The 144,179-nt window shown below is 45.3% G+C and overlaps 1 protein-coding gene and 1 pseudogene across 3 annotated transcripts; one reads left to right on the top strand and one right to left on the bottom strand.

Moving 5' to 3' along the window:
- Nucleotides 1-61,089: 61,089 nt before the first annotated feature.
- Nucleotides 61,090-130,353, bottom strand: Vrk1 (VRK serine/threonine kinase 1). 3 transcript variants are annotated; one of them, XM_060388136.1, is made up of 15 exons: nucleotides 130,251-130,327; nucleotides 106,770-106,890; nucleotides 98,906-99,070; nucleotides 93,486-93,541; nucleotides 87,414-87,483; nucleotides 86,414-86,501; nucleotides 81,788-81,896; nucleotides 81,580-81,672; nucleotides 79,854-79,986; nucleotides 79,102-79,222; nucleotides 78,678-78,736; nucleotides 75,471-75,649; nucleotides 65,862-65,952; nucleotides 64,847-64,918; nucleotides 61,090-61,522 (listed from the first exon to the last, which is right to left on the bottom strand). In XM_060388136.1, exons 3-15 carry the CDS (start codon nucleotides 99,063-99,065, stop codon nucleotides 61,491-61,493), a joined length of 1,263 nt encoding a protein of 420 aa, XP_060244119.1. In that variant the 5' UTR covers nucleotides 99,066-99,070; nucleotides 106,770-106,890; nucleotides 130,251-130,327; the 3' UTR covers nucleotides 61,090-61,490. The 3 variants fall into 3 exon arrangements, with proteins under 3 accessions (XP_060244119.1, XP_060244120.1, XP_060244121.1); XM_060388137.1 differs by lacking the exon at nucleotides 106,770-106,890 and having other exon boundaries at nucleotides 130,251-130,353; XM_060388138.1 differs by lacking the exons at nucleotides 64,847-64,918; nucleotides 130,251-130,327.
- Nucleotides 130,354-140,736: 10,383 nt separating this feature from the next.
- LOC110555923 (uncharacterized protein C11orf98 homolog) lies at nucleotides 140,737-141,016 on the top strand (annotated as a pseudogene).
- The last annotated feature ends 3,163 nt before the right edge of the window (nucleotides 141,017-144,179 follow it).

Genomic DNA, 144,179 nt, shown 5'->3' with positions numbered 1-144,179 from the left:
AAAAAAAAAAAAACACACTTCTATTTTTGTTTTCCATCACACTTCAAGGCGGAAGCCATTATTACATTCTCTGTCTAAAATTTGCTGAAAATTTGGTGCGTCTGACTTACTAGAAAAAATAATAATAATAAACAGCTACATGGAAAGTTCAGCCGGAGCTCTTCGGGGAATTTATAAGTGGTGTTCTCCTGACACAATGGCTGTGGTCACAGGGAGCCCCACAATAAATAAATGAACAAAAGGAAAAAAAAAACAAACAAATCTCATGTGGTGTGTTCTTTACAAAAAAGGAAACAGCAGAGAACGGACTAGAACAGCCCACGGACGGTCTTTCTTATAACCACCAGACCAAAAGCCTTCCAGGGTGACAAGGCTGGCAGGCAGCTTTTAGCAATAAGGGCATGGAAAATGGGGAGGACCCTACTTATTTATTCACCCATACATCCATTCATTCGTTTAGAAAAGCTTTCGTTTCCATTGTGAGGTGCGTTCTGTGACAGGGACTTCCCAAGACTCTTTGTATCTTCTCCTGAGCCTTCTAGAATGAGCTCGCTTGGGGTCCAAAGTGGAAAAGGGCATTTCATGAGAACAATCCCCAAGAGACCAAAGCCAAGATTTTTTCCCTTCCTCCTTAATCAAAAGATCTCTGCATTTTTGTGGCCGGCCATTTGCCACCGCATACAAAGTTCCAATTTCCCACTGGTTGGCTGAAGCAGTATAGGACAATGCCCGTAAATGGAGTATTCTGGAAAGTTCTTTAAAGGAAACTGGCCTAGCTGGAGACCTACAGTGTGCTTTTTAAACCCCATTTCTAATAACACTGGAGATACATCAGCTACCTTGGCAGGTGGAGGTGGAATTACTAGACACAGTTATCCAGCATCTTTAGCTATTGAGCTGATGCTGGTAACTACCTCTCTCTGCAATGTTTAATAGTAGTAATGATAACAATAATCATCTTACTTGCTTAAACCACAGTGGTCTACTCTCTGTTGTCTGGAACTCCTGGTTGGCTCAAGATTGTTAGTCCTCTGATTTGCTTCTCGTTGGAGAGTGGTGGGTTTCCTAGCAAACCTAATCCAGAATAACCACAAAGCAGAGATGGATACATCCCTACTGGGCTCCTGCACAGATGTCCTTCTTCTCAGTGTGGGACTCACTGTCCTTCAGTCACACTTCAGGGGACAGCTCAGTGTTTAAAGACCTAGATTGAGAGGGTCGCCTCCCACACATGTGGTATGCATGGGCTCTGGGATCCCCAGCTTGCCTGTCAAAACAATCGACGCATAGCAGAGTGGCCAATGAAAGTCGAGCACTGAGTGCAGTGCCAGCACTCAGGAGAACAGGCAGGCAGATCACAAGTTCAAGGCCATCCTGATACCACGCCTCAAACAAACCAGACTATTGGCATCACAGTTTGGACCGCGCCTCATCTATGTCCTCCTCCCATCATTCTTTTTGCCTCTGCCCTAAAGTTATCTCTAGCCTAAATTGAGTGTTGGTCATGTCTTCTCACTTTATACCCTCCAAACACACGCTATCTTAAGCATTTCTTTAAGCTCTAGCTACAACTTCATTGTTTCGAATCCTGGCTCTGACACTTAGGAGCTGCGTGACCTTAAGAAGTTACTTAACCTCTTTGTTCAGTTTCTTGCTGTAAACTGAGGGTGACTGCGTACTACTTGGCTTACAAAGGAGGATTAGGCAGTCTCACGAATCTAAGATCTGCCATCCCGTAAGGCCATGAGAACAGTAGCAATGCAGTTATGGTGACCCAAGGGATTCGGTGTCCCCAGTCACCGTGAGTGGCAGTAACAGCTGTATCTACAGTAACAGCAAGAGGCTGCAAATGAATCCTCTAGAAGGTGTTGGCCAGGCCATCAGCTGAGACCCAGCCCCCACTCCATCTACCAGAGCTGTGTGTGGTCTTAGGAGCACAGGGTATTTAAGAAGCAGAAGTTGGCTGGGGTGGGGCTGCTGGGGTGAACTTTTCGTGAGTCATCACTCCTGCTGGCCTGAACGTTTCATTGATTTAGCTTCCTGTGAGTTATCCAAGCACCTATAAGAGGACCTAATACATCCATTCTTTCACCATGCTGGACTTAGAAGGACTCTTTTTTTTTTTTCCTTTTGTCTGTGTCTCCTCTGGAGTAATGTCATGAAAAGTCACACAGCATGAGCATTTGCCTGCATTGCTATTTGTGAGAATGCACATAGCCTTCAGTGTTTTTCTATACGTGTTTTAGTTACACATCACTAATGCACAACACAGCTCAAAGGGAAGAAGAAAGACCTTATTCTGGAGCCAGATTCCAATGACCATGGTCCAGGAACAGATTCAGGTCACGCTAAATGCCATGTTCCAACTGGAAATGGTCTTGTAGAGTTTTTTCAGTAAGAGAACAAAGAAATCATAAGTCAAGGCAGTCTTCAAATATGTTGGTAGTGACATCAGTATGCTGGGAATTACATCATAGCTGGGAAGTCTTTGCCTCAGATGCTAGTTGATGGCATTCTTGGCCCTTGGGTTGGTAGAAGCTAAGGTCTGTTACATTAATATATTTCAAAGTTTAAAGACAGTCCAAGATAATCTGACTCTTGATCTGCAACATTCTAACTCTCTGCGATCACACGGTTCTTATCAGCCGAGCACACTTCTAGAACCTTTAACATGGATGTGGCTTTGTTTATGGGAACTTGGGTTCACAGCCTGCACACAGGTTCAGTTAGCAGCTTCCCCTCCCCCATCTGTGGTTTTCCTTTCAAAGGTTTTCTTTGCCTATAGTCAACTGTAGTCTGAGAATATTAAATGGAAACTTATAGAAACAAGCAATAAGTTATAAAAAACTTTGATTATTATAATTGCTTGGCTTCTATTATTGGGTGCTATTACTCTTACTCACCTGATTTAGAAGCTAAACTGGATCCTAGTTATGTGTACATAGAAACAGGTGCATATGATCTTGGGAATTTCCTCCATCTCAGGCAGCCATGAGGATCACAGGACAGTCCCCACAGGTAAGGAGTAGAAACTCCAGATCAATGTCTAGCCTTTACAATGATCTAGGAAGCACACATTTTAGCCTGACCTCACATCAGATAACACAGTCTTTCACAGGTGGAGCTTCCCTTAACTGCACCTGTCCCCGTCCTCACTGGGTAGCACCATGTCCATTCAGGAGCCTGAACCACAAATCCCCGTCATGGTGCATCTGATTCTCCCTTCAGAACCCGTCTCCCAGCACGCCCATCGCTCCGGGTGTACTCCAGCATGGTCTCAGCAGCATTATTTTATGCCATAGCCATAGCCTAGTCCACAGCCTAGCCCTGAGCCCTCCACATTTCTAACACAGTCTCCATCATGCAACTACAAAGTACCTTCAGTGGAAAAATAAGCTATGAGATGGTGTTCCTGCTGGCAACCCTAGTGGTCCCCCAGTGCCCAATGGGGCTGAGAGATTTCGGGCTACCACCTAACACTATCTACCCCCACTTGCTCAGGCTTCACTGGTCCAAAACATCCATTTCACCCTCCCCTGACCAGCCTCTCGAGCTCCATCACCCTGCCCCAATCAACCTTTCTCATCTCGGCCACCTGGCTTGGACCCTGCTCCCTCCTCCTGTGACTGCCCTTCAGCCACGTCCAGGAGGAGCCCGGCTGAATACTCACAGCCCCTCTCTGCTTACTCCAGTCTGGCCATGAGGTCCCAGCTGCTTCTGTGACACCCCTGGGCCACATGTCTGAAAGTGGGATTCAGGGAACCCATAGGCAGAGGCCCAGGCTGCTGCTGGGTGACTGACGCACAGCAGCAGGGTCCTTCCTGGGAGCTTCTCGTTTCCATTGTTTCCTTGTTTTGTTCTGGAAGATCTTCTGAGCCCTCAGAGAGTGATAAGGAAGACATGGAAAGGTGAAAGAATTCTGTTCCAGATGGGAAGCACAGGTGCTCTCTCAGAGAGAGTTAGCACAGCTCCTAACTACGGCTTTGGGGGAAAGGAAATTAAGTCACATCCCACCAAACTGCACATTTGAAAACACCAGAGTCCGCTTCCATCTTAGTACTCCTGAGTCCTATGGAGCCCAGCCTCGCTAGCGGCATACAGATGGGAGCATTGCATGGTCAAGCCAGAGGAAGCCACAGCTGCCAAAAGGTGAGTCACAGCTGCTCATTCAGTGCCCTCAGCTCACAGAGTCCCCATGCTGCTTGTGAAGTGTATTATAGAGTGGTAGCCAGCGGCGGCCACACCCACACATCACTGGCTTTTCAAGCCGGAAGCCCATGGTTCTGGGCTTTATCAGTCAGAGGGTCTCGGACTTGAGTTTTTTCCTTCGTGTGAGGGCATTCCACCCCCTGGGGGAAGCAAGAGATGGGTGTATGTGCCTTAAAGCACAACATGAAAACTGATTCACAGGCTCTTTTACCCTGCCTGTATCCAACAGGAAGTGTCTGGTGCTTGCTGGTGTGACCTCCATCTCCCTCCCATTCCCAGCTTCTCTGTGGGCAGAAGCATGCGTCGTGTTTCTGTGGGGCACTTTAGACCTTCTATTTGGGGTCCCAGGCAATGGCAATTTCGAGCTCAGTGTGCTCTTACAGAGGACCCAGGTTCAGTTCCCAGAACCCACACAGCAGCCGTAATCCTGTTCCAGGATATCTAATGCCCTCTTCTGGCCTCTGTGGGTACTGCATGGGCATACGTGCAGGCAAACACTCAAATACATATAAAATAAAATTTTAAAATCTTTGGACCTTCTATCTGTGGCATGGGATCCCACTGTGGCATTTGTAATAGTGATATGGCGATTTGTTTTAAAAAAATATGTTATATTTAAGTTTTAAAATAAGGGAAAATATTGACTAAAAATACAGGCCAGTGACCAACCACGGCGAAAACTAGCTGCTGGATGACAGACGTAAAAGTCCACAGGACAGTAAGTTAAAATAAGGGAAGGAAATAGCAAGAAGGAAGGCAAGAGCATTGCTGCTGTGCCTGCTATGTGCTTGGGCACCATGTCAGGCCTTGTTCAAAGACTGGTCAGCTGGTGAACAGCCCACCAAATCAAGGCTCCCTGTCTCTCCTAGCAGGAGCGTGGTGACAGTCCACTTCCGTTTCCCAGTGACTGGTGACATTCACACTTTTTCACGGACATACTTTTTCATACACCCTTCCGAGAGAAAGCCCTATTTCGGCCATGTGCCCATTTTACAATGTAGATTTTCTTTGTTTTCTCCTGTTCTTGAGCTGCGGGCACCCTCTGTTTCAACACTGGGTTTTCTCAAGTGCACGTCTCACAGACACTTCCCTCCGCGGCAGCCTTCCAACCCGACTGGCCCCTTCGCTGTGCAGCCTACTTGCTCCACTCATTTGCTTTTGCTTTTCAGTTGAATTTTAGCTTAATATTTAAATAAATAAATAATTACGTCCACACTAACGGCAAGAGGTCTCTCATTCCCACGTTCCCTTCTAGAAGTTTTATAGCATAGGGTCTTACCCAGAGACCTTTTATTTGTTTTTTTACTTGATGTCTGTGTGTGGAAATAAGAATTAAAAGGAGATGCTTCGACCCAGTTTCACCAAACCTGGAAGACTTTGCACACAGGAGCACATGCAACTGTTAGGACTGACTCATGAAATCAGAAAGCCTGGGAACACAAATGAACATACTTAAATCAGGCGTGTTTTGTATGCAAATGGTGACTACCTAAGCAAGAGATCTATAAAACAAACCTGTTTACAGTAGCATTAAAATATATAGAGAGAGTGTGGGCCAGGGAAAGGGCTCAGTGAGTAAAGGCACTTGCTGCCAGGCCTGACTACCTAAGTTCAATACCCAGAACTCACAAAGTGGAAGGAGAAAACCAACTCCTGTAAGAGGTCTGTTACCCTCTGACCTCCACAGGCACATCACGGCAGGCAAGCCTACACATATCACAAATACGCGTGCACACACATACACACACCATCATCATCAATAGAATTTGAAATAACTAAACTATCAACTTTTTTTTTTTTTCTGAGACAGGGTTTCTCTATGTAGCCTTGACTGTCCTGGACTCACTCTGTAGACCAGGCTGGCCTCAAATTCAGAGTGATCCAACTGCCTCTGCCTCCCAGAGTGCTGGATTAAAGGGTATGCACCACCACACCTGGCTCAATTTTATTTTTAATTATATTAATATATACTGTATTAAATTCTATATTAAAATACAAATTTCAAGTTAAAATTTTAAAAGTTAAAAAATATGAAGTGACTTTAACCAGAGAGATGGGAGATATGAACATTTATAACTACAAAACTCTTAACAAAAGCATGTGAAGATGACATAAACAAATGGAGAAATTCCCACACACACACCCGTGCTCTAGACTGGAAAGATCAGCACTGTTCAAATGTCTACACTGTTCAAGGCAAATTCCAAATTCTGAGATTCTAGGAGCATAAAGACCCCACTAGCCACAGCTATTCTGACAAAGAATACAAGCTGGAAGAACCTTCCTCCTGCTCATTTAACTAATATCACATGGCCAAGTGCACAGCTCAGTGACAAAGGCCATGTCTGGTACGTGTGGCTCTGGGATCCACCCCAGTCTGTAAAAGCCACGTGTACAGGCATAGAAACAGACACTTTTGCCCAATGGAATAGACCACAAGACAAAGCCAGGTACAAGCAGTCAACTAATTTTTGACAGCGAACCCCAAAAACACTAGAGAAAGGACAACCTCTTTAAGAAATGTAGGGGACAGTTTCTCTCCTGCCCTCTTGGGGCTGCCTGTGCCCCAAAGAAGCAAAGAAGCTGCCCCAAACCCACCCTCCCAGAGACTGCTTGAAGCCAGAGTTGGAACAAATCTGCCCAATGCTTTCATATTTCTTTCAATTTTTATTTTTTTGCACTGTTATAAGACACTATCTGGGTGATGGCAGAACCATCTGGAAAGGCAGGAAGGCACACAGCCTGCTGCCTGGCTCCACTCAGCTCAGCAGGCCTGGCATCAGCTCTCCCCAGCCACACTGGACCCTCCTGGCTACCCTCTGGTGCTGGATTCCACCTTGACCTGGGCCATCAGCCAAGCGTCTCATCCTCCCCTGAGGCTTACGGTTCCCCTGTCTGGAGGAGAGGGGCAGCCTGGATACATCCGAGGCAAATAGGGCTCTTGTGATACTTTCAATGTGTTTTGAAAATTAGAAGCAGGAAGAGATTGGATCATTAATTGACCAGTAGGAGAAACAGATTCAAACCATCTTCTCCTAGACATGTGAGCTTGCATCTCCCTGTGCCTGTCGCCATCAACACCACACATATCACTGTCACCCAAACTTCCAGAGACTTGGTCAGCCAACTGAACCCTTTTGATGGCCAGGCAGACTAAGGAGGACCAGGCCAAGGCCTGAATCCCTGATTATATTTGATGTATGGAGAGGTACCATCATCCTGCAAATGCAAACAGAGGCTTTTTTCCCCCAAATCAAACACTCACAGACACACACACACGCACGCACACACACACACACACACACACACACACACACCTTGTTTATAAACAACAAAGAAAAGAACATGAAATACCTGGAAATATATATATATTTATTTACATCCACACACCCTCCCCTCCAAAATCCAACCATCCTGGTGATGCTTTTTAATTGGGTTGGAAGGGGTTACTTCATTATGCAGCAAATTAGAAAATTCATAATTTATCATTGCACCCAGTCGAAATGCCACCCAACTGCGTCGCACCCCTGTGAAAACCATCACATGGCAGCAAACTGTCAAGCCTGCTGCAGCCGACGGGCAAAATTAATATGCAAATGTATGCAAGAAATTAAAAAGCAGAATTACCCAGGCAAATGAGGTAGCTATACTTGAATTGTTAGAATTATGAATAATTACTGCGAATTTTCTGCTCCTAATATAACTTGTTTTTTGATAAACAAAGACTTAATTATCGAGATGCGCTGGAGAATTTCCGTGGCGCTCATTAATCTTGCAAAAAAAACAAGTCCCTGGTGCCCAAGCCGTAATGAAGAGCGCGTGCCCTGAATCTTCAGAAAGATCACAGGCACCAGGGTGCCAGGGCTGGAGAAAAAAATGACAGTGCCAATGTCCCCTCCTGTACCCTGGGGTGTCATAACGTCTTCCACTAACTATCAAAGGGACTTATTTATGCCAGCAGCTGAGCTATAAGCCCAATTTACGAGGCCTTGAGCAGTGGCGGGATGATGTGTGGATGTGCAGTGGAAAATGCCATCTTGCAGTGGCGCGATGGTCCCGATGATACCAACGCTACGAGGACCCTGCGCTCCCGCGCTAATGGATGCCTCGTGACAGACCATAAGCCGCAAGAGGGACCATCTTTTAGGACCAGTCTCCACGGTTCTCCATTAATCTTGGTTGTGTGGTTCTCTGGTGTCCATGGGAACGACGACATTAGCACAAATACCGCCTTTAAATTTTCCCAGGAAGAGCAGCAACTCAGAGGAGAAAGACGGGTCCCAAACAACCAGGGGCAGAAGCCGGACAGCCTTCACTGTCTCCGATGACGAGGCCAGCCTGATGGGTAGACCACGGAAGTGGTCCGGACTTGAGATTGGAGACCAGTAGACACAGGCAGCCAGGCAGTGTCCCGGGCAGCCGGAAGGGGCTGTTTGTACAGCCCCAGGAGCGGCAGCCTGGTGGGAGCTGGGCTCATTTACCAGCTCCATCGAGGGGCAGGCCCGCCAGGTCCTGCTGAGCGTGAGTTATTACTTAAAACCTGGCATCTGAGCGGGAATGACAGAGCGCCCATCGTCATTAGGCCGATTAGCGCCATGATAAACCCGCACAGATCATAAGGCAAAATTACAAACCATCACTTCTGGAGCCCGAGCGAGTGAAGGCGCTCACGGCGGCTGCTGTTTCCAGGCTCCTGCTTTCTGAATCCAAGTCCCTGAGTACCCTGACACCTTGACAGAACCACTGCACTGTGTAGGCAAATTGTCACCTTTTACACAAGGGTGCTTGTCATTTTAATACTCAGGGCTGCCTCTCCTTCTTGCTTCCTGTGCTCTCTTGCTATCTCTCTCTCTCTCTCTCTCTCTCTCTCTCTCTCACTCTCTCTCCTCTCTCTTTTTCTCTCTCCCCTGTCTCCCTCTTCATCCCCCCCCCCTTCCCTTTCCCAGCACACAGCTGAGGAGTCTATCCAGGACTAGGCTCCTCCATCTCTTCACACTTATCACACTTACACACCTCGCTCGCTCATCCCCAGACTTTCTTTTTTATGCAGAGCTCAGAGCTTGGCTGTCACTCTCTCACCTTCCCTCCAATCAGTTCTCACTATGGCCCGTGACAGGACCACAAGGCTAAGGAGAAGAGAGAAACAGGACTCAGCCCAGAGGATTCTGCTACTGCCTCTCAGAGAGTTCCAGAACAGCCAGCCTCCTGTTCAGGGGCAATGAAAAGACTCCAGGAGAGCAGCATGCCTCTACCATGCCCATCCTTCTCTAACAAACTGAAACAAAGTGGTTAAGTGCCTGGCACATGAGGGACACCAGGGGAGAAAGGTCACCAGACAGATAGGCCTTTCTTCATATCAGATCTGAGGCAGGAGGGGACCGAGACCTCAGGGTCTGTTTTAGATGCCCTGCCCATGCTAGAGAGAGGAGCAGGTTAGGAATCAGACCCAGCAACCCAACACTCAAGACCTCCCCTGTTGCACTAACCACTGGAGTGGGGGCGGGGGGCACAGCTGTTTGTCTCAGAGCTTGGGAAGTACTCCAGAGCAGCCAAGAACAACCAAGAGAGTTGAGAGGAGCTAAAAGGTGAGAGCTGAGGATTTTCCAGCGATGGTGACTTCAGGAAGCTGGCATCATGTTCCAGTGGCAACACTCAGAAGCAGGGGTGGTAATTGGGAAAGATGGAGGGAGCCCAGAGCCAGGTATGTAGGCCTGTTAAAAGTCCTGAGCCAGGCAAGCACTTTCCGGGCTATTTCCTGTTCATGTTTATTATTTATTTAGGAATGTGCTCTCCCCCTCCCCCTGAGCTCCTGCTGTGGCTACAGTGAGGAAGGCAAGACAGCATCTTGAGGTGAACGGGAGGAAGGAGGTGTGTACCTGAAGCAGGAACTTGGACCAACTCTGAGGACTGCAATGCACAGAGGCCCGTGGTGGCTCACAAGCCCAGCTCCTCCCCAGCACTGGGGCCAACCATCATCCGGCCAAGCTCCCCTCCACACAGCCCGCTTCCATCTCTGTGCAGTGACAGCAGCAAGTTCTGTGCTGCGCTCACTCGGAAGCGAAGGAAACTGAGGCACAGAGAAGCCATGCCAGCTGCCTTCCTTTGGCAGGGGTCATGGAAGTCAGAACCTCCCAGACGTCCTCCCTGGGGAGAGAGAGGCCTGTGAGGAATAAGGTATGTGTTCACCACCCGGGTGAGTTCAGGCCCTTGCTAAATCTGCTGGGACCAACATGGTCCCAGCTCATCCATCCACGCAAAAGTGGGGGCCACACCTCACTCAAGCGGAGCACAGGGCCTGAGACTCAGGGATGAAGGAAGGCGCTTGGAGCAGTGCCCACTAATGAGGGAGCCCTAAAACTGCCAGAAACACTCTTCCTCCAAAGTGGAAAGAGCAGCGGTGGGAGTCGGGAGAGTCCAGAGAGCTTGGCATCTGTGTCCCTGCTGTCCCTGGCCCTGTCCAGATGCTTGGCCTCCACGTGAGCCACCCCCACCCACAGTTTCAGCCCTACCTACTAGCAGAAATAACGGCTCCCTGCCCACCTCACACCAGTGCTGCAAGCATTAAATGAGATGGCGCCAGCCTGCTCAGTAGAAGTGCTGAGCAAGCATGAAGACCTGAGCTGGCCCTGGCACCCGGGTAAAAAGCCAGGTGTGGTGACACACACCTGTCAAAGAGAGTGCAGGAGAGGTGGAGGCAGGAGGGTCCCTGCGGTTTGCTGGCCAGGAAGGCCAGTCTAGTCAGTAGCTGCCGGTGACCTGAGGGACCTTATCTCAGAAGACAAGGTGGGGGTGCCTAAGGAATAATGCCTGAAGTTGCCTGACCTACATGTGTGTGCACAGACACACACACATGAGCACACACAGGCACACATGTACACATGCGTGTGCACGCACACACGCACACACGCACACAAAGTATGTTCAGAGCCATCATCACAAGGGTATTTGTCCTGCACATGTTTCCTAGCTGCTCATGTCCCCTATTGTCAGGTCCCACAACTTACTACAACGGTCAATTTGAATCAAACCTTCACTTCTGGAGGCCGCACCTGGCCCCGAGGCAAGCACGAGGGACCACAGCACTATCAGTTTGGGCGTCCATGTGGACAAACCTAACCCATCCTGCTTGTCTGCAGGGCTATGAGCTGAGCTACAGCTGCCAGATGCCAGGACCTCACAGTGCCAATCAACACAGACAGGAGGGGTGCAGGAGACAGGAGCAGGATCTCAGAGGACAGAACGGTAGGGAGGCACTATCTTGGGCGGGGGGGGTGTAGACACAGCCTGGACACTGGGTGCTCACAGATGCCTCTCACACTGGAAAGGTGCCTCAGTGAGGGGCACAGCCTGGGGAGTGGGCACTGGGAAGACTGGCATGCCCACTCGCCCCTGAGCTGGAGCCCTTGCAGAGTATGCAAGCTGCACCGCCATAGGCAGCAACCCCAAATGTTCAAGGGAAGGGAAAGTCATGTGAAGTCCTCAAGGAGCTGGAGACAGTGAGAAGGCAGGTCTGTAGGTCAGGGAGAGAGATGGGCAGGCAGGGAGGACGGGTGGGCAGGCATGGAAACTATCTCCAGTCTGTCAGAACTGTGTACTGTGGCAGGGCGGAGCACAGTGAAGACTGTCACAAAAGATTCCTTGAGAGAGAGCTAGGGTCGATTATCAATGTCTGCCAGGGACACACAGGAAGGGTAGGGGCTCTTCCCTGCACACAGGACTCTAGGCATCTAAGGAATGTGCGAGATGGAGTAATTCTGAAAACTAATTTTTACCTGGCATATCTCTGCCTCAGGAAGTAGGAAAGACCAGGAGACGACAGAGAAAAAAAAAGTTCCAGGTCTACCAGAACTTCTGGCATCCACCCACCCTCAACCTCCCAGATCTACAGTGTCACACAGCAACCACACACAACTAAGGGGCCTGCCTGAATTAATGGATTTATTTGTTTGCTTGTCTCTTTGTGTGTGTGTGTGTGTGTGTGTGTGTGTGTGTGTGTGTGTATGATAAGAGGTCAACTTTTCAAGGGCGAGTCTTTGCCTTCCATCTTGTCCAGTAAAGGTCCTCCATTGGTTACAAAGCCATGCATCCTACTCCAGCCTAGCCAGCTTCCAGTGACCTTCCTGTCTCTTCCTCCCACTCCCTGAATAGATGTTGGGAGTCTATGAACATGCCAACACATTAGGCTCTTTACATGGGTTTCATAGTAAATGAATGTATTTAAATATTCACCAGGTTTGGGATCTGGAGGGATGGCTCAGCAGTTAAGAGCACTCACTATTCTTGCAGAGGATGCTCTCTCCAGCACCCATGCAGCAGACTAATATCTTTGGCTTCAGCTCCAGGGGATCCAATGCCCTCTGCTAGACTCAACAGACAACTGCATTCACATGCGTATACCCACACACAGACACACAAAATTGAAAATAAAGTAAGTACCCAGTTTTTAAAAAAGAAAATGTGACGTGAACAAAAAGCTTCAAAATATATTTTTCGTATTAATTACATGCCAAAAGGATCATGCTTTGGATAACCCGGGAGCATTGCACGTGTGGCTAAGACTTACTTCTCTTTCTGCTTGCTTTAATGGCACTGCTAGGTGAATGATGGCACTCATGGCTCCCTGTACCCAGGACACACTGCTCTCATGCACTGCACACCATTCTTCCCTATGCGGCCGGGGATGCAGCCACAAACAGGTAAGGGTAGGTGATGACCCAGCCCACGGTGGGACTCCTCCTATGGACCGACTAAATGCAGCCAGAACACATAGCTGAAGAGGTCTTGGGCCCTCCAAATGGACTTACTACCGCTGTTTGGCAAAAAAGCCATAGCAAGATCGCTTATTAATATTTATATGTAAACCCATAGATAAATGCTGCCCTCAGCCTCGATCAGAAGTGCATCTTTTGGCAGTGGGCAGCAATGAATGCAGAGACACAGTAGGTGCTCAAGACCTTGAGAAAAAAAAAAAACAAGGTTTGAGTGCTCGGCCCTAAACAAGACATTTTTTTCTTTTTTTAAATTAATTACACTTTATTCACTTTGTATCCCCCTTAAGTCTCTCCCTCCTCCCCTTCCGAGTCCACCCTCCCTCCTCCTTCTTCACACATGCCCCTCCCCAAGTCCACTGATAGGGGAGGTCCTCCTCTCCTTCCTTCTGATCTTAGTCTATCAGGTCTCATCAGGATTGGCTGCACTGTCTTCTTCTGTGGCTGGTAAGGCTGCTCCCCACTCAGGGGGAGGTGATCAAAGAGCAGGCCAATCAGATTATGTCAAGACATTTATACCATTCTCTCTTGGGCTCAGGGACCGCCTAGGAAGAGGGAACAGAAGGACTGCAGGAGCTGGAAGACAAAGACTCAGGTTGTGAAGCATTGATGCCTGGGCAGGGACAGTGCAGCCATGACCTCAGAGTAGCTGTGACTACCTACAAAGGGCCTACATGAGACTGGCTCAATCAACGCCCAGTCATGAATCAGGGAGATGTTCACAGGGCCCTAGCCCTCCCTGCTGAACTATTGAATACTGACAAGCTTGAGAGCAAGGGAAACCGTTGTCTTAGTTGCACGGCCACTGAGGAGCCCACCCAGCACCATCGGACAGTTCCAAACCAGTGGTCACTGAGACGGTCCTGGCTAAACTCGGTGGGTCTCCAAACCAGAAAAGGAACAAAAAAATACAAATGTGAGGAAGAGGCTTGTAGGGAGGAAGGTGGGGTCTGAGGGGTGGGAGGGAGTAGAAGGAGTAGGAAGGGACTAAAAGGAGAGGGTTTGAGAGGCAGGAGGGGGCTAGGGAGAGGGGTTGGGGGGGTTGTAGTATTCAAAATACACTTTATACACGTATGAAACTGTCCAAGAACAAACGGGATAAAAATTTTCAAGTGCATGTACATTATTTCAATAAAATTCAAAAGATCTTAAAAAACTAAAACAAAACGAAAAGAAGCAGAAAGCAACATAGACGCTGTCCTAAGGAATGACATCCCGAATGACCTCTGGCCTCCCACGTTTGCACACCCACACCCACACGCACACCTGCCCCTGCGCACAGCAGGTGAGGCACACTTGGCGAGCTTAAGATCCGAGTTCACAAAAGCGCCAGGCACAGAGAAGCATCAGCATGGAGGAGTGAGGCCCCTCAAGCTGGGGGTTCAGCAGCGGATGGGAGTGCCCCATCTTCGCGGCAGGGTATTTACAGAACCCCTTCAGAAGAACTGTGTGCCATTAATCATGAGTTCTTAAACATCAGTCTTCTCTTATTTCCTCTAATCTAGCCAAATGGCCCTGGAAATACAACTCTGCGTTTGCTCGATAAATCCAAGCAGAAAATCACGACGTCCTCATTCAATTTTCAACTCATACATTGCGTTATGGATTTCCCCCCCTCCCCTCCGCTCGCCTTTCTCCAGTCCACTAAATATTCCAGACGTACGAGAGTCTTCATCTGATTCATTCTAATAACTTTTCTCATCAATATGACTTTTGAGATTGCGCAGCTATAGCAAATTAAATATTATTTATGACTTTAATTTGTGTCCTATTTGGGTTTTTCATTCTCAGGGCCAACTTGGCTATCGTCATAATCATATTGTTTTAGACTACTCCTAAAATTAAAACCCACTCCCGGTTTTTCAGTGCTTTATTGTGCCTGTCGCTCTTGTTTTGCGCCACGCCGCCCGCGATTAATTCTGTTAGCCCAGTGCATATGGCCTCCCTGGCCACCGTCCATTACCCTCATGGCGGCTGCCTGCAAATGAGCACTTTATTATCACTTTTTTCATCTTTTCAATTACCAGATGTGCTTCCCCATTCTCGGGCCTTCTGCACTGTCCATACCAGACCTCAGCTGTGACCGTGCAGGTCACCCTGCTCTGGTCCCTGTTGCTTCCCAGGTCCACACTCCTGCTTCCCTGAAATTTCTGAATCACACTGAGCTCTCCCTAGGCATTCCTGTGTGCCCTCCCCTGCATCTACAACGTTCTTTCCTCACTTTTCTGCATCCTACTGCTGCCTTAGCACTCTGCTCCATTTGTGCACAGACTTGGGTTGAGAAGTGGAGGGAGGAAGGGAAGGAAGAGGTCAATGTCAGCCTGGCATGCCAAGGCAGGGTATTGGCCTCCTATCAAGCTGGACATTCTCAGGAACCCTCTCTCTTCCATCCCCTTTGGAATGTCTAGGGTTCCACAGGGCAGCTCAAGACAGAGAGTGGCAAATTTCTACCTTACAGCCTGTCAAGCTTTGACTGCGGGAGCCATCAAGAGGCTTAAGAAAAAGATTCCCCGACATGGTAGAAGCAAATTCACTTTGCACAGATGGTTGTCAGGACCAGTAAGGGGACAGTATCTTCACCCATGCTTGGTAGGAATGGACTGAAAGCCTGAGCATCCAGTGTGCAGGCCCCAGGGCTCAGCTTCTTCACCCCTTCCCACACTAACTAGTGTCCACGCTGGGACTGGCTGGGGCAGCACAAGAGCATGCACAGGAGGGCAGTGGTAAGCCTGTGGTCCTCCCTATTGAAGGACATGCTCAAGGTAATGTAGACAGTCTGGGGGGCGGAGGACACAGTGTGCTGGCTTAGAAAGATTGTGTCACTCAGGACAGGAAAGGTAAGCGGCTGTGTACAGAGGACATGCTTACAGAAGGAGAGGAGACTCCATCTTGCCATCTGCAAAATGGAATGACAATCTGCCTGGTCTCTGTGCTCTTTTGATCTCGCTCTCTCTCCTCTCTCTGTTGTCAGTAGATAGTCTACAGGTCCCATTAGAGACAGGCACATCATTCTTCTCTATTCCTTCGAGGCCTGGCACAGTGCCTAGAAGACACCTCCTCCACGGAAGGATAACACAAGAACTCTGGCAGCTAAGTGCCACCAGGGCCACTGTCTCACCCCAGCCCCTGCGCTGCGCCTGTAGCTCTGACTGAGAGCTCGGAGCATGGAAGGTGCCACATGGAAGATCTCGGCTGATGATCACAGCGGGTGCCACTGCCATACAGATCTGCTGGGTCTGAATGCTTGTGCCTCCAAGATCATGCGCTGAAATCAGGGTGACAGTTATAGGGGGTGGAGCTTGGGGAAATAAGAGGAGGTCAGGAGGGAGGAGCCCCAGCAAGCCAGAATCCTTCCACCAGGGAAGACACACAAAGAAGGTGCCATCTGTGACCAGAATACAGGGACCAACTCTGGGTGCCTTCTTCAACCACGCTCCATCTTGTCTTTTGAGACAGAGTCTACCACAGACCCTCGTCCTCACAGGACTTTCGGACTGGCTGGCCAGCAAACCTCCGCAATCCTCTCGTCTCTGCCTCGTTGGCACAGGGATAACAGACACACACTGCCATGCATAACCCTTTGAGATGGGTGCTGGGGACTGAGCTCAGGTCCCCATGCTTACACGCCAAGCATTTCGCCAGCTGTGCCATCTCCCCTGCCCACTTTGATGGCATGATCCTTCAACATAACCACTGCGTCACAGCCCAGGCCTTTTGACAGCTGCCGATCCCCAAGGCCACACTGAAGTGTGCTGAGTGCAGCTGCTGGAATATGGGCTTCTAGGTCTCGGCAGCCAGACACCAGCCTGCTGCTCCCTATACTGAGAGAAGAGGGGAGATGGGGCATGGACAGAACAGAGAGAAGAACGGCCTACCTCCTCTAGTGCAGCCAGGCGACGGCACACTCCAAACATGGTAACAGCCACAGCAAGGCACCACGGGAATGCTACTCTACTAAGCCCCAGCAGAGGACACATTTGCTTGTTTGCTCTGTTTTTAATACAGAGTCTTGCTATGTAGTCCAGGCTGGCCTGAGACCTGCTGTGTAGCCCAGGCTGGCTTGGAACTTGCCATGATCCTCCTGTCTCCACCTCCTAAGAGCTAGGTTTACAGGCATGTACCAACCACATCTGACTAACGGGAATTACTTGGAAAGAAAGAAATACTCGTTTTTTGCTGAGGACATTTTTCTCTTTTTTAAGCCTCACCCCCATTCCCTATGAAACATTCTCTGAGCAGTCAGGTGGACCCCAGACCTTCATGCTTTGGACAGAGAGCATTAGGGAGTAAGCTGTGGGAGCAGATGTATGAGTCAGAACTATTCTTTACATGACAAGTTCTCCAGGGACAGGGAGAGCCCCGGAGTCTCTCCACCTGCCTCAGAGCTCCCGAGGGAATGGAGGGAACCCACAGCTGGCATGCCCTTCCTGAAGACTCAGCCAGTGCCGTAGACAAGCAGAGCCAGAGAAGCAGGTCAAGGTCACATCATCTACACATACACACCAGAGACTTGGACCCAAGGAGCTACTGGAGGCTCAGGGAGAGCCTGGGACAGGCCATCCTCAGAGGCCTCAGAGCAAGCATGGCCTGGTACACCTGGCTCCCAGACATGAGAGCTGGGTCCCTCAAAGCCACACACGTCTGTCCCAGGCCCTTTGTAGTACTCCTTTAGCCTAGAGCACTTACACAATAAGAGATACATTTGTGTCCATTTTACAGATAGTAAACAGAGACGGAAAGAAAGGGATTTCCTTGGAGTCTCATTTGAGGCCAGGAAGACATGGTGTGAGCTTGAATTCCCCTCAGGCTGACCCAAAGCCCCAGGAACCTGGATGGTGGGGACACTTTTAAATTTTTATTTTTTTATTAGTGTGTGTGTGTGTGTGTGTGTGTGTGTGTGTGTGTGTTTTCTAGACTTCATAAAGGACCTTCCAAACATGTGTCAGAGATTTCCTGTAGCTGAGTCCTAGAGTGTGTGTGGGGGCGGGGGAGAACCAAGCCTGGGAGCTGACAATCTTTGCAGTTATCTGGTAATTAGCTTGTGGGAACCCTTACCTTGTGGTCATGCCGTTCTCACCACTCCGCGCCCAGCGGTCTGTCTTCAGCTTCCTCTCATTGGTCTCATTTCCTGTTGAAAGCATAACCCAGGTGGGCCGAACACTTTCCCTGATGACCTACGAGTCAAGCCGTGCAGTCACACAAGAGAGCAGAAAGACCCAAGGGTGTCCGGAATGCCTATGGGAACGTTTCAGCCCATGGTGTGCAGCTCAGACCTTATCGAGTCCTGGACCTCAATCCAGGGGACAGGGAGACGGGGAAGCCTGCCTCACATGCCATGGTCCTCTTTGGAGACCAGTCCCTGCATGGTTTTACCATGGCATTCCTCCTTGTCAGCGGGCACCCTAACTGTGAGAGGCCCCAGCGCTGCCACACACCTCTTCCTGCAGGTTAAGTCACAAGTCAGGAGACGAGAGCCTTGGCCTCCTTGGAAGGAAGGTGCTCATTGGTGAGACGGAACAAGGTGGGAGCCAAAGGCTGGCTGCGTTCTCTTCCCAGGCCATCCTCTACCGACAGTGCCGACCTGAAAGTCCCCCTGGACAGCCCTGATAAAACAACCTGATGGGCAGAAACCGGACTTCATAGACTAGTGACCTGTGGGTAATCCTCTCTGTGGGTGCTGGGCACCGCAGTACCTCCTTAGCGCCACAGTTAGGAGGGAAACACCTGGCCTCCATCATGTGCTGTGCAGCGTGTCAGTTAACCGGAGAAGCCAGCTCAAGGAAGAAAGGAAGTCTTCATCACGGCGAGAAAGTCGTGGAGGCAGGAGCTAGAGCCAGTTGACCCCGGTGCTCCCACAGTCGAGAAGTGGAAATAAACGCTGGTGCTGTGCCTGGGACCCTCAGCTGACCGAAGGGGGACGCTCACCGTTAGAGAGGCCCTTCCCGTGTCAGTCAACCCAATCCAAAAGCTCCCACGAGGCTTGTCTCCGAGGTGATTCCAGATCCCACCGAGGTGGTGGTCAAGATGAATCCAGACAGTCAGTGTAAGCATGTTACGTGCATGGCCGATTTACACTATCATCACCTCACAACCGGCCTCTCTAAGCCGCATCTCAAATGTGGGAGCCTTCGAGTTCATTCTGTAAGCCTTGTTCCATCCCAACCTCTTCATGTTCGGCTGGAGCTCCTGCTTGCCCCCACGCAAGCCGGGAAACCCCGTCTGCTCTCCTTCCCTCATCCCCGCCAGGAAAACCTCTGGGCTAACACGTCATCACACCTCATCTCCGTGTTTCCGGCCACCCACCCAATAGTGCCTGCCTGGGGTCTCGACTTTTGACCATAGATGGGCACAATCCCAGCTCCTAGCTGACGCTTTATCACCCCTAGCCCACGCTCTCTAAAACCTCTTAGCTTTAGCCCAGGTGTGTGACTTCATTGACCTCCGGCTGTGAGATGGTGAACTCACCTGAGAGACTCCTCTCAAAAACCTGCCTTCACACGCTTGATTTGGCTTGAATTGCCATATGGTATGGAGAAACTTAGCACTCTTGACCAAAAACTAACCCTCCTTTACGGTGTCTCCCAGGCACCACTGTCCTTCCAAAGCCATCAAGTGCCCTTGCTGCCATGTCCAGCCTGTGGAGGCACCATCTGATCGCTTACCCCTGAATCATACCTATAAGGAGTGGTTTGTGCTGTCTGCGGACCAGACTCTGAGGGGCTGTGTGGAGGATGTCAAGAATGGCCTCCGTGCTCTGCAGGTGAGCAGAAGACAGCCTGCAAGGTGGCCTGAACCCAGTCTCTAGCTATTTGTTCCTCAGATAAGATTGAGGGAATCCTCTTAGCTCTGCTATTTAACGTGCTGCTTAAACTCCCTGCCTCAGTTTCCTCATCCATAAAAATGACTTCTGCAAACATTACACAACTAAAATTTACACAAGGACCAAACAAGGCAAGGCAGTGAAGCTGGTCCCTTCATGTGGACAGCACATGAGTTCAGTCTGCAAACAAGCCTGCTTGCTGTAGAATAAGGGGACTAAGAAAAACAATCCCCAGGATCTCTCTCCCACTCTACACCTCCCAATCCCACAGTTCATTTCAGAGTGCCACTCAGGATTCTTCCTCAGCACAGGACTATGAGTCGCTTTGTCCCATGGTTATTTTCTCCACATTGGAACATTTCCACCCAGAGGGAGGAGGGAGGCACATAAGACCAAGAAGTAAACATACAAGGCTCAGGAAGTAACTGAAACTCACAAAGCCCTAAAAGCTCCTACAAATTACAAGATTCAAAAAGTCTCCCATCCGACCCCAAAGGTTATATAAGCCATAACATTTGCTGGGCAGAGGAGACTCTGATCTGCTGAGACATCTGCAAAGCCCTGCAGGAAGTTCTCGGACACACATTTCACCAGTGCGGTCCGTGCTGGGGTGGGCCTTTCAGCCATGCAGCAATCTGGAGCTACTCGACATCAGTCAAATTATTTCTTTAGTCTGTCACAAATGCCCTATCTGGGGAAAGTAGACTTTGATCATGTCTCTGCAAGGAAGTTCCACAACCCATTCCTGGTGCCTAATGATAACACACCAGCATGAAGAAACCAGGGAGGCCATGGTAAGACAAGAATGCCCCTCACAGTGGACAAACAGAGTGGATTTGCACAAAGATTTGCAGCTCTTCTTAGAAGACTCTGCTGGGTCTGTTTTTGTTTTTTTTGCTTTTTACATCCACGTAAATACTTGATGTTTGCCCAGAAAGCTGAGGGTGACAGTTAGGATCCAGCCCTGTAACGATATCCTCTCCAACTGGCTGTGTCTCACATTCCCTGCTTGTTAAGGGGAACCCCTTGCTTTGCAAATTCGGGCAGAAAACAATGAGGAGCAGGTAGAAAGTGCCTGCAAGTGCCTATAGCTCACTTCTTCCCCAGCAGCCAGCTACTCCCCTCCACCTCGCTCACACCAGGATTACTCCCTTCCCTGGGCAGGTGAGACGAACGAACGCTTATCTACTGCCTAATTGTTGAAAGGGATAATATGCTGGATTTCAAAATAATTAGGCTGCTAGTAATGAGGGTTTGATGGCTTCTGTGCAATTAGATGGATGGACACAAACACTTTGTTTTTAACCTATGCTGGGGCTAATGACCTCAGGAGGGAATATGACAAACACTGCCTTCTGAAAAGAGGGGAAAAAAAATATCCTGGGAACTGCAAAGAAAATAAATCACAGGGTGGGCTCCTTCCCGCAGGTCTGTTGCTCTGGATACCCGGCCAGATGTTCCCTAGACATCAATAATGAAGAATCTCAGGCGCCGGAGGAGTCGGCTCACTCTAGGCTTGAATTGTCTCTGTTGCATTTTATGGACTCCAGGCTGGAGTGTGCCACTTGCCTTACTGGACCCCAGATGTCTAGCTGTAAAATGGGGGTGATGTTTTTTACTTCACAAGGCTGTTGGGATTTCCTGGCACCGAGGACATGTGAAGTAAAGATGTCATAGGGCCAAGAGGCAGAATGGATGAACCAGTATATAGAAAAAAGAAATGGGTAGGGGATGCAGGCATAGTGGCACATGCCTTTAATCCCATCCCTAAGAAGGCAGAGGCAGGATCTCTGTGAGTTCAAGGCCAGCCTGGTCTCCATAGTAAGTTTTAGGCCAGCCAGGGCTATACAGTGAGACCTTTTCTCAAAAACAAGGTAGAAAGTCCTTTTTCAATCAACAAAAGAGAAATTTAAGGTCCAGCAATTGTGGCTCCTCAGAGAGTCCCTCAGAATGGAACAGGAAGTTGCCACTACAGGACCATAAGCACCCCACATAAAAAAAAAGCCTCCCCCATCCATGAACCTGTTTCCCTGTGGTGTCTGGCAAAAGACAGCTCGTTCTCCTCATTTGACAGCATTTAGGAAACAAGATGCATGAGGTCAGACTTGGTGACAGAACCCAGAAAGCAGAAGAATGGGCACAAGGCAGGAGGTGTGGGGGCTGCTGGGTATCCTCACAGGGACTCTTGCTATCCTACAGGTAGGCATTACAGCAAGTTGGCAAATGATGAGCCCAGTGCAGAGGAAAGCACTGGGGAGGAGCCTATCTTCCAGACACTTGTCTTCTGCGTCATTGCTGTCTCAGAGCCCAGGGCTTGGGGCCAAAAAGAAAGAATTGGCATACAGCCCCTGCCATAAGCTATCACGGTACTGACAGGACATCTGAAGCAGACAGGGGGCAGAATGATCAACTGGGGAGTGAATCAGGGCTGGCCTTTGGAGCACAAATCTGTGTAGTTGGGGTGCGGGGTAAGAGATGGAGACACGGAGGAAGAAAGGAAGGGGGAAAGATGAAGAGAGAGGAAGTAATAACTCTCCAGGCAACTGTTATATGAGAAAAAGATGATTTTCTGTCTCCCAGTCCTTCAGGCTCTGACATCCCCTACCCAGTCGCCTCTTTGTTCCACACCCTTTATCACTGCATCACCACCAGTAGGATAAGATCTTCTAGGAAACTTGAGCCTGGAGTCACCAGACCCTAAGGAGGAGGTCATGAGGGGAGGAGGAATGAACCCATAGAGGGTTCAAATGTTTTTAATTTAGCCAAGAGGAAGTGGGAGGACTGGACAGCATGAAGGCTGTGATAGGGGATTTCTTTGTGCCACTGAGGAAGGTCTGGTGTACTGGTTTTCAATCTGTGGGTCACAGCCCCTTTCACAGAGGTCACCTAAAACCATCGGAAAACACAGATATTTACATGATGACTCATAAGAGTAGCAACATTACAGTTAGGAAGCAGCAATGAGAATAATCTCATGGTTGGGCTCACCGAAACATGGGGATCTGTATTAAAGGGTCGCAGCATTAGGAAGGCTGAGAGCCGCAGGTGCGGTGTGCTAGAAATTGTGTTCTCCCAGAATTCCCTGGGGCAGAACAGAGCCGAAGCCAGTATCTCAGGCATTCAGCACCAAGGACAGAGCCAGAGGCGCTCTTGTCCCTGGTTCTTTGTGCTCTACCTTCCACACCCACGTTCTGATTCCTTTTCCTCTTAAGACATTCTCTCTCCTGTTAGCAAACGTGTTTTTGCTGGGACCCATTCACATTTACAGGGCCACACCGAGAAAACCTTTCCAGGTACTACTTTGATCCTGATGGCAGAGTCTCTAATTAGTATGGTGGGGTATCTTTACGCCCTCTGTGGTGGGGGAGGGAGCGTGGTGGAGGACAGAGCCCACCAGGATTGTGAGTGAGGGGCCAAGGGGAAAAGCAGGGCCGACATCTAATTGATGACAATGATCCCATGGCTCTCCAGGGGCCTACTGAGTCTCAGGTTGGCACTGCCTATAATCCCCCCCCATTATAAGACAAAAGCCCACAGGGCCTTGCACTGGTGGGCTCTGGCTCTTTGGGGCCTTGGGGATCTGTATCCCCCACAGGAAGACTGGGGTAGCTTGAGAGAGACACCTGAGCAGGGACTGCCTCTCAGGTAACTCCATGAAAGAACAGAATTGGTCTGAAGCAGTGGGGGTTGAGGGGACACATGAAAAACTGATTCACATCTGGCTCAAGTGTTTTCCTCCAGACCACAGCAAAAGGTTGTGTGGGGACTCTGAGGTCCTACTGTAAATAGAGCTTTGCTCCAGTCATTGAGGCCAGCTAGGAATTCCCCCGAAGACCATTGTTAGCAGAGCAGAGCTGGGGGCTGGGGCAGGAGGCACTTATAAGGATTCATCCAGTCTCCTGGCTATGGCCTCGTGGAGCTGTTCCTACAGTGCGGACACTGCTCTCCTGCGACCCTCTGCCACTCTCCCAGCCACCTTGATGATGCCGGCCCTATCCTCAAGACATGGGCTCGGCTCACAGGATAGTCAGGCACATGGGGAAATGTACCAACACTGTGCCTGTGCCCACTCTTTCCCACCCCCTGTGCCTCCCTGGGCAAGGCAGCTCAGTGGCATCCCTTAGGTACAGCCTGGGATTTCCTTGACAAATATTCCGCTTTGATATGGGGGATAGAGCTACTTGGGTGTCTTCACCACTACCGTATTAGTGAGAGGGCCGGCATGCGCTAGGCACGGGCATCCCACATGGTCAGCTGTCCTGTCCTGTGTAACTGCAGACCCTGCCAACCCACGCAGAGTCAGTGGCTCTCCATGTTATAGCTGCATGGCACAGCCAGATGGCTAACACATAGCAGGACAGGAGCTTCAGTAGCGGCATAAATTTGAGAACTGAAACTGTTCCAGAACAACTACAAAGTTGCTTCACAGAGTTAGACTGCTGTTAGCAAAGACAGCACCACGGAGCTCCCATACTGCCTTTCCAAGGTACAGAAACCACAAAAGACTCTAAAGATGGAGGATGTCCTCTGGCTGCAGCAAAGGAAAACAGAATCACATCTTCACAGCCGGTGGAGGGCTGTGGGCACTAGAGGAGAAAAGGTGTTTGCAGCTGGGGTTGGGTACTTCTCACAGAGGAGTGGGTACTTCACATCCTGGAAATCGTGAGACAGGCAGAAAGTTGTGGCCTAGGGAGGAAGAAATGTAAGGAATGTTTGGGTTTGGCCAGACAGCCACGCCAGGTCTCACTGGTTCTTCAGCAGTCTCTTAGGCTCACGGAGGACTAGCATCTATGAAGTAGCTCAGGGACATCTCAATTTGATCTCCAATAGACCGATAAGTCCATTAAAGGGTGTGAGGTGATTGGATAAGGAACTATCGTGATGGCCTTTGCAAGATAATATTTTCTCAGAGGGAGCCACAGAACAGTTGAGAGGAAATGCCGTGCATGTGTGAGAAATAGGAATTTGGAGAGGGGAGAAGCTGAAGTTCAGAAGCCAGTAACTACAGCAGTAGTCCCAGCATAAAGTAGCAATGTGCCAAACCATAGCAGAGGCAGCAGGAACAGGAAGAGGAAGTAGAGTGGAAGCAAGGGAGAGACTTTATGGGATGTAATTGGCAGAACTCAACAATGATTCAATGGAGGGAGAGAACAAGGTCAGTCAGAGACATCTTACTCAAGATGCCTTTGGCTGTTTTTAATATAAAAGATAAATATAAGCACACATGGTTATATTCCTCAGGACTTATCTGATTTGGAGAAATAGGCTCCTATCTCTCGGTGCCCAAAGACTCACAATGGCTCAAGACGACATTAATAATGATGTTCTTTACAGCATCCAAACTTGGCCTTCAGCGGTGCAGGCATCAAAAAGTCAATATGAGTAAATTGGCAAGCTTGTCAATGAATGAAATTAATTTTCCCTTTCTGCTGCATCACTAAACAACATTTCAGGACGCCATGGTAATATTCACTGGCCATTATCATGGACATGTGACACATACACACACACACACACACACAGAGAGAGAGAGAGAGAGAGAGAGAGAGAGAGAGAGAGAGAGAGAGTTGAAATACAGAGAAGAGCCTTCTCACAGTAAACACTCAGTTTAGCAGGCATTTGTTCCAGTGGGCACACAGCCCCCAGGATCTTGTCTCTGAATTTGTCACAGTTGCAGCCGAGAGACCTTTGTCCTTTGAACGTGAGGAAAAAGATTTTAACACATCTCCCAGTTTTAACCTAGACCTGAGTTCTATCTAGTAGAACAGATGGTCTGGCCTACAGAGAGACCTTAGGGATCAGAGAGTCCTGCCTTCTTGTTTGAAAACCAGAAAGAGACTTAGGGAGGATGCCACATAGTGGGGGCCAGATTGGAACCTGAGGCTTTCTAAGGCAGATCTGGCCAAGATCAGCATGTCCTGCTGGGGATGAAGGAGAGGAGGAGGCGGTCATTGTACAGTGGGAAGAAATAGCACACTCCTGCCATGTGGCTGTGTGTGTACACGCGCATGTGCAAGCGCTGAGTACCTGTGGTAGGCCAGTGCTTAACAGTGTCCATGTCCTTTCTGAAGATGAGCGGAGGGCCTCTCAGAACAGCCAGCTCACTTAGCTAGCCATGCACATTAAAGTCAAGGCTGGAAACCAGCCTGAGGTTGAGGATCGAACCTGCAGCTCAGAAAGAGGTGCTTCTGACCTCACCAGGCACCAAAAACCCTCCTCCATGTCTGCTCTAGCCACTCCCAGTGGGCAAGAGCTAGAGGCTCACAGGTGCCAGGGATGGGGACTCTGAGAGTTCTAGGGAGTGAAGAGTAAGGGCATGGTAAAGCCCTCCATTCCAAAACTAGCTCCATACTCTGGGCCAGCTCCGACATCTACTTGACAACACCTAACCTCTTTTTCTTTCCTTTTTCTTCAATGGCTAGAAGGGCTCATTTGCCCTCTAGTTGACAATGTAGAGGACAAAGTTTGATTTGCAAAGAAGCGTTTGTGTGCTTGCATGCAGGACCATGCAGCAGGAAGCAGGCAGCTGGATAATGGGACCCCTGTGGGAGATGAGCCAGGGCCTTGTTTTTCTGCACCTTGGTCCTTTTGGGCCATGCCACTAATTGGAACTTGCAGTCCCATTAATGAGCAATCTCTCCAGAGATCCTTATGACCATTTTGCCTCTAAGTCCCTGACTAATGGACTATTGAAGAACAGAGAACCTCATGGCTTTTGTCCCTATTGGACATGCAATGGTCTCCAATTAACCAAAGGCTTAAAACCAAGGCAGCGCAGCAACCCCCAGACCAGCCCCAGGGAAAGGGCTGATGTCATTCCTCTCCAACCCACGAAAAGGACAGCATGGTTACCATCTGAGCAGTGGACAGCAGGGTCCTTGGTGACCAAGAATCAATTTCCACCCTCACCATGCTGCAGCTCCATTTGCAGCCATTAGGAATCTGGCTCTGACCTCAGTGGGTTAGGCCCTTGGGACCCACTCTTCCCCTTGGCTGCCTGAAAAATAAGGTCGGTCATAAAAGTTCAGTCTTCAAAAAAGATGAGCAAATGAGGACTGCCCAAAAGGAAAGGCATCTCTCCCACCTGGATTACAGCCACCAAGATTCAAAACATGTGGCAGTCTAATTAAAGTCAGATCAAAAATAATAGTCTATCCCAACTCACAATCCTTCAGTGGCTCTCTGTTGCCCCTGGAGTAAAATACAAGCTCCTGGGATGGAATCCAAGACCTCAGTCTGTACCTTGGGTCCTCTCCCCGTGTCTTCTCAAATGATAAATCTGGGAATTCCACCACATTGGTGTCCAGACACCCTTGTCTTTTCATACCTGGGCCATAGACCCCAATGAGTCCATTCCCAATATCTCGGTCAGTCCTGTCTTTCTTCCAGGTCTTACTGCAGGCTCATCCCCTTGAGGAACATGCTAAGTGGCCCCTCCCTCTCCTGACTTGACACTGCTCAGGTCTGTCTCTCACTTGCTGTTCCCACAACAGCTCTACTGACTCCATGTACCACGGTCACTGACGATTCCTAAAATGGTATGTCTCTGACTACACACTACACTTCCCAACTCGGCTATAGTAAGATCTGGGAGCCTTGTGACAAAGAAGGGGTCTCCAGGTATCACAGGCATCCCGTGGGGTGAGAAGAGCCACCCTAGCTGACCACTGGGACAAATCCAGAAGCTCTAGAGATACAGACAGTAAGATGATAGAGAGAAGTGTTTGCTCTCTCTGGGTCTTAGCTGAAGTAGAAGTTTTGGTTTCTTTGACTGAGTTTGGTTATGTGATGTTTTGCTGCAAGCTGGGCACATGATTTTTGCTATGAGCTCTCATGTGTGAGGGGTGTTACTTTGGCCAGCTGAGAACATCCGTGGGTGAACTCTGAGAAGAGGACATACACAGAGGCCCACGCCCAGTGAGACATCACTTTTTGGATGGACATCACTGTGCTGATCTTCATGCTTTGACACTTGACTTCACAGAGAGAAACATTCCAGAGAACTTCTCAGGGCAATCCAACTGAGTCTTGCCACTTTCCCTGACTTGATGTTGCTGCTAGGTGTTGACCTTTGGACTGGACTGCTGGTATCCTGACAACAGAGTCCAGCAATCCCCTAAAGACCCATCGACCCTTATCAGCAGGAAGTAAGTAGATAAAAGAGGGCTACAGCTCTTTTCCCTACTGATCTCCTACCTAAGGTTAGGGGTTGGAAGGGAGGTAAAGGTGCCTAAGAACCCTAAATAAAGTAGGTTTGGTGAAAAATCTAAGCCAACACTCAGACGCCTCGCCTGTGAGGTGGGGATAGTGACATACAGTTTGCAGGTTACAGAGACCACGTGCACTGTTGATGCAGGCAAGAAACACACATCCGTCTGCTTCTTCCACTGTCTGTTCTCACCTTGACTGCTGTTCACTTGGGGCCAGAGGCTCATCCAAGATCTTAGTCCTGTCTTGTTAGTGTAGCACTGAAGCCACCTTCTGCCTCTAGGTCAGCTGGTATTTCCTTCCAGAAACTGGTAGATGTCATTTCCACTGTCACCCATCTTTAATTTTCAGCTCATGCCAGTTCCTTGGCACCTGTGTTTCCCATTATGGCTCCATCCCACAACCCCACTGAGCTAGAAACTCTAGGAAGGCTGAGAGAAACAGAAAGGTCTCCTCTTTCTCCAGTGTCTGGCTTAGCCCTGACATTCATTCTATGGTGGGAATGGATGGATGGATGCATGGATGGATGACAGAGAAATGGATGCTAGGGGTTCAGTAAGTGGAGGAGGAGGAGGAAAGAGGAAGGAAAGCCCTTTGCAGTGAGCTTGTGTTGGGATGTTCCAGCAGTGGGGTTGAGAACTGGCTACTGAATTTCTCCAAGTCCCCTCTTGTGGCTCCAGCCTCTATGCAGCTCTGCATCTCCCTGAGTTCCCCCAGGGAGAGAACACTCCCAGGAGTTCTGAGAAACTCACCCAGTTGCAACTTTCTCTGTCAAACCAACAAATAGATTCGGGCCCCGAGATCATACCTGGCACCAGCAGGGTGTTCCCTGGCAAAGTGGTCTGCAAACATTTGCCCCAAATCATCCTTTCTCCTGGGACAAATGCAGAATCGGCTAACCCCCTCAACTCCTCCCCTCCCCAAGAGAGGCAAGGAGGAGGCACAGTGGAACCTTGTATCTTCCATCTCAGGCTCATCTTTACAAAAGAAGCTGGGTTTGCTGGGAAATATTGTACAAAAGGATCTCTTCTCACAGGCGGACAAATGTAATCATCTCTTTAGTGGGGGAAAAATGCAGTTCCTTAAAAACACAGCCATCGCCTGCATATGGTCTGTTTAAATGCATTTTATTAAGATTTATACCACTTAATGGTGGCTCAAAGAATGGCTATATAAACAATATCATTTCGATGTGGGAGGGCTGGAAAGAACTCCTCACTGGAGCCAGTAAAATCTCAGAACTTGAGCATGTTGGTGTGGTAGCGTTCAATTAATGTCAGGCCTTATGGGTTTCAATCTGGCTGGAAATATATTTAAACAAATGAATAGATACAAATGTTGGCTCTTCGGCCAGCCAGAGCTTTAAAAAAAAAAATCCATTTTCCATCCCATTTATAATAAGAACTAATTTGAATGTAATTTATCTAAAGCCCGACATTCCCTAATTTTTACACGCAACCATTACTTACAGCTTAAGTAATAGTTATATCCGTGGATCTCAGTGCACTTAATTGAAAATAGATGCTATTAAAATGCAAGACTTAATCCGTCAAAAATAAAAAGCATTATCCTAAAGAATAATTGAATACTCAGGCTCAGACCAAGAGGAAAGAGGAGGGAAAGGGCCTCTTTTTTAAAGAGAAAAAAAATACCTCCCCTTTAAATACAGCACTTCTCTCTCTTTACGTGGTATTAGAATTATGTCAGAGTGAAATTAGCCACTCTCGACCCGCTATTTCAATTCCGATTACCGTTGCCTCTCATCCGAGTGTCAGACTTGGCACAGGAGTCAAATCCGTCTGCTGAGGAGTGACATGTCAAGGGTGACAGTGACAAATTGTCACTAAGTGAGGAATAACACATGACAGGGCATGTGTCCGTAATGAGGCATAAGCATGCCAGCCAGCCTCGGGATGCGCAAGGCTGAGGGCGGAATGCTGGAAGCGCTCCTGGTGCCGCAGGTTCTCATTAGGGCTTTGCGCCTCCCTGGATGGGGGTGGGGGGAGCACCAGACATTAAAATAAATAAATAATAAATGTGTGCTTAAATGAACAACACACAGACAAAGCCTGATTCTGCACTGCTGTTTTAAAACAGACATTCATACATTAGTGAAGTTCATTGTGGAGGGGAGAGCTTATGAAGACAACGAAGCCCTTCTCGGAGACCCCTCCCTCTAGCCACACGATGGCTTTCTTCATTTCTCACTTCCACACCACTAAGATCAAGGAAATGGGAATGTCAGGAAGAAGTCACCTCTTGTGCATTCACAATATTTCTCGTGTATTGACTTTGAGAAATATGTGGCTTACCATGAAGATCTGCGTCATAGAGACAAGGGAGCCTTCTAACTGTCCTGTAGTGTAAATAGCTGTTTTCACCCCAAGCAAAATGAAAACGGGGGGGGCGCGGATGGGGGACAGCAAAAGCAGGTATAAGATGTGGTCATAAAAAAATTAACTCAAGACTCCATAGAAATAGGAAAAATTAGAAATGGTTGTTGTGTCCCTATTGCTTTGTTTCAATTCATTCTGTTGCCTTTAATTTCCCACAGGAGCTTTCTGAAGCTGTGGGCTCTTCCCATAAAACTATTTTCATACCCTAGCCATGCAGACATATAACGTTCTGCTGGATTGGATGGATGGATGGATGGATGGATGGATGGATGGATGGATGGATGGGGTAGAAAGGAGACAGGTAACTGGGTGAGTGAAAAGAAAAGCAGACAAGCATACTGGCTAGCTGGATGGGTGGGTAGCAGATAAGTAGATGGACAAAGGGTGGATGGGGATGGATAGGTGAATGGATAAAGGATAGGTAGGTGAATGAATGGGGGCTGGATAGGTGAATGAGTAAGGTTTGGGTAAGTGGATAGGTGGGTAGGTAAGGGATGGATAGGTGGGTGGAAGATGGAAAGGTAGGTAAGTGGAGGATGGCTAGATTAGGAACGGACAGGTGTATGGATGGGAGATAGCTAAGTGCATGGACACGGGGTGAAAAGGCAGAGTGGGGACAAGGCAGGGGGAGGGATGAAGGATGGCTGGTTAGATGGAAGGGACACAGGTATGTGAGTGGGAATGGATTAGGAGATCAACGGTAGTGGGAAGGTGGATAATAGAAGGATGTGCGTGTGGATGAGCGGGTGAACTCAAGGATACATCAGGAACTGACTCACAGGAATGGCTAGAACAGACCCTTGGGGGACTCAGCTGTCACATGGAGAGCTTCGACTATGCCAAGGTTTCGGGTTTGAAGTGGCAGTCAGACCTGTGTGCAGAAAGATGAGCCAGCTTTGGTGTGGGTCGTCAGTGGACAGATGCGGGCGAGATGCCCAGATGCCCAGAGAGAGGTCTGCAACCAGGCATGTGACATTATGCTGGGGCTGATGGAGAAAGATGTGCAGATGTGGAGGTGACAGAGCAACCAGTGGTGACAGGTTAGCTGGCTGAGTTGTCAAGGGAGAGAGCTCCTCTTTGTTCTCGGGTCTCTTGGCCTACCAGCGAGGCAGCAAAGCAGGGAGAGGCGAGTGACCACATGACGGGACTGAAGTCCTAGGACTCTGCGCTGTGAGCACATGGATAGAATTAGAACCCAAAGGGTGGGGGTGGGCGCTCTGCTCACAGCAAAACTGAAGCGGACTTGCGGGCCTCGCTCAGCCCATCACACAGTAGGTGCTTCTTGCCTGTCCATCTCTAGTGTAAAGGGGGCTCATGGTTTAAACACCAGGCACTATATGACTGCACTTTCCCTCTTAATAAAAATATCATGGGCATTTTCTTTTTATCCCTCTTCCCATGATATCATTTTAATGGCTGCTCTAAAGACTGGAGACACCGATGGGAACTACTTAATAATACTGTGCCCACCAACAGAACACATTTTACTCACAAAAAAAAAAAAAAAAAGCGATACTGTACACTAAGAGGTCTCGGGTTTATATCCAAGGGTCCCCTGACATGGCTTCTCCAGCCTAAACATTTAGGCTGATGAGATGGCTCAATGGATAAAGGTACCAAACCTGATCCTGTGTGACGGAGGAAGAAAAACGCCTCCCCAAAAGTTGTCTCCTGACCCCCACGTACACGCAAACTCGCGCCCACACACCCTGGGAGCATACCCCAGCGTGTGCGCTGGGTGCTGTGTTAAAACCACTGTGCCAGCAGGAGCCTGAGAAGGCGGCCCTGCTGCAGGACGCCCCTGCTCGCCTGGGTTCCAGTCGGAAGAAAATAAACAAGTGGCTTCGGAAGTTGAGCAACTCGCCGGGTAAGCTTCCGGTACAACACGGTGCTTGAACAACGGCTGCCGACTCAGAAAACTATGGATCCTGTCCTGTACCTCCCAGCCCTGGGAAGCCCTGGACCACACGGCCCCTGCTGAAAGCACATCCAAACTGGGGCCCACTGTCCTGGGAGCCCAGAGAACAGCACCTGTTAATGGAAAGAACCCGCCTCCCTGTGTCACTTCCTGCCTCCCTGCAGGGATAGCTGGGCAGAGGCAGCTGTCCAAACCCTGTCCCCACAATCTTGCCCTCTGGTCCGAGGAAGCCAGAAGCTCCAGAATGGCTGGTCCAACGTTGGCACAAAGGTGGGTGTTCAAGGACAGAAAAACTCTACGTAGTGTGCCAGCAAGCTCCGTGAAAAAGGCCAGGGTGGGAGAGAGATCCCGTGCCAAGCTCAGTGCTGGCAGGGGTGAGTCTCCCGCAGAGAGAGAGGCACAGGAAGGCTCCGGTCCACCTAATTAATTTCAAGTGTTTGGGGAAATCAGAGAAAATTCGCTGAAGACAAATCCCAGGCCTCCAATTGGACCGTGACTCCCCCTGCTCACTCCTCCCCTCAAGTCTAGTTCTCATGCAAATGTGTCCCCAGCCAACCCCTCTCCTCCTGTCACGGCCCCTCCCTCACGAGGGGAGGGAGGCCTGCCCCTCCCTCACAAGAGCGCCTCAGACTCTACAATCCTGGCAACCCAGGCTGCCAGCCCACGCCTAGGCAACAAGTGAGAGCTTCCCGCTTACAGATTGGGGTCTGTGACTGGTCGTTGGCTGTAGGGGTCTCTTACGCACGGATGCCCATTCCAGGGACACAGACAAACACTCTCTACACCCTGACTGCTGTTCTTGATGCCCTTCGTGTCTTGGAACTAAAGGAGGAGCCACACCTCAAGGAAACAGTCAAACCCCAAATGCCAGAGAGGCTGTGGGAGCTGGGTGAGGGGGGCAGTGGGGACGCGCCGACCAGCAGTGGGGGCGGGGTTAAGTCCGCGACAAGACAGCAGCGCAGTTTACAGGAGCCACATGGGAAAGTGAGCTAGCCCTATTCCAGAAACCGGAAAAAGTCAGACTGACAGCAAAAGAGCGGAATCCATAAAGGAGGGGCTGACCAGGGGCAGCCACGGTGCGATTCTCTTCTGCGCTGGAGGGTCTCTGAGAGTGGGGAGAAGGGGCACGCGGGGATTTAGAGCTGCCCACCCTCAAACCGGGAAAGGACAAACGGCCGGGCTCCTCAGGCCTCTACATCCGCAGCTTCCACGTGTGGGTTCACTTACTGAGGATAAACAATACTGCACAAAACCTGCTTTTCTTTTCTAATTTTCCTTTGTACGATGTAACAGACGTTTAGCCCGCATTTACCTGGAAGTTACTGCAGTCCTAGAGGACACTTGGGATGAAGACAGGTGTGAATGGGTGACATGCAAACACACACAGCCTGTCACAAAGAGACCCAACATCGGTGGACTCAATTTCACTGAAGTCCCAGGACCAGTCCTCACTGGACTGTGTTCAGTGGCTGTACGCCTCTTTTTTTAAAAAAAAAAAGGTTATTTATTTATGTAATTGGTATGGATGTGTGTAAGGTCACCATATGCATGCAGTTCCCGTACAGGCCAGAAGAGGGCAGTGTAGTCCCTGGAACTGGAGTTGTCAAGTCACCATATGGATGCTGGGAACTAAACCTGGGCCTTCTGAAAGAACCCCACAGACAGCCACTCCAACCCACAGCTTTTCTTTAAAATAGTCTATTTTTTAATTATGTGTATGTATGCGGCATGTGCGTATGTGCATGTGAGCTCAGGTGTCTGTGGTGGGCAGAGTCATCAGAACCCTCCAAGAAGGCGTTTAAGGTAGTTGTCGGTCTTATGGGTGCTGGAAACCAGACTCGGGTCCTCTGTAGCAGCAGAATATGCTCTTAACTATTGAGCCATCTCTCCAGCCCCCATATTAACCTCTGATGTAGCACTTGAGAAGGAAAACCAGTATGCATGATCTATGATCAACAAGAAAGAGACAAAAACTAATCAGCATGACAGACAGGAAGACATCAGTTGGTCTTTTTGCAGAAGAAACACCAATAAGCCCAAAAGTATAAAAAGACATCATGTGAATAATTAGAAGCTCACTGGTGAAGTTCGTGCTTAGCATGTGCAAGGTCTGGGGTTCAATCCAGAACACACACACACACACAAACACAAACACACACACACAAATAAATAACTGGGAGATACAAACTTGTGTCTGTGGTTATGAAACAGTGTAAAGGGCTCAGTAGGGCCTCTCAATACACAAGAAACCAAATGTGGCTACTGAGAAATAAAATAAAAACATATTTCAATATATGAGGGAGACAGAGTTAGTTAGCTGTCCTTCAAATGGCTGCTAAGTCACCAGGATATAACTACAGACTCTATTTGGGGTCCTGATGTTTCCTAAGCATGGTTGCAAGTGCATGGGAAAGCAGCTTGGACACATTAAGGAGCCAGACCTGAGGACATTTAGGGACCTATGGGTTACAGGAAGTACTACTATCTTTGGGGGAAGCCAGGAGGCCACTGACGATAACCACAGAGCTCTGGAGAGGACAGAACCAGGTAAACCAGGGTCAGCACTGTACTGGGAATGGTGACACGATGAACTATCCCCCTCGGGCTGTAAGACTGTCCCCCTCACTGGCTTCTGTCAGGAGAGACTCAACATGGCTGACAGCTGGTGAGGTTCTGAGGAAAAGGCCCAGACACTGTGTAGTGGATTAAACTCAGTCCAAGAAGAGGTATGTCCAAGCTGGACCCCCAACAGCTTGCTATAGAAACTTCTGGAAAATGAGGAGTCTGTAGCCGCTCTTCTTCAAAATTGCCACACAATCTCCTGCTGGATTGAGGGTAGGCCCTAACCCATGACTGTCAGTCTCTGGAAAGGTGGGTGGTTGAGGATTTGGGACACAGAAACAGGAAAAGGGCTGTGAGCTGAAGACAGAGCTAGAAATAGCAGTTACTGTAGGCAGAGGCTGGGCTGTGTCAGAAGTCAGTATGCAGCTGCCCTGGCTGGGCTGAGAGCCAGACAACAAAATGAGTTTGGACACCAGCTTGGGCCTTCAGATAGCAGCCTCCTTGTGAGGGATCAGCATCTTCTCCAAGACCAGAGGTTTATCTGAGGGAAGTAACACACACATGCATGACCTTTAGTCAGGAAGAGCAAAGAAAGTCAGGGGAGAGGCCTACGCTGGAATCTGGCTCAGGCTTCTCTGCTTTGAGCTGCATGGTTTGAGGCCTGCCATTTCCCTCTCTAGACAGACAGATCCCATGTGCCAGTGGCCTCGTTGAGAAATGTGTTGGCAGTTGGACCTAAGGAGCCATCAGTGCAAGGCCCGAGAGTGCGTCTCTAGCCTGAGATGGCTCAGAGCCAGTCACCACAGTGGAGTCATTATCTCCTTGGGGAGGGCCTGGGACAGGGTGGCTTCCAAGATGCACTGGGAAGATTAGGTGCTGTAACAAAGAGGGCAGTTAAAACAACCCAAACCTATGCTCTCACAGCTCTGGAGACGTGAAATCAAGACATCTAGAGATGGTTTCTTGAGAGAGTTGGAAGCATGACCTTCACACACACACACACACAAACACACACACCTCTCCTAGAGGCTGAGGGCTATTGGCATTCGTGGGTGTGCAAACACCAAGCTTTCTGTGTCTACACAGCACACTCCCTCTGGAGCACTCCCTTCTTCTAGGAACCCGCTCCATGTCCTCATTTTATCACTGTGCCTCAGTAAAGAGCCATCTCTAAACAAAGTCATGTTCCAGGAACTGGGGAACTTGACCATATCTTTGTATGGGACCGTAATACAACCAATAAAATTTGCTGCCCAAACATGTGGCAAACAGCTCTTTGTTGTGCCTTACCCAGTGGAGTGCCTGGAACCTTCCAGAAGTCAGTCCACCTCCAATTTCCTGGGGAGGCAAATAAAAAGGCACAGGGGTGCAGACTGCGGAGGCAGCACAGTGAGGGCCATGCTGTGTGGCTCAAACCACAGCTTTGTGTTTCCCTGGGACTTAAGCCATTTTGTTGTTTTTTTTTTTCCTCAAACAATCAAATAAACAAACAAATAAACCTCAGTTTTCTTTTCTGTAGATGGAGAGTCATGAACATTCCACGTGAGCACGCCTGGGATACCCAGACCAGTGGCAGCACACGGCACTCGCCAATAAACTGCCAGGCTTTCCATCACCAGTGCCAGGCACTCTGTGTGCTAAATGCACACGTGGTGAGAAAGTGAGAGCGTGAGGGGAGGAAGCCATGCGCTAACACACCTTTCCCAGGCTCTTGCTGTGGCTTGACTACAAAATGTGCCCCTCCCCTCAAGCTCATTTGCTGGAGCCCTCGGTTCCTGGTTGACGGTGCTATCCTAGAAAGCCATGGAAGGTTTAGGAGGTAGAGACTTGCTGGAAGAAATGGGTCAGGGGTAGCGGGAGACTTAAGGTTTAGCTAACAGCCCAGCTCCATTTGCAGTCCCCTCTCTGCTTCCTGACTGCAGAGGCAGAGATACCTCATGCTCCTACTGCTGGGCCTTCCCCGCCGTGACGCACGCTGCCCCCCTCAAACCTGACCCAGAACAAACCCGTCTCCCCTTAGCTGACTTCTTGTCATGCATCTGGTCACAGCCATGAGAGCGGCTACTGCACGCTCCGCACTTGGTCATGGACAAACAGATGCCCCTGGCGATCTGGGAGGATTGTCGATGCTGTTGCTGGTTCCCATCAGCAAAGCCTCCACAGGAGAAGGTGGGTTCACGACTGCTCCCACTGCCGACTGGCAAACGTTTTATACTTATTTACAAGGCAGCGCAATTATGTGTAATTATTCCATAATGCAAACACATTACGAATACTTACAGCGCCATTTTCCCCTCCTAAGGAATCCGGCTGAACTCGGGGTTAAAGATATTTTGTGTAATTGAAATTTGGAGCAGGTGTGAGAAGGGAAAGAGAGCCTTCCTGACTGAGGTTAAGAAAATCACAATGTGTGTTCTTTTTACAACGGGAAAGCTATTCCAGAAGAAGATTCTTCACAGACGAACACAGAACGATGATAAGCCAGGAGCTCTACAGGAGGCACACCACAGCCCCATCCCTGTCGTGTTCCTCCTTCCCATTTTTATAATTGGTGTGTGTGTGTGTGTGTACGTGTGTGTACGTGTGTGTACATGTGGGCCACAGTACCGGTAGAGGTCAGCGGACAACTTGTGGGAGCAGATTTTCTCCTTCCACCATGTGAGTTCCAGCACCTTTGCCCACCGAGTGAGTCCTCCTGTTTTCACTGCCCACATCCCTCGCCTGTCCCTACTGCCTACCACCCCTGACATTTTTATGACCCTGCCTCCCCGACCCAAAGGACAGACTTCCTAGTTCATTTCATCAAGCTGGTCTCACACCCACAGCGCATGGTAGAGTGCTGAGCGCACAGTGGGTCCTTCCAGAACCGCCTACATAATAAGCAAGCATGGCTCAGTGAGATGGCTCAGTGAAAGCATCTGCTGTGCAGGCTTGATGGTCTGAGTTCAATCCCCCAAGCCCAACTTTAAAAAGCCAGATTATGGGGGCCTGAGTCTGTGTTCCCACTGGGAGGTGAGAGGTGGGGACAAGAGAATCAGCCAGAAGCCTGTATACAAAGCACAGTCCGGAAAACTACAAGAAAAGGGAGGGGGCTGCAATCAGGCTGTAAACTGATTAAATAAATGAATTAATGGAGGGGGAAAAAGCTACAAGAGAGATCCTGCCTCAAAAACAAAAGAGACAGAGAAAACACTTGGAGAGTTACCCTCTGACCTCCAAAGGCCTGCTGTGTCGTATGCATACTGCTTCACACGTGTGTCAGTGTGCATGTACACAAATAAGTAAGCTTTAAAAATAAACAAGTATATAAATATTCAAGTCGTTCCCTGAGGGGAGGTGGGGGGCAAAGACTTAGAATTTTGTGAGCACTCACTGTATCTAGGTAAGTCACACAGTTTTGTGTGATCTCAAATACACTCTCAGGGTGTGGAATTTCATCCCCAATGCACAAGGGAGGAAACTGAGGCTCAGAACTATTTAGTATGTGGTTTGCCCAAGATCACATGGGTTTATAACTACAGAAGTAAATCTTTCACACAGGCCTCGGCCCTCTCACCCAACCCCGAGTACCTTCAAAGCATGATTTTTGTCTCTGCATCCTGTCATGGACATCATTAATCACACAACTGGGCAGTGCTGCTGTTACCAAGAAGCCGTGGCAGAGGGGTGCCGCCGTCAGGAGCTCATTTTCCTGACATCAGGATGGAAACTCCAACATCATCCAGTCTGAACTTATCCTTGGCCTGATTCCATACCAAGTCACAGCAGACAGACAGCCATCTGCCCTGGGCCCAGCCCTTGGAGAGCCTCAGAGGTCCGGTCTCTCTCACTCGGCCTTGGTACCTGTCTTAGCCTGTTCTCACTGGGAAAACAGTAACTCCCCGTGTTCTGCTGCCCTGATAAACAGCTGGACAGTCACCTGCCTTTGCTGCCACTCTGCCAAAGGAAGACAGGGGTGGAGCGAAGCCCTAACAACTGGGATGAAGCTAATAAGCCTTTGCAGGCAGAATGGGTCCTTGGGGTGGGACAGTTGACACCTAGCTGTCTCTGCCTTGAGTGATGTACCCAGGCTGAGGTTAGATCCTGGCTGCATGGTTTTCTTTATTGAACTAGCTTCCAGAATGCGACCAGAAGGCTCCAAACAGAGGCTGACAAAAGGAGGAGTATAGGTCAAGACAACTCAGGAAGGCAGTGACAAAGGTGGGGAAGGCCAGACTTTCCTCCTGAGTTTCCTATTGCTAAGTATGCTTGTCAGGTACCATCACTGTATCACAAATATCTCTACAACACAATGGCTTGGGGCCTGGGGAGATAGCTGAGTTGGTGAAGCGCTTGCCCTGCAAGCATGAGAACCCAGAACCCACGTTAAAAAGCCTGGCATGCTAGCACATGCTTGCAATCCCAATGCTGCAGAGGCAGACTCCAGCAGATCCCTGGGGCTGGTAGGCCAGCCAGAGTCTCAGTGAAAGATCCTGTGTCAAAAAACAAGGTGGATAGATCCTGAGAAATAACAGTGGAGGCTGACTTCTAACTTGCACATACACCCACATACACAGCATGCTTTACAGGGTCATTTCTGGTTGGCATGGCACATAGAATAACAAAACACTTGTACTCATGGTCCTCCCACCTAGAAATCCGAGACCAAAGCCTGCAGGGCTGTACCTCCCTCAGTCCCGGTCCTTAGCTTGCAGACGGCTATCTTACATACCGTCACATTCTCACATGCTATTTCTCCCTTTGTGTGCTTCCCGCATGTCCTGTCGCCTGTTAGAGCCAAAGTCTCCGGCCCAACCCACTCAACTCAGTCCCAGTGTGTCTAAAGAAGTCAAGGAACTTCTGGAAACAGCCTGAGAACCAAGCATCAAAGGCTCGCAGCTCCAGCACTTTCCATTGAGAGGAAGGAAAGGACAAGGGCCCAGACACCCATGTTGAGAAACCTGCCCTCATGCGGGGACTCTGGCGCCCTGGAATCAATCACACATGGACTGGAGCAGAAAGCTGAGAGGCGGTCCCAACCACGTCTACCTGAAGCTGTTCCCTTTCTCTTTGACCTCACCCCCCCACACACAAACACACACTTTGTCACCTGACAAAACAGCACAGCGCTTTCCCTAGACAGCAAGCAGTGCTATCAGTATGACACGTTTGAACTTGCCTTGTGACCACAGCCAAGGACCATTCTGCTTGGAGTCACTATTCTGTGTGATGTGGAGGGTGGAAGGTTATTTGTTACCTGTTCTTTGTCCCCAGTTACATGTTTTCTATCAACGGGCATCTTCTGTGACTCTTTCATATGAATGAGTTTCCCACTTAAGCGCACAGCACACATACTGAACTCGGGGTTCCCTTGACTTGGGAGTGGTAAAACAAAATGAAGTTGAGTTGACTTTTCCCTGAGCCTGACAGGGATTGGTCCCACCCCTCGCCTGGTGAGGTGACTCCGCAGGCCTTAAAAGCAGGGACGGTCTGTGGATGGCCCCAGCTTCTGCAGAGTTGAGTCTGGGAAGCAGGTGTGCTCGTGACTCTGGACCCAGCCGCAGCCATCCTGAGCTCTGGCTCGATACGCATGGACTGTATCAGCCAAGGGCTCACGTGCTGGAAGCCTGGTTCTCAGTGTAGAGATGCTACTACGGGGTAGAGGGACCGTAGAGGGGCAGAGAAGGTGACTAGGTACCAGGAAGGGACTGAAGTAGTTCTCTTCGAACCTGAGCTGGTTCTCACCAGACTGAGTAGCTGATGTTTTGTCTATGCCATGACCCCAACCCCGCCTGCCACCCCAGCCCTGCTCACCTTCCATGCGATCCCTAACTTCTGGTGACAGCAGTGTGACACCATCCACCGTAGGTCCTCACACAAGTCCTTCAATGGGACCACCCATTCACTCTTCCTAAACTATGAGCTAAATAAATCACTTCTTTGTAAGTAAGTTATCCAGCCTCAGGTACACAATTGTAATAACACAGAAAATGGATATAGACTCAGCTCTTGGCCCACTTTGCCAAGAGGACACCTGCCAGGTATGAAGGGGAGGCACTCCAGATGTAGAGTTGAGGGCCAGGAAGATCATATCCTGAGTTAACCTCAGGAGCCCTAGTGAGCCTTGGGGAGCCCAAGTGAGCCACGTGACTTCCCTCCTACCCATAAGGCTCTGCTCTTCTGCTGTCTCCTCCAGGAGCCCTCCTCATCCTCCATGCCCCTGTTGCTTGGCCATGATGAGATGTGTTAGTCACAGCATGCTTCTGCCATGCTTTTCACTCCGAGCATGATGGAGACACGAGGACCAGCAGGGGCCAGACAAACCACAAATGTAAGCTAAACAGCTCTGGCCTCCAGGTCGGTGCCTGTGACTTGAAAGCAGGTCCCCACACACTGTGAGGACTCTCCAAATGCATCTCTGTGATGAGCTGCTTTAAAGGGAGACTAGGGGTGTCAAGGGATCAGGTCCAGCAATGCCAAACTCTGTCATGTCTCTATCACCCTGAGAACTTAAATTAACAAGCGAACAGGTGTGTGGCAAACAAACAGCTCTAGGGGACAGGACTCCAGAGGACGGGAAACACAGGGTTGAAACAGCTGGGGCCAGATAACGGTTTAGCCGGTGAGTGCTCGTCATGAAATCATGAGGACCTGAGTTCAACGCCTATGAGAAGAAAGCCGGGTGTGACAGCGCAGGCTTGTAATCCCAGCACTGGGAGGCAGAAACTGGGAGATCCCTGCAGCTTACTCACCAGCCAGCTGAGCCTAACTGGTGAGTTCCAGGAGAGTGAGAGGCCCTGTCTGCAGAAAAGAAAGTAGGTGGTGCCTGATGGCTGACATGTGAGTCCATCCTCTGTCTCTGTCTGTCTCTCTCTCTCTCAAGAAACTCTCACAAACGGAGAAAAAGGCCATACCTAATAGAAAAATGAGTTTTAAAAAAAAATGGTGACTTTCAAAAAATGAAAACAGAAGAACCAAAAGCCACACAATGACACTCATACACGTTATTAATCTGAAAAAAAGCATCATGAAGCAATGGCCAGTGAAAATAAGAAAACAGAGTGTTGGGGGCTGAAGAGATGGCTCAGAGGTTAAGAGCACTGGCTGCTCTTCCAGAGGTCCTGAGTTCAATTCCCAGTGACCACATGGTAGCTCATAACCACCTATAGTGAGATCTGGTGCCCTCTTCTGGCATGTAGGTGTACATGCAGATAGAACATTATATAAATAATAAATAGATTTAAAAAAAAAGAAAGAAAGAAAGAAAAGAAAAAATCAGTGCCATGGTTAGCTTTAATTGTCAACTTGACACAACCCAGTACCACCTGAGAAGAGAGTCTTATTGAGGGCCTGCCTGTAGGCATGTTTGTAGTGGACTGTCTTAATGCCCACTGTGGGGGCCACCATTCTCTACCCATGGGCCCTAAACTGTATGAATGGAAAAACTGAGCTGAGCCCGTATACATTCATTTCTCTCTGCTCCTGACTGTGGATGTGATATGACCAGCTGTTTGACATTCCTGCCTCAACTTCCCCACAATGATGGAACATGGAATTGTGAGCCAAATAAATCCTTTCTCTCCTAAGCTGCTTTTTTGTTAGGGGTGTTTGATCACAGGATTGTTAATGAAACTAAAACATAGAACCATGCTGTGTTGGTGAGCACCTGGTCACTGTAGACACCTTCTGCCACAAGCAAACTCACAAGTAGGTTCATAGCCAAAGGAATTCTCACACTGGCCCAAAGGGAATGTGTATGCACCACCAATGTGGGGTCATTATAGCCCATCCATACCACAGCTCACTGCACTGTAAGCTCCACCGACATTTTGACTTTTTCTAAGAAAGGAAAAGATACTTAAATTAAAGGCTGAGAGCTTCACGACAGTTTGAGTTTTTCTCTTCATCATTCTCTCCTCCTGGCTCAATCTTGAGGTCTACTCTTGAACAGATATAAAGGCAGACACTATTACTAAAGCTGGACACTAGACACTAACTAGTTCTAGATTCCACTCTGCCTCCACCTCGGAGCTTTTCTGAGGCACCTTCTGACTCAGACTTGTGTCTTGGACACTAGAGTCACAGAGAGGCGGATAGTCAGGTGTCCTTTGGAATGCAGAGCTTAATGTTCACACAGCACAGTTCAGGGAAAGGGAAGCACAGAAGCAAGTCTAAGAACTTAAGACTCCAGCTCTAATCGACGCCGTTCTAGCCCTGGAGAGATGAGACAATGCTTGTGTGGAGGTCAAAGGATAACACATCATGGCCCACACAGCAAGCACACCAGGCTGATCAGATTCAGACATTAAGATAACCAAAACGTGTGCCTTGGGCTCTCCACAGCACAGTATTTGTGGGTGGAACTGGTGGGCGTCTGGGAACAATGAGGAAGCTGACACAGAAACGGGCCACAGAGTACAGGGCAGGAGATGACAGCCCACAAGCCTGCAAACCAAAGCACCTCGGCCCAGGAGACATATTAGAACCTTCCTGTAGGGAGGGAGGGATAGAGGAGAGAGAAAAAAGAAACTGAGCTAGTGCTTAACCAAGAAAACCTCACAAGGTCAATTGTTCAACTAATGTGATCCTCCTGACTCCTTCCCAACAGTGGGGAAACCAAGGCCTCTAAAAGAGTGAGTTGAGAAGCAAGCACATAACCTAAGCAAAAACTATTAATTTCATACATAGTTAAAAAGTAAAAGTTTAAAAGTCGCATCAGGAACTTGGGCTATGGCTCAGTAGGTAAGAAAACTGGCTACTCAAGCCTGAGGACCTGAGTTCAAATCCCCAGCTCCCACATAAAAATTGGGCATGGCTGGTTGTGCCTGTAACTCCAGCCCAGAGGGGCAGAGACAGGTGGGTCTCAGAAGGTCTCTGGCCAGCAAACCTATCTGAAATGGTGAGCTTCACGTTCAGTGACACCCCTGGTCAAGGGAATAGGCAGAGAGACAAAGGAAGATGCTTAGCATCCTATCCTGATCATATCCTGTACATATATGTATGTACACACGTGACACATACAAACACACATGTATACACACACACACACACACACACACACACACACACCATAAAAACACATAAACTACACCAACAAAAGCAAACAGAAGGGAAGCCTGACCCTCAGTTAAAAGCCTTACTTTGGAGAGAATGACAAGGCACTTTCCATTAAAAATACTCCTAGAATCAATCGCTTTCAGTAGAGAAGCACAATTCAGCAACTAGACAGGTGACAGGGACAAAGAGCCCGTTTCTAAGCCAGCTAGTCACAAGCTTCTCCTCCCGTGCAGGGGGCACCTGTCTTCATGCATATGGGAACCCCACACAGCGCCACCCCCACCGCCCAGAGGCGTCACCCAAGGAGGAAAAACTGGTTCTCGGAATTACATGCTGTGAACTATTGAGAGGAAAGCCGCAGAGTCACCCAGGGCATCCGAGAGGAGCCCTGGCATTTCTGGACTGGGAATCGCAGATTGGGTTGCCTTGGTGAGGTCCTGGGCCCCTGCTCCCAGGGGCAACCGGGGCAGCCGGAGCTGGCGAATAGTGTGACACTGTCACTCACCAGGAAAAGTCACTTCCCAAAATATCACATGCTGCAGGTAAGTGGAGAAAAGGTCAGAGCGGTGTAGGTGTGCATGTGGTCGGCCACCTCGTACATAAGAATTGCCTAATTACTGGGAAGATACTGAAAGGCCTAGAATATTCCTCTGAGTAGCTCGCCCTGTAGGATGGAGACAGCAGAGCAATCTCAGAGCAGGATAAACTCAGCAGAACCCAGGCTGCCCCAGCTCTGCCCATGCTGACATATAAATCAGTCTTAAGAATCAGCAGGAATATGTCATAAGTATATAAATCTTTGTGTTCATTTCATACTTAACTGATGTGACTAATTGTGGGGTTTTCCCCCCTTGCCCTTGAATTTTCATGATGGAGGCTCAAGAGGTATAAATTCTACCGACTAGGTTCAGAGGCATATATCACGGCTACCTGAATAAATTAAATTTTGTTGACTTCTCATTATTCAGCCAGATTTTATAATATGCTGGAATAGTACCCTGTCCTCCATCCATAGTTCAAAGATTAAACCCACTTTGAAAGAATACAGTTCTTTCAAAATTCACTTCAGAATTCCTTAATCCAGTCTTATTATGTTCTAGACATTGGGACGAAGTTGGAGATAATGCTTACCAGTGTTTTTATGGACTGATTGAAAAGGCAGATACACAGTTCCAAAAGGGGGGCTGTTGGCACAAGCAAAACAAGAGAAGCCAGAAGCCAGATTGACAGGATCGGGTACCACTTCCCACAGGAAACAATGCTGGACTCTTGGAATCAGTGAAGGCTTCCCCAGAGGAAAGCTAAATGCTAGACTCCTAAAGAATGGAAATCAGGTCAGACTCAAAGGAAGGCTTCGGAGTCATGGATGGGGAGGGCCCTGCAAAGACAAGGAGGCAGGACAGGGGAAGCAACTCTAGGGAAGGGCAGTATTTTGGAGTACCCAGGAGTGGCAAGCCCTCTGCTTTTCACTGGGTGTTTATGCAATAGAGAAAAGAGATCCTTCAATCATGCCCTTCTTTTCCAAAACCTTCAGAGTGCAATTGTGAATGAGGTCATTGAGTGTCCCCATCTGCTCTAGAAAACAGGCCATCATGGGGAAAACACAGCCAAGGTGACAAATTTCTAAAGAACTGTAGGAACTTGAACTCCTGAGGAAGTGGAGAGGCTCTTGGCTAGAGTGATCAGAGGTCACAGAAAGGGACTCTGATCATCACAAGAAAAGGTGGTGCTGGTTTCCAATTCCAGCAGCATCTTCAGTGTGTCACCACAGAGCTCTATATCTGGGGTCCCAGACACGGGGGGCTTGGGCTTGGCATGAACCTCACAGTCCTAATGGGGAATGGAGATTGCACAGAAAAAAAAAAAAAAAAAAAAAGAGCTCACGCTCAGTAAGTGACCAAGGTGCTGAGCCATGTGTGCTGGATGGAAGTCTAGTTGTGAGTACTCTACTGAGGCCTCATACACTCACTGGTGGCCTGTGACTACCAAGGATCTTCCAGGTACCAGGGAGGTACCAGGAGCACAGGATCACCAGGCAGAGATGAAGACAAAGTGTTTCTATGGCTGGAGAGTGGACACCACTGGGGTGTGACTGTGAAGGACCAGAGCCTCCAACAGCTACACAGAGGATGGAGACTGAGACAAAGACCATCAGCAGGTAGGCCTCTGGAGGTAGGTCCTTCCATCCAGACCAGGAAGGACATGGATGAACTACATCTAACCCTGATTCTCAGAGGCAGGTCCAGGAACCTCACCTGGCTCTAGTCTGGACCCTGGAGACCTACCTCCCACACAGAGCAGGCACACCTGGGAACCTACAGTTGTTGCCTGTGGTAAGAACAGCCCTGGAGCTCATTGAAGTGCAGCAGAGATGGCTGGTCAGGACCCAGATGCTGTGAACCTCCCAGAAGCTCCAACTTTTGGGTGTCTAGTCACCCACTGCAGAGTGGTTCTCAGATCTGTCCTTAGGGAAAGAGCTGGCTTACCCTGGGACAGTCCACAAGAGTTCCAGTCATGCCTCAATGTGGGACTAAGCGGAAGGATTCTGAGATCAGCTGAGGCCTCCCTTGTGGTACTTGCTTTGCTCCCAGACACCTGTGTGCCTGAGCTGATGGACACTGGCTGGTGAAAGTGATTGTGGGCACTGACTGACATAGAGGTCATGATGGAACACTGCACATCAGAGCAGGGGACAAACTAAGATCCCAATCCCACCCTAAGGAAGCACTGACCAGCACACCCATCAGCAGCAGTTGAGTCAAAGGCCCTCCTCTGCAAGACACCTTTCCAAGACAGGGCCAGGGAGAATCCCAGGGACCTAACTTAAAAGTACAAGGTGGTTGTACAAGTTAGCTCAGTATCCAAGTGGGTACCCTAATAAGGGGAACAGGGACTGTTTCCGATATGAACTCAATGGCGGGCTCTTTGACCTCCCCGCCACACACACCCAGGGAGGAGCAAGCCTTGCTAGGACACAGAGGAGGACTTTGCAGCCAGTCCTGAAGACACCTGATAAACCAGTATCAGATGTAAGGGGAGGAGGTTCTCCCTTATCAGTGGACTTAGAAAGGGGCAGGGAGAAGAAGAGGGTGGGAGGGTGGGATTGGGAGGGAAAGAGCGAGTGGGATACAGCAGGGATACAAAGTTAACAAACTATAACTAATATTAAAAAAATAAAAATTAAAATAAAAAGTACAAGGTGGCATTAGGTGGGGCACATCTGCAAGTCAGCCAACCAGCACCCACTGTGACCTTGCTCACTTCATCTGCAAGCCATCCAGCAACCCCTACTGTGACCATGGCCATGTCACCAGCTACTCATCCCATCTCCTCATGTCAAAGTGAGAGGCCTGATCTAGATCTAGTAGGGACAGGCTGTTACTCAGGATGATGGAGCGCCTGAGGTGCCCTTAACATCACAAGAAGAATGTCAAATCCCCAAGTGCCCTAAGATCTAGGAACTAGAGTCTTTATTTATAAGATAGGAAAAGCCTCTCAGATAATAAGATTATAACCCCCAACACACAAAGAGCTCCTACAATGGTGTTCGGTCTAAAAACCACCTCTGCAAATCTTTTTAGGCCGGGCAACAGCAGGCTCCTGATGAGCAGTTCTGGGAAGTCAGGACTCATTGCTCACCTCAGGGTTCAGACTCATGTCAACTGGCAGCCAGGACCATAGCAATACAGTGTAGATAGACAGCAACCAACACCACCGACCTATTCACACTCAAATGCTTGCTCCTGGGCCAGGCAGATGGCGGTGTGTGAGGTACAAGCATGAAGACATGAATTTGCATGTCCATATAAAACTGGATGAGGCAGCATGCGCCTGTGATTACAGAATTCTGTGGAGAGATGGAAGGCACAAACGGTATCTCAGGAAGCCCATGGGCCAGCTAGCCTGGTACATGCAGTGTGAACAACAAAGACCTCATCTCCAACAAAATGAAAGATGAATACAGGTTATCCTCTGACCTCTGCAAGATGCTGTGGCACAGGTCCATGCCCTGCACACACAGAGAGAGAAAGTAAGAAACCAAATGCTCACACCCTCATCTTCTTCACTGACACAACAGAAGTAGAAACAACATGGCAGGTTGCTGCCCACCAGTAGGCTTCTGCCTTGGGTTTGGCCATCACTTTTGTTTCACAGAGTGGCCCTGTCTCCCTTCGCCCAACCACAGCTGAGCTAACGGCTACTGTGGAGTGTGTGCTGCTCAATGGAGGGCAGGAGAAAGGATCTGAGACCAAGGGTCATACCTTGGAAACTAACGAAAGTGGATTGCTTATGAACATTCTGCCGTGCGCCTGCTTCCCCAGTTACATGTCTGGGAAGGTAATCTGAGACACCAGTACTGTGGAACTGTTGGACAGTGTGCTTTCCCAAGCCCAGTCTTACAGGACGTGAAAATCAGTAGCCGTCATGTGTGAGGTGGCTGAGTAACCCTAAACACAGCTGAATCTCACTTTCAAATGAAGCAACATGGCTTCATAGAAACACATCCTCACCAGTCAGGTAATATTTGTGATTAAAAAAAAAAAAAACAACTATTTGTTGTTTATGTGAATTTCATATTTAACTAGGCATCAACTACACTTCTAAAGCTCATGCCCCTTCAGGATTTAAGAGTCCTCAGACACTGGGCCTTTGCAGAAATGACTAAATCCCAAGGGCTCCACTCTTGGGGTGGGATTCAATGGCCTAATCAAACTGGTCTTAGAGCCCTGACCGCCCTCTGCCTTTCTGCCACACAAGGACACACTGCATATCCCTTCTGTCACTTGAAGAGGCAATGAGCAAGGTTACTTAACACTAAGTCTCTCGGCTTCCTGATCTTGTAATGTCAACTTTGAAAACTATGAGAAATGAATTTCTATTATTTATAAATTTACAAAACCTAGGGTGTTTTGTTTTAGAAGCAGAAATGGACTAAGCTAGCATATCATATTTTATTCGACAACTCTGATCAATGGGTAGGAGAACTTTGTGAGGGTAACAGCATTGGCCATGGTCCTATTTCGCAGTTCAGAGAGGTACGCCCTTACAAGCCATCTCCCCATGCCAACCCCTGCCCTTTGCATGTAGTAGCTAGTGGAGGCTCAGGCACTTCTAGACAGTTCGTTAACTGTGGCATTGGACAAGGTACGTCAGAGTTTTGGGAAATCATAGCACTCTTTGTTCAGGGTAAGATTAAATGAGATCTTTCCAGGCATGGTGGTGCACGCCTGTGATCCCAGCACTTGGGGAGGCAGAGGCAGCTGGATCTCTGTGAGTTTGAGGCCAGCCTGGTCTACAGGCTACACAGAGAAATCCTTGTCTTGGAAAAAAAAAAAAAAAAAAACGAAAGAAAGAAAAGAAAAAAATTAAATGATATCTTGCTGCATGAAATACTAGACAGAAGATGGAGGGGTAGTCACTTAAAAAAACTGAAGGAAAAAAATTTGCATTCTAGATTCTATACTCAGCTAAGCTTCCATATGTAAAGGCAGATCAAAGATATTTTTTCAAATGCATAAATATCTTTCTACAAACCTTTTAAAAGAAACATTTACGTATGCTATTTAAAAGCAGGAGATAGAATTGAGAGAAACTGACTCAGTGAGTGAGTGAGCAGGCGAGCGAGCGAGTGAGATAGCAGCACCCGGTAGAGAGCTGGGAAGAGCCCAGGGGCTCCTTGACATTAGATTGAACCAACACAGAGAACAGCACTAGGAGGAAGGTCTGCAGTTCAGGAGGGAAGCCTGCTGAAAGAGCCTGGTATTCTAATAGACACAGTGCAGAAGACAACAGACAACCAAACATGCAGAGAGCTTATCATGCTGAAAAATAATAAGGCAACTTTTAGTTCCAAGGGGAAAAAAAGGAATTTTATTTTTAAATGGGAAACAGTATCACCAAAGTGGTGTTAGTACCTCGCGGAAAGAAGGTAGCCTCGGAGTAGCCATTCTCTAAAGACACACAGCTTGTACAAGGGTATGTCAGGGGGTGGACAAGGGGGAGCCAGGAGCTCATCTACCACAAGAAAGATCTCAACAAGTATACAAAACATCAGTATCACAGGATCGACACAGGGACCCAGACAGACATGCATGCTTACACACACAAAGAAGCACACATACAGACATTCAGATACAGACACACACACCTCAGTTTTTGTTTCATACAAATCTCCCCAGCCTGGCCTTGAACGAATAAGCTTCCTGCCTCTGTCTCTGGAATGCTAGGACCACCAGCATGAGCCGCCACACTCAGCTGCAGCTACATATATATGCTAACTATTTATACTAACAGTGACCCGTAGAAGTTGATTTTTTTAATACAATTTATAGCAATTAAGAAAACAAAATAGTTAAGTGTATACTTAACAAGTCAAGTACAAGACTGACTACTTAAATTTAGAAAACACAAACGGAAAACATCTAAGAAACTGTAAATAAATGGACAGATACATTATGGGGTCAGTCACATATGGGAAGAGCCAGCCCCTCCTTAATGGGCCTGTAATGTTTATTCCATTGTTACCACAATCCCTCGGGCTTTGCAGACATAATCAAGCTTTTTATATTCTAAAATATAAGAAGCAGGGGTTCTCAAACAGCTCTCACCAGCTTTAGAAAGGACAGAATGGGAGGATCGCTAAGTCATACTGGGTAAGTCATGCTGCTTAGGAATAAAGTGTTGCACATGCCTGTGGGTCCATGTGCACACCTGAGGATCAGAGGTCAGCCTCAAGTGTTGTTTCTCAGGAATCATTCACTTTTGGCTTGTTTTGGACAGGGCTCCTCGCTGGGCCTGGGTCTCACTCATCAAGCTGGACTGGTTGGCCAGCAAGATCCACAGATGCAGCTGTTCACCACCCCCAGTGCTGGAATCACAAGTGCACACCACCACCACACCTGGCCTTGTAGCTGTTGGGGATCACATGCAGGTCTGCACTAGGTGACATCCCAGCCCTGCATAAAGTAATTTTCAATTGACAGTGGCAGAGGAAAGGACACTGCATTCAGAAAGGACACTGCATTCATTGGAACTGAAGAGAGATTACAGGATAGGCTCATTGATGTCTAAATGATTTTTTACAATGGTGTAGAGTTGATGGCAGAGGTTTCTTGAAAACACTGCCCTGCAGCGACCTTCCACCTACAAGCAGAGAGTTGCTAGAAAGTCGGAAGTCTTCTCTAAGGAAATGCCTGGCCTCACTGTCCCAGAGAAAGTGGAGAAAGGGAGAAAAAGCAGTTCTTCAAATCTTCCCACTCCTGCCCAGGCACAAGGGCCAAGCCCATAGAGTCCCTGACATCCTGAGTTTGGCTGCCAGCCCTCTCCTTTCCTTGTCTAGAGATGGCTTCTGCCAGGAACTGTGTGCCTCCCTCGATGAAGCTCAAAAGCAAAAGGATGCTGCCGGTCCCCCAAGGCCAGCTTGTGAGATGCGCTTTGGAGAAACATGGGTGGTAGGTGCTCTTAGCTGTGGTCTTCTCCCCCACCCACACAATACCCCTCTCTTCTCACTGAGACCACATGCAGAGCCATCTGCAACCACACAGAAACCTTCGTGTCAGGCTCAGCTTCCTGGAGACCCTAGGCTGGATGAAATTCTTCTAAAAACCGCCAGCAAAGCTGAAGAAAATGACAGCTCTGAACACTGATCCCTCACAGAGACTCCAAACCCCAGTCACCTGGCCAAAGGCTCACTCCTGCATAGCTACAGGGCGCCTGAGAAAAGCATCCCAGGAAAGGACCACCAAGACAAAGTGCATCCCTTGAAGAAACACATTCGGGACTTGAGGTATTGCCAAGTGGGTAAAGGCACTTGCCACTAAGGCTTGAGGACTCAAGTGCTGTGCCTAGAGTCTACACGTCAGAGGGAAAGAACTGACACTGCAAACACACACACATTTTAAAAAATTAAAGAACTATATGGAGACAGGAAGCATTGACGTAAGATAGTTAAAATCTTTGGAGATATAAAGCCCTGCAGCTACAAACTAAGACCAGGATCACATTTTTAAAATTAAAAATAAAATAAAAAAAAGAACTCCTAGAAATTAGAAACATAATTTTTTTTTTTCATTTTGAAGATTTGGAAGAGAACATTAAGAAAATCTCCCTGGAAATACAGCAACTAAGAGGAGACAATGAATGTTCTGGAACTTCTTGAGAGAACAGAGGAAATGGAAAAGGAGAAACTGTCAAAAGATATTTCAACAAAAGTTCCAGGACACACCCAGGAAACAGACCCACACCAACTCATTTTATGAAAATGAAGACAATTAGGGAAAGAAAGCCTTCCATAAGGCAGGGAGGGAAATGTCATCCGTGGAACAGAAATCAGAGCGATTTCGAGTTTGCTAAACAAGAGTAATGGAGCCAGCAAAGTTCTTAAGAAAAATTCATTCCTATCTATAATCCAGTATGAGTCAAACTGTCAGTCAAGAGGAAAGGTAGAACAAAGACGCCTTACATCAGTAAGTCTTCAAAACAGTTTACCTCCCACATATCCATTCCTCAGGCAACTGGTGATGTGCCATGTGGGATGACAGGGAACCCGAGGAAGAACACGGTGGCTCAGAAAACGTGACCCACGCTGGACATGTGGGGTACGGCTTGGGCTAGTACCAGTATCCTGGGACTCTGTGGCAGCAGGAGGCAGCAGGAGCAGGTCACTGGGGGATGGTGGGTCTGTGCTCTGGCCAGAGTGGACTTCAGGAAGCCACTGCCACAAACCTCCTCACATGTGAGAATGGGCAGCTTGGCAGTGACCACTCCTGGGCTCCTTAGCATGCAGCCTACTGAATTCTTCTGTCAGGCTCCCACTGCCACAGCATAGATGGTTACATTTTATTTTGGTCATGAATTCTCTTCCTTTCTTAGAGCAATAAGTAGCATTTTTCTCTAGCCAGATTTTTATAGGTTTGTAGATCCCATTGTTCATCTTAACCCTCAATCCTTCTATCATGTACCGCACAGGAGAAAAAGCTCCCAGTGTTAGGTGAGGGCTGTAATGTACAGAGCTTACCTGGGGCCAGGCAACAGCTGGCAGGGTGGCGGGAGAGCCCCTCCAGGAACTGTCTTGTTTTACCTACAGAACATCCCACCTGACCTTTCAGGAGAGCGTGGCCTGGTAAAACTTGTCTGTTTTTTCACACGGGATCTCACCTTGTAGCTCTGGCTGTCCTGGAACTTACTATGTAGATCAGGCTGGCCTCAAACTCACAGAGATCTGAATGCCAATGCCTCATAAGTGCTGGGAGTAAAGGCATACGCTACCATGCCTAGCTAAAAAAGGATCTCACATTTTTGCTTTTACCCACTTTTGGGATAAAGAGTTTGTTTTGTGACCGTGGCTCCACAGGGGCTCGAACCCAGGACCTTCTCTGTGTAAAGCAGACTGATAAACTGGTACTCTGCAACCTTCGCTGGCCTGACTTTCAAAGCCAGTTCTACTTTATTCAAGGCTGGCTCATGTTTCACACACATTCTCATCGTGCTGGTTTCACTGCATTGATCTGTGCAAATAGAACAGCCCCTTTTGCCTTTTCTATCAGCCTCTGGTACAGTGCAAAGGTCAGCAGAGAGCCCCGAAGCGCTGGCCGTCCTGCATTGACAGGAATACATCTCCTACCCACTTGCCTCAGGCCTCAGGCAAAGGCTATGAAAGGGAAGGGGATGGAAATACAAGGACCCCAGCACAGTGGCGGGGGTGGGGGGGGTGTCTTTCCTCCATTGCTGTCAGTCCAGTCAAAAGACACAAGGGCTAACTTTGGGAGTAAATGCAGAGCTGTAGGTACTCTGAGCAAACCTGTCTTTCAAAAGCAGCGCAGCACAATCTGTGAAGGAAAACGCTATGACTTAGAGCTGGCTTTCAGTTTTGTCTGTTTCTGAGGCAGGAAACATGACAATGGCAAAATGGGGCAGCTCGAGGGAGGACGACTGCTTTAGATGTTTGGCTGAGTCAAGGAGCCAGGATGCAGCTATCTGCCTTCTGGCTTCTCCCTGAATCTTCACTCCCAGGGTCACAGTGATTAAGAAATGTAAGCCCAGCACACCCGGTACATTTAATTTCTTTTGACAGTCTGTAGCACAGATTATAAAAATCTGTGAAACCTAGTGTCTTCAAGAACAGAGAACTAAAACAAAGTTACAATTTAGGGGAAGGACTCAGCACAGAAACTAAAATCTGGTAACGCAGGATTGGCGCCAGGGCAGGGCCATTCAGGCCAGCCAGCCTTCTGATTCTAACCAGGGCAACAATGGGCCTGTCGATTAGGCAATGCGTACTCTGTGCCTATGTGCTGGCTCCACTATAGTTTTGGTTGTTTTTTTTTCCCCCAGTGTCTGCCAGAATGTTTCACAAAGCGAACCCAGCAAGACTACAATCTGACCAGAAGGTACCTCAGATGGTTTCACTAATAATTCTGATCAGCTGAAGGGGGGGGACGACACCATTTCAATTATTCACTTTTCAAAAACTGTCAATTTTAATTTGGAGAATTCAGTCTGTCTTTCTTTCTCCCTCCACCACCACCAACCAACCAACCAAATCCAAACCTGAAAAGACGCCTCACACAAAGGAAAAAGGACTAGGCAGGGCCAATTTCGAGTATGCCCGCACGCTAAACATCTTGTTGACCATCTTCTCCCCTGAGAGGCTGAGTCCAGCCCGGGCAGAACTGTGCTGGAAGGGAACACATTCCTTTAGGCTGCGACTGCTGGTGTGAAGATACAAGCATGAGCCACCATACATTGGCTTCGGTTTTAATAGCCTTTTAACCAACTTTGTTAATGGACTGAATGCAATTTAGATATGGAACTTGGCTAAAACACAGCTTCAATTGGCTATTAAAATTTAAGAGCCAACTAAGATAGCTAATTACAAAATAAAAAAAAAAAAAAGCCCCAGTGATGATGCTAAGCAGAATTAGGAACAGCAAATGACAGTCTGTCTAGTCTTATTCCCATAGGGAGAGAGACTCTTTAAGTGAGAAGCCAACCCGACACTGCACAGCAAACCTAATTGCATTCCTGGTGTTACGGCATACAAATCTGGCAGCTCGCTGCAACCAGACAGGGAGGAAGGCCCACAGAGCTCCGGTCTGAAAGCAGCTGACCTCTTTCAACACAGGTTACAGCCCATTTCAGGAAAGCTCCCTTGACTGAGGAACAACCCCGCAAACCTCAAGCGGGGATGAAGCGAGGAGGAGAGAATGGAACACTCTCCAAAAAGCAGGTGCAAAAGGCAGGATTCCTTCACCTCCACAGAAGCCATCTCCTGCTAATATTTAGGTCTAAATAAAGGCTGCAATAAATACCTGACTGCTCAAAAGCTGGGACTGAGGGGACGCTATGTTCTTTTGCTTCATTATAGATCCCCTTGTTATGGCATCAGCTGAGCGCCGCCCCGCTCTCCTGTGAAGATTTATCGTGTGTGGTGGCCACTTTGAATGGAGGTACTGGAGTCTTTAACATTCCCTAGTCAAGTGTCTCCCTGCTGCGCCTGTAAATGTCAGTCCAGTTCTTTCACGGCTGTGCGCACAGATTAGAAACAGCAGGAGAGCCGGGTAGTATGACTACAGTGCCAGGAAGGACACTTGTCTTGTGGCACAGCTCAAGTGATTCTTGGGATGCAGGACCCTGCTGTTTTCTAATATTTACACACAACTGGAGTCATCAAGAGCAGTAAATGCAGTCCAAAGACGGCTTGCTTCTTTTGTGCTCGCAACTTTACATTCAAATAGGCCTATCAACAATACCACCAAAAAGACACCCATCGCAAACTTTCCTATTTCCCCTCAGCCTTGCTACCCTCACAGACAGCCGGTATTACTGCAGCCGCTCCCTTAGCCCGACCCCTGCAGCACTGTGTGCAGCACACACTTCACGGGCAACAGCAGGTGTTAGGATGCGCGACCTCAAATTGTGTTTCCGCAGACCATAGTTCCTCTGACCTCTACAGTACAGGGCCCCGGTCGCCATTTTGATGTAATTTCAGCCAACTAATTTTTTTTTTTTTTTTTTTTACACTTTGCATGGTATACTGAAGGCATATTTGGGGGCTACAGCATCTGGATTTCACCTTTTCAAAACCCTGGTTTGGGAACTTAGAGAAGTGGGGGGGAAGCATGAACTGAAACTATGCACATCTTAAATGTTTGATGACTTCAAATTATGTTGTATGGAGATTGTATTTTCACAAGTTTTAACTATCTGCTGGGAATTTGTGTTTAAAATACCGTGTGTGTGTGTGTGTGTGTGTGTGTGTGTGTGTGTGTGTGTCACACTCACGAGCACGCACGCACACACACACACACACACGCATGTGTTGGGAGGCACACGGAAGTCAGACCATCCACCTTGGAAGTACAATACCAACCAGACTAGGACATGCACCACTCCAGCTGAACAGAGAAAGTCACGGAACGAAGACAGCATGTCAGGGCGTTTTGTTTTACAGCCCTGGTAGAAGGGGATGCTGTAAAATGCTCAGAACACATTTCTTTTTTTTAAAGCTTCACTCTTGTTGATATGCATGTGTCTGAGCACACACATAGGGGACGCATACATGTATGAATGGGTGTGTGTACACGTATGCAAGTCAAAGGGCAACTTTAAAGTTCAGCTCTCTCCTTCCACTGTGACCAGCTTGCTTGCCCAGCCTTGGAGACACTGCGGATACATCTCTTGGGCAATAACGCACCCCTGGGCAGCAAGGCTACCTGGCAGGCAGTCCTCAGGTGCACACTGGAGGCAGCAGGCACAGCTCTCTGCAGCTGCCGTGTACCAGTGCCTGTGCCATTCCTCCTAGGCAGGGCCTCCTCTCCTCCAGAACCACTGTGCACCTCCCAACCGGAGCTTTCCCTGCCAAGAGACCACCCCAGGACTTTCCAGTCTCTAGGTTAGCAGTGGCCAGGTCTCTAACTGACCCTGGTGGGGACAGGATGAGGACCCACACAGGGCCTCTCAGATTGACAACTGTGTGATGGACCACCCTGAATTCTGTACTAATTTTCACCAAGGTCAGAAAGTTAAACTGAGCAATTTTCTCATTTTTATAAGTTCTTATTTTTATGTGTATGAATGTTTTGCCAGCATGTGTGTCTGTATACTGTGTGTGTTGGATACCCAAGGAGACCACAAGAGGGCTCTGGATCCCTGAACTAGAGTTAAAGCACAAGACACAAGTTAATGCTGCCAAAGAGCTTTCCTGTAAACGTCTGGTATGGCTTATTGGTAGAGGTACACCCTGACCACTCGTGGAGTTTCCACAAAAGAAGTGGTGGCCATCCCCCCTGCACTAAGGCTGTAATACACGAACACGGGCACAATTCTACCATGGCTGCAGCAGTTTGAAGCGACTGAGCATTCCTAACTTTGTAGCGCAGCTTGGAAAACAGTGCGGTATGTGCTCTGGGCAAGTTCAGCTTTGCTATCAATCACTGAAAATATCCATCAAAAATTCTTCCCTCTTGTGGTGTGGTGTGGTGTGGTGTGGTGTGGTGTGGTGTGGTGTGGTGTGGTGTGGTGTGGTGTGGTGTGGTGTAGTGTGGTGTGGTGTGGTGTATGTGTGTGTAGGACAGAATGCTTCATCAACCTTTAAAAACTAAAAACCATTCTCCACGCTGCTGCTGAATTAAGTAGTGCATAAGCAATGAAAGAGACTAGAAATGGCATAACCCATAACAAGGTAAGAACTGGATGTTTAAAACTCTATTGTTTGGGGGAGGGTATGCCAGTTGTGTGTGTAGAAGTTAGAAGACAACTCTGTGTCTGTGTTCTCTGTGCGTCCAAGTCAGCAGGCTTGCTTGGGGAGCACCTTTTTCCCACTGAGCCACCTTACTGGCCCACGACTTTGACTTTTGCTGTGGTAGTTGAATAAGTTAATTTTTTTTTCCACTTTTATTTCTGTTACTATAATTTGGGTCATGAGTAAGAATCAGCAAATTGGTGGCACTTACATGGGTGTGATGCTGGCATAAAAATCTAGCAGTGAAACCAAACACAGTCTGGGAACCGACCTGGGATGAGAACATGATACGGTGAAGCAAAGGGACAGGCTCCTGAAAGGTTGGTCTAAGAGGACCAGCTAGCCTCACCTACTAGCATACATGCAGCACATTCAAATGAGCACAATTGAATTTTCAGCTCAATTGCAAATTCAGAAACTTTGCAAACAAAAAGTCACATTAAACATTCTTGATTTCTGGTTAGAAAATGTTTTACAACATTGGCAGAAAATATAATGGAAAGCAACAGACTAAAGCCATAAAAATAAATCCTTGCGAAAATTTTAATGTAATTAGAGACAAACAAACAAACAAATAACATGGCAAATGGCTCTGGTCATTATTCTATAAGTAATACACAGAAACCCAGTGAAAGGAACACAGGACAGCTGGTTTTCAAATAAAGAATTGTTTAGCTAGCAACAACAACAAACTCACCTGACCAAGAAAAACAATCATGCCTTCCCTGAGGCTTACGGTGTAGAAAGTGCTATTCCTAGTGGAGCCACACAAAGCGAAGAGACAATGTCTTCTGCCTCCTCTTACAAAGGCACTGATCTCATTCAACAGGACCTACCCTGGTGACCCCATTACTTTCCAAAACCCCCTTCCAATACTTATACCTGGGATCAGACTTCAGTGTGTGGTGGGGGACAGGCAGCCCAGGCAGAAGACAGACGGGACACAACATTTTGCCCATAGCTTGGCATCGTGGTGGAGACCAGGCCAAGCAGGGCAAAGCACTACTGGATCGACTGCGAAGACAACGTGGGCACTCCCAGCAGTTCAGCAACGGTCGGAGTCTTTGGACCAGGGTCCACTTCTTTAAATCTAAGGGATCGGTCACAAATGCTGGCACAGATTTCCACCCCATTCTGTTCAAGAACACTGTTTAGAATGTGAAACACTGGTAGGGATTTAAAGTCCAACATTAGGCAAGGTTATAAAAAGACTGAAAATCCAGAAGAAAGACACACTACAGACTGTTAGATCCATGAAGTAACTATGACATTAAAAACACTGTGGGGTTTAAAAAGGAGATCATGAAGTGGTGCATATAGTATTTTAAAAAAGTATAAAAAGTCAGAATACAGTATGACTATGAACAGTGAGTGCTTGGGAGTGGTAGTTAAGACATTTTTCTGTAGACTTTAAATCTACAATGGCTGTGTATTAGTTAAGCCCTCCAGTCACTGTAAGACACAATCTTAAGAACAAAAATACAAGGCTCCACAGCACATACCCAGACACACAAAGACAAACGGCATACCCACACTGAGGCAGTGCTGTGCAATTTGGGTCTGTGTGGACACAGCTAACTCAGCAATTGAAGGAGTGTGTGTTTACAGTTCTGTCTTAAATCACCACGGAAGAAGATGGGAACCTACTTCTCTTAACTGGTTGCCATTGCTGAAACCTGTGCTTGACAGAAGAGTCGGCCAAAGGAGACGATCCTCAGGGACCAGAAAACATCAGGTCACTAAGGACACGACAAAGTATGCCAAACACAGCGCAAAACCAAGTGCAAACCCCCTCCCTCAGAACTGGTATGAAGGTAAACTAATGGAACTCATGGGCAGATAAGAGCAACAGCTGTGGGTGCTAAAGCAGCTCTGTCCAGGAAGAACCAGACTCACTGACTCACTAGGATGCAAACAGGAGGCAGAACAAGGGATCCAGTTGATGATCTATTGGGCTACTTCTGGCTAGTAGTTTTTCACTAATTTTTGTAGCCCTGCCAATATAGTAACATTTGAGAAAATGTCAGCACTTGTTTAAAACAATATGTGAGGAAATATTTGTTTTCTTAATATTTAACCAACAGGTTGTGCTGTTTTGTGTTTTAAAAAAGAGAAAAGGCTACAGCACACAGAAAAACACATCACACACATTTTATCCTATTTTAAGCATCAATGTGTTTCAAACAGAACTCGGGAGTCGATTTAGGTGTTACAAATAGACGTGGGACCGACTGACACACTGCTCTGTAATACAGTCCCACGTTCTGAAGCAGGAATCTCTGCCCTCCATGAACCCCTCTTCTCAAGAGCCACAGCGCAACTTCGGAGCACTGAGACACTAGCCTCCGGGATGGCAGCTCAGCTCTGCACTTTTGACTGCCCCTTACTCCAAAGATGGCCATGTCATGTGACAAGTGAAGAATCCAGAGAGCTCGAGTCACAGCTATGTGCCGCTGTCCATCCATACAGCTGTTAACTTAGTACTGTCTTCAAAACAGCTCACTCTTTTAAGCACTGGGACACTGACTAAATCCTAGGCTAGGCCAGTCATATTCTGAGCACACATGATGGCTGCCCACACCACCGGACACACTACACATGCTACCAGTAAGCAACTTGGTCACCTATTACAACATATGTCCAATCCTGACTGCTCTAATTTTTAAGGACTGTCTCTTGAAATTGCTCATAAATATGCTAAATTTTCTGAGCTTTATTCCCAAAACAATTTGGAAAAAACTCCGTATCTTAAATTTTTCAATCACAAAAAAACTTGCATCTATAGGGTAGGTCCTCCTCCCCGTCCATCTGACCCTAGTCTATCAGGTCTCATCAGGACTGTGGACTGGGGGGGAAGGGCACAGGAGAAGAAGAGAGAGGGAGGATAGGATTGGGAGGGGACGAGGGAGGGGTTGAGGGAGGGGGCTACAGCTGGGATACAAAGTGAATAAACTTTAATTAATTAAAAATAAATAAATTTAAAAAAAAACGGAGGAGAAAAGGAAACTTGCATCTAGTGGGTGCACACTATAATCCCTGCAGCTACTGTGGGGTGCACACCAGAAACTCTCGCCCTTGGAAGGAGGAGGCAAGCACGTCAGGAGTTTGGCAAAACCTGGGCTACATTAAGTCAAACTCAGAAAACCAAATCTAAAAAGACTTCTAGAAAACTTGGGTTTGCTTTGCAAATCATCTCTACAAAACTGAAACTTACAAAAAATCTAAGTGGGGGAGGCTCTGTAAATTCCACTCACAGGATTTCCTTCCCACTGGGTGACTGATTATTTTCTCCTGTCACTTATCTTCCATTCTTATTCTTACATAATATGACTTTACAATGTGTGTGTTTCACTCAGACAAATTGTACTTACTAGACTTTCTCTTTGTGCCTACAACAGATATTCAATAAATGCTTATGGAAAAGAACAGAATTCATGTAGACCAAACTTTATTGTCACAACAAATTGTATACTTACATCAAACAAAAGAGACCTTTATTTCAAATTCTCCATTCCTTAAAAGCAAGGAGCCTCCTGAGTGCTCCGTCCACTCTGGGGAGCACACAGTGGCTACGGCCAACATACAACCCCATGCCACACACACTCCCAAGCCCCAGAACCACATGGTTGTAACAACTAAAAATTTGGGGAATCTCATAAATTATCCTTCAATAAAGTACACAAAATATTCATTTTAATAAAGTTTGTTTAAAAAAATTGTCATTCAATTATTACTATGACCCACAAGATTCAAATGAAAATAAAACATAAAATAGAAAAGGAGAGAAGAAAATCAAATGACTAGGCAGAAAAGTTGGTTTCTGGAACCTCATTTACTTCTGGGCTTTCTTTCTGGTTCTTGAACCTTTAAGAAGAATCAGAGAAGATCACATGAGTAATCATTAACTTACAGAAGCAAAGGATCAGAAATACAAATGTCTTCATGTCTGACTGACTGACATCTGTGGAGATGAACAATACAGGAGGGCCGGACTGTGCAAACAGCCTAGGAATTGTCAGTTTACTTTCTAGCCCACCAGTAAAAACATACCCCAGTCTTTCTCCCCAAAATTTGTATTATAAAATTTGAAACAATGACTTCCAGTAAATTTCCGAGTTCACACTTCCTGAGGGCTGCCCTGAGGGCACACATGGCACAAAGAGCAAGAGGGGGTTTGTTTTCCTGTGTTCTTAGGCAGGAGTGCACCAGCCTTTCTAACAGGACAGGCCTCCCTGCTGGCACTCAGCTGACTGATCTAAGGCCCCGGAACAGCTCCTGTCGATCTCACAAGGAGACTCTTGTCTTAGCCTGACCACACTGCCCAACACTGGCCTCGTGCTCTTTCCAGCCTTAAGATCTCTGGGCCAGAAACAACCAGCAGCACTGGAATGAGAGCATCCTGGTTGTCAACAGTTAATCAACCTTGGGAAAAGAACAGAATTTTCTTTGAATCTGAGACAAAAGTAATTATAGTTTCTAAAGGTATTCTGATTATGGGTGGTTTTAGTTAACTTAGCTGGAATATCAGTTTTAAAATTTAGTTTTTTTTTCAGTTGGTTTCTGTTCAACTGTGGTTAGCTCAAGTCACAGCAACCCTTAGACTATGTGAGTATCACCCCACCACGCACAGCCTGTACACTGTGGCTGAATAGCATTCCGCTGTGACACAGTGGCAGCTAGAGGGGCTCATGGAGCCCCGCCCCTCTCCGAGTATCTACAGGCAGCTAATGGTTGCTGGAGGGCTGATAAGGAGCCCTACTCCTATAAATAACTCTTTGCTCAGGACCCTGTAAGACCCTAATGGAACTCAGTGGGTACTGGGTACCTGAGCAGGAGAGTGAACAAATGAAGGTGTGAAGTAGAGGAAGGACTAGCTAGGAAGAGGGGGGGATGTGTGGGAGTGTGCCGAGGACCAAGAGACCAAGAAGGATGAATAGAAGCAAAATACACTCTTTGTAAGCAAGAGTGCCACAACAAAACCATTAGCGTGAATAAGTAACCTATGCTAATAAAAATGAGCTAAAAAAGACTGAACCATGATAAAATAAAAAGCTTTTGTGTTCAAAAAAAAAAAAACCATGGTTTTTATTTCTAAATTTTTCAAGTTAAATTGACAAAGAAAAACAGAAATGCTGTAACTGAAGCTGTCTGACAGCCATCTCAAGATCAACCCCCAACAGCTCGCTTTTGGTGAGCTCTGAGTCCAAAGGCATATGGCAGACAGGTACCGCCACACGTGATCAAGCAACTAATGTCCTAACTTGACACCTGACTCTTACACTAAATATTGCTACCCAACCCTTCGGTCTAGACTGAGCACTTCTGACCCCCGTGATCTAGACTCATCACTGCTTAGCCCTGGGATCTAGGCTTAGCATTTCTAGGTGCAATTCAGAATGCTGCTGCCTCCTGGAACAAAACAGAATCAGAAGCAACCATCAAGCATGAGTCTCTGATGCACGAAAGTAGGGAGTATCTCAGAGGGTTTTCTTAGAAACATCTGGTCCCTGTCCAGTCGGTATTTTCCCAGACAATCCTCAGGCCAGGCCCAGCCCTCAGAGCTTCACACCTAACTCACCACCAGAAGAGCAGTCTCCACTGTCCGGCAGGAGACAGTACACAAGCCATAAGTATCATGGTCATACCAACTAGTTCTGAAATATTGGCACACTTTTAAAATGCCAGAACATATATGGTTTTTATGGCTTATCATTTTATAAGGGGGGAAAATTACTTGCAGCAAATAACCAAATTTCTTCAACTGGTAAAAATTGTGCCTTGTATAAAAATAAAAGGATTAAAGGCCTCTGTTCTTCCTGGGCACCACCCGTCACCCTTTCTCTCACAGCCTGCACAATAACACACAGAAAGCTTTCAGAGTGTGTTCCCACACAATAGACCCCCAACTACTCAAAATGAGTTTAGGTGTATCAAGAAAATTACACATGGTTTTAAAATGGTCTAAATAGATATTAAAGGAAAGTTGCTCCCATTTTGCGAGGCACAGCATTGTAAAAGATCACACGGTGAGAACAGTCTCTTACCACATTGTACACCATAAACTGTGTTTGAAAATAAAATTCTTAATGAAGAAACTGACATTTCTAAAGCTGCCATTAAGGCAGCCATTCTTGAAACATGTTTATGACAAAAAAATCCTAAAGCCCCAAACCACAAATTCGTGGAATTTATCCTGCTCCTCAAAATATTACAAAACTTAAACACAGCAATGTGCCCTCTCTATCAAGTGACTTAAACTGATGAATATAAATGTATACATTTACACAACCTTCGGCCTGTTTTTCCCCTAGAAGTAACAACATTTACCAATTACTTCAGGCAATGCTCCTCCCTGATGAACATTCTGACAGTAAAATAACTATTCTAGTACTTTAGGTGGAAAACAGCCTACAACAAGAAAACAAAAAAAATCATTTAAGCAAATTCTGGGTATAGTGGCGCACCCCTTTAATTCCAGCTCTTGGGAGGCAGAGGTTAGTAGATCACTGTGAATTCGAGGTTAGCCTGATCTAGGAATACATACTAAGACCATCTCAAAGGAGAAAAGAAAAATAAGCAAAGTAATTCTGAGTTCACATGAATGTAGAAGAATCTAATTATTCTTCATCATCTTAAAAAGTTACAGGAGCCCAGTGGTGGTGGCACATGCCTTTAACTCCAGCATTTGGGAGGCAGAGGCAGGTGGATCTCTATGAGTCAGGTAGCCTGGTCAGCAGATAAGAGTTCCACAACAGCTAAGGCTATACAGAGAAACCCTATCTCGAAGTTTTAGCAAAGCTGTCTGAGTGGTCCTTACATCAGGAATCAGAGCTGGTGACACTGTCTTAGCAGCACTGCCAGTTACAGTGGCCGCAATCTTATCCCAAAACTGCCAGGACTAACTCGGTCTCCACAGTTGAAAGGAGAGTTTTAAGTCACACCCGATCAAAATGAAGACCTCTGTGTTCATCAAGCAGCATGCAAACTGCCAATGACGCACGGGCAGCTAAGAAAGCCTGACTGACTGCAGCACATGTGGGACCTGGCTGGACCGACTCCTGGCTTGGCCTACTACAGCACAGGACTTGCATAAACTGTGATGACAAGGGCTGATTTAAAGCTGAAGGTGTGTTCAAAGGGAAGAATAGAACTGTCTTCATCAGTGCTACTTAGCTTGTTCCCACTCACTGTCAGAGCTGCTGCAGCTCGCCTCTGGCTGAGACATGCTTCCATGCATTGCTCCTTGGGACTCCTCACTTCCTAATAACAAAATGAACAAGACAGGGAAGGAGGCAATAAAAACAAACAGTAGCAAATGGGAGACGGCAGTATTAGAAGGAAATGAACTACTGCAAAGTGTTAGCCTCCAGAGTGAACACACTCCTGGCAGCCCAGGAACTCTTTCTGGGTAAACGCTGATAAACCTAGCCATGTTAAATCCATAATATATATGGAGAAATGCTAACAAAATCAGGATAAACGTGGCTGTCTTTCAAAACTTCCTTTCCAAGATATACCAGGGCCACTGTCAAAGGGAAGGTAAAATGCAGTGCTGGCCTAGGTCACCTAGGCATTTATGCTTATTGTGACATTTTTGCCTAAAGCAAGACTATTCATTAGAAATTAAGAAAAGCCCAAGGACCAACAAAATAACAAGCAAAACTCCGAGAAATAGGGGGGAAAAGTCTTTTAAGAAGCACTCCATCCAGGAAAGCACTGCATGGGGGCAGCAACACAGTCCTAAGCTGGCCTGTGCAGGTGCCGCCTTTGCTGACACCATTTCTAACTGTGGCTATCATTATAGGCAGGACCCTCAGCACCAGCCCCTAACTAAAAGTGACTTCAAATCTTTACTTCTGCATCAACTGCTTTAAACCTCACCTCCTAGAGGGCTGGAATGAGCTGCAGGAAAGCATTCTGAGGGGCATGCACCCATCCCACACCCGCCCGAGTTAGGTGGCTCTGGGTGAGTGGAGGAAGCTGTAAACCTGAGAGCCAGTTCTGCTCTCTACCTCCCAAGCCCGTCATGACTGCTGTGAAGAGTGACAGCGCGTACAGAATACCTACACATACTCCACAGTTCAGTTTACCTACAAGATACTTTGTAAGCGACTCGCAGAGCAGACTCACATGTTAGTCCATCATCCAGCGGGAGCAAGTGCACTTAGCTACAGAAGGAGGGAGAAGCCAGCCCCCCACTTACGAGTCTGTACAGCCTCTTCCACCCGTGAGTCTGACCACTCCATGTCTTCCACACTACACGCCGTGCTTTCCTCTGCTTCTTTCTTCCGCTTCTACATAGAAAGTTCAAAAGACAAGAGGGACAGATGTAGTCTGACACCCACAGCAGCAAATACACATACATTAGCATATATGTAAATCTAAGTGTAGGAGTCTCAAACCTCCAGAAGAACCTAAGAGAAGAAACAGGAGTGTGAGGCCTCCAGCTACAGTCAGCCTGGGTGGGGTCTTTTCATCTTCCACCTCTACCTTCTCATGCTTAAGTCCACCACTGAGTCACACTGATCCAGGAGGACTGATCAAGAAGAAACTCTTTCAGGACATGAAATGTTCACCAACTTGCTGCCACCTTCACAGGCCAATGACACTCATTCTTCTGTTAACGTGGTGAAGGTAAATACAGAGGCTACTGGGGTTTGGTCTGATGCTTTTGTGTTGATGCTCATTGCTGGCCCTCAAGATCTGGTGACTGTCCAGATGCATTTATCCCTGTTGTATAAACCTACCTAAGATATTATACCTGATTAGTTGATTAAACTGCCTGGGGAGGGCAGAATGGTATAGACATGGCTAAGGTTCCCAGGCTTTGGATTCAAGAGATTCACAGGAGACAGAGGACAGGAAAAGGAGAAAGGAGGATGCCACGATAGGCGAGCTAGCATGGAGGAAAAAAACACGTGGGCCAGGAGGAAGGACTCCAATAATGTGATGTGAAAAGTCCCAAGTGAAGAATACAAGCAAGTATCTTGGAATAATGGATGGAAGGTAGCCCTCACAGGAATGATGAAGGAGGATGGCTTCTGACAGGGACTGGGAGATGGTTGGTGAGGTTACTGAGACTGCATAGATAGAATATCTGCCCGGCCTAAGGTAATAAGGCAATTATAAAATCTAACCGGTGTCTGTGTCTTATTATTTGTGATAGCGAGTCAAATAATACTGCCACAATAATTATAGGGCTAATGATAACAATATTTAGTCCAATACCATTTTTATTTACAACAACAAAGGCTGTGAGCCTGAGAAACAAAAAGACACACACCTCACCTCACACCTAGAATCTAAATCTGGTGGCAAATTCTGTTCATGAACCACTGTTTCTTTAGAATGCTTCTTATTAAATATCTGAATGGCATAAATTTGATTTGAGCACCCTTACAAGTGCAAAGGGCTCCTGGTATCTTGAAGCCATTCAGGTTATCTGCACTGGTCCTTCCATCGTCCATGCTCCAAGCTGTGGCATCTGGAGAACGTGCTTGTACTCCACTGCCTTCCACTCTTCACAAACACACTACAAGTCTGAATTAACCCAATTCTGTGCTGAGCCATTCAATTAGTTCACATCTCTCTATAGGTGTATTATAGAAGGATGCTGGCAATAAATACAAAACGTTTATATTGTTCATGTAGCCTTATCCTATGCAGGTCCAAATTTAAATGTATTGAGGTCTGAATTCCAATTCAAAGTTCCCTAAAGTATTCTGGATCCTTTAAGAGGGCATTTGACATGTCCCAGACTCCACAGCACAATGCAACGGGATGTCCTCAGTTATACTGTCTAGCAATTAATATTAAGTTTGACTTCATCTGAGAGTGTTCCTTGCTGCAGGCCATTTTGTGTACAGCTGCAGAAGATAATATTTACTGACAGCACAGTACTCTTTTCCTAATGGCAACCACGGTTCCGCCCTGGATAGCGAAGCGGACCTAGGAAAGCTACTGTTTCATGCCCAGGGCTGCAAGCCACTGTCAGTGCAGGACGCTCAGTCCTACAGTTTCAGGGCATATGTAAGGTGGGTGCACAAAGCTTTGAACTCAGAGAAACCTACCATGTACCTGGTGGAAAGGGCTCATGCACACAGAAATAACCCAATTAAACCTTAAGGAATTTCAATGACATTTACTTAGGAGATTTGTTTAAGACAGTCCTGCTTCTCAAACACAGCCATGAGAATGGTTCTACCTTCACATGGCTGATGAGGGAAGGGGAGAATGCTTTACATCTTTCTTTTCCAAAGTGTTGCTTCATGATTACCATCTAAACCCTGCTGGGTTGAACAGATTGGCTCGATAATTACATACAATAACTGCAGTGGGCAGGTAACCCTCAGCTGGCACGGGCAGCTCCCCTGTGAGAGCTTCCATATGCAAGTGCACTGATGAAGTGCGTTAGGTGTGTCTTTCCTGCCGGTTCACAGGCCTGATTAGCGGCAGCCAAGACTCCAAGGTTACCGTGTCAGCAGACTTGTGATGCATTAGGCAGGGATAAACACAGACACTTTTGTTCGTTCAGACCAAAATTAAGGAGGAATATTTCAGTTCTCTGCTGTGTACCATATAGAAAAGAAAGCAGTTTTCAGATTTTAGAGGGTAGTTTTTAACTGCTCATTATAAAGGGAGCTAGCCAGTATTTCCTACCAAAGAGCCTAGCACATTCACTTTGTTTTGAAGCTATTTAATAAAAATGAGCCTTCTTAATCACCATACAGGTGAATTACAAGGAATGAAAATCAGACAGCATTCAGCCAAGGAAAGGAACACCTGTGCACTAGGGACAGTGGTGGGTCACATTCATCTACACACCAGCCAAGTAGCTCCTACCCAACTTTTCTGACAGCACGTGCAGTTTGGGTAGAAAGGGTCCAGGGTCTAAGGTCCCCAGTTAGCAAAATCAAACAAGGCCTGTTTTCAGTGTGTAAGGATGGCACTTGGTTTATACAGCAATACACAAAATCCCAAACAGCAAGCTGCTGAGCTTTCTTCTGAGCAATGTCTGTCAGAATCTTTAGGCTCCGGGTGTGCAGATTTGGGTTCCCTTTGAAATGAAAAGCTTCCCAAGTGGTTGGACCAACCTCTGATTCTGTGACAGTCTATGTCATGTCTCACAGGTACCTTTACTTGCATTTATAAATGAAACCAAGATACTTTATGACATACACAAGCAACTTACAAAATACACGTGGAATAGAGTTTGCTTCTAATTCAACATAGAGAAAGTCTTGGAAAATGGGCTTATTTCAAAGAACATTAGTATATATACTACACATTATATTTTTAACATGTTCAAATATGCTAGGTTAAAACTTAATTAGCTGATTCTCACTTCCAATTTAGAAACAGGAAGAGAAATCAGCTGGATGCATCTGGACTGATAATTTACTAATAGTCTAAACACTGACTGGAGACCAATAAAGCTGCTTCAACAGAAAAGACAACAAAATTCTTAAGACCAGAGACCAATTCACATGTCAAGTCAAGCCCTAGGAGATCATGTCCAGAAGCATCTGAGAGCCCCTAAGAAATGCCAGCCACCCATGGCCATCGCTAACAAAGCAAGCAATGCTCTCGGGATGCCCTTCCCCTTACTGCAGGCATCAAACATGTTATTAAAATAATAATAATAATAATAATAATAAAGCCTAAAATCCCCAGGCTTGGTATTGAACAAGCCAAAGATCTCCAGGCACAAACATGTACATGCCAGCTCATCTTAGTTGTCAGAGCTCAGTAAAGTCACCACACAATGCGCACAATTTACAGACTACTAAAAGCAACTAGGTAACAATGGCAGAAGGGATGACAAACATAGGGTACCACAGAACCCACAAACTTACTACAGGGGGGGAAAAAATGAAGGGAAGGACACAAGAAAGCCAAAGAGAATGTGTTCCACGTTTCTCAGCTCAGGCGACGAGGAGGTTAAACCCAGAGCTCCTTATTCCCCCTGCAGTATTTGGCAGAAGTGTGCATGGTGTGGGTTCTTATTGGAGCTCCTTTCACATCTCTCTTTATTTCCCTCTTACCTATGTTCTTCCAGGGTAGGAACTCAGTCTTGCTCTTTCCTAACTCTAGCTAAGCTTTTGCACATCACTGCACACACGTAGATCTGCACATATTCAACTACTTCAACTTACTCAGGTCTGCCAAACTCTGTACTATTTGAGTGGAAACTAAATAATTAAGATACATTTGAGAAAACATCAAAAAGGATCATCTGTAATTAGAAGGAAAAATTAAAACATTAAGAATAGGCTAGGAAATGAACAAATGACTCTTCAAAAAGGGACAGATGATTTGAAACCTTATCCAACACTGCTGGAAAGCATTAAAATGTTCATTGCTTGTAGTAAGGCCATGAAGAAGACTAGTAAGAAAAGAAGCACTGTGAAATATTTTCCCAGAGCACCATCCTCTATACTCAAATGAAAAAAGCATTTACTGTATGGCTGGCACTGTGACTAGCTTCTTCTGAACATTATAAAACAAACAAAATAGACTAAAAGAGCCTGGCACGGTGGGCATACACCTTTAATTTCAGCATTCAGAAAGGTGAAGCAGGCAGATCTCTGTGAATTGGAGGCCAGCCTAGTCTACATAATAAGTTCCAGGCGAGCAGGAACTATATATATAGTGAGACTCTGTCTTACAAAATAAAAAAGGGGGGGAGTGTAAAAGGACTGCAGCTTTTATGAAAGCATTAAACACACATGTTCAGCCTTTCCTGTTGGCTTTTCCATATGCTGTGTGTATGAAATTCATAAATGAATGTTCGATGTAATCCTGCTTACATGGGATTTCATTCTATAAAGTATCCATTCTTAAGCAGGTAAAACACAGACATAGCTTGATGGTCAACTCTCAATTTTCTAGTTATTTCTTTACATTTAGGTCTTTCTCCTATTAACAGTTTAACCTGTTCTGGGGTTAGGAAGAAGAAATTCAACTCAGGTAGTTGAACAGTCAATAGGTAAACTATTAACAAGTCTGGAAAGGGAGTTTAGAAAGAGAAAATGTTTAAACAGTATCCTCTCCAAGTTCAAATGCTATTGAAGCGGTAACCTAACTAAGCACCCAAAAGGGGTGGACCAGAAATCACTACCAACTCATGTATGCGTGCAGAAAGTGCTGATTTATCTGTGCTCTGCATCACAGACCATCATCTCTACCACCTACCTGCTTACTCTGGAGCATGTTTGTGTCCCCTCTGGCTCAGCCTCTTGAGGACACACAGAAAGAGCTGTCTAGAAGCCCTCCTGATGTTTAGGGGAAATAGTTACTGAACAGGTGAGCAGACACACCTAGCCAGAGCCTATAGCACACGAGTAAAGCAGCAGCTTGGATGCCCCAACCTCACAGCTGAGGACAACACAGATGAGCACTGCAGCAAGGGTTCTCCAGGACTCCTGCTTCACCACAGCCTTCACTGTCACTTACACGCAAGATGGTTCTAGAGAGTCAATGAACTCTGGAAACTAACGTCTCTGAATTCTCTATCACGCTGGAATTAATGTGATGTTTTTTCACTCATGTTTTCCTCTGAGGACACTATCACTTATACCATTAACATCAAAAACTTAAGATGTTTTATGGACAATTCATGGGAAAAGGCAAAATCAAGCAGCTAGTTATGCCTTAATTATAATATTTTATAACTAAAATCACTAGATTTTTTAAGTGCCCTGAGCTTCTCTGAGGAAAATTACAGTACAGCTATGTAATGGTTGCATGACCCTAGGCAACTCAGTTTGCCTTTTTTTTTTTTGAGACCCCCCTACACACACACACACACACACACACACACACACACACACACTTTTAGTATTTGTGGGGATGGGTGTGTGTGCATATGAGACCAGAGAACATGTGGAGGCCAGAAAACAACTATGTAGGGCTGGGACTCTCCTTCCACCATTCCATGGATTCTGGAGCTCAAGTTCCGGTCTTTGGACTTTCAAGGCAGTGGAAAGAAACCTTCACCTCAGGGCTGGCAGCCCCATCTCTTTAAGCTGTAACAGAGGTCTTGTATGGATGCTACAATGTCTGTATGAAAGTAGAAGGAAGGTGGTTCTGGTTCTGAAGTGACAGTGACAGCCTGATGCTTAAAGAGTTACTTACTACCAGCCTCAAGTCCTCTGCATGCTCAAGAAAGAAAACTCCGAGACACCCACTGCAGATGCGACACACAGTCACACTATAGCTGTCTGTCGCCATGAAGATCAGTAAAAACCAAACTTTTCCCTTCCATATGGTGGTAGGAACTACTTCAGGCCTTGTGAGGGAGGACAAGCTCCTTACAAAACAAATAAGCCACTTCAGAATTACTACCAAAAACCAGACTGCCTAATGTTGAACCACAAAGCCCCTACTCATTAAACATAACACCAGACAGCCAGAAGTCCTTCGCTATCTGTCAACCTCTTATCCATATCAGTCAACAGCTTCAAAGGAAAACACATCACAAAGTCATTACTGTAATATACATGTTTTTAATATACATTATGGAGCCACACATTGGAGTCTTTATTTCATACCAATTATCATCTTGTCTTTTGCTGCAAATCAACTTTTAGCAAGCCAGGACCATCTAAAATCTATCACACATACATTCATCAAGTAAAATCAAACCAGACTTCGTCCTTATCTGTCTAAAACCCTAAAACTGAACTGAACTTTAAGGCTGGACCTCAACTATAAAGATGATGGCAAGATATTCAAATGAAAATATTGTTGTTTTCTTGAATCAAGAAAGCAGAAAAGTTAATCAGCACTCATACAGCTCTTATCCACTGATGCTTACATATGCTGGCCACAGCTCTGAGCACCCATGCTTTCTTTTTGTTTTTCTTCTTATCCCTTGTCACAGCTTATAAGCAAGAAAATTATGCATTATTATTTCCACAGAAAATTCGTTTTTAAATTCATCCCTTACTAAAAATGCAAAGGCATGTGTGCTTAGCACTCCCTAAAACTTGGCTACAGTTAGAGAAAACTCAATTACCTAACTTTGAGGACATCTGATAAGATAGATGCCCTTTTGTTGCTTCAACAGATCAATTCTTTCAAAAGCTCAAGGCACTGACACTGTACAAAATGGTATCCTGTATCATACAGCCAGAAGCACATGTACACAAATATCAAAACGGGGCATGTTTGCCCTATGTTACATACAGAAACTGGTTGTGGAGCTGAAGAATCTACTTAAAGCCCCAAGTGCCCAGTATCAGATATGCTAATTTACAAAGAGGCAATTATCTGCATAGATCTTAGGATTCAGATATCAACTTTTGATTCACCGGTACTTCTCAACTGCATTTGCATGATGGAAGCATCTAGGAAGCCTTTATGCATCCCTGAGGTCTGGGTCCCGCCACCATGGTTAAATACTGGTTTACCTGGTGTTGAGAAGTACAGTCCAGGAGTGGAAAGCATCAGAGATCCAGGTGATCTAACATGAAGACCAGGGCAGTCTTACAAGATCTGTATTATGTGACCTGAGGTATTCATAATAAAGGGACCTCCAGACTAGACAGAAGAAGTGAAGAAGACAGGAGTCCTGACACCAGAAAACCCCATGTGGCCACCAACCTCTCATTCTCTCACATCATTGGTCATAGGCAATATAAGGAAAACATTAAACAGGCAAACGGGTACTCCAATTGGGGTGAGGAACAAAATCTAAGGAAAATTACAGAACCAAAAAGAAAGACACTAAATTCAAACAGGACATAGACGTCCCATGCTCAGAGTCATTATACAATAGCAAAGCCTATCTACAAAGAGATATAAGAGGCTACCACAACAGTAAAACAATAATAAACTCCCTGTTTTCAGTTAGGCACAGGCAGGAAAGAGGCTCCTGGGTCCTTACCCATCCCTGCTGGCTACCAGCAAAGTCTGGGAGAAGAGGAGTCACTGTCCTCGGTTGTGCACCAACTGGGGACCCCACCAGTCTCTAACAAATAGCTCCAAACCTATGGTCACACAGACTGTTCTGGTTAAACTCAGTGGGTCACAAAACAAATGAGATGAATGTGAGAGAGATTCACCTGGAAGGAGTGAAGTAGATAGACAGGTAGGACAGGGTGGGTGAAAGGGGTCAACATGCACTCTGTACAAACGTTAAGGTACCAAAAACACTTAAAATTCATGAGAAAGGAAAAGTGACACACACCAAAACACATCACCAGTCCCCTAGAATGTCAGAGATAAGTGAGCTAGAAGTGCACAGATCAGTTTCATGACTAGAAGAAAATGTCCAAGAGTTAGATGTGAAAAAGAAAAGCCAGATTTCATCTCTCCCAGATATCAACAAAGATTGTGAAGAGAGATGAAAAAGGAAGCATCAGCATGCTCATAAAGAATAATTTTTCAAGTTCCAAGGTGGATGTTATGTCTTTAGACAAGCGTTCACCAAGTAACAAGCATATATGAAGTTTAAACTAACAAAACTCTCTCTCTCTCTCTCTCTCTCTCTCTCTCTCTCATGCACGCATACACACACACACATTCTGTGGTGAAAAATGGGATGCTGGGATAGAATGAAAAGCAAGAGGCCTCAAATGTAGGGGAGGAAAAACAGAAATCTAGTGACAAACAAAATTAACCAAACTGGAAGCTGAGGGCCAACACAGCAGTGTCTTTGACCAAATTACTCGTTCAATAGAGCAAATAGCACCATTTTTAGAACTATGAGTTCATAAAGTTTACCATTTATAGCTCTCTTCCAAAAAAAAAAATTAAGCACATACTCTAAAAAAAGGAATCCAAGAGAAAGGACACAGTAACAATAATAATAATAAAAAAAAAAACAGTAACAGAAATAAAAGACTCTACAGCACTAAGGCCACCTGCACCCTTAACAACTTGAGAGATGGACTATGGGAGGGAGACATTCCTCTCATGGAGAAATGGATACAGATTCTAGTTACCTCTAAAAGTTCACACACAAACAAGTTAAAATGTGTTAGAAAATAAGGGTGGGACATTTGGGAGATAAAAATTCACAGATTCTTTCTGTCTAAAACCTGAAGAAATGATCCCAAAATAACCATTTAGAAACACTTCTGCAACAAACACAAGTGGCACCCCTTCACAAACAGCCACTGATGAGGAAAAAAATGGAAGCACATTCAGGAAGTGAGTGAGCTCCTATTCACCACTGAGCCACACTAGGCAACACGTTTCTAAAAACCTTCACCAGCAAGCCCAAGTCAAAAGAAAAGAACATCGTGGTAGCTCACACCATTAATCCCAGCACTCAGGAGGCAGTTAGGACGATCTCTGAGTTCACGAGGCCAGTCTGTCTGGTCTACAGCATGAATCTGAGGAAAGCCAGGGCTACACAGAGAAACCCTGTCTCCAAAAACCAAAAAAAAAAAAAAAAAGAAAGAAAGAAAAAGGGCTGGCCAGGTAGTGAGAGTAGGAGGATGAATAGTTATAACACCTTTGAAAAAGAGACACCACCTCTACAGTGGCCCACCGAGGGAAAGGCCTGATGGCAGAAGAATCACGGCCCCATCAACACCTGATCTCAGATCACGACTGAGGTCATTCCACTTAATAACCTGCTTAATAACCATACTTAATAACCTGCTCCTGGACATAAGAACCCCAAATACTTCCCATCCCTAGTTCTCTATACACTCTGCAGTCGGTCTGGCCCTCCACTTAACAAACCCTTAGCCACCAACCCACCAATGCTTTCTTGCTGAGCTAAGGCCTCACCTGCCTGTAACACCTGTTAAGGCAGAATCAAAGGAAGCCCGAAGGGTCATCTAAAACCCAGACCCACCTTTGAGGATGGTATTGTCTTCACACTTCCGTTCTCCACAGCACTAAAATCCAGTTTGCCATCATCTTTACTTCCTATAGCTTTTAGTCCTTGCAAAAGAATGTCACGTAAATTTTGATAGAGAGGTTTTTCAGCATAGTCCAGTAATTTCACAGTTTCCATGTACTTAGCAATTTCACCTAAAATAATAACACACGTTTAATTACTTTTAGTCACAAGTCTGATGTCTATCTCATTTCTAAAAAACAGTCCACAACCAATGTAAAATTATAATAAAAATGTGCAATATATTAAAATAAAAGCAAAGTGTGCTTTTAAATCCAGGAACTATCAGGTAAGTAAAACAACATATTTTGAGTTACAGTGTAAAAGACATTTCTGCAACCCTAAGAGACAGTAAGAGAAGATAAATTAAATTTCAAAAAACCTAATATGTAAATATAAAAAGTCATTGAGAAAGTAGTATGTCCTGAGGTGCAGTGACCCTAGGCAGTCTTGCAAGAGAAAGCTGCATGGTATGAGGTGAGAAACAGAACCCAGAGAGCAGATTCAAGAAGCAGCAAGACAGGTCCAGAGAGGCAAGGTGCCTCAAGGCAGGAGAAAAACCTCACAGGACAGGCTTGGGTACCACTCACAAAAAACTTTCCCTTGACACTGCTTCTTCATCATCAGTTTTTTGATATGCAACCATCACTAGACTCCTGACCTAAAACCTGCCCTGCGTGTCTCTCTGGTCTGTGAAAATGCTGGCCTCCCAGCCCAAGCCAACATCTCATCAGTTTTCCTTCTATTCCACATCCAACACATATGCTCTTTGGCCAGAAGAGCATCCGTCCAGACACATATATAACCACTAGCTTAACTATTCAAGAACCACTGTACACCAGGCACCATCCTGGACAGTTGGGATTTGGAGTTGGGGGAGAGGGGGGATCAAATCTCCGCTATCTTAACTGGGTGAAAAGGACTCTGAAACACCCAAGACAATATGTATAAAGATATGAAGCATCCAAGAATAAAAATATTATTTTAAATATTTTAAAACACCTGAAACAAACATCAATGTGTCTGACAAAATAACAAAGTTTCTGTTTTAGAAGAGACAGTAGAATTGCACCTTTACCACAACCTACACAGAACAGAACAGCAAGTATACTTTAGCTGGCAAAGAAAGGCAGGAAAGTAAGTCAAAGGGCATCAAAGTGTCTTCAGGAGCAAACAGCTCAACGGTACTTACTTCAAGATCTATGACAAAATGGTCAATTACAAGTTTTTGTAATCCTGGCTTTCAGGAAGCTGAGGCAGGAAGAGCACAAGTTCAAGGAAGGCGAGCTAGGGCTACATATAGAAATCAAGTACTGGCATGAAGAAAGGAAGTGAAAAGGGAGAGAGAAAGGGAGGCAGGGAGAAAGAGAGGGAGGAAAAGAGGGACAAAGGGAGGGAGGGAGGGAGGAAGGGAGGGAGGGAAAAGGAAACAACAAAGCAAAATTCCTAAAGAATCTACAAAGCTGCTAAAAATAATAGGTAGATACAGCACAGTACAGAATATACATAAAATATATTTTTAAAATCTACCCTATTTTTATATACTATTAAAAATTGAAAATGAAATGTTCATAACACAACATAAAAAAACCATCAACTACCCAATGTGACTGTGCAAGATTTCTGCAGAGACCAAAACACAAGCAGGACGGATTTAGTGGAAGAAGTGCCACAGTGGGTTAGAAGATTCATTATTACAAAGACAGTGGCTCTCCAAATCAAACAAGAATCACTCCAAACTCAAAGCCCAGCAAGCATGAGAGGGATTGTATACGTGAAACACGATGATGCTCAAACGTCAACAGAAATGCAGTCAAGAACAAAGTCAAGAGGCTGGAGAGAGGCCCAGCAGTTAAGAGCACTGGCTGCTCCCCCAAGGATGTGAGTTCCATCCTCAACACCCACATGGTGACTCACAACCATCTGAAACTCCAGTTCCAGGAGAAAGAACACCCTCTACTGGCCTCTAGGCACTAGGCACACATGTGTTATGTAGACATACATGCAGGAGAAACACCCATACACATAAATATTACATTTAAAAAAATTCTTTAATTAAGGGGGAAAAAAAAGTCAGGATAAGTACTTAACCCACCAGACCCTGCCTGAAGACAAAGCTGCAATATCAGCTACCATAAGGGCCAGGAACAGACAAAAAGGACAGCCCACACCTGAGTTTTGGCAAAGGAGATACCAGAAGATAAAGGAAAGTCTTGAAGAAAAGATGTTAAATCAACTAACTGAATATGACCCCTTCACACACACAGTCAAGTGAACCACAGGCATATGTATGGGAAACTGGCAATGTACAGAGGACAAGTTCTAGAAATGCAGTAGAATATAAGAAATAATGGAATGCAGATGTAACAGCAGACATGCACAACAGAAGTCTGAGTATACTCGGTCCAGGACTGGGAATAAAAATGGATGGTGACAGAAGAGCACACTGCCATACCCTTCCCCACTCCTGCCCTCAGCAGTCTTCCCTCAACCAGGAACATTTCATTTCTCTAGACGAGACGGTAAGGCCACTGGCAACCCTCTCTTTCAAGCTGTAGACTTTTGGTCAAAGTAAAAGCCAATGATCTCATGATGACCAAAAGGCCAGTCCTCACATGCTCTAGGACAGTCCTCCCTACCTCCACACAGCTCACTTTCTCACCTCCTTCCAACAAGTGCTGTGGTGTCCCCTCTGCAAGGCCATCCTTAGCCACCCTGGTCAAAATTTAAATTCTCTTCCCTACTCTCTGTGCCATCTCCACAGTCCCAATTCCATTTCCTGTTTTGTTATTCTCCACAGGACTAACAATATAATATGCTCACAAAAATCACTGTCACATGCTTATCCGTGGCTCCCAAGGAAAATGCTACTAGCATCCTGAGGGGAGAGTCTGCTGCAGCCTGCACTGGGAGCAGACTCTCGCACATAATACAACCTGCATAAACACTGCCTTAGTCGACAAAACATGCTTCCCTTCCTAAAAACAAAACAGCAATTGAATAAGGCTACAAAGCTCACTGACCACTCACTGTGCAAAGCTGCTTTTGTGAAACTGCACCTCCAGCAACAGGAAGGTCCTAAAATGCCCAATCTCACAGGCTGAGGGCTTTTTCCTTCCAGAAAACAAAAGCTCTATAAGAGTCGACCGAAGCCTTCCCTACCTGGCTTGTTTTTCTCAGGAAAGCATTTTTCCATCAAAGCCGAGACATTGTCTCTGTATCTGTAGAGGAAGGAAGAAGTCCTTAGTTAGAAGTGTGGTCCCCAACCTCATTTGCTACCAGGACGTACCTCAGCAGGCAGCTCCTCAAAAGAAAACAGCAAAGTTCACAGGGCCCTGCGGTCTAAGCTGCGCCTTCTAACTTATGTCACTGAGCCAGGGGTGCTAACTGGGGTGTGCCTGTAAAAGCAATACTCACACGGCAAGGCAGGAGGACTGCTCAACAAAGCACTGCCTATTAAATAAATAAATAAAGCAAAAACAATAATAATCTAGAGAACAAAACCCTGAAGATGCTGTCAAGAAATTCTGACTAAAATCCTTTGCCCCATTACCACCCAACCCAAAATAATGTATGCTGTCCTTACCTAATTTTGGAATCTCTAACGTAGTTAGGATCTTTCAAGTTATCCTCCCAAGGAAGACAGCCGCTGAGCCACTGGATCATGCAATAACCAAGTATTTCCAAATCGCCACGCCGTGAGGGGGCTACAAACACAACAGAAACTAAGCACAGTAAAACAGCTTTCCAGAAAAGCATCAAGACAGAGAAATCTACTCAGATCTACTTTTTAGCAGAAACATTTACCTGCATGTAATGAAAGCACTGAACATTGGGCTGTATCTTTACCTCCAATTAATAACTTACTTAAAACCCAAACACATAAGCCTTAAGATTTCAAATTGCTACTACTGGTCTAGGAAGTGAAGTCTGAAGACACCTCACATCTGCTGTTATCTCTGTGAGTCTTGAAGACACTGAAATATTAGACACTGGGTGTCAGCTCCTCTTAGCAAAAGAGCTAAGCTAGCTTACACAAAATATAAGCTACCTAAGAAAGGACACTAGAAAACAAAGCAGCACAGAGGTAAGCTGTGTGAATCCAAAATGCGGTCCAGTTATCCCTGAAGGGCAGGAGCAAGCACAAGGACCCTCACTCAAGTGTAGGAGCCAAACCTCCACCCTCTTTCTCCACACCATTCAGCTTCTTCTAGTATTCTTTATCAGTCTACTTATTTGCTTAGCATAATTAAGTCTGTAGAAACTCAGAGAGAAACATTAGCATGTACTGTGATGCACACAGGCCACTGTGGACACACCACACCACTCTGAACATACCCACACCATTGTGCGCATCGATGCTGGTGAACTCCAATGTGCCATCGTGGCACCTTTTGGGATCTTCTTTGTACTCTTTATGAACTCCATCTGGGCAGTATCGATAGGCAAGCCCATAATCCACCAAATACACCTATAAATTTCCAAGCACCAAATTAAAGACAAAAATCAATGTACACGTATTAATAGAAAGTACTGAAAAAAATACAACCACCTGGCGACAGTTCACCAGCAAGGGCAAACAGTAGCCCTCCAAACAGTCAAATCGAAAATGAGCGCTGTGGCAGGTCCTGAGCGTCCCCACCTCTGCTGCAACGCTGGGGACTGCACCTGAAGCTTTGCACATGCTAAACGTGAGCTCTGCCGCTGAGCTCTTGCCTCTGAATAATTTTTACTTGTAAAAATCTTATTTTGTCTGAAGCATTAGAGTCTAACTCAGGGCATTCTCTACCACTGAGCTATTCCCACCCTCCCACACAAGAATTTTTACTTTTTAATAAATGTTAAATGACTATGAAGCTACAGTGCTTGAATATTATTTTACTTTTCATACTTTCTTAGAAAAGTATGTGGTAAACTTTTAATTAATCCTTTCTCCATGGGGAAAGTTTACAGATGTTAAGTTTTTCTTACAGAGCCTAGAACAAAACTATCACCCAAAGTAAACTTTCAAGACGTTCCACAAAGAAAAGAGAGATGAACACGGTAAGCACACAATACATCAGCTATCTTCTACTGTTGATTCTTGTAGAATAGTCAAATGTCTATTTACTTTATAAAAAATGATTGAAACAATGTTCAAAACTCTTAGGTGAGGTCTTTACCTACATCTTAAATACTATATATTAGAGTCAAGTCCTCCAGATTAAAGATAACTTAAAGCACAGATAGAGGAATCCTGTGGACATAGCCTGTTGCTCTGAGCAGCAAACAGCATTAGCACATGTGGCTTCCATCTGACAGCCATACGTTCTTGCTGACTCTGTCACAAAGGCATGCACACATATGCATGTGAACACAAAGATGGACATAGTACTGAGAGAATAATCCCAACCACAGAACATGTTTAAAAGGTAAGAGAGCTGCACATGGCTACTGTGTAAACAAAAGCTGCTCATGTGAACCAAATACAAACTAACAGGAGTCAATTTTTTAATAGAACTTTGCAAGTCCTTCCTCCTCCAACTAAAGAAACCTTTACTGCTCAGGCTCGTGGCTGTGTTCAAGGAAACAGCTCAACTGAGATGGTTGGGGACGCCCCGTAGTACACTCCAGCACAGCGGCTTTCGCTTGGTGCACTACACAGAGCCCTTCTGCTCCCCAGAAATTAGAGAGGGAAAGCAAATACACCGTAGTAGAAGGAAGCGAGCTAACGGGGGAAAAAGTGTAAGCAAGAGGTGGCTACAGACCCACATGCACAGAATGCTGGCAGATCACTGCACCAAGCCAACCACTCAAAACATGAGTCCTTCTTACATAGGACCAAGAAGTGACTCTAAGCAGTGTCACCTACAGGCAAATCTAATTCATTGTCCACTAAGTAATTTTAAGCTTCCCCCCAAAAGGGCTCCTTGAAATGCATTTTGTACCAACCACTTCTCCTGAAGAAGCAATGCTACTAGTGTATCTACTTAAAAACGCAGCGCTGGTAAGGGTTCAGTCCAGGATACCCTACTTGCTCTCAAGCAGCATGTTATACAACAGTCAAAACTGAAGTTCTAAGGACCTGGTCAGGGTTCTTGTAGCTCAGAAGAAGGTTGGAGGCCTTGATGTCCCCGTGCACGTATTCATGCTCATGGATGTATTCCAGGATATCCAGCTATGGAGAATACACACAGTGAGTTAACGCAGTACCTAACACGGCCAGCAGAGGACTGAGCTGCAGCAGAAACCAGCCCTTACTGTATTCACAATAAGGAGCATAGCTCACATACAATTCTTAAGCTTAGCTGCAAGACAGTTTTCCGAGAAAACCTTTTGGCATTTGCTTCATAGATTTTCTGAAGGTCACTCCCAAAGCGGTCCATTATCATAAACCTGTAACTGAAGACAAACAAGAAAAGTCAGTGCGGGAAATAACCAGGAACATGTACTTGCAGTGAATATTCTCCCTTCAGATTATGTCAAGTTAATGCTTAATAAGGCAGTATTATAAATGAGGAGAAAGGGGCATGAACACACACCACCATGAGAAATTTCCCCCAACTAGACAGAAATCTCAAAAATCAAAATGTTGTACTGTCCTGTCTCCAGGGACTCTTCCTGGACTCAGCTAATTTTACAAGAAACAACATTCAACTTAAGACAGCGCCTCCCCAGAATCTAACACTCATCTATAGTGAAACACATCCACCGGGCTTTGAATGAGGACTCTGATTCTTCTCGTAGAGTTAACTGCTATTTCTAGACAGGAGCTTCCTTCCCATGGCTGCATCTCCATTTTTAAGGCACATTTCAACAATAAATGTTCTGCTAAATCTAGGCTGTCAGGAGACACCTTACAAAGTATATTCAGTAAAACTATTCAAATGGCATTAAGTGATTATGTATTAAACAGTTGGTGGTCACGATTTAGAAAGAGAATATCCTGTGGAAATGAAGATTTTTGGTCTTGCCATCATCCTGCTTTGCACCTTGATCGGGTGATAATACTTCCTTAGGCCATAATTTCTGGAGAAGTGGAATGAGAAGGCAGGTTTCATCCTTCCTAGAGATTCAAACTCTAGGAGTGCAGACAGATGCACTGAAGACTCCTCTGAACATGACTCTCACCTTCATCAGTTGTCCAAATTCTAATTCTAATATGTCTATGTAAATCATTAAAACAGACAAACAAGACAAAGCCTCTCTCATGGGATAAGCCTGGGCCACAGCAATCAGTCATCCACGGCAGGTGCAATATCACCCTATTTTACAGAAGAAAACTACCACTAAGTTAGTAGTGTGAACCACTGTTCCACACACTGAAATAATAAACACTGTACAACACAAGGTCATGCTTACCTAGTATAGGCTTTATGTAATAAAATACAGTGATTTTCAAGGGAAGAAAAACCAGCTGATATTAAAAGATGGTGTGATAATATAAAATACAGGATAGGATCCTACACATTTCTGAATTAGAAGAGAATTAGAGACTATACATATATTTATTTATCTTTTAATAAATAAGATACTAATGTTCTAGGAGGTAACATTTATGTCAAAGTTGTACTACCAAGTAGGGGTAAAATTTACTCAGCTATGTTAAGATTCCTGCTACCCTGACCTCTACAGTCCTCTGACTTCCCAATATCCTAGGCATGGCAGGTTTTACAAAGCTGAGAGAGAAGAGTGGGATACACACATTTGACTTTATAAGTGAGTTAACCTGTGTAATCACTACAATACTTTGAATAACAAAGAACAACCTTTGCCAACAGTCTGTATCTTAGGGTTACTACTGCTGTGATGAAACACCATGACCAAAGATCAAGCTGTGGAAGAAAGGGTTTATTGACTTTCACTTCCACATCACTGAGAATCAACGAAGCAAGTCAGGACAGGAACATAAGCAGGGCAGGAAACTAGAAGCAGGAATTGATGCAGAGGCCATGGAGGAGTGCTGCTTACTGGCTTGCTTCTCCTGGCTTGCTCAGCCTGCTTAAAGAACCCAGGACCAACACTCAGGGATGGCTCCACCCACAATGGACTCTCCCACATTAATCACTAATTAAGAAACTGCCAGATCTTATAGAGACATTTTCTCAAGTGAGGTTCCCTCCTTTCAGATAACTCTAGCTTGTGTCATGCTGACCTAAAACTAGCCAGAACAGTCTAAAAGAGGATAAACACAGTTTGATTCGACACAGGAACTACTACTAAAGCAGACTGAGCAGGTCTTTGTTCTTATGCACAGATCACCTGCCAGTAATTCTGAAAGGCCCCTAAAATCTTCTCACCATTTCCAAATATTAAACAAATGATGCACAAAAGTGTCAGGAAGCTCTCTAGAGCGAGCGCTAGGGTAGAATAGTGAGGAAAAGTGACCTCTGAAAATGTCTGTCAGGTAAGGCCTTTGCTGCTTTCTTTTCTAGGGACTTGGTTAAATGTTTCAAGTAATAAAAAAATATCAATCAGTACAAACAATTCCAAAATGGTATCAGCAAGCATTTTTACAATTCTCATACTGCTCTAAGCTACCTATCACTCCCACACATGCTAAAGGAAAAGCAAGGGCATCTGGCAGGGGAGGAAGCTAGGAGAAGATCCCAGTTTCTATTTCTTCCTTCTGAAAGCCATACGTGATTATTTTTGATGCTTGAACCTAAGAGTCAACACTTCAGTCATGACCACTCTGGGTCTTGAGCATCACTGAGGAAGGCCTAGCAACCTCCATTTTGAGAAGGAATGGTCATTACTAACAACAGACCAAGACACAAGCTGCACACCGTTGAGCTGTAGTCACCCTCTCTGACTACTCTGAAGCCTTGTGAATACAGCCAGCCTTCTCCCCACTGCCTCTCTCCAGCCCTAACCATCTCACAGCACACTGTTCCAGTAAAACCACCTGTAACAAAATGGCACAAGATTCCAGGGAGCCCCAGACTCCCTGAAAAATGCATGGTTCTCTAGTAAATAAAGCCAACAGTCCTATACAATGGCTGTCCCATTCTCAAGCCTTTGCTAACACAGCACCAATTTGACATGGGCATTCCATCCTATTCTGTTTAACAGTGTCTCTCACCAAGACACTTGTGACTTGGTTCTTGCCAACGGCAGCTTCATGCATAAGAATTATAAAACTGTGATCAAGAAAATGTTTGCGGAAGTCTCACAGGACTCCTCAAAATGTTCCTTGTTAGGAAAGGGAAACTCACAAGACACTGACACTGATTTCAGACACTGGGCACTCTGCCTGCATGTGAGGTGTAGAAATGGAGTGGTCTTCCCAATATTATCAAAAGGAATGATAGAGCAATGCCACCATGAGGGTAACCGCAAGACAGGCAGAAATGTACCCACAGTCCCAGCACTCAGGAGGAGCAGGTCTCGGCTCTTCAGTGACTTGAGGCTAAGTTTAGAAAGCAGACTCTGGCTCAAAAAAGTACAAAGCATGTAATCGGGCCCTTGATGACTGCTTAGGAGCTGAATCCCAGTTTTCCTTTGCTTTCTGAAAACACCATTCTAACTAGTAGACTAGTCTGCAGTTTCTAACTCAGCCTGGCCTTCAGTCTCCTACAAGCTCTGTTCCATTCAGTTTAACTTGCCCATTCAGACAATTCACAAGAGCAGAACACACAACAGCGTGAGGGCTTTTCTCCAACTCCTACCCCTCAGACACCTAAGAGGAAAGGTTACTCAAGTAAGCACTTAGCTTTTCTCTCATATTTCAGAAAGGCTCTCTCTAAATGACTGTTACCTCTACCTAGAGAGACTACAGCCCTCATTAAGAATGGGACTCTACTTCTGGGACAGAAAGACACACACGGTATATACTCACTCATATAGACATGTAATATAGGATAAACCTACTAAAATCTGTACATCTAAAGAAACTAACCAAGAGAGAGGACCCTGACTAAAAATGCTCAATCCCCATCCCGAAAGGCAAAAAGGAAGAACATAAGAAGAAGAAGAAAACAGGAAACAAGCTAGAAACCCGCCACGGAGGGCCTCTGAAAGGCTCTGCCCTGCAGACTATCAAAGCAGATGCTGAGACTTATGGCCAACTGTTGGGCAGAGTGCATGGAATCTTATGTAAGAAATGGGAAATAGTAAGATCTGGAGAGGACAGGAACTCCACAAGGAGAGCAACAGAACCAGAAATTTGAACACAGGGGTCTTCCCAGAGACTCATACTCCAACCAAGTACCATGCATGGAGATAACCTAGAACCCCTGCACAGATGTAGCCCATGGCAGTTTAGTGTCCAAGTGGGTTACATAGTAATGGGAAGAGGGACTGCCTCTGACATAATCTGATTGGCCTGCTCTTTGATCACCTCCCCCTGAGGGGGGAGCAGCCTTACCAGGCCACAGAAGATGACAGACAATGCAGCCACTCCTGATGAGATCTGATAAACTAAGATCAGAAGGAAGGAGAGGAAGACCTCCCCTACCAGTGGACTTGGGGAGGGGCATGCGTGAAGAAGGGGGTGAAAGGGTGGGGCCGGGAGGAGAGAAGAGAGGGGCTTATGGGGGGATACAAAGTGAATAAAGTGTAATTACTAAAAATAAAAATAAAAAGAACGGGACTCTAGTTTCCATGGAAGATTGGGCCTTCAATACGGGATCTAAAATAGAATCCTGAGGGCTCTTTTGCATAGAGCAGGAGAGGAGGAGTGTACTCTTTGTTCCTGGGTTTGGCTTTGTTCCATAGGTTAGCATGGCATCCCCATTTGACAGGGCCCCTCCCCCTGTCACACGCGCACACACACTGTGGTGTACAGAGAAAAGCAGAGATAAGTCTCAGTCCTCCTCACTGATGCCCTACAGTCCAGAGGCACACCTACAGATATTATAGGTGCTCAGCAAGTAACTCCTGACTCAACAGGAAATGCTCAAAATGGAGACTTTTACCTTTTTCCATTTTTATCATGTAGACCAGATCCCCAATACTTAGGAACACCAAGGTACTTCAATTTATGTGTACGAATCCATTTCTGAACTAGAAGTTAAAAGAGAAGGCTGTGATTTCAACTGCTGTATGTAAATGGTCATTTCAGAACAGATTACTAAGAACAACATACTTACATGTGAAACAAAACCACCTCTAAAATATATATATTATATATATATATAAAATGTGTATTATATGTTTCATATAATACGTGCGCACACACACACACTATCCTTTTCAAGGCAAAGTATAACCCACAGATTGTAATTTAAAAGTTAACCAACCTGCAATAATAGTGCCCTGACGTTACCTATCTTGAAACTGTCCATCTGTGAAACCATTTTTAATGCGCAAAGCAACAGCTTTGCATCGTCAGTCACCTCCTGATTATGCAGTTTCTTGCTTCCACAGGAAGACTTTCACCCCAATCTCTAGAAATGTGGGGCTGTCTCCTTCAGGGTTTACATCTCCCCCTCACTTGCAAATGAAGGTGCAGAAGAGCTGGAGGTGCTGCTCCTGCAGCCTTCTGTTAGGAAGTGCCTCAGATGAAGCACAGATGACAGCAGCAGGAGGCCCTGTTCACAACACTCCCTGTGTCTCAGCAAGACCAGTGCCCACCCCAGCTCACGTGCTTCAGCATTTAGCAAAAAATGCTCAAGAGTTAAGAGACCTTGTACTCACACTTGTGAGCTAGGTAGATTCAAGTATTTCCTAGGTCACATACCACTAACTGTCTTCATATACCAACAAACCATATATTAATATGACAAGTACACCAATACATCAGAATGACTTCATGCAAATATCATGTGAATGGTATTTATGGATAAAGCAAATGAAAACAGGGTCATGAGATGTGATACTTAACCTCAGCTTATATGAAATAACGCCAGGTAAACTGCTTATTTAAATGTATAAACCTTTAACAAAACAATGTTAAATGTGTTTACTGTATCTTACTTTGCTCTGGTTTAGCAGCCCGCTGGTAGAACTTTAATTCAGTGAAAAGAGGTCCATTGTCACTGGGTTCCTTAGAATACAAGAGTCAATTAAAATTATTGAACTACTGTCTTTGAGCCTTTAAACTGAGTAAATCTAATTTTCCCTACAAACTTTGATACTTAAATTTATAAACTATTAAAAGATTAAGCTCAACTCCTTAGAAATATTTTACATGTTCTCACAATAATCTTCCTTTCTCTTAAGCTCAACTTTCTCAAGTGATAAATTATACAATATCAGAAATATAGTTCAGTCTTTGCAGAAGTTTAAGGCAAATGTTTAAACTAATTTCATCTTTATTAAGCAAAGGCCAGCGACCATGCTAAGTGTATCACCACCAGAGGCTACAAGACATTTCTTGAAGTTTAATAAGATTCCAACAACTGACTTAACCAATTAAGGGCAGGATCCTATTCCTTTCCCTCCCCCTGGCATGGTTCTCCATAGTTATCAGAACAACAGGCATGTATCTGCACCCCCAGCGACCAAAATGTTGTGCCCTCCCTTCTCGGTCGGACACTGATTCCTCTTTCTCAGACCAAACAACCCTACCACTTTTAAAGTCAAAAAGAAACTGAAGCTAAATAACTGTTTTCCCCAACTTTACTAGACAATATCTATTTTGTATCTCAGAAATATTAACCATTTAAATTACTTGTAAAGAGGCAAACATTTACAAAAGGATATTTTACACAAGAGATAATAGCCCATAATGAGTTTCATGTTGTTTAACAAATAAGAATAAGAAATAGCTTATAATTTTGTTGGCATTTTAAATAGTGAATTTTGTCTGACTGATTGATACAAAACAGTATTTACTTAATGTTTGGTTTTTATACTGATTTAAAAGCAGTGATAACTTCAAACATGAAAGCTAACATTTCTAAAGTAATCTGAGCAAGGTATTTGAGTCAGAGAATGTGCACAGCTAGAGCTGGGGTTCCAAGCTCACTAGAACTGGCAAAGGCCCGAGCTGCAGCATGACAGTGTGCACTCCCACTGCAGAGGTGCCTGCTCCAAATGCTGAGATGCACCCATCCACTTCCTCTTCATTGAGGAAACCTCAACTACTACAGAAGTTAATTTTGGTCCTTGAGGTGTCAGCAAAAACCTTTATTACATTAACAGTTCTATCAACTCAGATGTGAGGGAATTCGAGTAACAGGTTTCTCCAGTAGCTGTGTTTACAGGACTCTGCTCCTCTGCAATCAAGCAGGACCTAGCCACAAGAAAGCATTTAAACCACAAATGGGCAAATCAGAAAGAACCTAAACAGTTCACCATACTTGTTGCAGCTCAGCCTCAGAAGAATGCTGTTCAAGAGCTTAGTGTGCCACCAACCCCTACAGGATCAGATCCACACACACACGTGTGAATGCCAAACCCCTGATCGATGTGCTAAGCAAGAAACTCTCCCATACCTGTGGCTCCTTTCCAGAAACATGAGCGAATGTTTCAAGCCAATGATAGAACCAGTGTAAAAATGAAGAACGTGAAAACTAAAGAAAAGGAATCTTGGTTGATTTTCACAATGACTCATTAATAAAACTCCAGCTTAAAGGACATTTTCCCAAGACCATTCCTGGCTTATTACCAACAGTCTAAGATTTTTTTTATTTCTTCAGTTTCAACCTACATCATATCAACTTTAATCAATTTTCAAGTTCCCTTCAAGCAATAATTTATTAAACTTACAATGCAAAACAATCATATAAGTCAGGATACTGTAATGAAGGCTTTCTGAGCACTTCCATACATTTTCTACCCAATAGGCTTCCATTATGACAAAGTAAAGGAGCTACTTCTTGGCGCTGTGCTCTAGCTGAAACGAGCTATCTGTGGAGAAAATACCTTAACTCAGAACTAAAATTGTATTAACATATTTCAAATCTAAAATACTTTGCCAACTCTATAATAGCCAAGTTTTAGAAAAGAAATTGGGACTGACATTTTAACTAGAATATCACTAAACGTTTCCTTAAGACTTCTAAGTGTCAAAATGACGATGACAACAGGAAAAAAAAAATTAAAATGTGATATATTTCAATGGCACCATCCAAAAGCAACTGGCTGCCATTTAAAAATGAAGCTGTATAAAGTTTCTCCTTCTTACAAAAAAAAAAAAAAGGGGATGTCTGAATTGAAAATCCAGAACACTCATCACAACATCAGGCAAAGTCCTCCCCAAGAGGCTGTGAGATACAGACCCCATCAGTTCTCCAAGCAAAGGACCATCGAACACCAGCTCTTAGGTGGCATGAACTGAAGACTCTCTTCAGGCTTCCAACTCTACTCCCACAAAGGTGAGAATAACCAGAGAACTAATTTCTTACTAACTCTTAGGTTTGCTGGGCAAGGGAAGAATCAGAACATTTTCTACTCATATTATCCAACTTACTTATTTACGACTTCTTCCTGGCCATCTACTCTCTTATACACAGGTATGTGCATGTGCACTCATAGCCTCTGAAGCAAATATAAGCTAACTGGGCGCTATCCCACAGCTGCTTGCCTCAGTCAAGGATGAAGTCCCCAAACAGAAATGAAGACCACTCCTGGACAGAGTGTGTTGGAGATGCTGAGGCATCTAACTCACATATGTAGGTTATTCACACCAATGCCAAATGAAGAAGCTGGTATAACCAGAACTCATTCACAAAGCAGGCATGTCAGAAGTAACTGAGTTTTTGAGGTAGAAACCCAGAGAAGACGCATGAGAAAGGACCTCAGAATGAAGCTACAGGTCTGCAGACATCATCCCACCTGACACAGTTAAGGTGCACAATGTTCCACAGTCTCCTCTCGTTCTCAATCTGGATACAAAAGAGCACCTGACAGACTTACCAAAGACACCAATGGAAAGCACCGCTTGGCGTGTGATTACATAACTTTACAACAGCAACCAATGTAGCTAGATTTCTTAAGTAACTTGCCCACTTTTGCTCTAAAAATAAAATTAGGCAGCTGCAGAGGGGTCTGCGAGCCTGATCCAGTTTGACCGACATGATCACTGAGTCACGCACAAGTCATGGGAGGCTTCCTTTCTTCTCAGTGGAATCGTGTGAAGACACTCAGGACTAACCTCACCCCACAGGTGTCATGCTTTCCTGTATACAGGAGACAGGCATAGATAATACCCCACAACCCCATGCACATGACTAGCGCCACAGTTAGAACTCTCACTCCTCAACCTGGCAGCAACCGCAATGGTTCAGAAGGAACGTCAAAGAGAAACAAAGCTCCAAACTGGAAAGACAAGAGGCAAGGGAACTAGTGGCAGTTGACAGACACAGGCACTGACTCAGAAGCAGGGCAGAGTCTAAGTTCTAAGGCTACGAACACACACTGAGAAGCTCTAGTCTCACAAACTCCACAAGAGGAGCTCAAGACCTGCCTGCTGCAGGCTAGCATATAAGACGTAAAGTGGGCACCCAGAGGTCCTTGGGTCCAGTGGAGCACACTGGGAACCAAACAGCCAGGGCAGCTCACACCAAAACAAGGAAACTGCAAGAGTCCAGTAGAGAAATACTTCTGGAAGACTTAAAAGACCATGATGCCTTCAAAATAAGAACATAAACATCCTCAAAAAGCACTTCCAGAAGGACAGAACAAGCCGACCTCAGTTTGCCTAAGTGGGATCTGTGCTACAGGGTTAGTTCAGGATCAGAAGCCATATTAACTGAATATTAACTGAATAAAGGAGAAAAATCTTATGAGTCAGCTGAAAAGATGTATCAAAGCATTTTTAAAATGAGCAGGTAAACTATAAACTAGAAGGAAAGAGTTACAACATACATATCTGAAAATAAGACATATCTAGAATAACTCTTCCTACTCAATTATAAAAAGCAACACAACCCAATTATTAAAAATAACTTCTTAAGGATAGAAGAATAGACTGAAGAAGCACTTACCACACAAAACCACACACATAAAGAAAGGGCTCAATAGTGTTCGTGCAGAAAATGCAAACGAAACAGCAGCAGACACCACCACCTACCTCCTGTAAGGGCTGGGAAGGAAGCACCCTCAACAAAGCCACTTCCAGCAAGCCCTGGAGCCCTCAGAGCTGTCACCAACCACTAGCAACGTAAAAGCCAGCACAGGCACTACATAAATATGTCCAGAACTCGTTTAAAAATTTAAATGTGGGGGCTAGAGAAATGCCTCAGCGATTAAGAGCACTGGCTGCCCCTCCAGAGGTCCTGAGTTTAATTCCCAGCAACCATGTGGTGGCTCACAACCATCTATACTAGGATCTAATGCCCTCTTCTGGCATGTAGGTAGCCTGCAGACAGAACACTCATATATATATATATAATAAATAAATAAATTTTTAAAATGATGAAGGTTTAAATGTATGACCTAGGCATTCATCATTCCTTTAAAAAATTAAATATGTATCCTCTCCATAGTCAAGTGATTCAGTTTCCAAGAGAAAAAGCCCATCCCCATCAAAACATCACTCCAAGAATTTATACAGAATGTTTGTCCAAAGTAGCCCATACTGTAAGTAGCGTAAATGCCTATCAACACATCAATAAAATGCAGTAAATGAGCCAGGCGGTGATGGCACACACCTTTAATCCCAGCACTTACCAGGCAGAGGCAAGAGGAACTCTGTGAGTTTGAGGCCAACCTGGTCTACAGAGAGAGTTTCAGGACAGCCAGGGATAGACAAGAGAAACTCTGCCAGGGGGAGCAGAGCTAAAGATAGTAAATGACCAATATCCTAAAAATACACATGACCCCTTTAAAATATAATCCTAAATACACAGCATATATTTCATAGTACCCTTAGGTAATGCTCTAGACCTGGGATTCAACTGAAGGATGAGGGCAGGGCTCAAGCACAGGACACAAGCACTCTCTAGAGGCTTGCCAATGGTCCACACATGCCTGTCACAGTGTTCAAACACTGATTTATTAGCTACATATTTTACTGAAAAATTACACTCCCTAGAAAATGTCTTCAAATTTTTCACTAAAACAAGGGCTATCAATAGCTCAGTGGTTAGAGCACTTCCAGAAAATCTAGAATCGCTTCCCAGCACCACCTGGCAGCTCACAACCATCTGTAACTCCAGCTTCAAGGAACCCAATGGCCTCTTTTGCTTCAATGGCACCATGCATTCACATGGTGCAGAGACATGGATGCAGGCAAAACACACATAAAGTAAACAAATTAGAAAGAAAAACTCAAACAACTCTGGTCTAAGGTACTTGGCTCCTAGGGAGTGGAAGATACTTCTATTTGAATACAATAAAGCAAACTGACAGATTCTGAGGTGCTCCTAACTCCAAAGTTCATAACCTTCAAAAGAAGGTTATGGAAATGGGGACAGGGAATGGGGCTAAGCTCTCCAGCAACCACTCCGCTGGCTCTTCTTTAACAAGGGTCTTCACACAGATCAAACATAGGGCAGGCAGAGCCACAAACAATGTGGAACAAAAGGATGCACAGTGACGAGAAAACAAAATCAGTGACTAAGTATAAGCATGCCTCTTAGTTCTCCAGTCAGCAACTGGCCTAGAATCACAGTGTGCTTCTGTCCAATAGAGTGCTTGCTCCAATCCCTGAACATCAGGAACTAACTGCAGCAAAGAAATCTCTACCACTGCATGGGGTGAGGGGTGGGGGATCACACTCTTACGAGGAACAAGAAAGCGAATAAAACTGATGGCAGGCAAGATAAACAAACAAATGTCCAGAACAAAGTTAGCTTAGCATGATGTTACAAGATAGGAATATAAAACACATCCACCTGGTGTGAACAGCTGGGACAGATATTCCCACTACTGCAGACCTCTCGGATCTCGCAGACACTCAAATGGTGTCACTCTAGTTCGGGAGAGCTGAAGATGCCAAATCAAAGTTACCTGAAACTACAAAACTCACTGAGTATTTATGAGAGATTTTTCACAATGCACCACCTTATGGTTTAACTAACTCTAGCCATCGAAAAGGTGCTTTACAAAATAAATAACAATTACACTGAGAAAAGAAAAGAATGGACAATATTTTCTTACCACTTTCACAACACAGGGCGCATCACTGCCAACCGGTTTGGAAGAATTTGTGTCCGCTGTTTAAAAAGTGAGACAGTCACATCAGAACAAGCAGCATTGCCACAGGCAGCATGACAGACACTAACGCTACAGCCCTGCGACCCTCTCAAGAGTGAATCCCGATAGGAGCTCCACAAGGACCAAATATATCTTGGCACAGGCGTCTTTCTGAGACTGACACTCCACCAAGGACCATGTATGGATATAATCTAGAACCTCGGCTGGGATGCAGCCCGTGATAACTAGTAACCAATTGGTTTCCCATAGTAAGGGGAACAAGGACTATTTCTGACAGGAACTCAATGGCAGGCTCTTTGACCTCCCTACCCCAACAAGGGAGGAACAGTCCTGCTAGGCCACAGAGGAGGACTCTGCAGCCAGTCCTGAAGCTTACCTGATAAAACAAGGTCAGATGAAGGGGAGGAGGTCCTCCCCAATCAGTGGACTTAAGGGAGGGGCACGGAGGAGATGAGGGAAGGTGGGAGGGTTTGGAAGGGAATGAGGGAGTGGGATGCAGCTGGGATGCAGAGTTAATAAAATGTAACTAATAATAAAAAATTAAAAAATTATTTAAAAAAAAGAGTGAATCCTAGCTCCCAAATGGCATTTCAGAGCATCATTACAACACTGCGCCTAGTCTAAGACTTTCTTCATGTATAGAATATATCTATCAATTTTAGGTTTCTTCAGTGTAATCAGTTGTCACAAGAAGTTGTTATACACAGTTAAAACTATTTCTTTCATTCAGAAGTCCTCTGTCTTTGGTATTCTGATTCACTGTGAATTTCTGGAGGATGAAGACTGGTGGAATCCCTAGGTCTAACCAGCTGGAAAACTATTTAGGAAAGAAGGTCTAGCAGGAGAGGGCCTAGACACTGGTTAGTTCAGAGCAACACCTGAGGCATTGCCATGCAGAATGGGAACAAGTACCTACACTATGTCGTTTTTCTAAGTTTTCAGAAACTAAGTGGACAGAAAAAAAATTTTAATTTCCTTCCACTTCTGGCTATCATTTGAGCAGTAAAATGTAGATATCAAATAAAATACAAAGTATGTCTGATGTGATGGGAGAAATGGTGGGAAAATTTAAACAGTGAGGGAGACAGGCAATGTTGCAGTGTGCTAAAGGAGCCTGGAGCATCACTAAAGCCATGAAGCAGTATAAGCCACGGGTCTTCACAGAAACAGCATTCCACATGGACTTCCACCAGAGGCCCCAATAGGGGAGTGAGTTACACAAATTTGTAAAGCCAGGAGACCACACATACAGAGAAAACATGACGCAGAAAGTGCAGAAGAACCACTAGAAAAGCAGCAGGAAATAAATAAGGGCTTAACAGACAATGTTGGGGCTGCTGCTGTAACTGAGACGTGGAGCCTCCGAAGTTTTGCCAAAAGGACTAGCATGATACAACTTTGATTGGGCTGCTTAGGAGAACTGAGTATAGGCCAAGAGCAGAAGCAAGCAAAGCAGTGGGCAGAGTGTGGCCCTGACAGCTGTGTAGGGCCAAGGTGGTACTAGCGACAGTGAACAAAAACTGAAAGGGCAGCTAACAGGACCTTGATGGACTCGATACAAAAAGTGAGATGCTTTTAGGGCTTGGGCAGAAAAATGCACAAAAGCTGCAAATGAAAAACACAGGGGAGAATGCTTTGGGGTATCTTATTTGAGATGCTTGCTAAATATCCAAGTTCAGATGCTGTTAATGGTTTTAATCTAAATGTCAGCAGGTTTGTCTTTTGAACACTTACTCTCATCTGGTAGTACTGCTTCGGGAGGCTGTGACCCTTGAACAGGTGGAGCCTAACCCAAGCAAGGAGCTTATTGGCTGAAGGCCTCTGACAGCTAGTTACAGGCCTGGCCCCTAGTTCTGACCTACACTGTCTACATCCTGGTCTGCTGTGCTGGCGACAGCTGTCCTCTACCATGCACTCCTGCCGGTACCATGTTCCCCTCACATATGAGCTGCAACTGTAGACTCAATGTCTGACCATGAAATCCTCCCACTTAGGGTGCTTCTGCCATAGTAACACAAAGCTTCTAATGCAGACCTTAGTTGCCGTTACAGACACAAGTCTCGAGCGCATCAGTGATTGGCAGAGACACTAGCTATCGTGCTGAGGATCTAGTTCAGTGAAACAGTGCATGTATGTTATACATAGGTGAGGTGTAGGTTCAGTCTCTAGCAAGTTTAAAGAAAAAGGCTATATACTTAGAGCCTCACACTGAAAGAAATCTCCTTGGGAATGAAGAGAGAGAGAAAAGAAATTCTAGGATTGGTCCCAAAGGCACTCTCATCTTAGAACAGAGGACAGGCAGACAGAGAGAACAGGCAATGGAAACCAAGGAAGAAAACCAAACAAGAGTTACAGCCACAGCACTCAGACACAGGAGTAACACCAGCTTCTTGAAACACTCTCTCGGCAAAGGAAGAGCTCTGAGCTCCCTAGGAATAGCCCCAGGGAGCAGCACTTACATACTGAATTAGTAGTAAGGCAGGTTCAGAATCTTTAACAAAACATGAAAATGAAGACAGCATCCTACTAATACTGTACACTCAAATGAGAGAAAAGAGAAAGGAAATGCAATGATTAATCCACAATACATGCACATACTGCACCAGACACAAAGAAGACAAGAGCTATATCTTGTCAACAGAATAAGTATGTACACAGCCTGCCCTAAACTCAGCTTTGGAAAAGAAAAGTAGCATTTTGTAAAATCAAGATGGAGAAAGATCCACACTTCAGATAGTATGCACAGTCGCTGCTGCTGATCTTACACAGGGCAGCGTCAGTGTATCAGAGCACACAGACACAAGCAAATCCTCCTCTCCAGACAGGGGGCAAAGTCCTAAGTCACAGATTGTTCATTAGGTATTAAAAATGCTTAGAGTTGACAGCACCTGCTAATGACAAAAATAAAACATCCAAAACACACATGAATCAGGTTCCAAATTTGCAAAAGGCTGCAAAAGCAACGACACTGAAATAAAAGAGCACACTGTAGCACGGGGGCTGGAGCACAGATTTTAAGGAGATAAAAGGGACAAGCTATTTAGCAACAAGTCCTGTTAATGTGTCCTGCAGCACACAGCACCTCCTCTAAATCCCAAGCGTGGACTCTGCATTGGGCAGAGAGAGCTAACCCATAAAAGAACCCATAAAAGGTGGCAGTGGACACAGCTGGTAGCACTATTGGGGGAAGTTCTAGATACGTTAGGAGCTGGGACACGGCTGGAAAGATCACTGGGTGGTGGGAGCCATCAGTGACTTTTGCCCTGGAGCCTTCCATTGCTTCCTGTCACATGTGCCTGCCATCATGACACCCTACCCAAACACATGGGTGTGGGGCAAAACAGCATGGACCAAATCCTCAGAAATCAGGAACCACAATGACCATGTCTGTCGGCACACCCACTTGGGATAGTTTATCATAACAATGTGAACATTCCATGAACAGCTACTTTACATGATTCATGAAGATTTTTAACTTACTTAAAGACTTTTAACTTTTTAGCCTATTTCATTATGATTCCTACGCATTAGGATGACATCCTAATGAAGTACAATCTCTACCAGGAGGCTTGTGTTCAAGATATGGTGCAAAGTGCTGTTTGTAGGCTGTTTCATGAACAGGAGTGCAAAGCACAGCTCCCTGTCATAAAGTGAACAGGTGATCAAGTGAAAGCAGCTGCTCTTCTATTATGGCTATCAAATCCCAGTATGACCCGATCATACAGAGAGTATGTTCAAACAGCACTGCAAGCCTTCCCCATGGTCTCTGAATCATGGGTAGGGTGGAATACAAGAATGGCAGTTCTAACAAGTTTCCAGATGATGTGAACCGTCACTGTAAGATTGGCATCCCAAGTCAAATGTTGCTTGAAAGAAAAAGGTTTCATTTTATACTATGTGAAAGAAAGAAAAGTTAAGTAGTGTAATTTTACACATCTTTACATCTGTGGCCTTTTTAAAATATCTATACATTCCATTTTATGTAAACTACTGTTAAAAAACAAATTTTGAAACTTTCAGAGTGATGGCTCAATGGTTAGGAGTACTGGCTGCTCCTCCAGAGGACTGGGGCTCAATTCCTACCATCCACATGGTGGCTCACAACACCTCTAACGCCTGTCCTGGGGGATCCAACTCCTTCTTCTGACCAGTGCCAAAAATAAATACTTTTTCAACGGGCATAGTATCATACACTTTTATTCCAACACTTGGGACACAGAGGCAGAGAATCTCTGTGCAGTCTGAGCCTCACAGGTTCATAGTGAGACGATATATCAAAAAAAAAAAAGAAGCAGAAGAAGAAGAAAGAAGAGAGAGAGAGAAAAGAAAGAAAAGTAAAGGATTCGTTATGAAATTAAATAACAAGTTAAGTAATTAAATCAAGATAGAAGTACAGTCAGGCCCTACCTCAGCTATATAAAGCCTTAAAAACCAAAATTTGTAACAACAAAAATTAGAATAGAGTAAAATCACAGAACGCAAAGGCAGAGAGAAACATCCAAAGCAAACAGGATCTGCAGTATATTCTTGCAAGAGTTCTTAGGGACAGAGACAGGTGCACATGCAAACAAGGTTTTTGTTTTTCATTTTGTTCTGTTTTCTTGAGAAAGGGTCTCATTTTTCAGCCCTGGCCAGCCTAGAAATGATAAAAGATCTGTCTGTCAGCCAGTGCTGGAATTAAAAGCCTGCACTAGTACACCCAGCTAGGCAAATCTGTTGTTCTTGATGTTTGAGACAGGGTTTCTCTGTGTAGCCCTGGCTCTATAGAATAGGCTGGCCTTAAACTCAGAGATCATGCCTGCCTCTGCCTCTCAAATGCTGGGATTAAAGGCCTGTGCCACCACTGCCAGCAGGTAAACCATTTTTAGTGTTGATAATTCAGTAAACTCACATAAGACCAGGGTTCTAACTAGGTCTCCAACTATCCCAAGATAAGCATGCTAACTAATGTACCTAACATAGGTAAAGCCTAACATGAAGTACAGACATTTTTAAAAACACAGAGCTGTAAAGATCTGTAAAATGAGCTAAAGACAGGGTTGCAGTAAACTGAACCTGGCTGAAGTGGAGGAGGAAGGATGGGTACGGCTCTCTTCTCACTGTAAAGAGAGCGTGACTGGACTATGTAGAGATGTTAAAACTCCAAGGATACTGTGCTTATGAGGGACAGTATTACAGTATTTGTTCTTTTTCTGAGATGAGCCATCTTCTACTAGTAAGTCAAAGATGAACTTACAATCAACCACACAATCTTAAATTAACACGGATTATCAACAGCACCTTGCAATAGCATAAATGAGAAATTATTCCATGAAAAGCATTTGAATCTTTACACTGATGACTAGAGATCACCATGCACTTACCCAGATATATGCAGCCAAAGCCACCTTGGCCAATAGGCAACCCTAGCTTCCATTCCTTTTTAGACATGTCGGTTATGATCTCCCCAGCAGCAAACTGCTCTGCAAGGCGCCTCTTTGTAGGTCCCTGTCGTCCAGCCTGAGCTGCTTTTGCACGTGGCATTTTCACTGTAATACAAAACAAAGCAACTTTGCTCACAATTATAACCTTGGAAGTGTTCAAAACATTTCCCTGTAGAAGGCTTCTATTCAACGAGGGCTGTTCAACACTAAAGAGAAGAGCATCTACTAATTCTGGTCTAGAACAGCTAGGATCCTATTTGGTTGTCACTAAGCTTTGAAGAGGAGAACATAAATAAAACAATCTATGCAATTATGGAAAGCACTTTAAGTCCCAGAGGCATATCATCTATGACTAAAATACTATTTAGTAACAACAAAACAAGAACTGTTTTGTGCAACTGAGGGAAGGCATGCAAATTAGAATGCACACTACTTAGGAACGCAGCCAAGGAATCCTACATCTATACAGATGTGCTAAGTACAAGCACAGAAACTACAATCCCAATTAGGTATGTACAAGGGGGAAGGACAAGGGCACCTGGGCACAGAGTAGGGGCTGAATAGGAACAATACACCTACAAAGGAGGACAAAGGCTCAGCAGAGAAGTGATACACACTATCAACTGGCTCCGCAAAGTCTTGGCCATTCAGTGTGTTCCTTCTCCCTGGACACCCTAGAGAAGCTGTTCATTCACTTTTCTCACCAGCCCAAGTATAACAATGTTCTGGGAAAACTGTTTTCCTGGGGGAGAGCATGGCTGGAACCAAAAGCTTTGGATCCCAAGTATGTAACTGGCAAGTTGGGAAATCTTGATCAAAGCACATCGCTGCATGTCAAGTGCACCCAGGTATAACCCACCACATTATGTATAATTATATGTATATATAAACATGTGCTGTGTGGTTCCAAATTCTTCTTTTTATAAATACTAACTCAAAATATTTCCTTAAGAGTCTACAGTTCCCTAAAAGCTGCAGAAGAGATGAAGTAGAGAGAAGGAAGCAACTGAAACAGACTGGCCTGCAACACTTAGAATGCTATTTCAAATGAGAATCTATTAAGATGTAACATTTTGAACCCAGACACATTAAATACACACATTATATTAAAAGGTTTATTTTCTTGGGGTTTGGAGAGGTGGCTCAGTGGTTAAGAGTAGTTGCTGCTCTTCAGCAGTCCAAGGTTCAGTTTCCAACACCTACACGGTGGTTCACAACCATCTATAACTCCAGCTCCAGGTATTCCATGCCATCTTCTGGCCTCCTCAAGTACCAGGCATGCATGTGGTACACATACACACATGGGCAAAACAACCATATACATAAAATAAGATAAACATTAAAAAACTAATGATTTCTTGTTTTTAAAGTATGTGTATGAGTGTCTGTCTGTGTGGGTACCTGAAGAAATCTAGGGTACGGGATCCCCTGAAGCTCGAGTTCCAGGAGGTATGAGTCGTGCGTGCTGGAAACTGATCCCAGGTCCTTTGCAAGAACAGTATGTGCTCGTAACTGCTAGATTATCATTCTAACTTTATCCCCACCCCACACATACACAGTATTAGCTTGGAAATTTCAGCAAATTCCCACCGATTATTACTATATATGCATGAATTCTATATATGCAAATAAAGATGCTGTGGGTAGTTAATCTTATTGTCAACCTGACTAAATCTGGAATCAACTAAAGCCTAAGAAGGGCTTTTCTTTTATTTTTCCTTTTTGTTTTTTAAGATTTATTTATTATGTATACAATGTTCTGTCTACACGTACACTTGCTCACCAGAAAAGGGCACCAGATCTCATTACAGATGGTTGTGAGCCATCGTGTGGTTGCTGGCAATTGAACTCAGGAGCTCTGGAAGAGCAGACAGTGCTCTTAACCTCTGAGCCATCTCTCCAGCGCCCAAAGGGCTTTTTGCTCGATTAGATTATTTGAGTTGGGGAGATATACTCTGAATCTGAGCCACACCTTCAGATGACAGCCCATATAAAAAGACATGGAAGATGGAAGCTTTTGCTTTTTGTCTGCTTGCCATCACTATCACTGTCAAGCTCATCTATCCTATTGCTGAGGCATCACTTCACTGGCTTTAGAACCTGCTTCTTCAGGATTCCAACACAGACTAGAGACCAGCAGCTCTTTGAAACTTCCCCGGGACTCCAGCAGCAGTCTGGGACTGTTGAGACATCCAGGCTTCTCTTTCTTTCAGGAGATAGCCACTGATGAACTACTCGAACCACAGCCTATAAGCCATGTTAATAAATCTCCTTTTAATGTCTATTCATTCTACCAGTCCCATTCCTTTGGAGAACCCTAATGCAGATACTTTATTAACTGATGAGGAAATCTTTAAATCTAACTTAAAAAAAAAAAAACAACTACAAAACAACAAACAAAAAAACACTGTGCATTTTCCCAGTTTCAAACTTCTCTGAGGTGAAAAGCATCTTCAAAGGAACTAGGTGCTGGCACTTCCTCAGATCAGTTCTTTCAAGGTGCTTTTAATCAGTGCTGAAATCTTGCCCAGCAGAATCTTGGTGATAGCCATAACAACCAAAACTCAAAACACTGAGAAAATATTAAGTTCCACATCTCAGTGGCAACTCAATGAACTTGACCACACATCAGCCCTAGCACTAACGTGATTTCTTCTAAACTCCATCCAGCTTTATCAAATCACAGCAGTTTCCCATTTATTTCTTTATAGTTATAAAAACAGTTTTAAATGACTTTGAAAATCTTTTGTAACTGAAGTGTCTGGACAAATTTTTTCTAGAATTATTTTCCTATGCAATAAAAATACCATATTATAAATAAAAAATCTGCCTCAGCATTTAGTTCATATAGGTTTATGGTAAATAAAATGTGTGTGTGTGTGTGTGTGTGTGTGTGTCGCCTCCAAACAACACTTTTAGCTTTTATTTTTAGTTTTATTCTTGGAACCAGCCATTTGGAGCATACTATAATGATTAAGGTCAGGAATGCCACTAAAAGTAGTTCTAGAGAGCAGCATCTTATGCCTGGTAAACTCTGAAGAGACACTCTGAGCTTTGTGAGGCCTTCCTGAATCTGTGTGTGTGTGTGTGTTTACATTTATTCATTTTATATATCCCAATTGTAGCCCCCTCCCTCATCTCCTCCCAGTCCCGCTTTCCTTCTCCCACCCCCCTTATCTCCCTCACCTAGTCCACTGAAAAGGGGAGTCCTCCTCCCCTGCCATCTGACCCTAGCTTATCAAGTCTCATCAGGACTGCCTGGATCCTCTTCCTCTGTGGCCTGGCAAGGCTGCGTAGCCAGGAGGAAGTGATCAAAGAGCAAGCAACCAAGTTCACATCAGAGACAGCCCCTGCTCCTCTTACTCAGGAACCCACATAAAGACTGAGCTACCTCTTAGCTACATACATCTGAGCAGGGTGTCTAGGTTCTCTCCATGCATGGTCCTTGGTTTAGTGCATCAGTATCTGCAGTTCCCCCTGGGCCCAGATTTTTTGGCTTTCTTGTCTCCTTGTAGAACTCCTGTCCCCTCTGGGTCCTTCTATCCCCCTCTTCTTCCATAAGACTCCCTGCGCTGTGCCCAAAGTTTGGTGTGAGTCTCTGCACCTGCTTCCATCCCCTGTTGGGTGGATGTCTTTCAGAGGACTGAATCCCTCTCTTACATACCTCCAAACCATAAAGGAAAACTCATATAGCAAAACTCAGAACCCTAAGAGAATATCCACAGCAAAACTAGGTAATGGTTTCCTGTCTCCCAACACAATGTAAATGGATATAGACAAGGCTGTACATACAATTCTCAAAACTTCAGAACAGTGTACACACAGGAAACCTCCAGTTCAAAAGAAGATGCTGGCGCTGCAACCAAAGTGAGCTTCAGAACAACAGCACAAGGAAGAGTTTAAGTAAACTCCCAGACTTTGAACATGACCCAAAACTGAATACACGGACAACAGCAGGCAACAACTTGCAATTGGGAAGCCACATCCCACACAGGTAACCACGGGACGGGGGGGGGGGGGGGGGGGCGGACGACATCCCTTCAGAAAAACATTTTCTGCTCCCCCACCCCAGAAAAAAAACTATGGCTATTTCAAAACAAAATTAAAATGTCAGCTAGGTGTGGTTCTGTTAACCAAGAATGCTATATAAAAATGTGGGATGACACACAGGAGGACAGCAATCTCTCATTAATCCTTCCAACTATCCGCAGTCAAACAAGGTCAAAAATTCTAAACACAAAATTCCAGAAATAAACAGTTCATAAAATTTAATACTGCATGCCATTCTGAATACTGCATGCATGCAGAGCCAACCCTCCGCCCATGGATGTGATTCAACCACACTAAAGTATGCTACCCTCCCATGAGTCCCAAGAGCCATCTCAGTTACAAAGTGATGGTGATATCCCAGTGCTAGCACATAAGAGGCAAGCCAACAGCTCTCCACTACCTCACAATGGTCACTCGCCTCACATATCTCACTAACAAGGCACATTCCAATCTCACATGAACAGTGAGTACAAGGAGACAGATGTCTGAGACGTGGAAATCACAGGTACCTCACATCAGACCCTCTTCTCACTGCTTTGTTCTTGTTTACTGCCATTACTCTTCTTTACTCACCTCATAAAGTAGGATCTGTATTATACACATTGGTCAGCAGCATCCATAGGCGGCATGACCAGGCATGGTTTCCAGGATCTCCTGGAATCTTGGAATGACTCCCCTGGGATAACAGAGGGCTGCTGTAATTGGGTGACATCCCTTAATCTAGTATTCCTTTGCTCCTTAAAAGTCACAAATATGGAAGTGACAGAAATGAGAGGTACAGTTTAAAATGCTGTACTTAAAACCAGACAGAGGGTCAAGAGCAAAAGGATCAAGAGGTCAGAGCCTGACAAGGCTACAAAGAGAGAAACTGTCTAAAAAACTGTAACTTACTTGAAATTGCCTATTATGAAAAGCATACATATACATATACAAGCCTTCGTATTTAGCAACCCCACTCACAAATATGCTTAGAAACATTAACCAACTTAATACATACATCCCCTAGCATATGGACTATATGGAAATACTACTTCCATTAAAAGAGACTTCTCTCAGCAAATTTGCCACAAAAGCACCAGCGCCTAAGTTTAACTCCCAGAACATATGGGAAAAGCTGCCCCCGTGGCATGTACTGGCAACGCTAGCTCTAGGAAGGCAGAGACAGGTGGATCCCAGGGCACACTAGCCAGCCAGCCTAAACCCAGTGAGAGACCATGGTCTCAAAGAGCAAGGTGCATGACTCTGAGGAACAACACCCGAGATGGACATCTGACCTCACATACACAGAGCCTCTTCCTGCGGTCATAAACGTCCCAAAAGCCTTTTCTGCTGGCTCAATCCCTGCCCTAAGAAGGCTTTTTCCTGGTACGTGCTTCGATAGGCATAAATACCGTGTGAGCACAAATTGCCAGCTTTGTCTGAGATCTAAACCCTTCACCACTCTTCTATGGCCCTGTTTGACCCAGTACCCTGGAAACCCCTCTTATTTTCTAGTTAAGAGCCAACAAGAAATTGCCTAGTTTCTGAGAACAGGAAAACTGGTGTCTCAATCTACTGCTGCTTTGCAGGCAATTTCTGGAAGGGACAGTTTCTTAAACCCAGGAACACAAGCTCACAAAAATAAGATAACCACAAGCACTTGCTTTAATAAGTTAGTGAGTGCTTGAAAGAACTGCAGACACTAATTTCAATTAAACAAGTACTTAAGTACATTGGAGGCATCTTCTAATAATGGAACCAATTCCAGCCCTGAGGTTTCTACTAATGACTACACAGAAAAGCCAACCTGTAAGAAAGTTCAAATCTCTGTATTTCAGTACACTCAGCTCCAACCTACTGTAATAACAGCCTAGGCAACAGAGGGAAGAAAGCGGGTCCATCGGCACATGATCGTTACATAATCTGGCCATCTCTTTTCCCTTTGATTCTAAATGAAAGGCAGATGTAACTGAAAAGCACATCAAGATGCAAATCCACACTGCCCTTTGCTGAAATCACCCACTGTTACATTCTATATTAGCATATTCACCAAAATTTAATTGTAAACAGAGTGATTATAGTACTAAAGTTATTAAATACACAAAGCAAGCTTGGAACCATACATATTCAAATAGAGTTTCAGCGGCAGATCAACTTTTATTTCTGAAACAATGCCCTAATTAATAGTCAGTTCTGATGATAAAATGGTCCTCAGTTTTTCAGATAACAGTCCAAAAAAGTTCCTATGAATATTAAAATAAAGTTTTGTGAATAGATCTAAAATCTCAATGGCTATATTTATCACAATGTGATACTGTATTTAGATAACTGGCACTTTTTCAAGTCCTGGATTCAAATTTGGTGAGGAGTTTAAAAAAAAAATAGAGAGAGGGTAGAAAAGCTTGAATGAATCACAACAATAACACACTCACTAAGCTCTACAAATTCACAGCCACACAGGGAGTCCCAGTGCAGCGCGATGTTCACTGCACACTGGAGGACTACTCGTAAATTGTCCCTAAAATAGATATGCACAGGCTCCGTTAGGGGTTAGATATGTTCATGGAATTTTCTTTAAAGCCATAAATTCCTCTGATATGTTTCATACTGTACAGAAACACATTTGGTCCAGGAGAAGGTAAAATTTTTCCATTACCTTGGTACCAACACCTTGCCTTTCTCCCACATACTTCCCACACACTTTACTGACTGTTCCCATTCCTGAAGAGCATCTCAGTCAGCTGTGACTTGTCAAGTAGAAGCTATGCCCCTCGCAGCACCCAGTAAGCCCTCCCCTGTGTTTATAAACTACTCAGATGCAGGAACTGTCTTCTCTAGAAAACACTGTACTGCAAGAACTAAACAAATCTCTACAGAAAGCATAATGTCCCCGTTGTTTTCACAAGCAAATGCCTCATGTCCAGCTTTATGCTTACTGCACACAGCAGTCCGCAGCAGGTACTGGCAATCCTTTCAAAGGCTCAGCCACTGCTCTCTAAAATGACTATGGCAAGCCCTTCTGTTTTTCCTCAGAACTCCCATTTCCCCTTTCTGATCTGTAATTCTCAGCAAATGATGCAACAGCCTTGTTTATGAAGAGAAAACAAGTTTCAGAAAGAAACTCCCACATCTTTCTAAGACACAAGTATACGAACCATTTCACATCCAACTTAGTGTCCAGACCTGGCCTCCTCCCCTGTCTGCATGGATGAAGCCCTTACATCCCCTTCAGCTCCTGTTATAGTTTCCACCCTGTAACCTTGTCAACATGCATTCTATAGAAAAAGGGATCTTCCATATGTGGTTTTACTGGAACAATGTGCTGTGAGCTGACCAGAGCCGGAGAGAGGCAATGGGGAGGAGGCTGGCTGTATTCACTGGGCGCTACTGGCAGTAGTGTTGTGCACTTTGGAACGTGTCATAAGAGATGATGGGAAGGGACAGTTGGCTCTTGGGATATTGAGGTTAGTGAGGGACTTGTAAGAGTGTGACAGTTCTCTGAATACTTGGGTGAGGCAGAGTCTCCTCACCTGCCTCGTTCTTACCACAGCTTTCAATGGTTTGTTGTCTTTTTGCTAACATGTATAAATCCATTTTCAACATATATTCCATCTAAAAGTGAATATAAACAATCTCAAATCCAAAGTTATGAACACTCTGTAGTGCCACTGTCACACATTTATGAGGATCAAATTCCACTCATAAAAAAGCAGAAGGCAGAACTAGGCCTTGTCTCTCTTTAACAAAGTCAGCAGTTGTAACTAAATAGCATTACCACAGTGATGAACGTTTCCTGTGCACCATCTGAAGTTAGAATGGAGACTGCCGCTGCTGTTCTGTCCTGTGTCTGCGTGGTCTTAGGTCACCACTCTCCTTACTGCAGCACTGACAGCCCACTGTGCCAGGAAACAAACCATAATTTAAAAAAATTAAGTGCTGGGCTTGCTCATCCATGTTCATTGCTGCTCTATTCCTAAGAGCCAGAAATTGGAAACAGCCTAGATGTGTTAGCAGATGAATGGATAAAGAAATCCGGTACATTTACACAATGAAATCTTACTCAGCTGTTTAAAACAAATACAAAACAAAAAATATGAAATTCCAGGTAAATGGATGGAATGAGGGGGGAAAAATCCTATGAGGCAATGCAGACCTAAAAAAACAAATATGGTTTGTATTAGCTTAAATGTGAAAGTCAGCTTTTAAGTCTTTGATAAGCAGATAAACACAGAAGTTAGATATAGGGTATGGGAATGGAATCTCCCAAAGAATAATAGAATATATATATATATACATATATATATATATATGAGTGCTCTGACTGAATGTACATCTACATGCCAGAAGAGCGTATCAGACCCCAATATAGATGATTATGAGCCACCATGTGATTGCTGGGAATTAAACTCAGGTCCTATGGAAGAGCAGACAGTGCTCTTAACTACTGAGCCATATCACCAGTCCCCAAAGAGGAAAAGATTTTGAAATGTTTGTTCGTTTTCTTTTTAGTGTTTTGAGACAAGGTTTCTCTGGCTGTCCTTTGCAGACCACACTGGCCATACACTTAGAGATCCACCTGCCTCTGCCTCCCGGAGTGCTGGGATTAAAGGTAAGCGCCACCAAGCCTAGCTTTATCTGGTTGGATTTAAGACCCACTCTACAAGTAGGAACCCAGCCAAGAACCTGAGACTGGATAAGCAATGGGCCTAAGTGAAAACCAAATACTACTGTTGTCCTAAAGGAACATAGCAATACAATTACTCCTAACACCATTCTTCAATACTCTCAGATCTGTGTCTTGCTCAGCCATCATCAGAGATGGTTCCTCCTGCAGTAGATAAGAACAAATACAGAGACCCATAACTGGACAATGTGCAGAAAGTGAGAGGCCTCGGAACACTCAATCCTAAATGTGTCCATCAAATCCCTCCCTCACAGCTCAGACTACTTTGTGGAAGATGAGGCAAAAAGACTTTAAGCGCAGGGGTGAAGGAAACAGGACTTCCAGACACAACAGGACTGACACACATAGGAATGCAGTGACCGAGGCAGCATGCACAGGGACAACACAGGTCTCAGCCAAATGGAATCTCAGTGCTGACTGGGGGGAGGACACAAGACCCCGTCCTTAACCCAGAAGCTATTTCCAACTGACAGCCACTCACACCAGAAAAGTTGGTCTTTTCTCCTCCAGTCTCCCTGGGTATGCACTCAAGGGCAGGTCTCACACCCAAGCAGCAGGTGGCCAACACAAAACAAACTCGATGTTATTTTTGAAGGTTTTTGTTTTGTTTTGTTTTGTTTTTGTCTCATTACACTTTATCTGGGCATTTACTTACCTCATAGTTCTTTTGCTTATATATTACGGTTTCTCATGTTATGTTTTTATGAAACTTCTGTATGTGCAAGCGTGTGTCTCTGCGTCTGAATGTGTTTCTTGTGCTTCTAGTTTGTCTCATTTTTCTGTTTTGTCTTATTCTTATTCTGATGTGTTTGTTTAGTTGTCTGTTTTCTAATGACGGGTGCGGAGGGTTGGGAATATAAGAATGGATGAATTTGGCTAAGTGAGGAGATGAGGAGGATCTGGGAGAAATTGGGGGAGAGGAACCATAATCAGAATATATTGCTAGGGACGAAGCTTAGTGGGTACCAGCCCACCAAACGAGAAGCTCCAGGTCTGATTCCCAGTATAGCCTAAAATAAGATGCTGGAGACACACAGGCCTGTAAGATAATCCCAGCCACCTCAGACATGAAAGAGAGAGGGTCAGGACTTCAAGTTCATCCTTAGCTGTAGCCAGCTCCCAACCCATCTAGGCTACTTTAAATCACAAGAGAAAACTGATATGCCTTCTCCTGGGCTGGAGAGATGGCTCAAGGGCAAAGGCACTTGCCACACAAGTCCAGCAGCCAAAGTTCAATATCTGGTGCCCACAAAAAGGTAGAGAAAACAGGCTCCACAAAGCTGTCTTCTGACTTCAGTATGCACGCTAAGGCATGTGTACCAACACACCTCTTCACACATACATACCAGTACATTTAAAATAAATTTTAAAAGTGTTTAAATTAAAATATCATCTATCCAAAGGTACTAACAGCAAAGGCAGGAACCAATGACACTGAACTAGGAGAGTGGGGAGAAAATGGAATTTAAAACATCATCTGCTGACTGCACAAGAAAGTGACATTTAAAAGAAAACAAAGTGAGGGCAATGAGCCACACAGATGCTATAGAGAACGCATCCCACACTGAGGCAGGAGCGAACTAGCAGATGCCCAGCTTGTGCTTGCAAACAGTGGGGCCATAGTTGGAAAAGAACTGGCCAGGAGAAAGGTTGAGGGCAGGCACAAAAGGGCATGGCAGAGAACAAGTCCCACCGTTGTGCAACAATAAGGACTTCGGCTATGAGTGACATACAATTGGATATGACTTGCTAGCTTTCGTGTCAACAAGATCACTCAGCTGCAGCATCAAAAGGAGCCTATGAGGGGGCAAGTTACTACAAGGGCAATGCTAATGGAATAATCAATAAGCACATTCATCTTTATTGAATAAGAATGTCAATTTAAAAAAATAATTGTACCACCTTTTAGCAGCTAATCGGGAGTACAGAATAACTTGTTTTGTCTTGTTTCTTAACTCTATAAAGCTACCCTTTCCTTAAAAACAAGTCTGCAGCACCAAGCAGGAGCAGTTTATCAGTGATGGGCAGCCTAGGCTAGGGCATGTCCATCACCTCTTGTTCTGGGTGTCTAAGCTCTATGAAAAAGCAAATCGGTTCACCAAAAACGATAAATGGCCCACAGATTCCAAAGCATGGGAAACTGAGAGACCAGAAGGCCAAAAATAAAAAGAACACAGCCTCTGGTCTCGATATCTACAGCTGGCTTCGTGCAAATAACATCAGTTAAGACCCTATGCCATCCCACTAGCTTCAGGAAAGAGTCAAGGGTCTTCCAGATATGGAACATTTCTAAACCTTTGACAAAATTGTTTAATCGAGACAATGGGCAGCTGTAGACAACTGAGATCAAATCTTGCCCAAGTCAGGGAGAGGAGTAATGCATCTTCCAGTGATGCAAGCTCTCAAAAGGCTGCAGCTGTGAGACTGTCTGCTGCACCTCCCTTTAATCACAAAGGCATTCATTTTTAGTGCATTGCTCTGGTACCCACAAGTGACTGTGCCAGAAAACTTCAAATAAAAGCACCCTCTATGGCATCTTAGAAATTAGGTTTAAATCATATAAAGTAGTAAATGAATGATCCAAGTAAAACCAAAACCAAGTCACCCTGCCCCTCTCATTGTCATCTGTCTGTCCCTGTGTCCATGTCCATGTCCATATATATCTGTCCATGTCTGCACGTCCTCGTCCATGTGTCTGTCTGTCTGTCTCCGTGGTCATATCCACAGGCTCAACTGGATTATATGTACTTTAAATTTATTAGGGATTAGGTAATTACATGTTTTAGTAGGAACAGCTTTCTGCCAAACTATAATTTAAGTCAGAAAGTAAAATCAACCAATAGATAACTGGTCAGCAAAGAATACATCACTTCTTTAGCTAACTTTCATCAAGAACAATCTGATGGGGGAGCAGCCTTGCCAGGCCACAGAGGACAATGCAGCCAGTTCTGATGAAACGGGATACGCTAGGGTCAGACAGAAGGGGAGGAAGACCTCCCCTATCCATCGACTTGGAGAGGGGCACAGGAGGAGATGAGGGAGGGAGGGGAGAATTGGGAGGGGAGGAAAGAGTGGACTACAGCTGTGATACGAACTGAATAAACTGTAATTAATACAAAAAATAAAAATTTAATTAAAAAAAGAACAATCTGAAAGTGATATATCTAGGGACAATTCTCTCACAAACAGGCAAGCTAATCAGAAGCTGATGGTGTGTCTGAGCAGTGCTCAGGAGCAGGAGAAAAGTCACATGCAGAGACGACCACAGAGCCACATGACACCAACAGGGATCCTACCCACTTCCTTCGTTTCGCCCCCACAAATGCACAACTGAGACATACCTATAAGAACAGTCAGTAAAGCCGGGCATGGAGCCACTGCCTTTAATCCAGCACTCAGGAGGCAGAGGCAAGTGAATCTCTGTGTTTGAGGTCAGCCTGGTCTATAGAGCAAGTTTCAGGACAGTCAGTGCTACACAGAGTAACCTTACCTCAAAACTCCACCCCTCCCCAAAAAGAATTATATAAAATGTATATAATTTATTATATAATGATTATAAGAAATGCAGTAAATATATATAATAATTAATATGACTGATATGTAATTCAGGAATTTATATATATGCGTGTGTGTGTGTGTGTGTGTGTGTGTGTGTGTGTGTGTGTGTGATTACCAACATTTTCTGACATAAAAACCCACAGTACAGGAAAACCCTGGGTTCCTATTATGGACAGCCAGTGTTCTCATTTCAGGAGAGACCCACTCATATCAATCAAAGCACAGCAAATATCTATGGCTAGATGGTACCTTTTGTAACATAAACCAAGTATCAAACTGAGAATACAGAAGCAAACTCTGGAGCTGACAACCCCAGAACTGTATCACTCTTCCTGGAAGCATTAAGCTGAGCAAACTGTGATGGGTCTTCAACGACTGTCACACCTACTGTGCTTCACACCTAAGCTGGAAAGAGCTAGGTGATGACTCACACTGCAGATTCTGGTAAAGGGAAGCGGGTATCAGCAGAAGAAAAAATGTTTTCTAGTCCCATTTTTCACTTGTGTTAGAAAATTAACAAGCTGGGCCGTAGTGGGCATACATCTGCAATCCCAGCACTCAGGGAGGCAGAGGCAGGCGGAGATCAAAGCCAGCCTAGTCTGCAAAGTCCAAGATAGCCAAGGCTGTATTGGAGGGGGGTATGGGGAAAATAGCTTACCGGGGAACGTTCATTTCCAAACACAATTTCAAGCCGCCTCCTCGCAACCCATCAGAGGAATGGCTCTGTGAGGCCTCCACACGCACTTCTCACCTGATGAGAAGATAGTCCACCCCGAGATTCTAAGGTCTCCCAGAACAGACTCCACAGTGAGGACGCAGTGCAGAAGCACAGCTGTCTGCCACACGCTGGTCTTCACAGGGTCAGCGCTAGAGAGAGCAAGCCTGACACACTGCCCCCAGGGGGAAGCGGGCTCCTGACTCAACCCAAGCAAACGTGCTAAAAAAAATGTGTGCAGAAAATAAATGCTAAAACCTTCAACAATTAGCAACTTAAGTATATTATAATATTTTACACAGTATTTAGTTTTTTAAAAAAGAACTTAACAGGCTACACCTTTCCTGAACCCTCCTGTAAACTCTGTGGTGCACAGTTATTCTTCTGAGGGATCCTGGTTAAACCTCTCAATGTCTTCCCAAGACAGCTGCTGAGAATTCACCCTGATAGATTCTTGAGGCATAGCTCTAAAGAGGATATTCCCAAATATGCTAGGAAAATGATAACAACTACATAATAAAAATGCATCAGTAGTGTGCTATAGTCATTTAAAAAATTCATGAAAACATGAAAGAACTTTTCAGAGTCTCAGAAAAGAAAAAAAAGCTTTTTATAAGAAACACACAAAAACACTTAAGCCATAAAGGAAAGTGGTAAATTGACAAAATAAAAATGGAAATTCAACCACAGGTTATAAAAAAACAAAAAGAAAAGCACCATGAACTCGAAAGACAAATGAAAACTATCTGCAAAACATGACAAAAGGCTTGCTTCGCATTATTGAAAGAGCCCTTTAAATTATAAGGAAAACTAGACAAAAGCCAGGAAAAAAAAAGAAAGGAAGTGACAAGGACGGGCGGGCAGATTCACAGAAGCAGCACACCTGGCTTTAACCACAGCTTCCTACAGGAATTTCAGAACTGACAAGCGGCAAAGTGACAGAGCCACACGATACCCCCCCCCAACAGCTGTCAGCACAGGGACTTTTCCACCAGCCCCTCCTGAAACCATCTTAAAGCAAACTCCAGACACTCAGAACTTCATATGGAACAGCCTCCAACTATCACTGCCTAGCAATATTAATCATTTCTCGATATCATCTAGAAAGAAGCCTAACCTCCCCAGTCTCTGAAGGTTTCTTTAACATGGTGATTCTGCTTTTTGGGACCCAAAAGTTAATCTTCATCTGAATGCTACCTCCCTGTATCTTCCCTGACCCTCTGCCACCTGTCCTATAAAAAGTCATGAATTTCAGTTTCCTGAATCTGAATGTGGCCCTATAATGTACCTGTAGGGCCTTTGTTTTGGATCCTTGCTTAAATTGTGCTTGCTCAATTTAAGCAAAGTGGTGCTGCCATTCATTGCCAAAAGCTGCCTTGAACACACTGCAGTTCAAGTAAGTTTAGTGCTCCTTGAGGGGCGGGGCATACATATCCCACCAGGCACTGACAGAAGTTACTAGAATCTCAGGACTTGGCACTGGTTTGGCAACCTGCAGAGAGAAGATTCTCTACAGTGGCTCCTGACAGCACGGATCAGCTCTGCCACTCTGTATCTGCAGTGTGTGCAAAGCAGCCGCCACAACGTCGACGGCGGCAGCCTTGGTTCTGCCTCTGCTTTGACTCTTCCCATGGCCTCCCTGTGAGTGCAGGCCATCTCCAGAAGTTCCGAGATGCCCTCTCCTTTTGACCATGTCTACCCTATGGCCTTCAGTTCACATGCACCTAGGGTAGCTATGAATATGGCCCAAACAAAATCACAAACTTCCTTCAAACATGAGACTCTATGCAGCTTCTTTTATAACTAACTGAGTAGTTCTCCAGCATGAACTCTGTGGATGGCAACACAGTGTCTCAATACAAACTGTGACATACCTGCTAAACTATTCAACAACTGTTGAACAAGCTTCACTTTGGCCACCATGCCTCTTTGAGACAAGGCCCCAAAGCCTTGGAGAAAAATGTTCCAGGTCTGCTTACACATTCCTGTTCCAAAACCCAGCCACACTCCTACAGGGTACCTTGTTTCTTTCTGGCTGTAAAAATGACTATTTGGAGGTCCAAACCTGGACCCTAAGACTGACTGTTCTAGATGTTAGACATAATGTCATTACAATAATGCCATGCTACTGTCGTAACACTGTATAATATGATCACTTGCAGGTCTTTTGAGCAGAGAGCTACAAATTGATTTTAAAAGAAAAGCACAACTCAAGTTCACAGTGGCATTTCCTGTTCACATTTAATATCACTGTGTTCCCAACTCCTCACACTGCACATGCGCCTTACGTTTCTCTTCCATTAAAGTCTTGGTTTCTAACTATGTTAATCTAACTATAACGAATTATGTTTTTTTCTTTGAATTTTCAAAATTTTACACAATGTTTATGACGCCAAGTACATAGGCCAAACAAGGTAAAGTGGGTTTGGGGAACATTATCCGATGCCTCTCATTTTCTCTCCTCACAAAATAGCCACTTCCCTTGGACTGAATTAATCTCCATGTTTTCTTTTTAAGTAACAAAAGACTTTTCAGTATCACTGCTAGGTAACAGGTAGAGTACATTACCCATCTGCTAAGCACTACCTATGACTTCTTTCATTACCAGTAATCCTGAAGACTAGCAGCAAACAGACTCAATACAAATACAAATTGAAATTATTGTCAAGTTGATAGTTCCAGCTACAGATTACTCAAATTCAGAAAATACAATGGGTTGCTAAGAGTATGAGAAAAAGGGTGCATCAATTTGGCATTATCTTCTAAATTTGTAAATGATAACATCTTTGGTACCTCAAGTACACTTCTCACAATCCTCCCATCTGAACAACTGAAGCATCCCATACCATAACAAAGACCAGAAATATCCTCAGTTTATATCACAGGGATTTTAGCAATGGACCACAAATTTGGGAAGGGGGCGGAGGCACAGGGGAACAGGGTCTCAAATTATGTAGCCTTAAACTCAAAGAGGCTCACCTGCCTCTGTTTCCACGGTGCTGGGATTAAGGCAAGTACCTCCATTCCTAGACAGAAAACAGTTTTGGAAATGAGGTGGCTCTACTCACACAGATGTAGAGTGCCCTAAAGAGAAGCTGTTAGGTGAAAAGTAGCAATGTGTCTTTGAGCATCCTAGTGACATAAAGCAGAGAGCCAACCTGCGAATGCTGCAGATACTCAGTGTGTGTGACTGGCACCTCTAAGAGCTTTGAATTACTGTGTCGATGTGTGCAAATGTAATGAATTAATAATAGACTGCCTTAGCGGTAAAAAGTTTAGTCTTCACTCTTTAATCACTTATAACTGACTTTATTGTAAGCTAATTTTAAAGAATTCTTCGTGAACAGTAAAGTTATTATTAATGTTAAATAAAGTTAATAAAGTTATTATTATTAATAAAGTTATTATTAATGTCAAATGCAGCCTTTTAGTGGTCTTAATCTGGAACTTGCCGATGCTTCTGTACACCAGGACTGCATGAATCAGCCCTGCATACAGCCTCAAGCATACCACAAGCAACACATAAATTGCAGAAAACTCTCAACATCCCTCCCCAATCACAATCAGACCTTCATGCCTTGATGATACAGCCTAAGTCACTTTCTACAGAACGATACTGACTCTAACTTGAAAACAGTAGTATATACCTCTTAAAGACTAACAGCTGAAACTGAATACTGACATAATGCTCCTACATTGGTATCATCGGTTAGTTTTGCTCAATTAATCCTAAATGAGTAAAAATATCAATGAATGAACCTACTCTGAGAAGAATCAATTAACCATTAATTACAACACATGGCTCTTACATACAAATGAATAAAACTAAAACCATCACTGTTAAGTGACTACATAGCAAGCTCTATGCAGGCTGACTAAAACATACCACCCCTCATTTTTATAACAGCCACAAAATGTAAGTATTACACTGACTATACATACAGGGAAATTTGCTTAAGTAAAATTAAATAATTTGCCCATGGTCTCTTAACTAAGAAGCAAATCAAACTACCTATACAAAGTGTTGATTTTTGCAAAAACTACCTTTCTGTCCCATAAAGAGTACATAATGCACCAGGCGTTGGTAGCCCCCAGCACTTAGGAGCCGAGGCAGGCGGATTGCTGTGAGTTTGAGGCCAGCCTGATCTACAAAGCAAGTTTCAAGACAGCCAGACTACACAGAGAAACTCTGTGTCAAAACAAACAAACAACAAAAAAAAATGCAGAACCAGCCTTTTGCAAAATATTAGCCTAAAATTGATAAAATAATAATCTCTTCAATGGCTAAGAATACACCCACACACATAAACGCCATTAAGACCGCACGGGCAAAGCAAGGGCATGTGCTACACTGCTGCAAGTTCACGCCCATGAACTGACTGCAGAGTGAATGGAAGTGACCCAGAGGGGAAAAAAGAACAAAAGCATTCGACAGAATCACTGCTCAGGGGCTTCAGAAAGATGCTAATTTTAAATCACACTACTGACCAGGCACAGCGTTTATGCCCATGGTTTCAGCTAGTTGGAAAGCTAAAATAGAGGGATCACATGAGCCAGAAAATGTAGGGTCAGCCTGGGCAACACAGTGAAACTCCCATTTCAAAAAGAAAACTATATGTTGTCCGTGTGTGTGTGTGTGTGTGTGTGTGTGTGTGTAATGACAGAAATTTTGGGGCAACAAAACTACTGCCAGATGTAAAGGAACAACGATTCAATTAACATGATATCCTAAGACTGTATTACAGAGTCAGATTTTTCAGCAACCCACCATGGAAATGACATCATTTTTGTTTTAACATCTAAAAAGCCTTAACAAAACTAAGAGTCACATCAGTTTACCTACTGAAGAAATCAGTGTTGCCAGGCATGACACACACCTTTAAACTCAACACTCCAGAGGCAGAGGCAAGAGGGTCTCTGTGAGTTCAAGCCACCGTGGTCTACATAGAGGTCTACATACAGGCCAGCTAGAGCTCCACAATGAGACCCTGTCTCAAAAGAGAAAAAGATCAAAAATGTTCACAAGCACATAAGCCCTGACAGTGCATGTGTCAGTCTCTGTTAACACAATCCGGACGCTGGGAGGCCATCGTACTCGGGAATCCCTTGAGTTAAATGAATGGAGCTCTTGACAAGAAACCAACTGAAACTTCTGAAGAATGTGCTGAGTACATCCCAGGTTCTCTACCCCCTCCCCTACCACCCTCATTAACTCAGTCAACAGCCCACTTCTCCAGCTCTTTCTTCTCTCCTATAAAATGAGAAACTTGAAGTAAATGCTACACAGGACATTCTACTTCCTGTCTGAAGAGGAAGGAATGAATCAGAGGTGCTAGCAAAATGCAGGTATGCATTTCCAATCTGAGATACCCAGGGTTAGTCCCAGTGAACTGGTGACCAAATCTGAGGGACCTACGACTGTGTGCAGCCAATAGACTGTCAAAAAGATGTGCTCAGCCTAAGGCTTAACCTCTTGCTATTACAAAATGAATACTCCTTAAATAGAACGAAAAGAAAAACAGAGGAAAAATGTTTTGGATTGAAAATACATCAATGTAAACACTAAACACTAATGAATGCAACTCAAAAATAAAAGTGGGCAAAGGATTTGAATAAACATTTCTCGATCACATACATGCATTCAGGTGGCCTAACAAGCACAAAACAGGGTCATAACAGATCAGCAGGGAATGAAAGAGGCAACAACCTATTTCACTCTCATCAGGCTACAGCCCTCTAGAGATACTGGGAACCACAGGACTGACTGGTAACAGACTAAGCTCTGCTCAGCAGAGAAGCTCTCTTGGTCTTGCGTCATCACAGGCAGGATCTGTTACTACTGCACAGCACACAAAAATACTTCTCTGCACCCAGGACCAAGTGTAAAAGGAATCAGAGAAGCTTCCAATCTAGACAACAGGAGAGCTGCTTCCAGAGTCCCTTCAGGACCACAAGGCAGCAAAAATCAATGAAAGCAGGCACACAAAGCAGTGACTCAGACAGAAGGTGATTAGAGTTTCAGTTCACCCAAAACTGCTACAAGACTGAAGAGAAAGAATAAAGCTGCAGCATTTCAGCGAGACACAAAAGAGACAACTCCTCATTAACAATGGGAGAAAAAACCATTTATTTACTCATTTGTTTACTGTTTAGCTGCTTGGGCATAGTCGCTGAGGCAGGAGAGTTGTAAATTTCAAGTCAGGATTGGTGGTAGCACACGCCTTTAATCCCAGCATTCAGGATGCAGAGGCAAGAGGATCTCTAAATTCTGAGTTTGAGGCCAGTCTGATTTACAGAGTGAATTCCAGGACAGCTAAGGGGAGAGAGAGAGAGAGAGAGAGAGAGAGAGAGAGAGAGAGAGAGAGGAGGGAAAGAAGGAAGGAGGGAAGGAGGAAAGGAGGGAAGGAGGGAGGGAGGGAGGGAGGGAGGGAGGGAGGGAGGGAGGGAGGGAGGAAGGAAGGGAGGGAGGGAGGAACGGAGGGAGAAACGGAGGGAGGAACGGAGGGAGGGAGAGAGGAAGGAGAGAGAGAGAGAAAGAAAGAGGAAAGAAAGAAAGAAAGAAAGAAAGAAAGAAAGAAAGAAAGAGAGAGAGAAAGAAAGAACGAGAGAGAGAAAGAAAGAACGAGAGAGAGAAAGAAGAACGAGAGAGAGAAAGAATGAGAATGAATGTAGCTAACTGCAAAAGTGGAGTCAGGAATGACGGGCAAGCAGCACTCCCCTATGCTCGTAGGAGTGTTAACTGGTACAGCCACTTTGAAAAACTGGCAGCATACTAGGATCTACTAAAGGTATCACACATTATAATCAGCTACTCTAGATATATAAAGTAAATATGTATTTGTTATTATAGTAAAAAGACAATCATTGAGCTAAGAACAATGTATAGATTTACTGGCTTTGCCCTTGTTGTTGGGAAGCTCAGCTAGCCTGGATCGTGGGTTTAATTAAGATTTGTTTTGTGAGACAAGAAGATTATCACTCATGCAAGAACTACTCTGTAAAGTAAAGCTGTACATAGCTGCAGATTCTTGCTCACACTTTCATGTGTCTTCAGAAAAAAAATCTGACTTAGAACTAATAGTTTATTTTAAAGATTCTTCCTTTGGTTCTAAAAAAACTCCTTCTGGTCCAAAGTACATGTGAGATTAACACACTGGAGGAATGTAGCTTAGTGGTAGAGGATTTGCCTACCACCCACAAGGCCCTGTATCAGCTCCCCAGCACCACAGGGGTAAAAGACCAATACTCTAACACATTGTCATTTTGCAACAAAGGTAATCACAATGAACCCCTTCCTATTAAACAGTGGTTATAGGCCAGAAAGCAAATCACTGAAAAGATCTGAGAAAACCACACCACATTTCTAACAACTGCAGCTCCCTTCTCTACTATCTCTCACTACCCAGGCTAGAAAGAGCGCCTCACTTACCAGAGCTTTCCCCTGTAATGACGGGGTACCTTCATCTATTTCCAGAATTTATAATCCCGGAGAGTCTGTACTTCTCTTGCTCATTAGGCCTTAACGGTTTGTCTGCATCAGTAAAGAAACTATTACAGGCCACTTTGCTACAACCATGCATACTATATTCCAGTGTTACACTTAAAGCAGAAAGTCACACAGAAAGAGGTGCAGAGCACAGCAGCCTCTGTCCCACAGTCAAGGACCCACCACAGTACTGAGCAGTTTCAGCTTACAAAATATCTGAGCTCACTTCCATCGCTTTTCTTCCCAGTCTCCTGGGCTACCTTCTGCCCAGCTGCCCATTACTATAAGGACTCCCCAGGCTTCTCACTTCAGTCCTCCTCTCAATGGGCAGGAATGTGTGTGCACATGCTTTTCTCTTGTATTTCCAGTCTCAGCTGACAGCATTATCACATACTTAGGCATTATCACAGGAAACATTCAATCTGACCAAGAATTGGGATTCTAAAATATCTAAAAATGTTAGAGTTAGTTCAATAAAAGTAAATTTAACAGTATAAAACATAAGCTCCCAACACAGCCCTAAACTAATTCAGAACCACAGCAAAGAACCAGTTACGTACAAAGGAGACTTACTCAGCTCTAGGCTGTGTGTACATTGTGCTACGAAGGCGGCAAATATAAACACAATGTGGGGAGCGGAAAAAGCCAACACCGGCTCCTGACACAAGAGAGGGGCTGCATATACAAGACATGCAACTCCAGGCCTTTCGCATCAAGCCATGCCTAGAGCATTGATTCTGTTTTATACACTGCAGCTTAAAAATAGAATTCAGAAAAAGGAAAGCCACTGGTGAACAGACCTGAAGCCAGGTCATGTAACAAAGAGCTTACGAATTTAGGTCTTTCCATTCAAAATCACTGAGGATGCCTGATCCCATCTGAGAAGATGTTATGTGAAGCGGGATTCTGCAGGTTCTACATGGCTCCAAGACACAGAACAGTGTAGGTTTCCTCAGATGATAAGAATTTCCTTACAGTTAAAATTTAAAGTAGTGTAGGATGTCTCTAGAGTGGGGTTCTCAAATGAGGATGACTTTGTTCCTCTGGCTGCAATACATCCTACAGTGCAGAGAGTAAACCAGTCAAGAACCCAGAACTGAGAAGCACACACTGCACTGGATGCAGTGAGTTTGCTGTCGCTGGAGTTCCCACTATGTACAACAGAAAATGTCTAGGTAAAGTCCAAGAATGGAAAGAACGGAGATGAAAAAGATAACTATTTTCAATAACTTTGGAGGAAAAAAACATCCCCTTCTGGTATATTCAAATAGTCAGACTCATGTGCACATTTCATATATAATTCTCACATCCAATTGTAAGCTAGGAACTATTTTTTCTTGATGTGATGTTGATTCAGGTTGTCCTAATATCATACTTGATGTACACTTGATCTAGATCTGACTCTAATTACACAGACATAGGCGTGTATACACACATACACATCACTGCATAGAGCATGTACAAATGACTCTGGAAAACAAAGCCACCTTCATTCCAGAAATACCAGAACAATCTCTAAACAGCTCTGCCCTCATCACAAACCTCTCTGGCCAGGAGAAAGAGGAATGGGTTGTTTGAAGTATTCCTGTGATGAAGAAACAACAGTTATCCTGATTGTCCCCAACCACCTACTTCTCGGAGAGCCAAGGAGCTCTTACAGACCCATGCAATCTCAGTCAGAGCTTGGATTAATGATGACATCCCTTTATCCACAGGCGTGAAAGCTCAGGATGGACAGACGTTTGAACATCCCAACTGGGAATCCTGCCCTTAACAAATACACTAGATGCAGATACATGGTTTCTTGGCTGCCTGTACTCACACCCATCTGTCAGGATGGCAGTGTGCCTGCTCACATGTTGGTCAAACTGTCACTAGGGCATAGGTGCCAAGCAATGATAGTTTTAAATGGGCAGCTTGCACAGCACTGTTAAGAGCCTGCTCTTCTGTAGGGGAGAATTCTGTGACAGTACTACTGAAGAGTGGCAATCAGGAGTGTAACACTGTCAGTCTCGGCATGGAAGTAGACAGGATCTGGACTGCAGAAGGGAATCGGACTAAGTCAGCCAGCCAAAGGTACTGTGAGCACAGGTGAGTGGCTCAGAGCTCTGCCGTGCATACCTTGCGTCCATATATACCATCCTCTTACGCAGCAAAAGCCTTTTACTCAACAAGTCATCACTTTAAAAACAATGTTTTTAAAAACACTTTAAAAAGAATGTTTTCCATTCTAAATAAAGCAAAAACTGCACTGCTTTCTAGGAGTCTAACATTATGTAAGTCCTATTTGTTAGCTGGCTACCTGTAAAGTGATGTAGTCTAATGTTCATATGCAACATGGCCTTTTAAATGCAGGAAACAAATGAGATTCACACTGGTGAGCAGGAGGGGAAACAGTATAACTTCTATGAGAAAAGAAATAAAAAACTTTAGTGGCTGATAAACAGAAACCAAGCAGTTTCAGTCACGAATTAAAAGCTTGGGACACAAAGACATAGCCACAGGACTGCTCCTAGCACACCCCGACCCACAGTTACCAACCTACTGGTAAAGACCTTTTGGATGACAGTAGGAGGTTCAAAGATCTTCCTAAGACTAAACCACATCACAACCTGAGGAGCCAGTGTTCCTCATTTGATCTGATCCTCATGCTCTGGAAGAGCAGCTGGGCAACGCCACCCTCTCACCTGGTGAGGACACACTGACGAGCACCTGAGTCCCTTCTCCACTGTCACAAATAAATCGGGTTCTACCAACTTTTCCTCAATGGATCAATTTATCAACTCTTTTTTTAATCACCTCAGCGATTCAACTCTTGAACTGTTTTCAGATTAGTCCAAAAGTCATCTACAACAAGCCAACGGAATCTAGTCTTGTTTCCACACGCAACCAGCTCAAGGCAGCACTGAGAAATTTGAAAGTCCAGATCTTTCAATCAGTGAGGACAACAGCAAGAGTCAAAAATACACCATTAGCCTTTGTTTTATATTCTGGATAACTGCCCCTCAAAAGTCTCTGTGGTACTGGTTTGGACCATGGCAGTGCTGAGAGGTGGTGAGACCATTAGGAAGATGTACCCTTAAAGGTGATCGTGGTGGCACACGCCTGTCATCCCAGCACTCAGGGAGGCAGAGGCAGAGGCAGGCGGATCTCTGTGAGTTTGAGGGCAGCCTGGTCTATAAGGAGAGTCCAGGACAGCTAAGGCTACACAGAGAAACCCTGTCTTGAAAAACAAAAGCAAAATATAGATACATAGATAGATAGATAGATAGATAGATAGATAGATAGATAGAGTGAGAGAGAGAGACTGGGTCTAGGCATAGTGGTACACACCTTTAGTTCCAGCTCTTGGGAGGCAGAAGTAGGTAGACCTTTGTGAGTGTGATGCCAGCTTGGTCTACAAAGGGAGTAGAGGACAGCAAGGGCTATACAGAGAAACCCTGTCTTTGGGGGGGGAGTGATGCTGTGACACCCCTCCCACCTCATCTTTATTTTCCTCTGCTCCCTGGACACCAGGAGGTGAACAGCTTCCGCCATCACACACTCTGGCCATGATGGTCTTCTCTCTATGACCCAATGTAACAGAACCCCTTTAAGCCAAAGAAACCGTTCCTCCTCTAAATTGATGATCTTAAGCATTTTGTCCCAGCGACAGAAAGCTAACATATGCTTCTAGGAAGTACTAGAGATTGATATTATGATACATCAATCTTCTGGCTTTCCAGTGGAAAGTTTTCTATACAAAGTGGTAGGTCAATAGTCACATTTATCACTAGGCAGTGACAAGTAGATCTCTGGGAGTTCGAGACCAGCCTGATCTGCAAAGCAATGCCAGGACAGCACAGCTACACAGAAACACCCTGTCTCAAAAAAACAAAAACAAAAAAGAAAACAAAAAACAAAAACAGTCATGGTTATACCTGTTCATCCTTCACGTGACCCTAAGACTTCTTTTAATATCATTTCCTGCTCAAACTGCCACCTTGTCAACTGTTTCTACTCACTAACAGTCCTTCCTTAAACAGCAGCTCCAAAATACTGACTCCACAATAACAGTTCCTACCTGTGACATGACTTTGTTCTAAATATATTTCCATTTTCGTCAAGACTCAGGCCATTTTATACCTTCATATATCTGTATTCACATTTATTTAACTGCTATTTCATTTCCTCCCATCTTCATTTTGATGCTCAGTTTATGTTCTACGGCCATTCTATGGAGAAAGAGTAATATTTTCAACAGATGGTTTGGGAATAAGAGGACATCCACAAGTGAAAAGGAAAAGAACAAAGATTTAAACCTCATATCATATACAAAACATTAACCTGAAATATATGTGCTTGAAATAGAGACAGGAAATAAAAGATACTGTAGGAGAATGCAAAGACAAGCCCAGGGACTGAACAAATATACTCATAAGCCCCGCATTTGGCAAAGATGGATCTAGAACATATTTTAAAAGCTCTAAGAAAACAAACAATCCAATTATAAAGTGGGCAAAAGACTTGAAGAGTCAAGTCATCAAAGAAGATGTGCGAGGCAAATAAGCACGGAGAAGATTAGCCCTTAGGGAGGTGCAAATAAAAGTGAGAGCTGGATCTCTCAGAGTGATGGCGGACTGAGACAGTGTAGCTATGCTGGCAAAGTTTGGCAGTTCTTAAGCTGAGCACACACAGCACACAACCCAACAGTTACTCCTGGGCATTTATCCTAGAAAAAAATGGAGGCTCTACACTCATACAGAAACCTGAAAATGAACACTCATAGCAGCTTTATTTAGAATTACCACACCCTCCAATGGCTCTATACAATGACAGCCAGCCCTACAATGGATAAGCAACAACCAAAACTAGCAAACTGACAATTCAGCACTAGTAACTAATTCCTTATTCAAATTTCAGCTTTCAGACTGTGTGTTTTTACACTTGGTACTGTTCAAACATCCACATAACCACCACCACAACTGGGCTGTCCATCACCCAAGAAAACTCAGCCCTAACCTAAGCAAACATTAGCCTGCCTTCCATTTCTACACTGCAGTCATTGAGAATGAAACAAAAAATAGCACTGGCTGGCCACTTTCTCTTTCTCTCTGTTTTTTGTTTGTTGTTCCCTTTTTTTTTTTTTCAATACAGGGTTTCTCTGTATAGCCTTGGCTGTCCTCTGTAGACCAGGCTGGCCTTAAACTCACAGAGATCTACTTGCCTCTGCCTGTAATTAAAGGCATGCACTACCACCACCTGGCTAGCTGGCCAGTTTCTAAGTACAAGCTCCTTCCTATATATCTGCTCCTTTGTAAAGACTATAAGAGCGGAATCAAGAGATGGCTCAGCTGGTAGGGAGTTCAATCTCCAGGACCTACATGGTATTGGGAGAGAACCAGCTCCTATAAACTGTCTCCTAACCTCCATGCGCAGACCCACACTCACAATAAATAAATCAACATAAAAATCTGAAGTTTGGTGTTCTTTTGTTTCATCTAAGGTTCTTAAGGAAAGCTTCAAAAGAACCAAAGTCACTCTTATCTTAGGAGAACAGGGGTAAACTGTCTTCATTGTCACCCTAGAATGTCTGCTGAAAGGTGCTCATGGTTGCATTGTTGAATGTCATTACGATCTCAAACTGAGCATGTTCATGAATGTACCATCTCCATATATTATGAGGCATTTTCCCCATGTGACAATATATAAGCTTCCCCTCATATAAAAGCCCCTTTGCTAGCCCAGCGGTGATGGCACACACCTTTAATCCTAGCGCTTGGGAGGCAGAAGCAGGTGGATCTCTGTGAGTTTGAGACCAGCCCGGTCTACAGAGGAAGTTCCAGGACAGCCAGGACTACACAGAGAAACCCTGTCTCAAAAAAGGAAAGAAACCAACAAACAATCAAACAAACAAACAAAAAAAGCCCCTTTTTTCTTTGGGGAAAATCTGGCTTTGCAAACTAACTGCAGTGCTCTCCTCCCTGCAGAGAAGTCTCTTCCCACCCCTTTGCCTCCTGGCTGTGCTCCTGAATCTGACCTTCAGTTAGCCATTGGCACTCAGCACAAAGTCTGTGAGCTCTATTCAAACTGTTGTATGCACTAACAGCTACTCCCTTTGTTGGTGCATGGGGCTCCACTGTATAAAACAATGCATTTTTCTTCTGTGTCATCCTGAGGTTGAGTTCTTTCTGGCTTGGGGCTATAATAAAATGTCTATGAGTATTAATGAGCAGGTTTTTGTATGAAGGCGAGTTTTTATTTATCTAGGATAAATGGCCAAGAGTGCAACTGTGAGATCGTATGTTAAGTCTATATTTAAATTTTTTAAAAACTGCCAAATTAACTTTAGAGTATCTATATCTATACATTTTACAGACATGCCAGCAAGTTCTAAGAAGATAAATTTCCAAGTCATGATTTCTGAAATATATTATGTAATCCTGAAAAAAACAAACCTCTTAAGCATTATAACCCAAATTCAGTTTTTGCAAAAAATAATAATAATAATTTAAAGCCGGGCAGTGATATCACAAGCCTTTAATCCCAACACTTGGGAGGCAGAGACAGTCAGATCTTTGTGAGTTCAAAGTCAGCCTGGTCTACAGAGTGAGTTCCAGGATAGCCAGAGCTGCTACACAGAGAAACCCTGTCTCAAAAAACAAAAACAAAAATGTTAAAACTTTTCTGATGTCTAAAAAGACTTTCTCATTACCTCTAACAGAGAAATTATAATTACACAGAATCTGCACATTGATGGCCAGTGCTATATGAAACAAAAAACTGGGAGGGTGGTGAGGGGGTATTGATTGTCTACAACAAAAGTAGTAAGTTTCTCTTCTTCCAGAATACAGTCTGTGAGGACTAAAGGGTTAGCAGCACTTTCTAAGTACTCGGTACCTTGAGACTGGCAGCAAGACAGAGCACAGCCAAACGACAGTACTTGTTCAGCACAAACTTGGTAAAATAACTTGAGAAATGCAACCTCAAAAGCTGTCATTTTCCTGGCTATAAGGTTTCAAAGTCCATATTTTTTAGTCTTTTGTAAAATCCACAGTTAGATAATGTGGTCTCTCTGAGGTTCTTAAAACAAGAAGCTAAGTCTAGAGGAGACGTATCTGCTCACCAACAGCAGCCAGCCAGCTCAGAGAGAAATCTGATTCAGAGACAGCAATTACAAGACCCTTGTTTTTTAGTTCCCATGCACCAATTCGTTCCTAATACTGCACTGTGTCAAGAGTGCTTCCTTCCAGTGTCAGTGTGATAGCTACTTGTACCTGGCAGAACATTCGAAAATTTCAAACTAATTACTCTGCCGTTTAATTATATGACTTCCATTTAGTTGTACCTTCCTACTTAATCCATGTGACTTAGTGAAACATTGATTTTCATATACATGTTTAGTACTACTATAAATGCAGGTCCATTTTAATTTTTAAATCCTAGAGCACAAGTTCCCATCCTTTGGACCAGACACCCATAGAAAGACAGCAGCTGATGCAGACTCATCAAAATGCAGTCACCAGGAACCTAACAACTTGTCAGTCAATGAGTACAGAGGTCCCATAGAATGATGTCACCCAGAGGCACGGGAGGCAGTCAATCTGTATAAGTGTACTGTGATGTCTAAAGTTAATTTGTATAAGCACATTCTGTTGTGTCTGCAGTCAGGCTGTATAAGCATACCTGTTGGGGGTTTGTTGTTGGGGTGGTGGTTTTTCTGAGACAGAGTCTCATCTATGTAGCTCTGGCTGGTCTGGAACTCACTATGTAGATCAGGCTGGCTCAAACTCACAGAGATCCACCTGCCTCTGCCTCCCCAGTGATGGAGTAAAGACTTCTACGCATACTCTTACAATTCCACAAAGTCTGTCAGTGTAAGTTCACTCTGAGACAGTCACACAATCCGGCTGTATAGGCACACTGAGACAGCCACACAGTCTGTCTGATATCTATGTCCAAACATTAGCTATTTAGTGACACATGACTACCTTACCTGAAGACTAAATATGGCTCACCATGTCAATTTTTCCAAGTTGACAAACACGTCACACCTAAAGAAATTATTAAGTCTATTAAAGAATGGCAGTAAAATGTCCTTGTCATTACTTAGTACTTGTTGACAAATTTAATATCTACTCTGGAGTCAGGACACACCTCATATGTTTCCCTAGGCTCTGAAGAGCTAAAACACAGCCTAGCCAGGTAAGGCATGCATACCGCCCCCACCATCACACACACAGAGCTCAGCACTTGGGTAAGCCACGAAGACTGCTGTGAGCTCTAGCCAACCTGGAATACACAGTGAGCTCTAGGGCACCCTAGACTACACAGTAAGATCCTGTCTCAAAAAACTAAAACTAAGTTAATAAAAGTCAAGCACTACATATATACCACCCACAAGAATGATGCACTTGAGATTAAGTACAAAGATTTCCGGCAACACTCAGAAATGCAGCAAGAATATCAGGAAAGCACACCAAGCTACTTTATTTTACCTGGCCCGGATACCATTCTCAGAAGGAATCTTGAATGGCATTGGCAGTCCTTACGGCTTTATAGTGACAACTGCAAACACAGTCAAAGAAAGAAGGGCCAAAAGTTTCACCACTGAGCTAAAGGCTTGGTTGCTGAAGTTACCACCCTCCTGAACGCCTCACATCCTATTGCTTCAATAAAACAGTATAATAATAAGAACAGGTTTTACACTTAGCAGTAGCCATGTGGTCTCAGGGGAATGAATCAGTCCATGTCCTCTTACACTTCAAAAGAACCTTGACAGCCGGGCAATGGTGATTCACGCCCTTCATGCCAGCTCTTGGGAGACAGAGGCAGGCAGATCTCTTCTGAGACCAGCCTGGTCTGAAGAGCGAGTTCCAGGACAGCCTGGTCTACATAATGAAACCCTGTTTGAAAAACCAAAAAAAAAAAAAACCCTTGACAAGCATGCAAACTGCCCTACCAGTCTAAAACATGCTCCAAGCCCATCACGGCCCCATCCAGATCAACTTCCCCACAGCCTCATTTCACTCTCACAGGGCAACACTTCAATTCCCTGCAGCTCGCTGCCTGATGTTGGAGACAAGTGCCTTTCATTACTTGCATAAACTCGGGAGTCATCCTTCTTCATTTGATGTGAGGTAAATCCCACTTCCTTTTTTTATTTTTTCGATTTATTATTTATACGGTATTCTGCCTGCATGTGTGCCTGCAAACCAGAAGAGGGCACGAGATATCATTACAGATGGTTATGAGCCACCATGTGATTGCTGGGAATTGATCTCAGGACGTTTGGAAGAACAGACTGTACTCTTAACCTCTGAGCCATCTCTCCAGCCCTAAATCCCACCTTCAAATGTTGTTTTGCAAATCAAAAATATTTTAAGTTTTTTTTGTTTTTTTTTTATTTTTTTTTTTCCAAATCAAATCCTAGTCATAGCATTCGTAGTCTATTACGGATGTCTTTAAGGAAAAAAAGTCAAAATTTACATCTTTGTCTTTTCTAGATATCTGGGATATTCACTTACTATTTCATGTTCGTTCTCAAAATTAAGAAAAGCTGGCCTATTTCCTGTAAGGAATTTAATTTTAGGGTCTGTCAACATTTTAAAAGCACTGCTGTTATTTTTAAAATATACGCACCGTACTTCAGTAAGACTCAGCATAAGCTTTCCATATAACCATTCCTGGGCACTCGATAACTTACTAGATGCCAGGCTCCCTGTTTAACACATCAACCCCGTCATCTCATTTGCTTAACAAGTTAAGACTCCCATCATTTCTGCAACACTAAGCATAAGCAGCAGCCATTACAGTTATCAAAGTGATATCTGTACTGGAAACTGGCGCTGTACCGGAATCCCTAACGCCTAGCACACACTCAACTCAACCATGTTACTGTGTTAGCAAGGCCTCCATCGGCAATGCTGAGTCGCAGTGCCTGCCATCTGTAGTAGCACAACAGGGAAAGCCATTATTAAGTGAGGTCAACTTACATTCCTTTCTACAGGTGCATGAACATTATCTTAACTGCCCAGAAATTTAATTCCAATCATAATTGTAAATTAAATTTCCCCCAAACATTATAATCAACACGTCACAAAAAGTGTTCTACATTTTTTTTTGTACTGTTTTGAACTCCAGACTCAACAGATGGGCAATTCCAGTTTAGAGAGCGAAAGGCATTAATTAATGAAGCTCTTCAACGATCCCCTAAGTTTAACCACCACGCCGACGGCAAAATCATCTTTCCAAATTCTTCCGAGAGCAATGGTGGAGGAAAAGGAAGACTCCATACACGCATAAAGAATGGTTAACTTCAAAGATAAGACAATAGGAAAATCAAGGAACCTCATCAGAACTAGCGTGTCCGTCACTCTCGTCTCTCAAAGACTGGAGCATTTTACTCCAGTAAATAGTTTAAGGCTATCTGGGCTGTAAACGGTTTAAAACAAACTTTGGCGCTGAAGGAAACCTAAGTCTCTTTGAAGAAGCTGCGCCGGGAAACAGTGTCCCTGCAGTGGAGACCAGAGGAGCAATGCCAGGCAGGAGGCGAGAAGCTGGCGGGCCGCACGTGCGCCCCGAGGCCTCGCCGCATCACCGCAGGCTCGGCCGGCCCAGGTCCCTGTCACCCCTTGTCCACGACCCTGGCCCGAGCCAGGCTTTGGGCGGCCTTCTAGAACCGGGCTTCCGGGAGCTCCGCGAGCGGGCTAAGAAGCGAGGATTCCCCCGCAGGCCGGACCCAGCCGCGGCGCCGCACCAGACCCGAATGAGCAAGCGCCGCTCCGAAGCGATGCCGTACCCACCGTCCAGCCGCCACCCGCCGGCTCCCTACCTAGAACGGCCAACTTGCGGTCCACAACGCAGTACGAACTTCCCGCCGCTTCCCTCAAAACGCAACTTGCCCACAACACTGTCCCCCTTCACACCCTCCAGTACGGAGCCTTCCCATTGGCTGCGAACGCCGGGAGAGGCGGGGCGAGAGGAAGGCCACGCTTTCCGCCACCTCTACGGGCATGCCGGGAGTTGTGGTCCTTAGGCTCGCTCCATGCTGGGAATTGTAGTCTTTGAGCCTCGGAGCCGGTCCAGAGTCCTGTTAGCCTGATGGCTTCTGGGACTGAGGGTTTACAGATACTGTGGCTATCAAAGCCATGAGAACCAAAATAAATATTACCAACGCTCACTGTAGGTTGATTTATTAAGCGAGTAGCCAAAGAGACTTATTTCAAATTCTCGAAGCACGTCTCGGCGTTTACTTAACCCTCCGCAGTATTTAGGCTGCTCTTCGCTAATGTCAGTTTGCTCTGTTTCACAGTCTCCATCGTCCTAAAGGCTGTAAGCATGGGCTTCAAGCCACACTTTGGATCTTCTGAAGCTCTGAGGAAGCTTTTGGGTTTTGGTGGTGTTCTTGCTATTGTTTTTCCAACTTAAGGCTGGTTGGTTGCTTGGTTGGTTGGTTGGTTGGTTGGTGGTTGGTTTTCTAAGATAAGGTCTCACTATGTAATTTTAGCTATCCTAGAACTCACTATGTAGACCAGGCTGGCCTGGAACTCACAGACATCTACATGCCTCAGACTCTGCTGAGTTAAAAGTGTGTGACATCACTCCTGACACCAACCACTTCTTTTGTTGTTGTTGCTGTTTTTGTTTTGTGTGTGTGTGTGTGTGTGTGTGTGTGCTGTGTGTTTTGAGACAGGGTTTTTCTGTGTATCCCTGGCTGCCCTGAACTTGCTTTGTAGGCCAGGCTGGCCTCTAACCGAGATCCACGTGTCTCTGCCTCCTGAGTGCTGAGATGAAAGACATGAGCCACCACCACCTGGCCTGTGTTATTTCTTAAAGTGGATCTTAAAACATTATATGAGCTTTAGTCCCCACAAAAATCTGAGTCAGTACCCAGTATGCAGTTTAACGTTGGGCTTCACTCGATACCCCAGGTACCCACACCTGCTTGAGCTTCTTCCCTATCTGCCCATATAGCTGACCCACAAAACAATTGTCCTGCCTATCCCCCTGCTCCCAAGCGTCTGTAGAGTTTGATCCATGGGGGACCCTGAGAACTGAAAGGAAAAAGGAAAGTCAGTTAAACAAGGTGGTGTTTCTTCTGATGTCTTCCCAGCAAAGACACACTAAGTAAGGTAGGTCCCTTAGCTGAAGGTCATTGCTCCCTGGGCTTCCCACAAGTACGCAATGAGAGCATGCTATTGAGACTGTGCCATTGCCAGAGCTCATACCATAATGGCTGCCTCAGAGCCAAAGTTACTGCTTCGCCCTGTGTGGCTTCACCCTGTGTGGCTCCGACCCCACACCTTCCTAAACAGCCTCATATAAACCCTCCTCAACAAATCCTCTCATGGCATCTGCTTTCTGTATACACCCCGACAGAAACACAGGCACAAGGTGAGCTCTTGATGAATATTTGTCAGCAAAAAGGCCTCAAGATTCACACATCTCATGAGTGTGAAGTCCCACAGCAAAACTCTGTGGTCAGAATGCTTTGAGTAAAAGCCATTCTGCACAAACATGTACACACACACGTGCTTGGAATGGGATTTACTTGTTACAGTGTTCCCCTAACCTCACTATAGCCATGCAGGAGAAAGGTTCCTGCTTCACACTGGCTTGACAATTGGCTGACCTTAAAGCACAGTAAAGTCAGCAACAGTGCCTAGACTGTTCCAGGGTGGGAATACAGTGTATTCCAGAGCTCGTGGCTTCTGGGAGTCGGATGGCTCTCAGTTAAGTGCTACTTTGCTGTGGCTAGGCTCCAAGACTGTTGCCAACACCTCCAACACCACCCACGCATGCTGAGAAGTCCTGCTAGTGCAGAGCATGGCAGGAGACTGGTCCAAGCTGCCGCCATGGTGACAGCATGTCTGAAATACCATCAGTTGGGATGCAACTCCTGGGACAAAGGAGACCTTCAGCACAGTCTATGAGTTGATAGGCTGGTGTGAAGAACAGGAACGGCCAGACCAGTGATCAGTCCCAACCTGCTGAGCTTTGGAAATTAAGGACTGAGCTCAGGAGAAAAGAGTGTAACACGTCTACAGCTGGTCCTGGTGGCGCACGCCTTTAATCCCAGCACCCGAGAGGCAGAGGCAGATGGATCTCTGTGAATTCAATGCCAGTCTGGTCTACATAGTGAACCACAGGACAGCCAGAGCTATACAGTGAGATCCTGTCTCAAGAAATCAAAACAAAACAAAAAAACTAACCTCTACAATCCTAACAAATATTTTCAAACACTTACTTTGAGCCTGGGCTTAGAGTACTCACCAAAGATTCTCAATTAATTAATATTTAAGGAAACCCTACCCTTAGGCAGAAATTGTATGTTTTTCATACATTTTGATTCAAGGGATTCATGTTCCCTGAATCTGCTTTTGGATGTTCTTCTCGCATCCGCTTTATACCAGCCTCAGAACATAGAGGCAATTCCTACAGAGAAACCCCTTCATCATGGTGATACAGCAGTGAACAGAAAAGTGTCATAGCTTAGTCATGAGATTCCTAGTGCAGGGGCCATGGAGGATCAAGCCAGCGACTCATATGAAGGTTAGGCAGTGTGAACAGTAAATTCCCAGCAAAGAAGACTACAATTTGGTGTGTAGACTCTGCATTGGCTTGCCACATAGTCAGGGCCCAGGCTGCCCTTGCTCAGTTCTGAGGGCCCCTGTAGTCCTGGCAGTTCTACACAGAGGCATGAAGAAGTCAACAGTTGGAGACACTTCGGGAAAATGAGTAGAGGTTAGTACCATCTTCCTTCATAGAAGAAACTCCATCTGAGAAACCCAGGCAGAGAATATAGTCATTAGGAAGCAACGCTTCCCTGGCAGGCTGCCACCAGGTGATCACTCCGCCCAGGAGTCAGTTCTTGAGTCCTTGTCCTTGTTTTCATCTGTAAAGTGGGAACAGTCATTCATCCTAGGCTAACTAGCAATTTGCCTCTCCCAGACCAAGGGGAGAAAATGAGGTAAAGCCTGAGAAGGGCTTTGATCCATCTGGAACTGGGTATGCTTATTAATTACAGTAGCACAGGAACATACTGCCTCTGGCAAAGAGCGACATGAGAGGAGAGCAAGGAACAGGATAGGTAGTAGTCTCTACCCTGGTTTGTACCCACCCAGGCCCTTGACTTTTCAACATCTATTTGTCAGGCATAGTGTCCCAATACACTTAAGATCTAGTGGGAGAGCCAGGTACATGCATACATTCCAGTAAACAGGATTTCACGAAAATCTATTACTTCCTGAGAAAATGAACTCATATAATCCTGCAAGGCAGATGATGTAAGACCCCAGTGTCTAGATAAATAGACCAAGCTTCAAAACCACAGTGACAGTTCATCTCAATTGTCTACTTGCTAGCCTGGGAGAGGGGCCTCAGGGCATGACTGTATAGGACTGCCTTGGTTACTTTAACTGAAGGGGGAAGACATACCCACTGTGGGCAGCACCATTCCCTGGCTGGGACCTGGATTGTAGAAGTGTGTTAAGGGGCTGAACAGCAGCAGGCATTCATTGCTCTCTGCTTCCCGATTGTGGATCTGATGTGAGCAGCTGTTCCAAGCTTCAAAGCCACCTTCCCCACCACACAGGACTTTTGCTGTGAACTATGAGCCAGAATAAATCTTTTCTTCCTTAAGTTACTGTTGTCAGGTATCTTACCATAGCAACAGAAGAAGTAACTAAGAAAAGTGTGAACTGACCTTGACCCATTCAGGGCCACTGTAAAGTCTAACATTGTGTTTTAAGTTTAAATTACTGTGCTTAGGGGATCTATAAAACAGGGCTGGAGAGATGACTAAGGAGGTTAAAAGCACTAGTTACTCTTCCAGGGGTCCTGAGTTCAACTCCCAGCAACCACATGAGATCTGGTGCCCTCTTCTGGTATGCAGGTGTACATGCAGGCAGAATGTTATATACATAATAAAGAAATAAATCTTAAAGATAGAGAGAGATATATAAAACAAAAATGCCTCTAACCTGTAAGCCACATTTGCACAAAAACAGGTAATTTCCTGAAATGCTGGGGGCTGCTCTTCATATAAGAAAGCAAGCCACATGCTTTCACATCTGTAAACTGTACAGGATGTGCTTGATCACACGTAGGCGGGAGGTATGTAGGCAGAAAGCCCGTCAGGATGTATGCTTGCCCCGCATTGGGCAGAGTTGGGAAGTACATAGCCTTGTGAGGTTCGCCTTTATAAGCCTCTGACTACTGTAATTTGGTGCCAGACTCTGGGCATCCAGGGTAAAGACCTGGACAACGTCCATCGTTCTGGCCAGCATTTAATAAAGCTTGCTTCAAATTTGGCTCAGAAATTGGGATAGTGGTCCTTTTCTCTCCCAGGGAGATTAACGTCACCCTGCAAAGCTGACTGCTCCAAATCCTTACAGATGTGAGTTACTAAGGTTAGAAAGTGTAATCAGGATCCAGCAGAGCCTGCTAGCCCAGCCCTCCCGTGATGTCAAAGTCACTTAATTCCTTTGTTCTTAAAATATCCATCATGGTTTCTACCTCCCATTTTTTAAATTTAATTATATTACTTAATTAATTCACTTAATTACATGTATTTCTTTATTGTGTGAGTGTGAGCACATGCCACAGAGCACATGTGAAGGTCAAAGGACAGCTTGCAAGAGTCGGTTCTTCCTTCTACCATGTGGGTCTCTGGGATCAAACTCAAATTTTCAGGCTTGGCAACAAGTGCCTTTACCCTCCGAGCCACCTCATCTGCCCCCTCTCATCAGAGCTGAGATGCGTGCTCTTCACATTTTTGATCTCGGAAATTTGGATACATCTTGTCGTCTGTGCCTACTGCAATAATGGTGCTATTATTTCTCTGTTAGCAGCACATAAAACAGTGTAGGATTTCACACATGATAAAGACTTAGAGCTAAAGAAATTCTAGGGTGCTGCTACTAAGTTTTCCTCCTTGGAAATCCTCCCCAGGGCATTTCTATTCTTTTCTACTCTCTACATGATACCTCAGATCTTACACTCGCAGAGTCTTACAGAAGTGGGCCTTATTTCCTGCTTCACCTTTATTTGAAGGCAAAGGTAACCCTCTTTAGAGGAAGGGAGAAGCAGAATGCTGATGGGAGCCAGTGTGGGTTGGTGAATGAGGAAGTACCCAGGCTGGACTGCAACTCTGCTGCTTATGTAAATGATTAACTCTACCAAACCTGCCACCTTCCCCAACACCACACCCCATCCTCCTCTGTCACATCTGCTAATGAGAACACATATGTAAAATTCTCCATCTGACAGACAGGAAAGGCAGCCTCCCCTCACGCTCAGACCTCTTGATTCCTCCTTCTGAGCATCAGGGGGTGGGGGAAGGGGTCCCCACTTCTCTCATCACTCTATCTCCAGACCGAGCTATAAGCAGCTGTCATTATGTGTCCTTCGTGGCTAGGCTCAGGGCAGATATGTACGCATGCTCATATCCAACTGCCAAGTTGCAAGCTGGGAAGGGAAGGCGAGCTTGTTCAAAAACAAAAGCAAATTGTCGCTTTTCTTTTTGCAAACATCCAACTCTTGTCATGTTTTGATTTCAGAGCTGCTCCAAGATTCTGGGACAAAAGGCACTATATATAAGCGTGATTGTAAGACTCAAGGGGGCTCTGAACAAAACAAAGTCCTTTCATTACCAGAGAATTGGAGAGACTCATTGCTAAATATAGTTACTCCATGGAAACGCATTTTTCCCTTTTTCTACCCATCGTCACCACCCATACCCTATTAGTAATCTGTTCAGAATGTTGCTACCTGCTCAGCTCAATGATCGTGTAGCCAGCATGCATTAGACGTGTTCCTAAGTCTTCTCTGCAGTTCTTTAGGCTGAGGCACCATTGCTAGCCTACCTTACCATTAAGGACGTTGAATCCTGGAGAGCTCTGGCAACTTAGCCAAAACCTGAACTGGGGAAGGATCAGAGCCAGGATCAATGAGGACTGTCTGTCTTCATCGTGGCAGGGGAACATGGGTGACACCACAAGGATGGAACATGCTGCCTCATATTCAACTAGCAGTGATCTGGTTACCAAGGGAAGTTCCAAGTGGTCCAACAGCAGCTCTCTCAGCAGTTCAGGGTGGAGACATCTTGGCTGGCCAGGTTTCTCTGAGAGTTCAGGGCTTAGGACTCTGCTTGGCTCATATGAACAACAGAGTGTCCCTCCCCATTTCCCTAAGGTATGATTAGACCCTGTGGCTTCCCAGAAGTTCAGTAAGAAGGGCATCCCAGCTGAAAGCATCAGAGGAAGGACGCCAGCGAGAAGTGAGAGGAATAGCATATTTCAGCTTCGGTACTTGGGAAATACACTCATTTTCTTTTAAATTACTCTTTGAAGATTTTATACTTTCAAAACTCTCAGTGATAGAATTCAGAGGCTTTCTTAAGCCATGTGCTAAAGGAGTGTCTTGGTTAACTTTCTATTGCTGTGATAAAGACCGTGACCAAAAACACCTTGGGGAGGAAAGGGTTACTTGGTTAACAGTTCCATGCTGCACCTCATCATTGCAGGGAGCTGGAGACAGGAACTGAAGCAGAGTATGAGCGAATGCTGTGCACTAGCTTGCTCTGCCTGCTTTCTTATACACCTCAGGACCACCCGCCCAGGGATGGCATCCTCCCACATCAGTCATCAATCAAGAAAATGTCCCATAGACTTGCCTACGGGCCAATCTGGGGGCGGGGTGGGGGCCATTTTCCCAGCTGACATTCCCTCTTCCAAAATGACTCTAGCTTAACCAACCAGGGCAAGGGCTGTTGTTGGTCAAGACCATGGAAGAAAGACTAGAATGAAACAGGACTCCTAAGAGTCTCCTGTCCAGTCCAATGCTATGGCTCCTTGAGAATGAGGACAGGCTGGGAAAGAATGCCAAGAAAGCATGACAGTGCTGTGGAGTCTCTGGAAAGGGCTGGGTGTGTGCCTACCCTTCCCCCACATCAAGAGCAAGTCCCAATGGTAGAGACAGAACCCCCAAATGAAACATATCTCTGTGTCTCAGGGAATGAAGGTTCAACTTGTCTTCTGGATTCTAGGTCACTCTGTTCTTCCAGTAGCAATTCTGTAATTTATTTGACTGAATTATGTCCTTTTCCTCCCATGTCATGTGCTGAGGTCCTGACCACAGGACCTCAGTGTGACACTGTTTCGAGGCGGAGCTTTTGAAGAGGTAACCGAGTTAAGATGAGGCCATATGTGTGGGTCTAATATGGCTGATGCTTTTCTATAAAGAGGAGAGCAGAGCAGAGATCTGCATGGACAGACAAGTGCACAGAAGACACCACTGGCAGCCCAAAGAGAAAGCAACCCTGCCAGCACCTTGATCTTGGACTTCCACTTACCATCCTGTGAGTCAGTGGTTCCCCACTGTTTAAAGCCACACAATCTGGATATTTTATGATGGCTGCCCTGATGAACTAATGAGCATGGAGCCACGACTCAGAGTCACAGGGCTGCTTGGGGCTGCCGGAAGCCTGTGCCCGTGGCCCCAGGAGTTTGTTCCGCCACCGTTCTCAGCTCAGCAGTCCATCTCTCCCTCACATCAGTGTCTCCTAGCAACCTGTTTGTGACCCTGGTTAGAAAGCCTTTCTTCCTCACTTGGGATGGAGGGAGCTTTCATGACACCAGAAATGTGAACTGAGGGAGACGTGTAGGTACAGCTGTACTTCAGACAGTTAAACACATTGACAGCATTCCTAGGAAAACATCAAAAGGGGACGGGAATGGCTTATGTAATACATGGGTTCTGTGGAAGACACGATCAACCTGGAAAAACAATATGATTGCTACAGCCTCATAGGGGAGAAATAGGACCTGAAGTCTGGTAAGGGCTTGGTGTGGTTCACTCTCCCAAAGTCCACCAATGCTCACCAGTGCAGCAGTGCCAAAAGATGGTGAAGGCCGGACACAGAAACAGATGGCTGGGATCCGAGCATTTGCGGAGCCGAGGCAGTAAGAGATCAAGTTCAAGGCCAGACTGGGCAACAGAGTGAGACTCTGGAGAAAGAGCTAGATAGAGAAAGGGGAGGGGAAAGACAGAGACAGAGATAGACAGAAGGAGAGGAGGGCGGCCGGTTTAAGCAGTGGGTCTAGTGGTAGACCCTTGGGTCATTGGGCTCAGTCCCTGGAAGCAGCTGGTGAGTTTTTCTTTTCTTTTTTTTTTTTTCATGTTTCTACCATCACGACATTGTCTGTCATAAGCTGATGTCGCCTCGGTGCCCTTGCCAGTACCATGCTGCTTGCGCTGTCAGCCTCCTAGATTGAGAGCTAAATAAGCTTCATTTCTGTTCAAGCTGTAGGTATTCCATTAAAAGAGCAGAAAATGGACAACTACAGCTAGTTAGTGACAGAGCAGGGTTTTATAGACTCGACTGCATGCCTCTAACATGGTGATAACTCTACACTGCCTCCTTAGGCTGGATAAGTGGCCATTTCCCCCTCTTTCTGCACAAATGTCCCTTGCCTCATACCTTGGGAGAGAATGAATAATCAGCAAGTTGATAAATTATACTCACTCCACACAAACAAGCCGATTGTTATTTTGCCTCTCACAGGTGTGGCTTGATTGCAGACCATTAGTGACCATTAATGAAAGAAACCCCGGCTGCAATTGACAAGTACGTCTGAATTTCCCGAGGCTTGCATTTCACACCAGGGAGCTGAGCTCAGCCAATATTTTCACACTGTAACACCTGCAACAGAGGCATAAAGCATGCTTTAACCAAGGTAACATTTTCCCCCCTCTGGGAATTTAAATACAAACCCATGGATAATTTGTGAACTTGGTCATTGCTTTCTATGATGACCGTTGGCCCTGGCTCACCATAGAGACAAGCCTGAGAGGTCTTGAAAAATCTGTTAAGCTTCCTAGGGAGGTTCTGGACATATTGCGGGACCCTCTGGTGCCTCCCCTGGCCCAACCTAATGCTTATTCATCCACTATTAAATAAGCATTGGCTGAGCACCAACTCAGCCCTACCGTAAGGCGAATGGGACAAGATCTATGCCTGAGGGGTGAACGAACATAAACTGACAGTTATAGAGTAGGGCGATGGCCACATCCTGACAAGATTGATGCTCCCATGCTTCAGTTTCCATGAAGAAGATTCTTTCCAGCCAATAGGGGAAGCTACCAGAAAAGATTCCAGCCCTTCCCACAAACCTCTCTGAGAAAGAACACTGGGCTCTCTCTCTCTCTCTCTCTCTCTCTCTCTCTCTCTCTCTCTCTGTCATCATATTTTATTTTTCCTCACATGAGATGAGGTAGTTCGAAGGTGAGATGAGGGGAAATGGAGTAAGGTGAGCTGAGATAAGGTGAGGCGAGGCGAAGCCTTGTGAGGTAACATGGAGCTGCTATGGGCTGTCTGACAATCGATCAGAAAGATAAGGGGCTGAGGAGATGGCTCAGTCGGTAAAGTACTTGCTACACAAACATGAGGGCCTGGCCTTGATCCTGAGATCCTCACAATGAAAATTCTGGGCATGGTAGGATGAGCTTGTAAGACCAGCACTGAAGAGGATGAGACGGGAGGGCCTCTGGGGGTGACTGGCCAGCCAGAAGAGCCTAACTGGCACACTCGAGGCCAATAAGAGAGCATTACCAAAGAAGGTAAAGGAGGTACACAGCATCCTGAAAATGAGCTCCCAAACTGTCTTACAATACACATAAAGACCCATTAATTAATTAAGGGTAGAATTCAAATGCTGGGGGTGGCGTGATGGGAGAGGAGGGAAGCAGAGAGGAGGGGAGGGGGAAAAGGAGGGTAGCGCTGATGATGGTGAAGGAGCTTGTGTCATAACATCTTCCTGCTACTGTGCCAAAGCAGACAAAAGCCAAAAGACCTGCCCCTGAAAGGGAGCAACAGCAATGTCTCTGCCTCAGGGGGCTGGACCACCGTGCTCTCCTGAGGAGTTAGAGGGTGGGATTCTTTTTTTTTTTTTTTTTTTTTTCCCCCTTTGTTTTTCTAGAAAAGGTTTCTCTGTGTGGCCTTGGCTGTTCTGGACTCACTTTGTAAACCAAGCTGGCCTCAAACACACAGAGATCCGCCTGCCTCTGCTTCCCAGAGTGCTGGGCTTATAGGTGTGTACCACCACCCCTGGCAGAGGGTGGGATTCTTCCACAGGGCAGCTGGATAAGAAAAATAAAGGGGGTATGACAGAATGAAGGGACTCACGAGGGGAGGCTCCACGTCCTCCATATTAGCTCCCTTGAAATCCTGGCCGGTTAATGGGTCATACGTGTAAGAACATGATCTCCAGAGCCTGTGCAGGGAGACAATGATTAGAAGGCTGAATGAAAGAGCAGCTATGGGACCTCAGGGAGGAAAGATCAAGCACCCCTGGAAGGAGCTGAAGAAGTTGTTCAAGCGCCGCAGAGTGCTGAGCACGTGCCAACGTCACGCTATCTGGGAAGAAGCGCAGGAAACTCCTGCAGCAGACCCGCCTTGCCCAGAAAGAAAAAGCAGCCGTGGATGCGGAAGCCCCCTCCAAGTCAACCAGGACTAGCAAGCCACAGCCCAGACGACGACACAAGAAGATAAAAGCTCCTCAGGATGTAGATATGGAGGCTCTTGGAGATGAGAGTTAAAGTTCCTACCTCTTCTTCCAGAAGATTCTCAACAGCAGCCAGAGGAGTTGGAGGACCTTGGAGAAAATGTTGCCGTATTTCATTCTCCCAGATACCTCTTCTATAATGGCCCTCTGACCTCCCCTGGAGGTATATATGGGGAGGACACAGACAGATTGGAGAGGGGTCTCTCTAGCCATCAACTCCTTTTGTAATAAAGCTGTAACCTTTAACAAAAACAAACAAACAAAGCAAAACAACAAAAAAGGCTGAATAAACCCAACTCAGGTGTCAGCCACTGCCCACTGCAGGAGACACTGACTTGGAATTTGTGTTTAGAGGCCTTTAAGAAATCTCTGAGAGGGCTGGAAAGATGGCGCAGCAGTAGAGAGCACTGTCTGCTCTTCCAGAGGTCCTTAGTTCAATTCCCCCAACCACATGGTGGCTCACAACCATCTGTACTGGGATCTGATGCCCTCTTCTGGCATGCAGGTATACATTCAGAGAGATCACTCATATACATACATAAATAAATATATCTTAGAAAGAAAGAAAGAAAGAAAGAAAGAAAGAAAGAAAGAAAGAAAGAAAGAAAGAAAGATCTGAGAGTGTAGCTTGGTGGTAAAGAGCTAGCCTAGTGTTCTAGTTTGTCTTCTATTGCTTTGATAGAATGCCATGACCAAAAGCACCTTGGGAAGGAAGGGTTTACTTGGCTGATATGTCACAGTTAACAGTCCATCATGAAGCAAAGCCAGGGAAGGAACTCAAGGCAGGAACCTGGAGGCGGGAAGTGAAGCAAAGTCTATGGGAAAACAGTGCTTGCTGGCTTGTTCCTCCTGGCTTACTTAGCCTGCTGTCTTATACAACCCGGGACCTCCTGCCCAGGGGCAGTACCACCCAAAGTGGAGGAGGCCCTCTTACATCAATCATTCACCAAGAAAATACCCTACAGACCTGCCTACAGGCCAAGCTAACGATAGCAATCCTCCATTCAAAGGGCAATTAAGGGGCTGCAGAGATGGCTCATCAGTTAAGAGTACTGGCTACTCTTACAGAGGTCCTGAGTTCAATTCCTAGCACCCTCGTGGTAGCTTATGACCATGTATCTAATGCCCTCTCCTGTCATACAGGCACACACATAAATAGAGCACTCATAAACATAAATAAATAAATCTTAAAAAGGAAAAGAGGGGGCAGTTTAGGTTCCTCTTCCCAGATAACTCTAACTTGTAACAAGTCGGGGAAACAAACAAAAGCAAACAGACAAAAACCGCACCATCCACAGAACAGAACTCCATGGCGTTCATTAGTTCCAAGCTTCAGAACCTCCAGGTCTAGCCCCAAAGCCCATGCTCTCCAAATCTGTAGCAATGACTGCTCTCAGGCAGTTGCAACAACTTGTCAGTGACTTCAAATGAACGTGGTGGCGAGCTCAGTTGCTGGTTGCCCATCCTCTGTGCTAGACCGAAGACCCCAGGGCAAAGTTCTTGCCCGGCGTCTGGCACACAGTCCACACTAAGTGTCTGTTGCGTGAAGAGATGCATCGTTTGGTATGGCTCAGTTACTAAAGCCCAAGCGTGTATAATGTGTGTTATCTTCCCTATTAGTTAGAAACATATCATTAAAAACCCATTCCTGCCGAACGATTTCACCCTCCTCATGATCCCAGAGTGAATTAAATCACCGATAATCACTCCGTGTGTCGCCCAGTCTATTTGTACATATCTGTTACTGACTATTTTTAAGCGCGATCAGGAGTAAGTGTGATATGAATGACTTGGTATTTTGATTAATCAGCTCAGTAGGGGAAATTTCCACGAGTAATCAGACTGAACATCAGGATGGGGTGCATGCTGGGACTGAAACGAAGGGAGGGGAGAAAGAGAGGGAAGAGAGAGAGAGAGATAAGAAACCCTCTGTAAACAGAAAGTGAGTCTGAGTCAGCTGCAGGCTCACCAAGCCATGGCTTTGTGTGGAAGTCAGGCGGCCCTGTGGTCCTTTCCCAAAGCTGTTCCCACCAGTTGCCTTGGACTCCGAGAACTTTTACGGAAATCCTGCCACGGTCCTGGAGGAAATGAGGTAGCGGCAGAGCAGTGCTCCCTGGGAAGGCTCTAGGCCAGCAGGTCTCAACCTTCCTAACGCTGTGGCCCTTTAATACAGTTCCTCATGTTGTGGTGATCCCTGAGCACAAAATTATTTTGTTGCTACTTCACAACTGTAACTTTGCTGCTGTTATGAATCATAATGTAAATACCTGATACGTAACCCCCAAGGGGTTGAGGACCACTGCCCTAGGGGCAGCATCTTTTTGCCTCCTCCAGTTTCTGGCAACTCCCGACATCCCCTGGCTTGTGCCCACCCTACTTTCTGCCTCTGTGTTCACAGGATTTCTGTGTCTATCTTCTCTGTGTGTCTCACATCTCTTTCATTTTTCTCCTCAGATCAATAAGGGTATGCAGTAAACCTAGGCTGATCTCATAGCAAGAGCCCAGCAACAACCTTTTTCTTTTTTACGATTTATTTACTTTATTTTCATTGGTGTTTTGCTTGCATGTATGTCTGTAAAGGTGCCAGATCCTCTGAAATTGGCAGTTGTGAGCTGCCATGTGGTTGCTGGGAATTGAACTCAGGACCTTCGGAAGAACAGCCGGTGCTCTGAGCCATCTCTCCAGCTCCCCCACAACCCCAGCCACAATCTTATCTTCCCATTAAAGCTTTGTGAATGGAATTTCTCAGGGGGAGTAGGGAAAGCTATATACATATTAACATTCTACAAGGCTGATTAGCTGATTAAAACTTCAATGCTCGTAGAGAGTTGGAATGGTACAGATTCAGAACCAAGTTATCTTGGGCTTAACTCCCTAAATAGCAATTTATTCCTCAGCCCCATGTGTGGCCTAAGACCCTGTGACCATTAGGTACATTTTTTTAGAATCTGCACACAGACCCCGGACAAAGGGCATCTGAGGCCTGTAGCAGGAATGTCCCTTTGCTGTGACCCGCCCACTTGATGTTCCCACCATATATTTGAAAAGTGTCTTGACTGATCTTGTTGTTTTGTTGCTATAAAAACACCGCCTCGTGTTAGGTCCCAAAGAAACCTGGGCAAAGGGCTAAGTGAGGCACCTGTTTACCATATCAAACCAGGCACAGTCACCAGTCTCTCCCTACTCAGAAGCACCTG

The sequence above is a fragment of the Meriones unguiculatus genome, chromosome 7 (genome assembly GCF_030254825.1).
Source record: "Meriones unguiculatus strain TT.TT164.6M chromosome 7, Bangor_MerUng_6.1, whole genome shotgun sequence".
Classification (NCBI taxonomy): Eukaryota; Metazoa; Chordata; class Mammalia; order Rodentia; family Muridae; genus Meriones; species Meriones unguiculatus.
This window is presented reverse-complemented; position numbering and strand designations above follow the sequence as displayed.

Excerpts from the sequence above, each read along its gene's own strand:
- Vrk1 (XM_060388137.1), bottom strand. The coding sequence starts at position 99,065 with ATGCCACGTGCAAAAGCAGCTCAGGCTGGACGACAGGGACCTACAAAG. Across the intron at positions 86,502-87,413 it reads GGCTGCTAAACCAGAGCAAA|TTCAGAAATGGATTCGTACA; the intron begins GTAAGATACAGT and ends TTTAACTTCTAG. Across the intron at positions 61,523-64,846 it reads GAGCTGCAGCAGCTCTGACA|GTTCAAGAACCAGAAAGAAA; the intron begins GTGAGTGGGAAC and ends TTCTTCTTAAAG.